General features: G+C 35.5%; 5 protein-coding genes across 11 annotated transcripts; 1 reads left to right on the top strand and 4 right to left on the bottom strand.

Moving 5' to 3' along the window:
- The first annotated feature begins 9007 nt into the window (after window positions 1-9007).
- On the top strand, window positions 9008-44941 carry LOC123527817 (uncharacterized). 6 transcript variants are annotated; one of them, XM_053523726.1, is made up of 12 exons: window positions 9008-9760; window positions 18430-19183; window positions 28081-28150; window positions 28704-28784; window positions 29570-29663; window positions 29902-30126; window positions 30439-30632; window positions 31065-31165; window positions 33298-33348; window positions 41632-41694; window positions 42466-42578; window positions 44313-44941. In XM_053523726.1, exons 1-12 carry the CDS (start codon window positions 9441-9443, stop codon window positions 44575-44577), a joined length of 2331 nt encoding a protein of 776 aa, XP_053379701.1. In that variant the 5' UTR covers window positions 9008-9440; the 3' UTR covers window positions 44578-44941. The 6 variants fall into 6 exon arrangements, with proteins under 6 accessions (XP_053379701.1, XP_053379700.1, XP_053379699.1 ...); XM_053523725.1 differs by lacking the exon at window positions 33298-33348 and having other exon boundaries at window positions 9009-9760; window positions 41581-41694; XM_053523724.1 differs by lacking the exons at window positions 41632-41694; window positions 42466-42578; window positions 44313-44941 and adding exons at window positions 34193-34305; window positions 36043-36672 and having other exon boundaries at window positions 9022-9760; window positions 33298-33411.
- A 9387-nt stretch (window positions 44942-54328) lies between these two features.
- LOC123527818 (putative acyl-CoA synthetase YngI) lies at window positions 54329-57372 on the bottom strand. The gene is made up of 2 exons (XM_045307503.2): window positions 56376-57372; window positions 54329-56052 (listed from the first exon to the last, which is right to left on the bottom strand). The coding sequence occupies exons 1-2, from the start codon at window positions 57306-57308 to the stop codon at window positions 55300-55302; spliced, it is 1686 nt and encodes a 561-aa protein (XP_045163438.2). The 5' UTR covers window positions 57309-57372; the 3' UTR covers window positions 54329-55299.
- Window positions 57373-60796: 3424 nt separating this feature from the next.
- On the bottom strand, window positions 60797-96585 carry LOC123527819 (BLOC-2 complex member HPS3-like). 2 transcript variants are annotated; one of them, XM_053523714.1, is made up of 25 exons: window positions 96535-96585; window positions 94812-94984; window positions 93333-93575; window positions 91985-92133; window positions 87846-87969; window positions 86152-86350; window positions 85256-85369; window positions 84631-84806; window positions 83826-83942; window positions 82413-82519; window positions 81907-81970; window positions 79178-79356; window positions 78554-78662; window positions 77989-78069; window positions 76121-76281; window positions 74426-74513; window positions 72952-73029; window positions 71337-71435; window positions 70194-70263; window positions 69740-69774; window positions 69237-69326; window positions 68622-68831; window positions 66869-67081; window positions 62195-62291; window positions 60797-61521 (listed from the first exon to the last, which is right to left on the bottom strand). In XM_053523714.1, the coding sequence occupies exons 3-25, from the start codon at window positions 93537-93539 to the stop codon at window positions 61334-61336; spliced, it is 2955 nt and encodes a 984-aa protein (XP_053379689.1). In that variant the 5' UTR covers window positions 93540-93575; window positions 94812-94984; window positions 96535-96585; the 3' UTR covers window positions 60797-61333. The 2 variants fall into 2 exon arrangements, with proteins under 2 accessions (XP_053379689.1, XP_053379688.1); XM_053523713.1 differs by lacking the exon at window positions 96535-96585 and adding an exon at window positions 96279-96528.
- Window positions 96586-97305: 720 nt separating this feature from the next.
- On the bottom strand, window positions 97306-103178 carry LOC123526155 (acetylcholinesterase-like). Its single transcript, XM_045305183.2, has 2 exons — window positions 101546-103178; window positions 97306-101135 (listed from the first exon to the last, which is right to left on the bottom strand). The coding sequence occupies exons 1-2, from the start codon at window positions 103072-103074 to the stop codon at window positions 100859-100861; spliced, it is 1806 nt and encodes a 601-aa protein (XP_045161118.2). The 5' UTR covers window positions 103075-103178; the 3' UTR covers window positions 97306-100858.
- Window positions 103179-108645: 5467 nt separating this feature from the next.
- On the bottom strand, window positions 108646-116927 carry LOC123526156 (bile salt-activated lipase-like). The gene is made up of 3 exons (XM_053523730.1): window positions 116811-116927; window positions 115019-116561; window positions 108646-112294 (listed from the first exon to the last, which is right to left on the bottom strand). The coding sequence occupies exons 1-3, from the start codon at window positions 116863-116865 to the stop codon at window positions 112006-112008; spliced, it is 1887 nt and encodes a 628-aa protein (XP_053379705.1). The 5' UTR covers window positions 116866-116927; the 3' UTR covers window positions 108646-112005.
- Between the last annotated feature and the right edge of the window lie 4711 nt (window positions 116928-121638).

Below are 121638 nucleotides of genomic sequence, written 5' to 3'. Positions count from 1 at the left end.
TAAAATGAAAATAAATCTAGCAAAACCCGCAACCACCAGACATCTTACGGCTTTGATTTTGGTTATTTATAGTTTATTTTGGCCAAGTGATGAATAATTGTTTTGGTCATGTGATCAAAGCAAGCATGCTCATTTTCATACGCGTTGTTTTTGTTATAAAATATAGATTACGACAAATTTGTACTTAAGCAGTGCATTTTTTAATAAAGTTGAATTTCATAAGCTTTCGTAAAGTTAAACAGACTTGAATTACGTAAAATTTATGGAGGACATGGGACTACTTGTTCTTCGGTTTCGTGTATTTTTACGACCGTGCTACGCACCTGGATCGGATGACGTCATTACACGCGAGTGGTTTATTGCAGAGTAACCCGAGATAGATTTTGCTCTACATGTATGTAGGTTATTCGCTGGTCGTGTTAGAATGTGAAACTTATAAAAATATCTGAAGCAACTTGCAGATTGCTACATATTATTATCATTATTGATTGAGCACAGCCTCGCTCTGTTATACTTTTCAGAAGGTAAATGCCGTATATGCAAAATAACTCTTTTACACCTATTTTTGGGAATGAAAATATAATAAACTGGATTAGGACAAAATTCAACGTTTAATCGAAATGATGTTTGAATCAGAACGGGAAGACACTACTTATTTATCATTTAGGCATGTCGTCATTCGAGTAAATAACCCCTTCCAAATTCCATTTCATTTGAAACAAAAAAAAAAAAGAAAAAAGAAAAAAAAAGCTCGATTAACACTACGTACTCGTGTACACTAAAACTAAAATGGTTGGGAAAAAGTCTCCTTTCACTTGCCAGATACGGTCTATATCAAGAACCGCTGCATTTTTGGTATACAGGCGAAATACATATGTAATGAAATATTTCGTGTTTATGAGAAAAATGAGAACACTGTACTTTCTTTTTTATCTGCCACACGGTGGTGTAAGAAATTTAAAAGTGGTGTAGATTTAATAAAAGATGCGCCTCATGCACGCCGTCTGAAAACTGGAACTCCGCCAAATATAGTTGAAAAAGTAATTTTCATTAGGGATATAGCTAAATGCGTTGGTATCTCAATAGGAGCTGCTCAGACGTAATTTAAAAATGAGAAGGGTTAGTGGCAGATGGATATCCGATCTCCTTACAAAAGAGCAGAAACATGCTCGGGTATGAATCTTCAAACAATTGTTGAAACAGTTCCCTTAATACAACAATCGATCTTTCGCAAATATCATCACATGCGATGAGACGTGGGTTCATTTTTACTGAGAAAACGTGACAAGATAAATGTGACTAATGTATTTGACAAGTACTTTTTAACTTTAAACAAGCATGCAAGTATCGAAATATTAGTAACTTCACCAGTCACTGAATTTTAATTCGGAAGAGAAGAGAGGGAACCATGTATATCATTCACTGTATATGGAGCTAGTGGATTATCTCCCTTGTGTCAAGTATTAGCTGTACTCTAGTATCAAATATCTAATGTATTTATTCTAGGAAATGAGGTGAAATACTGTTAAATATTTACTACCAGTGATAACTAACTGCAGTATGAACGCTTTGTACTTAATTATAAAATGTTACAGTTTTTTATGCATGTGCTGCTTTAGGATGCTTTCAACTCCTTGGTAGCACAATTTCTGGGAAAAGAGAAAATGTGTTTATATTGAATATATGCGAAAGCATTGTCTCCTTTTGTTTGTTGTCTGGCGATGCAAATATAACAAACCGTTGGCAGGTGGAACTTCGAAATTCTAGTAATTGTAAAATCACGTGCCTAGAGATGGAAAATTTGTTGACATTACCGTTTTCTTAAACCTTAAAAATGTTTTCACGACCGACAGTAAATAGAGAGGGCATTTTAACATGCAGATTGTAAATCGTGTAATTAAAATATTTTTTTTCCGTTTTAACGCATGTGTATTTTCAAAACTAAACATCAAAAATTACATGCTTGTTTGTTTGTTTGTTTGTTTTCGATTTCGATTTGTTGAGTTCGACGTCGCACCGAAACAGTTATAGGTCATACGACGACTTCCAGCTTTCATGGTGGGGGAAGACCCAAGGTTTCCATCCGTGCATTATTTCATCAAGGGTGGGCACCTGGGTAGAACAACCGAGCTTCCGTAAACCAGTTGGATAGCTTCCTGCCATGAAGAACAATGCCCCGCGTGAGGCTTGAACCTACATCGGCTAGGGGCAAGTGATTTGATGTCAACGACCTTAAACCTGCCCATGAAGGCCTCTGAAATTAAATGTAGCTGGTTTATGGACGAAGTGTCAAGGAGTTTTGCGTTTTAAAGCTGTTCAACGCATGTGTATAGCTGTCTGCGTATATTTATGTTGCGTTGTTAATGCTTTATATTGATTCATCAAACCTTTAGGCCAAATGATAGCATAAGCTAAATCTTTGAAACTGTCTTTCATGAACATGCCTAAATTATATTACTAATCCGAACCTCTCTGATCCGAAAACCTCTCTAAACTGAACGAATTATTTGGTCCCATTTTTTCTTATTCATTTTCTATTGTAAAAAAACCCTCTTTACTCCGAAAACCGAACGAACTTTTGTGATTTTTATATCTAATATATTAAAATCTACCCTTCTAATCCGAACCTAAGTCAAGTATCTGATGTAAATCTTGCTCACTTTTTGAAAGTTTTCAGTCTGTTTAAAGTTTTAACTATTACTCTTTATAAAGGTGTCAACATCAATAGACCCCAACGCTGGTAATCAAAAGTCATGCCAGAGTTTTGCTTTGTAGATCCATGCAATAACCACAGGTGTGAAAGAAGCAAGTTCAAATAGTTTGTTTGAACAGAAGTTTGTAAGAACAAACATACGTGCAATAAGTACTGCCAATGTAATAGATCCTTATTAATCTGTACCTTCCTCATTTTTTTGTGTGCAGTTTGTTCATTTAGAGCAGCAAATTTTTTCACTGACAGTGATACTAAATCAGATCATTACAATAAGTGGACAAATTAATATTCTCCATTTAACAGTTTTTTGGGAATGTAGGATTTGTGAAAAATGTTTACATGTGATATTGTGAAGTTTAATTTACACACAAGAAATCTACAAGACATGCTGCTTATCATTTGATTATTTTTATTAGTCTGTACACAAAAAGATAAATTTACATATCATGTGTAACAAATAGCATAATTTTTCGTTCTAAAATAGAAATATTTCAAATCCAAAAACCCCTCTGATCCGAACTTTTTTCTAGTCCGAGCATGTTCGGATTAGACAGGTTCCATTGTATATATATAACCGGACCCTGTCCGGACCAAGTCAAAAGTCCGGTTTTCTGAGGATTCCAGTTTTCAGAGGATTTTGCACAAATTTCTGAGAGGGTTTATTTTCTTATTTATTTCATCTGACTGTATCATGTCAATGTCTTTTAAGATTATCTTTTCTTTTCCGAAATTTGCCCTGTATATATTTTATTTTTAAACATATGCATAGAACGGACGCAGTGGCCCAGTAGTAACACTGTCTGAAACCTGGGATTGTGAGTTTGAGCATCCGCTCCGCCAAGTAACAAGAAATATCTTTAAAAAAGATGGTCGGCGTGATGTAACTGAAGAACAAGTTATATATGGGCAGAAACCTGTATTTTAAATCTTTTGGCAATGTTGAAAGGGGCCTCTGTGAAGTTTTGTATAAATGAGGACAGTAGTTCTGAAGAAGATTGTGTTTAGAATTTTTTTGTTTAGGGACACACGACGGACACTAAACAATCACAAAAGCTCACTTTGAGCCTTTGGTGCTTAAAAGATGGTAACAGTAAGCAAGCAATATTGAAATACATTCTATACTTTATTTCTGGAATTGTTTGAAGCAACATGAACCCTTACCCTACTTCAGCTTATTATCAAATTTGTCTATAATTCAGAATATGTACAGTACTGTTTTCACCGGAAAGATTATTTAAAATTTAGAGTCTAAAATTTAACAGTATCGGACATGTTGCAGGTTAGTAATGATTTGCACTGGTTAGAAATTGTTGCTGTAATGCAGGTTAAGAGTTAATGACTGTGTAAAACAAATAAACTTTTTGTAAAAACAAAACTTAGAGAAGGAAACTTAATAAAACAGAAATAACTTAACAAGAAAACTTAACAAAACAGAAATATGTCCGAATGAGCAGATGAATATTTGGTTACGCACACCTGTTCAAGTGGTACGCATACAACCCGATGGTGCTGTATTTATAGAGGTTATAGATGACGAACGCGTTGTCATTTCACTCAGTGTCACACATGACTCAGAGTGAAGCATTTTCAGCCTTTCCTCCAATCAGCGCCACTTTTACAAAATCTCTCATTATGGCTGAAAATACCGAGAATACCTTACCAAGCAATCCGATTGGTACATTATTCAGGCGGCATAAGGTCATACGAGGTCAGAAAATCGTGCTTAATACGGCACGCCGAAAAAATGCTAAAATTGGGATAATAGTCCAGTGTGAGTGTCTGCTGTATCCTGTACTATCCACAAACATAACAAGGGATGTATCAACTTACGTCCTTGACATTGCTCGCCACTTTTCTTACCGGTGCCAATTGTAAATAAGCTTACATAACAAAACACATAGACATTTGCGAAACTTAGAAAATTACCTTGAAAGATAAAATATAAATGAAAGGAAACAGTTGCAAATAGCATAGAACAAGCATCACGTGACCAGCGACTATTTCATAACGTCAATTTTTGGCGGAAGTCTATTTTTATATCATGCATATATACATTCGTAAATTAATATGCTAATCTGTAGTCTACACGGGTTAATACTCTATATGAATCATTGTTCCTTGTTGGTCTGTTGAACATTCACAATAAATTGTCTTAAAGACGCATGGACATACGCTGGTAAGGAGGCTATTTGTTATGAATATGCATGAGTCCAAGATGGCTGGTAATCGGATGCCTTCCTTGACAGAGTCTTCTCAGCCAAATGTGAAATGTCAGCCATAAGTATACCTACCTTTTCTTTGTTCACGCCATACGATAATTACAGGGGAGGCACTTCCTACCGTCATACTCTTTGTCATCAGCACTTACTTCCCTTCCGAGACTCCAAACTCTTGCAAAATGCAGGGGAGAAAACTGTTTCCTTGATCTATTTTCGAGAATTCAACACGGAAGGGACATAAAGGACGCATTTCTTTCATACAAATACGGAGTCAAATCTGCAAACCTTACACGTGTTTTGTCTTTTCGTCTTTCGGCAAGTATCTTTTATTAGAAAAAAAAAAAAAAAAAAAACACACACACACACAACGTATTATTACAAATCGACATTGAAGGATAGTCCCAACGAATTACTGTAGGCCTATAATCGAGAAACATCGATTACATGTATATAAGTGAACCCTGCGTAATTTTGTTCTCTTTATCAATGCTAATATCCAATAAAGTGTTGAAGGTAAATACCTCAAGTTGTAAATTACGATAAATGGTCAGTTTCCACTTATATCTAGTTTGTTTTATTGACATATCTGTTGACTTATTTTCATATTCTTTCCGCCTTTTCTGACCATTGTCAATAAACATACCTTCCACATTGTTAGTCATTGTTCATCAAATTTTGAAATAATTTCAGCTGAAACAGTTTGACTGGGCATTTTTTTAAAAATTATATTTTGATTTAAAAAAATATTACCCGTGAGAGTGAATTAAGGTATTTACACCACTAGTATACATTGAGAATGTATATTTAAATAAAAATTAAACAAAAATACCTAGGGACACATTTAAAGAAATTAGAAACGAGACTACATAAGTCACTGAGCAAAATGACAAATACACAGTCAAATACAGGAATATAATTTGTTACTTCATTAAGATTAAAATAAAAACACGAACTTTCCGTGCACAATAAAAGATGAATCCATCAAGTTGGAAATCTAGAAGTGAGCAATGTAAGGATAAATGGCGAACACTACGTGCTGTAATTACGGAACCAACACACGAGGAAAGGTCAAACGAAATGAGGTCATGGGTTCGACGAAAACATTGTATGGGGTTGAGGTAAGATTATATGGTTCAGTTTTTACCATTGCGTATGTTAGAACACTTCGTTAAGTTTCAGAACAGTACAAACATGTTTAACCTTTAAACTGCTGGCGGCAAGTGATTCTGCCTTTGCGACCAGTGCAGACCAAGCGTGCAGGCTGATCATGGTCTGCACTGGTCGCTATTCAGTCAGTAAATTTTCAGTGAACACCCCTTAGAATAATAATTGGTACTGTCCAAATAAAATGATGGACCAGTTCATTTTAGAAATTGAGCAGGCTATGGTTAGGACATAAGCATTCTTTATCATTCTAATGAGATTTACAGTAGCAAGCATATATTCAAACATTCAGAAACCTGCAGACATATATGAAGTTTACGTTTTATATAGAACTGAATTCATTAATTGCATTTTTAGATGTAAAGAATTATAGGAAATATCGCACTGTAAGATTATGATTCATCTGTACATTACAAACACCAATCATTCTTCTGAATCGGCTATGAACAACTTGTTATTATATTTCTACGTTACTATATTTAGTATCATCAAGTTTCCCGTTCGGGAAGTACCGAAAAGTCCATAGATTGTTTCCCGCACGAGAAGTTTTCCTAAGAGTAGCTACCGGGTACGAAAAACTGCTTTAAAAGTTTTTGTAAAGACTTTATTTTTGGAATTGTGTCATATTTCCTTAAAATGTGTAAAAAAGGAAGTGACGAACTGAAAAGAGGACATCAGAAATAGAACGAGAAATAAAAGATACCCAAAAAGGACAATAAATTGCCGACGTCTTGTAGAAGTAAAGCGTACATTTCTTTCTATTAATAGAAGCATACTCATCATAGCAGAGACCTTAAAATTAATTTAAAACTATAAGCTAACCCCGTCAACTTCAAATACAGTAACTCTATAACAGATATAGTCTGTTTTGTTTACATTTCTGATCGCAGTTTATTGCATTGCTACATTGTATATTAAACTTTTTTTTATTGTGTTATTACGTATGGTAAGTAGCACCTGTCTGTTACTGAAAGTCACATCAACGGTAAATTGTCTTTGTATTTATCACGTGAGCGGATGATCAGACGATCTCAATCTTCCAGCAACATACAGACAATTGTTATTTCTTTCCATTGGTAAACATTGACAGTTACCGGTGTTATCAGCTACGATTGGATCGTAACAACCACACAATGTAGCTGTTTTCGCATACGGTAGATATTTTTCTTATCTGAGGGAGTAAAATCCAAAGCCACAAAAAGCTTTATTAGTGTGCGTTTCCCCGTCAAATCCAGCTTGGTCCCTGGAACAGCCATGACGTCATACATCGCGTTGGTAAAATCACACACATTTTGGTGAGATAGTTTACCAATTAAACCCATCGTCATATGACAAAAATATTGTCGATAACCTGTAAAAATCATTTTAGTATAGTCCTTATTTGTATCGACGCCGTGATATGGACAAAAACGAAAACAAAGGACGATTTTGAAAACTGTAAAATGGCTATAGCATTATTCATATGTCATAAAATAATACCATTTTTTTAAGTTGAGTTCGTCTACGATTTTTTTTTTAAATCCAAATGTTTCCTTAATTTCGCTTAACCATTTTGTTAACTGACATGGACACGTTCAAATAAATATTATAGTGTGATCAATGTATCCTTGTTAACATATTGTCCTACCATTATAACAGGCTTTTATCAGGAAAGATGATACTGCTCAAGCTTTAATGGATCAACAAGTCAATTCTTTAATCTAAATAAACGACAAATATTAGCGGGAGGTTTAATAATATCTAGAGGCTAAAATATTTCATTTTTACATGCATGATATTAATGATAGGGATACTAAAAATAAAAGAGCTGCGCCAAGGGAAAACCAACATAGTGGCTTTGCGACCAGCATGGATCCAGACCAACCTGCGCATCCGCGCAGTCTGGTCAGGATCCATGCTGTTCGCTAACAGTTTCTCTAATTGCAGTAAGCTTTAAAAGCGAACAGCATGGATCCTGACCAGACTGCGCGGATGCGCAGGCTGGTCTGGATCCATGCTGGTCGCAAAGCCACTATGTTGGTTTTCCCATGGCACGGCTCAAAAAATAAAAACAGTATTGTGTGCTTTTAAAAAATAAGACCACTTTTTTGTAATAAAATACAGCATGTTGTGTGCTAAAAAACTTAAGTTCGACAAGGATACAATATTTAAATACGAAATGTAAAAAATAACAACATAAAAATGCGTAAAGCTTAAAATGAAATTAAAAGCAAGATATTTTTAAAAACACGATCCCCTGTCCCATACCCGCTATCATCCAGGTAAGAAGGTTTTAGTACTCACTGATCACGTGACAACAGTCAGTCACTTAATTCTCGTGCAATCGGAATGTCATGTAGTTGATTGGTTTGTACACTTTAAATGAGGTTTCGTGTCAGTGTTTTCCACCTTGCACTTTTGATGAACCAGGGGAAAATAATAGCTATGGTACTGGAACATAATCTGTATATTGCATGTTATCCTCCTAAACCGACAATGACAGAAAAATCTTTAGCAGCTGTCGGCCATATGAGCAACGGGTAACTTAAATACAAACAAACACATACTTAAACTAGGCTTAAAATAATCTGCCACTAGTATACATAAGGCGTATATGTATAACAGTGAGTTGGACATGAATTTGCTCGGACAGTTGTCATAATACAGTTATTATACAGCTATATAGTCTAAACAGTAAATATTTTGAAATAGTTAAAAAGGTTTAAGGTGCACACATATTACACTTATTCAAGTTATTGTGTTAAACTGTTTAATAGATCTCTAACAAAAATAAAAATATATACACGGTAGTGGCGTAATATGAAAAAAGATTTTCAGATGTTTTTATAAAAGCTCTGTAGTTATCAAGTTAACAAAGCCGTTTAAACTTTCCCGGTCAATAGAATACCTTGTATTCAAATACACAAAGATATCTGATTGAAATGACATCTAACTAAATAGGTAATTTAATAAGAGTTAACGGCAATTTGGAAACTCCATAAAATAGTTCAATAGCAACGGAGTAGTTAGAAAATATCTCATCAAAATTTGACTTTAAAACAAGTTTAAGTTTTTATCGGATGTACAATATTTGTGTTAAAATGGAAATTAAGATATATAAAATCATATGATCTTTTAAAAAAAGGAATCTAATTATTTTGCAACATGACTTTTGATTTTGTACTGCAGAATAATTCAGTGTTATAATGTTTTAGTGATTGAAATATTTGGAATACTGGTGGGTGTTTTGACTGACATATATTAAGAATATATTATAGAGAACATGACACCTTTTTAATTAATTTTATCATAATATTGAAAAGAACAGCGTTTACTGTGCGAGACAGTTTTGAAGAGCTTACAAAATGTTTTCCGTGCGACTATCTGCACGGTTACCGTCAAGACCGAGTACTGCTGGCAACGTAGACCGAAATTCTAGCCGTAATGCAAGAAGGTCGACTGGGAGAAATTATCATGTTTACTGTACTGACCGGAAACAGTATGATGGCTCCAGGGCACTCACCCCTAGCATACAAGACATTGAACGCGAGAAATATAGCTTTAAGCCGAGTATTAGGCCTTTGTCGGCCCCACAGACTTCGCTGTCGAGGAGGAGGGTTGCTTCAATGTCCGCCAAAGTGAGGGGGACCAGAGGTCAAGTAAAGATACATTCAAATGGCAAAGAGTAAGCTGTTTTATATATTCACTTATTCAACATGATTCCAGAGCCCCCCCCCCCCCCCACACACACACCCAAACCCATTCTCCCCCACCATCCCCACCCCACCATCCCCACACAACCACCACCCCACAAACGCACTAAAATGAAAAAAAAAAGATACATAAATAATCATGTGATCTTAAAATGACAATCAGATTAATATTTTACGAAATATTTTCTGCTCGCTTCGCCCGTAAATTATATCATACAAGTAAACAAATAGGCTTTGGACTTCGATGACAGATCTGATAGACCAGATATTTGTGCAAACGATTAAAGCCGCATATGCACCTACCATAAATTGTCCTCGGCAAAGTATCCTCGAACTTATTTGGAAAATCCAACCCTACTAACTTGCATTCCAGTTCCAAGTGTATATATATCTCTGTATAACCAACCAAGGGTAAGGTGTGTCATTTCAAGTACATTTTTTGGTAAATACTGTTACAAAGCTTCCGTGTACAGGTTTCGTGAATTAAGCTATGTCAATCAAAAATGCGTTAATCGAAATTCATTTTCTACTGTTATAAGTTCCTTAATAAGAATAATTCAATTTACATAGGTAATGACTTGAATATCTATGACGTTATCATCATAGGTAATGACTTGAATATCTACGACCTTATTAACATAGGTAATGACTTGAATATCTACGACCTTATTAACATAGGTAATTACTTAAATATCTATGACCTTATCAACATAGGTAATGACTTGGATATCTACGACCTTATTAACGTAGGTAATGACTTTAGTATGTATGACCTTATCAACATAGGTAATGACTTGAATATGACCTTATCAACATAGGTCATGACCAGAATGTTTATGATCTAAGGGAGGCCGATGAGTGACACTTATTGTCAAATGCTATATGCCATATACTTAGGCTAAATGCCAAATAATATACAGTTATTGTGTTTTTACGGACCTCTAAATGTGTTTTATGTGTTTTACGGACCTCTAAAAAAAGACAGGTCCGTAAAAACATATATTGACCGAAACGTTCTGACCATAGCTCATAATTTGAAACATTTGACATAAAATACAGTTATTACTGCGTGGACAAGTATGGCCTTAATAAATGTCATTACTTAAAGCACCATGTCTTTTATAAATATTGTTAACTGTATATACAAATGAGTATTATTGTTATATCCAAACATGACCTTCCTTGTGAAGGTCACTGCGTAAATCATTATGACCTTACTTAGAAGGTCAAAACTGAAACCTGTTTGAGCTCGAGTGCATGGGTGCAGAATTATTGGATTGGATGACTTAAATCAGACTGACCTCACCAAATGACATTACCTGAATCGGTATTACCTCAGTAATAAATGTCAAGACGCGAAACAGTATGACCTCATTGATGAATGTCAAGACGCGAATCGGTATGATCTCAGTAATAAAAGGTCATGACGCGAACAGGTATGACCTCACTAGGTCATGACGCGAATCAGTATGACCTCATTGATCAAGGTCATGACGCGAATCAGTATGACACCAGTAATAAAGGTCATGACGCGAATCGGTATGACCTCAGTAATAAATGTCATGACGCGAATCAATGTGACCTGAATGATGAAGGTCATGACGCGAATCGGTATGACCTCAGTATTAAAGGTCTTGACGCGAATCGGTATGACCTCAGTAATAAAGGTCATGATGCGAAACAGTATGACCTCATTGATGAATGTCAAGACGCGAATCGGTATGACCTCAGTAATAAAAGGTCATGACGCGAACCGGTATGACCTCAGTAATAAAGGTCATGACGCGAATCAGTATGACCTCATTGATGAAGGTCATGACGCGAATCGGTATCACCCCAGTAATAAAGGTCATGACGCGAGTCGGTATGACCTCAGTAATAAATGTCATGACGCGAATCAATGTGACCTCAATGATGAAGGTCATGACGCGAATCGGTATGACCTCAGTATTAAAGGTCATGACGCGAATCGGTATGGCCTCAGTAATAAAGGTCATGACGCGAATCGGCATGACCTCAGTAATAAATGTTATGACGCGAATCAGTGCGATCTCATTAACTTGAGGTCATGGCACGAATCGGTATGACCTCAGTAATAAAGGTCATAACATAAATCGGTATGACCTCAGTAATAAAGGTCATAACATAAATCGGTATGACCTCAGTAATAAATGTCATACCATAAATCAGTATGACATGGCAATTTTTAAAAAAAAATATTGATCAGCATACAATTACTTAATATTAAATAAGGTCGACTGATGGCATGAATTAGCATGACATTACTAATGAAGGTCAACTTTAGACTCGAGTCGATATAATCTTCCTAACAAAGGTCATGACGTGATTTTATGTGACCTTACTAACCATTTACGAAGGTCATCAATCGGACATGTATCACCTCCAGTGGGTGGAGAATTTGAATCCGAATGAATGTATAGTTTTAAAAGCAAGCCAAAACGCAGAGAGAGGAAGAAAAGGGTTCTTGGTGTATATTACAAAAACGACATTGAAACAGTTAATGAACCGGCAACAATTTTGATTTTAAATTCTGTAATCTCACAAAACAATCTACAAAATAATAACTTGTACAGAATGAAAAATTGATGTTTGGTAAAACATTGTTGAAACATTTTTACTGCGGGTCAATACGAAAAAGATTTCAGCTAGAAATATGATATGAAATAATTGTTATCATATCGAGTGGTTAAACATTTTTATGTCGGCTGTAAAACATAATTATCTTTGAGTGAATTGGTTGTAAATTTTCTACTTTGCACTCATAATAATGTACCTTTCGAAGCAAAACATTGAATCCAAGGCTATGGGTTCTGTACTTTAAATACTAAGTGTATGTTTATTTACCGAATAACTATATATCAGATGAAGGTAAATGTACCGTTTTTGTAATCATGCAAAGAAAATATAGAAATAAGGCCAAACCAGCTATTGGTTTGTTTCTCACAAAATACCACGTATGAATTCTGTTCAAGTTATCTTTGTTTTAAAAGAAAAACTGACAAAAGACCTTTGAAAGAAAACGGGTGATTATAAACTGTTTATATAAACATTTTAGATAAGTAAACAAATTATGTTTAGCGACTATAGGCTGGGCACCAAGATCGTAATAATTGAGCCGCGCCATGAGAAAACCAAAATAGCGTGTTTGCGACCAGCATGGATCCAGACCAGCCTGCGCATCCGCGCAGTCTGGTCAGGATCCATGCTGTTCGCTAACAGTTTCTCCAATTACAATAGGCTTTAAAAGCGAACAGCATGGATCCTGACCAGACTGCGCGGATGCGCAGGCTGGTCTGGATCCATGCTGGTCGCAAACCCACTATGTTGGTTTTTCCATGGCGCGGCTAATATTATCTTTAGCTCAATCTCATTACGATTGAATGGTAATTAAATAAAACTTGTTGAAGAATCTTACAATGTATATATTCATAATTTTAACATGTCCGAAACATTGCAGAATGTCACCAATTTCACGCGGGTAACGGTTACATCATCATACTCTCCATGTGTAAAATCTCAAATTTTAAATATAAACCAAAGCATTAAATTCATAATTATAATATCGAATATTATATGAAGTTGTGTAGCTTATATAATCCTCTAGGGCACGTGCGATAAAACCCGAATTAGTTTCCGAAATAATGTGTTATTTAATCCTAAAGGCATTATGTGTTCATTTTAAAAATGTTTTGTTTTACCTAAGTGGAAATTTGAAGGTACTTGAAAATGCAGCTCGATCTCTGACTGGTCAGTCAGAACTCATGATGTCATGACATAATTATGAACAATCTCAACTGTTCCTAGTACGATAGAGAGTCAGAAATAATAGTAGTTTAGAATAAATAACAGTAGTTTAGAATACAACGGATGTGTACACGAAGCCAGATTCCACCCCGACGAAATCCGAACCCCTAACAGGCGACTCAGCCTATCCATGCGTCTGTATCTCCATATTACGTCACCTTATGTCCAGTAAATGTGTCTGTAAACACGGACAAAATACTTGTATTCGCCTAATGTGAACTTAATTTCAATTCACATATCCTTGAAAACGTAAAAGCGAATGAAATTTAATTACTATTTGATATTATGTTGAAATCTTAAAGTCTGGCCTTGGCGTCCGAAATAAAATTTTAGTTCCTGATATAACGTTATAATTCGCTCTTTGACATGAGCTGTCACACGATCAACCGATATACTAGTATGTAAATCTTCTACATAATTATATGGTTTTATAGCAATCACTTCTATGAAAAATATGCGTCCCACGACATGCTCTTTAGCATGTGAATATAAAACTATTCAAACGGGGTAGGTATTACATAGCATGATATTAACTTACTTTATTAGATTTGACTTGGTGGTGAATAGAGTTCAATGTTTTCAATTTTTATTGAAAAACACGAACCAGTTCGTTGAAGACGTTTGTTTTCATTGAAATGAGCAGGAAAACTTTTATAAATTACCCGTGCTTTAACTCGTTGAAACTCACAGTGTCATAATGTTGGACGAAATTATTAACAAAACAAAACAGTTGGAATTCTTTTTTTTTTTTTTTTTTTTTTAAAGGGAGGATATTAAGTAGATCTAAGTGAGGTAAGTGTATTACTTATAAGAAATCATAAAAAAGTACGTCATTTAGTTAAAACATATGTTTCTATATACTATATTATCACAGAAAATATCGATGATATGATAGTGTTAAAAATGACTAGAGAGTATCTTAGTATTATTATCATTCAAATATATGAGTTGTACGTTAACAATATGTTCTAAAAATATTGCTCATCGGTCAGGTAAGATCATCTGTCGAAGAAAATCCTCAGAAAGATTTTATGCAGACATAAGCATCAATTTGCACCCGTGTGTTAAACTTGCGTTTGCCCGAAAGCAAATCTTTCCTCATGTCGGACCAAAATGCACCCCGTGTCAAGCAAGAATTTGCACAAATACGCAAATATTCCAGCGGGTGTATTTTTTTTCCTCATGCGAACGAACAATAAAAATAAAGTCCCGCAAATTGGTTAGAAAATTATTTTGGAACTGATTTTTCAATTCATTTGTTAAAAAAACCCCAACTCTTTGCAAAGGAAATAAGTGAATATTGAAAATGTAACAACAAAACTTGGTATTGTTTTATTTTATATTGCTGAAAAACGAGTAATAATTTTGAAGTGTAGTATCATATTCTAAAGATCTATTTCTTCTCCACACCCGTCAGTGTTAAGGGTCAACATGACGTGGCTGTCACATTTTGGCACTTTTGGCTATGAACATAAAATATATTTTTTCTTGTTGTGTCCTATTTTTTGTAACGTTTTTCTCGTATATAGTCAAAGGTCTGAATATTTTCTTCACATAGTAGAACGTGATACTGAATCTATTTCTTTGGATTTCCTTCCTTTGGACATACATTACATGTGAAATACTGACAGTAGTGGTTTTCTTACCATGTAATCATGCATACTCTATATTTTGACAGCTGAGTTATCCATTTTTAACATAGAAGTTAAAACCTAATGGAACTTTAAGAATATCCATTAAAAACCGGTATTGAGTGCATACAACTATCCTGATTATTGTTCCTCAGAAAAGTACTTAATTGGCTGATCACTGATAAAGGAAGGGCATTAGTGTATTTCCAGCTAGCACGAGAACCTAATCATGATATATATTGGCACCTACGCACATATTTAGCGGGCGCAAAGTTTACAACCGGGTGTAAATATGACAAATGTTAAACTTTTAATAGAAAATTGTGAAAAGGCGTGCACAAGATTTTTATCTTCGACACGAAATCTTACAGATATATTTACGTTGATCTTACAAAAATCGAATTTGGGAAAACTTTTTTCTTCTCAGGTTATGTTCTATTAAAGCGTATCCTTGGCGGTATTTAGGCTGATCCTTGGCGGTATTTAGACTGGTTCGTGGCGGTATTTAGGCGGATTCTTGGCGGTATTTAGACTGATCCTTTGCGATATTTAGGCGGATTCTTGGTGGTATTTAGGCGGATCCTTTGTGGTATTTAGGCTGATCCTTGGCGGTATTTAGACTGATCCTTGGTGGCATTTAGGCGGATCCTTGGCGGTATATAGGCGGAACCTGGGCGGAACCTATGCTCATAGGCGGTCATGTTAAGAAAAATGACAATGACTGTGAGAAGCTAATTATCATTGGACTCTGGTTTAAAGCCAGTACTGAGAGTCGAATTTTCAGCTAATGGACTACAAACAGACACTATATCGAACATGTTATAAATCATATTATTCGCATAGTCTGTTTCCAGAATATTTGGTCTAATACTGATATTCGTAACCCCAAAGTTCGAAAGTTTCTGCCAAAACAGTCTATTGTACGAGGGTAGACCCAAAAGTGATGTTACTAAGTCCGTGGCGCATTCATTATACTTTATTCCGGCCGGTATTTTTCTTTAAAAACAACGAAAAAAGAGCGAAGCTATCGAATCCCGCAGAGGCTTCTTTCACCTTGCTTTCTGTGCGAGCAATTCAAAATGCATTTGCAAGCTGAGAACCAGCTTGCAATATATAAACCCAAAGAGACTCTTTCTGAATGAAAGATGTTTCCTTATAGCGTAACATATCGACGGTGTACCAGTACATATATACATAAATATATATATTGTACATCTTTCAGTCTCAGTTATGTTGGGCATAAGAATAATAAACGGACCGCTGACTAGCTTGTTTTCCCAAAAGCTAACCTTGTTTTTTCAAATGTGTGTGGTTAAAGAAAGTGTATCGTGAAAAATATAGTTCTACATAGGCAGCATAAAAGTAAATTTAAAAGTACATCGTGATCGTACGGTGAATACTCCCAAAACTTCATTATGTCAAGATATTTCAAAATTAATTTAAAGAATATTCACTAAAAGATGTGTCACGCGTATCCTGTACTGGTTGCTTTCATTTCCCTTCAAGTTTAATACAATGCCATACATATCGGCTTTGAACAAAATACAAGTATTTTAAAATCAGGGTTGTCGCATTAAATTTCACTTAACTATAATTTAGAAGTCATTTTACTTAAATATTGACAAAGTTAACCCTTCATTAAATGTGTGTACAAAAGAGTTTTTAATAATAGGTTTTTATATATAGCATCTGAGAGTTTTCTTAAACAAATATCATTAAATTTTATCACAGGGCTTTGTTTGTTTACCTTTAAGATTGGATATTGTGATTTCAAAGGCCATTATATAATCGCAAAATTTATATTTATAATTTTCATTTTGAATGAGTGAGAAAGTGTCCATTAAAGTTTATTTAAATTTAGGAATTAAATGTTTACAATAGGATTACATCAAAGAAGAAAAAACGTCATCATAACAAAGAAGTTTAAATATATTCAAAACACTGAACTACCGAAAATGTCTTCATGCAACAACGTTCCATTCATTTAAAACCTGCTATATTTTAAACAACATATTTCGATATTTCTTAAATAAGTATACACTTATTGGCCGACAAGTCATTTAATAAATGGTTCATTATATTAAATCAGAAATAAATTTTCACTGTTTTTGAAATATTAACTTTTGTACATAAAACATGTGTTGAACACAGGCCTGTCATACAACACTTGAAGACTATGGACCGGCGATTTTCATAAGGATTCGTGTAATAGTATACACTTATTGAATAACTTACCGATTAATAGTGAAAGCTATTGCCCTGGTTCCGAATTATGTGCCCAATATCCGATGGACCATTGGCAAATAGTTTTGACTTTTAACCATCAAGCCGTTCAAATAAGGGTTTTATTACATGACATCATATTGTTTTGTTGTTTGTTGGTTAAATGGGGTTTCAACAGTATTTCAGTAGTATAACAGCGGCAAGTATGTATTTATATATTCCCATAGTTAACTTCCAACTAATCATCTTGATTTCAGCACATGTTCGACTTTAAACGGTAGGTGACAAGGAGTAGATCGATTTCATCAAGCTACTTTAATATCAAATTCCTGAAGCATAGATCATTCAAATACGACATTAAATGTAAAATCGTAACGTTTGCATCATTTCACATACACTTAAGAGAATTGACCCGCTGCTAATAACACACAAAATAAATCTTTTCTCAAAAAGATTGCACGTAAATTAAAGTCAACAGGGGTCGCATTTCTCTTTGAATTTCTTTTCAACGTGTTATTTTATTACTACTTGTTCAGGTTATAAACTGTTAGGATCAATAACAAAATGAATTCATTATATTGAAAGCTTCCAGCGAAACGGATGTCAAACAGCGGCGATGTTGGTTTAATTTTCGGTTAACATGGACCTACGTACGTAACAATAGCCAACATTGTTAAGTTTTTTTCACAACTGACATGTAAATTCAGAAAGTCTTTGTGCGAATGGAGCAAACACTGATCATATAGAAATTCAACATAATTGTCTTTTTTTTTTATTCAAATGCCGTGCTGGTAATGGGAGTATAATTTTTTTTTATACAAACTGAGATTTTCATTCTAGTTTGTAACGATAGTTAGCATCATTCAAAACTACACCGCACCAAAAGAATAAAATAAAATAAAAAAGGGAAAAGACGATATTTTCATCTTAACTGGAGTGCTTCCACTATTAATATTTTTCAGGGATATGTTTGGAGTAGTACGAGCAGCCAAGGAGGCCAAGACGTTTGAAGAAGATTCGAAATATTATCACCAAATCGAACAATCATTCAAAGAACCAGAGAACGACGATGAAAAGAAAGACGCCGCACCAGTTTTTAACAAACGTCTCTTTGCGTCGCAAGGAGCCGTCATTATTACCCAAGAAGCGCGACGGTTAATGGCAATTAACGCGTTAGCCAATGAAAAATGCGATCTGGATTCACTACTGAGTAAAACGGAAGTGCAATGCTTAAGATGCGTTGTGGATGGTCTCAAACTTATACACAAGGGACAAGACTTTGTTAAAGATGTTCTTAGTAAGGTGGTTTCATACGAGGTCTATGAAGCCTTTAACTATGTACCAACCAAATCTTGGGAGGATTATTTAGCATGCTATTACATTCTCAACGGTGCAGTTGAAGTGACGTATGATTTAAGATCTACTGAGTCTAGAAATGTATTTCAAGCGAATATAATATACAGTCATGGTACTGGAGAATATCTGGGACTTGTCAGCGCCGAGGGGCCGACAGAGGATCTCGCGCCGCCGGCAACCATTTACACAAAAGAGCTCACACAGTTTATACGCGTTGATAGGCAGCGATTTCACCAACTGATGAAAAAAGCAACAAGATTTATTGACAAAAGGAAACGAGATTATATTTCTAGTCACAGTTTTCTGGCAAAGATCTCGGAAGAAATTAAAGAAAAGATTCTACACAAACTAGCCATTCAGGTATATTTACCCTGTTTTTAGAACTATAAGAATACCCTATAGAAAAAGGTAAATGCATTAATTTTGTCAATGACCTTCTTCAAAGTGGCCCCTCTCTGGTCTGGATTCCTGCCTTATACGGAGAAAGCCCTTTGTTACAGTTTGTTAGTCCCCTACTGGTTGAGAACCAGTTTCGGGTACTACATATATGATTGCGCTTTTCCGTCCGTCCGTTCCAGTCCACATTTGCATACTTAGGCGGCTAAAGGAGCAATAGGTAACTGTACTTTTTTTGATGTCATTCGTTCCGTAAGCTTTTATGTGGCTATTTTTATTTTACGTGGCTGAAAGAATAATAGAGAGAATAGAAGAGTAGCCACATAAATAACCATATTTAGGAACATCCGTCTGCCCGTCCGCCCGTTCGCAATTTCGTGTCCAGTCCATAACTCTATCATTCAAACAAGGGATTTTGGTATTACTTGGCACAAACGTTCCCCATAATCAGACAAACTGTCGTGCGCAAAATCCAGAGCCCTAGCTCAAAGGTCAATGCCACACTTGGTGGTCAAATGTCAAAAGGGATTTTTTCCTGTATGGTTAATAACTCTGTCATCCAGGATTTTTTTCCTGTTCGGTCTGTAACCTGACAATTCGCAAAGGGATTTTAATATTACTTGGCACAATTGTTTTCCATAATAACAGGATGTGTCTTGCACAACTTTCAGTCTCCTAGCTTAAATGTCAAGGTCACACTTGGCAGTCAAATGTTAACATGGCATGATCAGGGTCTATTTCGCGCCCGGTCCATAACTCTGTCATTCATCAAGGGATTTTAATATTGCTTGGCATAAATGTTCCGCATAATCAGACAACGTGTCACGCACAACAGCCAGAACTCTGGCTCAAAGGTCAAGGTCACACTTTGAGATCAAAGGTCAATAAGGTTTTTTCCCTGTCAGATCCATTACTTTGTCATGCAAAAAAGGATTAAAATATTACTTGGCACAAATATTTCCCAGGATAAGACGTCATGTCATGCGCGAATTCAAGACCCTAGTTGAAAGGCCAAGGTCACAATTGGAGGTCAAAGGACAATAGGGCCTTTTCCTTTCCTGTCTGTATCTCAACAATTCTTAAAACATGCGCAACACCAAGACCCCTAGCACAAAGGTCAAGGTCACATTTGAAAGTCAAAGGTCAATAGGTAGTTTTTCCTGTATGGTCAATAATTCTGTCATCCAGGGATTTTAACATTTCTCGGCACAAATGTTTTCCATAATGGGACAATGTGTCTTACGTAGTACCCTCATCCCTAACTCAAAAGTCAAGGTAACAGCCAGAGGTCAAAGGTCAGTAGGTTTATTTTCCCTTTCTGGTCCATAACGCTGTCATCCGCCATAATGAGACAGTGTGTCATATGTGATACCCGGACCCATAGCTCAGAGGTCAAGGTCATATTTGATGGTCAAAAGTCAACATTGCTCTTTTCCTGTCCAGTGTGTAATATATTTTAATATAAGCTCATGTGTCATTTGAACCCAATTAAAAAAATGTTGGTGTATTTTCTTCAGAATTATTTCCTTTTAATATGATGATTTCTTACATTTTTCTCATATTTACCATCAATTTCAAAATAAAATGTTAGTCAAAATTGAAATTAATAGTTTTTTTTTATATTTATAAATGTTATAAGCAGTCAATAACAAGATTTTTGTTGGTGCAAATTTTAATCCAATTGTTGTGTTATAACATAGTGTATATATAGTACAATATTGTTTATTATTCATCATTAACACATATCATTATGTAATACTTCGGTAGAGAAAATTAGTTGCCTTCCAGTAGGGGACATTGTATTGCATGGCAATACTTCATTCACTTGATTTATGCACATTTTTGTTTTGTCTCTAAATTCTTTTAAACGGAAATCACTGAACATTTTCATAATATTTGCTGAATCATGATTTAAATTGCCACTAAAACAGGCATTTTTGAAAACCCACATTTCAGTTTGTGCAGGAGTGCCGGGCCAGGATCAGTTTACTTATGAGCATTTTTTATGAGACGACTAATTTTGTGTCGTACGTGACCAGTACTTTTGTAAAATAACAAGAATTATATATTTCAAGTAAAAATCAACTGGTATGTAACCAAAACGATTCTCAATCAAAGTATTGAAATGACTGAAAGTCTGACGAGGCTCGATTTTATATCAGACTTTGCGTGGCTATATATTTAAGTAAGTAGAAATGCTATTTAACGCGATGATAAACAACAAGCGGACACTATTCAACGCAGTAATCAGACTTGATCTGTAAAAGATCGTAAAACTGTACACTTCGGGTATATTGTAAAATATAGCTATATGTACGATTAAATGCAAAATTTGACTTACCACTCAATCTAAACATTATAGTGTAACCTAGGAAACTGTTTTAATGAGAAATATATAGGGTAACTGCTTTGGCGGTAACGAGTCTCTGCCGAGTTACCACAAAAACAGTTATTTGAAGGTCAAACATTTACATTAGCACCTTCTACCAATGACAGATTCTTTTCCTTGTCATTCTTCAAATCATAGAAGGAAAAAATAAAAGAAGAAATTTCTTTTAAGCACTATCTCAGTAAAATAGCATAGAGATTTATGCAGTCATTCATAAATCAAAGCACGAGAGTCATATTACACTCTGAGTCGCAAAACGAGTGTTTCCAGCACCAGCACGATAGTCCCGTGTATTGCATGCAAGAAAAAATAAAGGTCGCATTGCTTCCAGGTCAAGTCTTCCGGCGACATTCAATGTCATATGCGCATTATTACATGTCTGCTACCTATCTTTTATCTTCCGCGGATATTTTAATAAGTGTTACTTGTTTTACTCATGATTTGCAAAAAGCAGCCAAGGTAAATGTCTTCTGTGGAGTTCACAGGTTGGTTGGCAGTATTTCATGTCTGCACCATTTTAATCGCTTAAACAATCTTTATATTTCTTCCCATAATGACTGATTTTAGAATGTAACTTCCTGTTGTGATTGGCGTATGTCAAGGTCGCACAGTGAGGTCAAAGTTAATAGGGGCAGAATTTAGTTTCATGTAAATTTTCGTTTTTTATATTGCCTTTAAATGACATTTAAATTACTTGGCGCAATTTTGTCTTCAAAATGTAACAATCAGCCATGTAGGTTCAAGGTCAACATTATACACTGAGGTCAAAGGTCAGATAGACAGTGTTTGTTATCATATCAGCATTTTATTCCTTCCAAGTTTCTTTGAGTAAATTAGAACACTTGTTTTACAAAATGAGACAATACGTTTAGGTATGTCTTTTCAAGGTGAAAGTCATTAGCAAAGCATATGTTAAGGAGAAAGTTGTAAAGTACAGGTTCCCGGCCTCGGTCTCGCCCTAAGAATCCGGGCTTTTTTCTCTTTTCTGAGCTGCAAGTATAGTGTGGCGTTTGGCCAGACAGTACGTGACAGAAATTTGAAAAATGCGATATCTGAAGTACACATGCTCATTTCAAACACGTTCTTGTGATGACATGAAGACTGTGTTATTTATACGCGCAATTACATTGAAGTACGCCCTCTAGATTATGTAGCACTTGGAGTTTGTACTTATATAGCTTGTAATAAAATGTCAATTTTCTCTCAAAAGTATCACCCACTCTTAGTTCATACTCTTAGATCAATCATGCTCTAAGTCAATTTTTAATCTGTTTTTAAGCATTGCTTAAATAAAAAAGAAATAATTAAAGGAGTCTTTAGTACTCAAGTATCAATGCGCAATAAATCAGTTAATTCATAACGGTTTATTAAGATGACATGAAAGGGTCATAAAGTAATAAAAATGAAGAACATTCTAACATGCGAACAAACATTGAAAATAGTTCTGATTTTTTTTTTTCCTATTTGAATTAGATCTATCACTATACGAATACCATTTACTAACAATATATCAAAAAAAAAATTTATGAAATGTCTCAAAAATAAATGGTTATTTTGACGGACTTAAACTCAAAAAAAATATAAATGTACCTGAAATTAATTCGATTTTAATGACGACTAAATCAAAGTGGACCAAACCTGAAGCAGTTCATTGCTTATGATCTAAAGGCAGTTATATCTATAGTTTTATACGTCTTCTAAGTCATTTGGCCCAGTATATAATAAACTAAAACCGCCATCGTTATCCTTAGGACGGACGACACATTTTTATTCATTCTCGACAGGCGATAACATAGAAAATGACGTCACTCGACCTTCAACATTTTCCGGAAGTAAAGAAAATGAAAGTAAACAGGCTAAACTTGAAGGCTATATACCAATAAAAGAAATTGTTCTTTGTGTCATATAAAATTCATCTACTTCAGAACAATTTTGAGACAGTTTCTAGATTTTCACTCCGTCTTAGACCCATTTTCCACAAGATATACATACATTTGCTTCAAGAAAACGAAAAGAAAAAGGGGTGTTGAATAGTATGCAGTGAAATGCAAGCCAACTGAAGTCAGGTACCCTCATATTGCCGCATTTCAGAAAGCGGTCCGCAGAATAAACACCCTACTTTCGTTTTCAAGTAAACAACTCGAAAACATGCGAATATTAGCATGAAAAGTGTCTTATTTTATGTAGAATTCATTCCACGAGTGAAATAAAGCCATTTGGCCCCCCGATTTACGCGCAAATGCGCGAAAAATGGAAAAAATAGGATCTGTTTATTAGGAACTTCTTTCTTACACCACGGAAGCACATTTTTGACCGAATTACTGCTACCTTGAAAACGAATTGGTCTATAGTCAGGGGTCACGCGCAGGGGTCACCCTGTCTACATTTATGCGCGTGGACACTTTTTTGCTAATGGTTATAACACACTAAATAGTTGTTGTTCTTTATTCTATATAAAACTGACCTATTTCCAATGACCGCAGCACACATCAGGACCCATTTTAAATTTCTGTAACTTACATTTTCTTGAAGAATATTGTCAGGGCTAACTAAAAATCAAAAGAAAAGTTGGGGTCATGTGAAAAGTGGGGGTCATGTTTGATGCAAGAAAAAGAATTTCAGTCAAACACACATACTGCAAAATCAGCTAAAAAATGAGACCCCAAATTATACTGGTGGTGTATGATCTAAGTTTCCATGAAAAAATTTGTCATGATGTTATTTCATTATGAAAATGCTACCTACATGTCAAGCATAGATCTGTCATGTGATTTTAGCAAAAAATGCAAAGAAAATAAGGAAAATAGCTCTACAGAGCAAAAAAAAACTAAGGGCTATTTGTGTCCGCCATTATGCGACTACCATTTTTTTTTCGCGCCATTTTTCTATTTAGTGTCTGTATGCCTAATGGGGAGTCAATTTTCAGCACTTTCTAACAATTTGAAAATACCTGGGCTTTAGCACGACATGTCAGCTTTTCATCTACGAAGAAAATATTAGTACTAGGAATAAAAACAAATGCCACAGGGGTCCGTAACGGAGCCAGGGTATATGGAGATTTTTTGAACTTCGTCAAATGGTTCACAAGGTCCTTTTTGATGTTGTCTGCAGGTGTAAGATATTTTCGTATTTGAGAGCTGCAGACCTAGCCATTTCAGAAATATTTTCAAAATGAATTCCGTATAATAAATGTTGATTCTACGGAAGCGTGAAAGGGCCATCAGACGCTAGTACGTTTTATTACGTTAGATATAACGGGCACCTTTGTGGATTTACCACCTGTTTTTACACAAGTTTCATTGCAACCACCAGTCGAATCTCTGATTCAATACTTTAAGTAAAGTAAGTCGAATGTGTTTAGGAAACTTGATTATTAGCATTTACCAAGCTAAACGTTCAACATTTATCAAGCTAAACTTTCAACGTTTATCAAGCTAAACCTTCAACATTTACCAAGCTAAACCTTCAACATTTATCAAGCTAAATCTTCAATCTTCAACATTTACCAAGCTAAATCAAGCTAAACGTTCAACATTTGCCAAGCTAAATCTTCAACATTTACCATTCTCAGCTTGCATGGTGTATTCTGTGACTAATGCTATAGAGATTAATTGAACACAAAGTTTTTTCTGATCTCTTGTCTCGGTTTTTGGAGGCGGGTTTACCTGCTTCCTGAGTTATAACTAAATTTCTGAATCTCAGAAAATGCTTATTTCATTCCTTATGATTTAAGTTCCTTCGCCACATAAAATAGTAACTGTTCCATTCTTTAACAACAACGCGGATGAGTTATCAATGATAAAATAATTGTAATAGGTTAGAAAGTACTAAATGCCTTAGCTACTATTTTCTGTGCAAAAACCAACAATATATAACATGTTTTTATGAGCATTACAAGCCTTTCACTTCTTGTGAGACTACCTTGACCGTAATGCAACGAAATCAGGAGCACGTGACTCATGGAGACACGTTATTGCGTAGGTAGACATTAGGAAATACCTTCGTATCCAGCAGCTTCTACATAATCTCAGAAGCATTTAACGTAGCTTAAAATCGGCAATCCTCTCATGAAAATGGCCTTTTCCGAGCATGAAACTTGCACTATATACTCACATGGACTACATTCGAGTGGACCACGACATTGCTACCAGCGTATATATAGTTCAACCCGTAGTTAATATTTATCAGTGATAAAGTAGTCCAGTCTGACTGCGATTTAGGTTATGTAAGTTCCTGGTTCCAAAGAGTTCCTGTTAGATTTTCGCTTGAGCAGATCAATAAAACACATCATTCGATATTAATGAAGCAAGCATTGATTTTACTATACTTGTGTGTGGAATGCTAGATATTAGCATATCAGCGAAATGGTTTTCCATTAATAAATAAATGCGTTGAACTTTTTGATTGACAGATTTTCCTAAATGATTAGAAAGTATTTAGACACGTTAATGTTTCATGGTAATATTTGAATATTTATGGCCATCTGTTTGTTACTTATTGTAATTTGATAGCATAATAATTATTATTGTTATTTCAAATTGCGCCATTAATAGCACAATAAATAGTATTATGTATATAACAAATGTATTGTTACGATATTCGTACATTTGCGGGTGTGTGGATAATGAGTCATTACACTTTCTTTGCTGCTATTTTTAATGTCAAACGTTTAATCTATTCAACGGTTTTCCTTTTCTCGATACAAAATGTCTTTCGAAAGGTTTCATAAAATGGTATTTTGTACAACTGAAACAGAAAAACGGTAAATGTTCATCTGAACTGTCAACGAGTTATGCACACAGTCATTGGAATAAAACAGGAGAAAAATCTGCCTAGACGCGCCTCCATCATTCCTCCCAAGGCTTTAATTGTACTGATTTGATTGTGTGAGCTAGGTATCAATCGCAGCTTATCGGACATTTCTGTCAAACTCCGGTTACGACAGTCACTATCATTTTTAATCGATGTTGGTTAAATGTCACTATATTAAAATCCTTCTTTGTTTCATATAAAAATCAACAACTTCAGGTCTTATTTAAGTATCTTTATAGAACATCACTTTTTAATGTATTGTTACGATATTCGTACATTTGCGGGTGTGTGGATAATGAGTCATTACACTTTCTTTGCTGCTATTTTTAATGTCAAACGTTTAATCTATTTTTTCCTTTTCTCGATACAAAATGTCTTTCGAAAGGTTTCATAAAATGGTATTTTGTACAACTGAAACAGAAAAACGGTAAATGTTCATCTGAACTGTCAACGAGTTTTATAAATGCACACAGTCATTGGAATAAAACAGGAGAAAAATCTGCCTAGACGCGCCTCCATCATTCCTCCCAAGGCTTTAATTGTACTGATTTGATTGTGTGAGCTAGGTATCAATCGCAGCTTATCGGACATTTCTATCAAACTCCGGTTACGACAGTCACTATCATTTTTAATCGATGTTGGTTAAATGTCACTATATTAAAATCCTTCTTTGTTTCATATAAAAATCAACAACTTCAGGTCTTATTTAAGTATCTTTATAGAACATCACTTTTTACTGCACCAATTTTTCCTAAAAGTTCTATATATGTAATGATGAATTATTATTATAAAAATGAAAAGAAAAAAGGAGGTTAAACATTTTCTAGTGAAATGCCAGTCAGTGGTTGTCCGCTACCATAAAAATGGCGCTTTGTTTTGCTATTGTCCCCACAGTTAGCCCCTACTTCTGGTTTCGATAAAAAAAAAAAACTCGCCATCATGAGAACCAGAATGTATTCTACCAATGATAAAGTGTGATTTGTGAAAAAATGGGAAAAAGTAGGACGTTTTTGCTTTAGACTTCTTTTGACTATACATCACGGAAGCACATTTTCGACCGAAATACAGATGTAATACATGTTTATATAACTATATGTACATTTATGTGGAATAAATATGTTTAAACTAAAACTAATAAATGCATTTTGCTTCCACGGCTGTTTTGTGGACTGTTCTCTTCGAAAGCCAAGTCTATACTTCACACTTAGTATTTCACAGTTCACCGTCATACTTCACACTTTAGTGTTATCGCTTAATGCCATATGTACCAATTTTGAGGCCGTTTAAAGCTGTAATAAATTCGTTTACGTGGTTGATCAGCTAGGAAGTGATTAGCCAGATGAGATTTTGTGATAGTTGACAGGTCGTTAAGAAAACATTTCAATATTTCACAGACTGGTGTAAAGATTTGAAGTGAAGTATGAACTGTGAGGTATATTATACTACAGTATGTTTTTATTTTTATTTTCTGTGAATCGTGAACAAAATAGTCACCACCGGGCTTTTGCAGATCTAGGTCTTTGAACGCACCAGTATATGCAATGTGAAGGCAACCCATACTGAAGAAAACCTATGTTGAATCAAGCTGAGTGTCTTGGTGTTGCTTTGTGCTGGTTATCTGTTTCGACATGTCACTTTTATCTTTTTGTTCATTTTTCAGGAATATCCTGCAAATCGGGTGTTGCTGTCTCAAGGGGAAGTAACTGAGTACCTGTTTATCATAATGTCCGGTAACTATTGTATTTTTATAATTAGTGTTTAATTAAACTGTCCTGGGGTTCTAGCGGTGTTTGAAGAAAAGAAAGAGAAAAAGAACAGCGGTACTTGCGTACATAATTCCTTTGGTACAATTTAAAAACTGCTTTGAATACGGAACTCTTTGAGTTTTAAGGGAGCGTTGGTCATGAGTAAACTGTCGGCCGCTCGACCTTGAGGTCGCGGATACCAATTTCGCTGCAATAGCTTCCTCATTATTTTTGCAGGACAGTGGTCGACATGAGCGCTTCCTGCTGTGAGATCGGTTAGAATATTTAAGTGTCTGCATCAGTAATAATACATGTATATCAGACATTTTAATTCGCAGTTTGATATATTGTTTTGGTAATTCTTAGCAAAAAGTATTGTGTTATATATAAGAGGATGTTTCATCTTTACTTAACTTTAAATCGTCCTTCAGACATGAATTAATTATTCTTAATGATACAAAAGTTTAAACTCTTTAACGAGTTAACCATTCTGTGCTATAAATGACGAGTTAAAATGAATATCATGTTTCCCTTACAGGTCGGTGCCAGACATACCGGGAAGTTCATATACCGGAAGCCGAGAAAGAAGTGCTTTTCTACCTTACCAGTAGAGATCCAGGTTTGTCCCTTCTCTCACAAATTTGTTACAGTGACAGATGTTACAATACCTTCTTCTTAAGATTGCTATAAATAAGTAGTACTTAAACACCATACTTAAGGCTTCTGGAACTGGTTGAAACAATGTTATTTTATACAGTAAGTTCGTGGTCGAGCTTTCTAAAGTTAAGCACCAAACTTACGTGTCTAATGGTGCGACGACCAGGCTTGGGTAGGACTTTGCAACGCTAACTCTTAAATTTTACTCAGAGTGAACAGAGAGATATTGATCCTTGTGTTTTATCACCTTCAATCCTTCCACGAAACGACATGATCTTGTGCTCTATCTTCAGGTAAGCGGTATATGTGTACATCGGGTGGACCCTATATATTTGTATGTTTTTATTTGGAACAAACGGATGTTTGATTATGCTCTATGGGGAATTATTCATTCACACTGTCTCGTTCAACAAGTTGAATTTGGGTCAAGTATGAGATTAGCTAGCCACAGACGAGTTCAAACCCCATCATCAACTTGTTGTTGTATATATGGCGTTTCATAAGTTATACCTTATGTTTTGCAGGTTTTAGATGCTAGCATATTCGCCATTCAACATTGACTATATTATAATTACTTATTTCTTGTAGAGAGCCATCTGTTATATATTTCCATTGCAGTATCAATTCGTATAGTTTGCTCTTTTAACGCCACATGGCGTTTGGTGTACCCATAATGGGCAGTAACGCTTTGTCTGAGTTTGATTATCATTTTGCTTGACATGAGTGGTCTGTTTGATTTTTTTTCAGATGATTTCTTTGGCGAAGAATGTGTTCTCGATAATGCACCAAGCATATGTACAATAGTGACAGCAACAGCAACAACCATTATTAAACTCCATCGGTATGTGCTTTGAATTGCTACAGATAGCCTTCTGTCATAAAGTTTAGTTTCATTCGAAACGTCCGTGTACTTGCAAAACGCAATTACAGTTAACACAAGTAAAATTGAAAAGAAATCAAAAACAAAAACAACCACAAAATGAACTTCTTCACTAATAAAAAGTAGTAACTCGCTGTCCTGTTCGGCAAAGTGAATCGACCTCTTGTACGTTCGTTCACGTTAAAATTTTATATTGCAGCTCTGCGTTGAAAATGGTAAACAGGGACAAACTGTCACGTTTCATCGATGAACAGCGCCATGACATCCCGAGTGACGAGAATTTGCGAGATCGCGGATATCGCGATTCTTTATGGAATAAATATAAACATACTCAAATAAAAGGATCTCTCAAAGAAGGCGGGAAATTGCAATATCTGACCCGAGCTAACAGTGCCTTAGTGCGAGAACGTCCTCTAGAAGAAAGGTATACACAAATAATCCTGTAAATTTACCTTTGAAATAAAATGTGTCGGTTACTTTTGAAAAAGTTGAGAATTTCTGAAAGGTTTCTTTAATGAAAGCTGATGTTTTTCTCCAATTCTAACTGGTGTTGCAAAATAGTATTACTATTACTATACTAATATTTCAAAACAGAAAGCAAACAGGTTGTTTTTGTCTGAGGCATATTTTTTACAGTATGCGTACATGTTGTATGATTGCTTATGAATAATACATAAATACCAATGAAACTTGCTAAGTATCGAGTTAATATAAATGAAATGTTTCTTTTCGAAAGCGAACTGTATACAGAAAATATGCGACGCTTTGTTATGAAAGGAAGTCAATTTGACCCAATGCGTGCGCAGTCTGCAAACACAACCGGAAGTCACAAGCACCAACGACAAAAAAGAAGGCCACATACGGCATTCGCAAGTCTTGTGATGGAAACGCTCGAGTCGTCCAGCGAGGATGACAGCGAGAAGGAAAACGGTTAGTGAACCTAAACCTGAAATTTTTTGACAGCAAAAAAAAAAAAAAAAAAAAAAATACATACCACACCAAATCCTGTGAGTCTATTTCTGACAGAAATCTGTTTTAGGGGTTGAAAGTTCGGGGACCGAAGCATATGCCCCCACAGTCAAAAATGGGGGACCCGGACCCCAGGGGCCACCTCACTACTCCTCTGCCTATGAGGTAACTACTGTAAGGTCTCATTAAATGTCCTTTGTTTATTGGGATATTTAGTCTTAATATTTTATTTTTAATAAGAGGTTCTTTTGAAACAATTGAAATTCAGATTTAATGCGTGGTTTTTGCTCTTGAAGCAACATTTTAATTCTAAATGTATCCAACACTTTAGCTAATATGTATATCATAAAAGCGAATGATAAAAAATAACAAACAAATATTTTGAATAATTAGAGTTCCAAGACGAGGATACGAGAGGACTTAATCAAGATAGAGGACAGTCCTCACTTCTCACTGTAGAAAAAGCAAAAGAGATGGAACATCATATAACAAAGGTATTGTTTTTATTTCTATCAGTGTCCGTTGATTAACCTTTAGCCTGCTGTCGTCAAGTGATTCTGCTTTTGGCGACCAGTGCAGACCAAGATCAGCCTGCCTATACTGTTCGCTATTCAGTCAGTAAATTTTCAGTGAACACCCCTTCGAATAATAAATGACATTGCCCAAATTGAATGATGGACCAGTACATTTCAGAAATTTAGCAGGCTAAAGGTTAAACAAGTGCAACAACATGATTGTTGAATTATTTATAAAAAATATTTTAGAATTTACATTGATAAATAATAAAAACACCCCTTGCTCTTCAGGTTGTTTTTATAACTTTTCTATTTTTTCTATAAAACTTTTACATTACACTTTGTTATGTTTACTCCTGAGAAAATAAGCCTCTAAACAGAAAACCAACACACAAACTTATTCCCCTTTGGTTCAGAGACTAATTCCCTCTGGTTCAGAGACTATCTGGTTTAGAGGGCTACCATTAATGGAAAAATATTCCAAGTCGCATGGGTTTTATGCCTAAATCTCTCTTACCTAAACTATAAGTGGTAACATCTGCATTAAGTGTTTGATAGCTTTTGTATAATTATGTTGTTTTCGTTTGAAGGTCTGCGAAAGAAAATAACAAAATCCCTCAGTTCATAATTCTAAAGCGACATCAGAATGTACGAAGAAATGAGTGGAGTAGTTTGAGAAATAAAAAAAAAAACACATGCATTTTTACTTGCGCTTTGCGTCATAGTTGCCATAGCTACTTTAACTTTTATAAATTGTAGGGTTGTACTTGCGTTTATAAGTAGAACATACTCTCATTTGTGTTCTAAAAAGGCTCACATATCAGAAACTAGTATTTCCAAGAATAAAATATATACAACGTTATCTTTTTTTCAAAATGTTTTGTTTTCAGCCAGATCGGAAGGGTAATCTCCCTTTATTGAAGGTAAAATGTGTGCTAGAAAAAATGCTTTTCACATATGCATCGTTTCATTTCAGTCCTTAGAAAAGAAATACTACGACGAGAAAATGATGAATTTAGTTAAGCTAGAAACTGCTATACTACTTATGCTATTATAGACGTGTCGCGCATGGTATTCGTCTGATAGAGATTTTGAATATATTTCCCACTCATATCTGTATATGAATTCAAGATTATCCTGATTGTTCCCCCATCCTATTATTCTATATATGAAATTAAAGAGAAGATAATAACAAATAACAATTTTATATGTATCTAACAAACGTATTCATTTTAAACTGATAGATAACTTCTCAAAGCCTAATTTCCTTATTATTTGTTAGTAAATATGTATAAAATGTATATTACATTGTCCCATGTTTTGGTTGTAACGCTACCTGTTCTTGGATGCTTCTGAATCACGCATGATTTTACTATATAAACATGTATACCATACTAACCAGTTCAATGAGAAAGAATGCATTAAAACCACCGAATTAAAGTTTATGGTAACTGCCAAAATCAGGCTGACAGGCATCACCGTCATCATCATCGACATCCTCCTCCTCCTCCTCTTCATCATCATCTTGGACCTCATTATTTTCCTTTGTATCACAATGATCATGATATGTACAATCATCGTCTAATGATTCCCCACCCTTTCTGTAGTTCCGTCCTCATTTCGTGCACAAATCCAAATAAAATACGTGTAGTTTGTGTTTTATCACGATCATCATCAAAGACATTCGTCATCATCTGGCATTCTTCATCATCATTATTATCACCTTGATCTTCATTACTATCATCATTCAGTTTCCTCGTCTGTAAATTTAGTTTGCTAGTACGTGTGGCACTTGCGCATGCTGTGTGACGCTTTTCCCTTCCGCTCCCTAATTGCATCAAGTTCGTGTGAATTGTGTTGTTGATATTTACCTTTTAGTAATTGTTTTTTCCTCCTTTTTAACTTTTCACTTCATGTTCATGTTTCACGTATACCATGCAACATTTCGAAGTCAAAAAATGAAAATGTGAATTTCTGAAAAATGATTTACATGTATTTTATTTTGTAAGTTGTTTAGGTCTCATATTCACTATGTATTATACACTTGAAATAACATAGAAAAAGAGAGCAGTGGACAAACTCAACTTCAATCCGTATGTACTTAATTTCAGGCGATGGAGTCCAAAGAAAGTTTACTGAAAGTACTGGACGAACCCGGAGAGGTCAATTCACATTTCAGACAGGCGTGGAAAGCTGAGGGTGGACAAGAAACGCAAAACTTTATGGTAATGCTCATCGTCACACATGGAATTTTCACACTGTTGATTTCCTTTTTTACAGTACATAGAATCAGTTTTTCAAGTAGTTGAACTTTACAATAATAATTTGTTATGTACATGAAGTTGAAAGTTAGAATTGTCTTGGCACATGGGTTAACAATGATAGGACCATGGTTTTGACCATTTAAAGGACTTTCATATAACTTGTCTCAAATATTAACTATAATAAGACAACATGTAGAACATACGTTGCGGCCATGTCAGTTCAAGGTCAATGTTATATGGTGAGATCAAAGGTCAACTATGCAGTATTTTGTGTCCGTTCCGTATATTTCTAACTCAGTGAATACTTGATAATTAAAAAACGAGACACAATGTCATGACATGCAGAACGTAACTTTCTGCAAAGACAGTTCAAGGTTTCAAGGTCAAAATAACCTGTTTTTGCAATGGCAAGATCTGTAAGGGCTACATATCAATTAACCCTTCCATTGAAATACTGCGGTATGGGAGACATACACATTTCTTTCAAAACATTTGGTTCTTTGATAGAATTTGTGTTATAAAAGAGACTAACAGAAATTATTTCAGACTTTTCATTAAACTTATTATAGTCTAAGGCCTAGAGGCAATTCCTTTTTTGAGTCATTTAACAACAATGCAATACAATAAAGTTTATTTTCAGTGCGTCAAAAACATAACGTTCTAGAGATCTTGATTCATATAAAGTCTTTAATCATATAATAAGTACACACTCCATAAACTGGCTTCTTATTCCGTTTTTCAGAAAAATGGCGTGTTAGTAACAATGACGTCAGAGGATATTGTCCGGAAGGCAAAAGCGCTTGCAGATACGTATGCTGATAAATGGAAACAAGCGTCCAATGAAAATGAAGAGGAGTAAGCTCACTCTTACCTTTTTTTTTTATAAAGTTCAGTAAAATTCGGATAGGCCTATAGCAGATTAGGATATAACAAAAGCTAAAGTGAAGATTAATGTTTAATCTTATTTCTTTAAACTGTAAAACACTAATATCACGAAATATGTACATGTACATAACAATAAATATCACAGACCTCTTCAAGTCACTGACTACATTATTTATTCCGAAAATCTCAAAATATGCGGCTAAAATCCGTACTGTGTTTCATTGTTATAACCCTGTGTCCGGCATCCATCATCATTAACAATTTGACTGTTAAAACTCTTGAGGTCACAATATTAGCCCAACCTTAATGAAACTTGGTCAGAGTATTTCCCTCAGTAAAATCTCTGTTTGTTACCGACTCATCTAGGGTCAAAACTAGGTAAATAAGTCTATTAATAGGAACGCCTTGATATCACTCGAGAGGTTACATTTGTACCTCACCTTTATAGAAAAACAAAATACCAAAATGTTTGTCTCTATGAAATCTATGATAAGTTTAAGACTGATTGATCTGAGGTCAAGAAAAGGACAAATCATATAAAAACCTTAAAACTGTAGAGGCAAGATTTTCTAGACTTTTTCAAAATGTTTCTCTCAATGAAATTTAGGTTAAGTTTAAAACTGGGTTACCAGAGGTAAAAAAAAATAGCACACTATGTTAAATCATAGAAAACACTTAACAGTGTAGAGGCCACATTTTATGTTTGATCTTCTTGAAACGTTGTCAGGTTGTTTGTCTTTATAAAATGTAGGTCAGAATTAAAACTTGGTCACCTAAGGTCAAAAACTAGGTCACTATGTCAAATCATACAAAAAGCTTGTTTACACTTCAGAGGCCGCATTTTCTGTTTGTTCTTCTAAAAACTCGTCGTAATGTTCGTCTCTATATTAAATCTAGATTGAGTTTAAAACTAGGTTACATGAGGTTAGAAACTAGGTCACTTGGTCAAATCATGGAAAGACTCTAGAGGCCACTTTTTCAACCTGATCATCATAAATCTTTGTCAGAACGTTTGTCTCTATAAAATCTAGGTCAAGCTTAAAACTTGGTTACCCAAGATTTTAAACTAGGTCACTAGGTCAAATCATAGAAAAAAACATTGTTTACACTCTAGAGGCCACTTTTACTGCTTGCTTTTCACAAAACTCTGTTGGAATATTTGTCTTTTTGAAATCTAAATCACGTTCAAAGAATTGGGTTACATGAGATCTTAACTAGGTCACTAGATCGAATTATAGATAAACCATGTTAACACTCAATCTACTTAATTTTCATAAATCTCTGTCAGAATGTTTGTCTCTATGTAATCTAAGTTCAGTTAGATACTGGATTATCTATGTCAAAAACCAGAACACTATAGGTCAAATCATAGAAAGACATTTTAACACTCAAAAGTCCACAACTTCTATCTGATCTTCATGAGACTTGGTAGGAATGTTCGCCTGTTTTAGATTGATACGCCGCTTGCGAAAATAATCATCTTGATGTATGTATATATTTTGATAATAAACATGCTATTCGTAACGATCTTGTAGGCTAATGCCTAACAAGGTTTTCAGTTTTACAATTTTCAACATCTTATTCGTACTTTTATTTTTTATCTACTTTGAATAACTTTATTCTAAAGCGACGAACCTTTCTAGAAAAAAATAAAATAGAATGGCGTCTGCTCTCATGACTCACATTTTAAATTTGTCTAATTTCCAGCTGGGACACTATCCTACACGCGGAAAACAAACAAGCCAAAATGCTTATCACCGCTAATAAATTAAGAATCAAAGACATAAAGCGCCGACTAGCGGACTTACAAAAACGGCGGGAAAGAGTGAGACAACAAAACAAACCCCGCCGAGCGGACTATTTCTCAGACGATGACGATGATGAAGAAATTGATGAAGAAAACGTCCTCAAGGAAAATTCGGAAAGAAAGGAAGCAAAAACTGATATTGTTGAACAAAATAACATTGAAATGATAGATAACGCAATTGATAAATCGGGGAGTGATGTCGGAGAGAAAGAAACGGAATTGACTGCTGGAGACATGACTGTGGCACGAGGAATCGCTGGTTCACCTTTATCAGTCTAGGTCAATGTATATCGTAGTGGATACGGTGACTTATGTGCAATTTTATGCAAATGATATTGCGTTATGTATACATATACAGTTTTACAATTTTAGGTTAAAAACTGATTTACTTTAGTCCAGCAGCAATTTTAATGTGAAATCTGAACATGACCTCATATAGGACGAGTTTGCAAAATCATGAAAATAAACATTCACCATTCTTAAGAAATCTAATGTATTTCAACAATGATATTGTTATTTTCAGCACTTAATTGGACTTGTTTTATTCTTTGAAAGGGTTTATTGGAGGTAGCTCTAACGTTTTATATGTTAAATAAAAACATGTGTTTACAGGTTAAATGATACAATGCCTGTACATCAGCGGTAACTCACATTTCAGTAATACGCGTACGTCCGTCAAATTTTCTTAGACAATACTTATAGTACAAATATCACCCATCCTAGACAATATCTTCTTTCCAACAACACCAGGCTCAAAGTAATTCAACCATGTTTGGAGACCATTCTCAAATTGACTTATTTATAGGTACAGACTCAAGATTAACCGAGTCAATTTTCTCAGAATTTATAGGTTTTGAGAAGATCACAGAGTCAATGGCAACCTAAAATGTGTATTACTGAAAAGCTTATAAGTGTTATTTCAGGCTTGTCTTTTTATAATAACTCATTAGCAATCTGTGATATTTCAACTTGTGACTGATAGAATTTGTTTTATTGAAGAGCCTATCGTTGTCAAGGAGCTTTAGTTAAGTTTTACTTAAATTGCAGTTTTACTTTCAGTGTGTCAAAAACATTTCAATTTAGACGTATACATGTGAGTTAAGCCATCACGTTTTGCGGAATACACCTTTTATTACAAGAAAACAAAACAACATACCATTAACTAACTTCTTGTTCCATTTGCAAATTGCAAGAAAAATGGCGTGAAAGTAAAAATGACGTCAGAGGATTTTTTTTCGGCAGGCAGAAGTGCTTGCAATTACGTATGTTGATGTATGGAAACATACGACCACTGAAAATGAAGAGACGTACGCTTGGCTGTCAAGGCTCTGCAAAGGCCACGAGTGTGATCGGGGTTCGAATGGGCGGTTGCCTTTCGTGGGGGTCTGGGGACGAAGCCCCCTAGAAGTCGGAGACGCCCTCACATGGAAAATTTAGTTTTCTAACACAAAATAGATCTGGTTTTGAATCGTCTCCCTTCATGTTTACTTTTTGTGACGTTTATTCATGCGCTAGAAATTACACGTTGCACCGGTGAATGTAAATGCTGTATAGGCTGATCACAACCAAAGCAAATGTAGTCCAAATATAAGTAGTGCTAATCTTTTGTCCTTTCCTTTTAAGTGTTTACTTTTACTCTATCGAGTTTCAGTATGCATCACTTTGCATTCTGTCGAACTCGGCATCTTCTGTCGCATGCTAGGTAAAAATGGCGGCGTAAGTATTTAATGTCTCGAAACGAGAAATTGAAAGAAGCGGAAAGGAGTAAATTCAGTGGGTTGTATTTAACGAACTGTAGTTTTCTAATATAAAAGTTAACGCCTCCTTTTCTTTTTGTTTTTTTTTTCTAAAGGAGCGATATAGTTCTTTATGGGAGTATAAGTCTCTGAAAGTCTGATATGCTAGAAAATGTCGAAAACCCGTTATGTAAGTGGATTTAATATGAAATAAAGAACAGCCGGATTTAGTGGTGTTCAGCCTATAATACGGTATGAAACGGTATGATAACACCGTTTCAACGTCACCGGGGAAGTTCGATTCAATGAATTTCTACGAAAAAACAACAACAATTGATTGTTACCTGCGCCGCAGGTGTATTGGAATACAACAAGTAGTGTAGCACATGGGGAATGGGTGATATCACGTGATTTTTTACCGATATGTGATCGGTTTATCGCATTTATGGAACGCCGTTTTCGCAATATAGCTGGCAAGCTATATGATGTATAGAGAAATGCTTGTGATCTGAATTCCTCATTCATTATTTCATATAATTTATTCAAACTTTCAGCAATGATCAACATTGATACTTAGTTGTGCATAGGAGATTTTTTAATGCTCTTTAATTTCCTAGATTATGGTTCTGTGTTGTTTTGTCTAATATGTCAATCACGTCCAGGTGAAGGCATGAGTCACATTTGTGATAGCTCTAGTAAAGTGTTCCAATAGTCAAAGAATGTGACCCGTTGAGCTAAAAGCTATGTTATACACGAAAGGGAAATATAGTTATTTTTGCTCAAAACAATGACTTTCAGAATTAAGAAATACCAAAGAGCTTTAAAAATAAATTTAGATTAGATTAAAAATAGATTATCTCCTGTTGCGATTCTGTGTATTTCATACTTCTTTGGAAATACATATTTCATAGATTTACTTGTAAAACATGTAGAATGGAGTAATATTTCCTACATTAAAGCGTAATGATATGATAAAAAACAAGCTCGCTATTCACCCATAAGTTACTTTTTAGACTATGGTCAAACAAACGTCAATAACAATTTCTGATCTGTGTAACTTCTGGCCGCAGGAAATCTTTCGACTTGTTTTATATTTTAAAATGCGTGTGTCTTGACAGATATGCGTACGTTTGATTTAAGTTTAGTAAAATTCGGATAAAACTAATTAGGATATAAGAAAATGGAAAAGTGAAGATTAACATTTGGTCGGATTCTCACTCCGTTGTAAAACAATCTATAAGAAGATACTTTGGAAGCATAGAATGCAACCAAGCAAAATAATAATAGACCCTAGATGTAGTAAGCCTTAAGGCAGTGATCTCCAAATTATAAATTCTGACTTAACAAGCCCTAGAACAGTGTTTCCCGAAAGCTAGTACTAATTTAGCAGTGATCCCCAAATGATAAATACTGAATAAAATCTATAAAAATATCCTTTGGAAGCATAGAATGCAATTGAGCAAAATAACTGCAGACTCGGTTTGACTGAGTCTGTTCATGAGAGGTTACGGAAAGTGCAACATCCGGGCCTCGCGCATCATAGCACTGGCCAAAGGACCAGAAAATATAACAACACTGTAAAACATTCATACCACGAAATATGTAAACGTTTATAACAATAGATATCACAGAAATGTCCAAGCCACTATCTGAATATATCAAAGATATAAGGATTAAATAAGTATCGGGTTATCGATATACCGGTATACAATTTATAATGTCCAAAGTGTTTGAAGGCAAGATATTCAGGATGGATGGCTTCAACGCAATACAACGTCATTTTAATATTTATTATGTACGATTATTTCATATCATACTTGTTACTTCTGATCTTGCATAAATCAGCTAACTTTAATTAACTTCGTGTACTGTAATGTAGAATAATACAACCCAAGTCATGAAATATCGAGGTTACTGCTTAACGCTGAACTCGATAAATGCCAGAAATATTTTTGTTTTGCTACGATTCTCGTGTGACATTTGAACATGATCTTCGTCATGACAATCAAAATCATGAAAATAACAAACATTTAAAAACGTTGAAGGCATCTGGTTAAAATGTAATGTAATTGTCTTATATATTTTCATACGATACTGTAATGAAATGAGTTCATTGCAGGGAGATGTAACGTTTCTATAATCAAAGCCCTGAGGAGATTGTAGGGAAGCGTAGCTGAACCCGTATGCATTTTAATGGAGAAGCCAGGCAAGAAAAGATTCCATCATTTTGCAATATTTCACTAAATGCTTCCAGTTTTTTTGAACTAACTGAACCCAAAAAGTAACCCACATCCAGACCAGAGACAGTAAAGGTTACTCAAATCATAATCTTTGACTTGACTCTAGATCTAATAGGGAACCAATGTCTGTATGTATGAAGTCTGATCATCAGTTAAAGCAGACGAAGGCTTTAAAGATCGCTTTGACCTCGACGCCATTAATTAATAGATTCTTTAGGCCCTATGTCTTTGGCAAGGTACTAAGAAAATCAAACGGACTAAACTGAAAGCTGGTTCGACAGACAATCATGGCAGGATCTTTCAAAGTGAGATGTCAATGCATAAAACCAAGAGACAAACAGAGAAAATGTTAAAATATTATTTTCTAAACTGTGTAACATTTTTTAAAAATCTTACAAACCTGTGTGTAACAAATTTTTTTAAAATCTTACAAAACTGTGTAACAATTTTTTTAAAATCTACAAAAAACAAAGTGAGATTAAAAATTAAGTATGTTGAAGGCCCAATATTTTCTACATATCAAGATATCCAACTGATTCACTTAATAGTATTGTATTGTGCGCACTTGAAAATAATTGGGCCAGACTAGCAGCATATCAAGAAAATACCACAAGAGGGTTGGCAAGACTAGCATCATATCAGTAATATCTAAGAAAAGGGCTCTAATGGCATTTTTTAAAAACTGTTTTAACAAATTTTAAAACATGTACAAAAACAATCACGTGAAATCAATAATACAGTATGTTCAATCAAAGAAGTTTTATAGCTCTTTGGTTCAATGCCCAACAGCAGTCTTTGTCGTAACTGGGTTGCCCGAAGCCCGGGACAATTGAATCCTGTTTCTGGCAAGCCAAAGTTTCCAGGTGGTTGCCCAAACGGACAAGTGCATTTTTCCGAAACTTTAATCCCTTAATTTTCACAATAATTACAGAAATAATTTCACAAATCCGAAATGAACGTCCTAAATACTGGCTTTCGTATACATGTATTTACACATGAAGTGGTGACATCACAGCATTTTGCGTTCTCCGCATTTCTATTAGCCTAGACGCTTATTAGATACTAATGCTTGCAAGCGTTTTCGTGTATTTAGCGTCTTTGGACAAAATGATATACCTAAAATACTTCGAGGGTGCTCAACCCAACAACACCACACTCCCAAAAAAAAAAAAAAAAAACAAAATTGCATCAAGTTCGTGTGAATTGTGTTGTTGATATTTACCTTTTAGTTATTGTTTTTTCCTCCTTTTTAACTTTTCACTTCATGTTCATATTTCACGTATACCATGCAACATTTCGAAGTCAAAAAATGAAAATGTGAATTTCTGAAAAATGATTTACATGTATTTTATTTTGTAAGTTGTTTAGGTCTCATATTCACTATGCATTATACACTTGAAATAACATAGAAAAAGAGAGCATTGGACAAACTCAACTTCAGTCCGTATGTACTTCATTTCAGGCGATGGAGTCCAAAGAAAGTTTACTGAAAGTATTGGACGAACCCGGAGAGGTCAGTTCACATTTAAGACAGGCGTGGAAAGCTGAGGGTGGACAAGAAACGCAAAACTTCATGGTAATGCTCATCGTCACACATGGAATTTTCATACTGTTGATTTCCTTTTTTTACAGTAGATAGAATCAGAGTTTTTCAAGTAGTTGAACTTTACAATAATCACTGGGATATATAATTTGTTATGTACATAAGTTGAAATTTAGAATTGTCTTGGCACATGGGTTAACCATGATAGGACCATGGTTTTGACCATTTAAAGGACTTTCATATAACTTGTCTCAAATATTAACTATAATAAGACAACATAAGTTTCGGCCATGTCAGTTCAAGGTCAGTGTTATATGGTGAGATCAAAGGTCAGCTACGCAGTATTTTGTGTCCGTTCCATATCTTTCTAACTCCGTGAACACTTGATGATTAAAAAACGAGACACAATGTCATGACATGCAGAACGTAACTTTCTGCAAAGACAGTTCAAAGTTTCAAGGTCAAAATAATCTCTTTAGATCTATAAGGGCTACATATCAATCAACCCTTCCATTGAAATACTGTGGTATGGGAGACATGCACATTTCTTTCAAAACATTTGGTTCTTTGATAGAATTTGTGTTATAAAAGAGACTAACAGAAATTATTTCAGACTTTTCATTAAACTTATAGTCTAAGGCCTAGAGGCAATTCCCTTTTTGAGTCTCATTTAACAACAATCCAATACAATAAAGTTTATTTTCAGTGCGTCAAAAACATAACGTTCTAGACTTGGATCTATAAATGTCATTTAATCATTAAATGTACACACTCCATAAACTGGCTTCTTATTTCATTTTTCAGAAAAATGGCGTGTTAGTAACAATGACGTCAGAGGATATTGTCCGGAAGGCAAAGGCGCTTGCAGATACGTATGCTGATAAATGGAAACAAGGGACCAATGAAAATGAAGAGGAGTAAGCTCACTCTTACCTTTTTTTTATAAAGTTCAGTAAAATTTGGATAGGCCTATAGCAGATTAGGATATAACAAAAGCTAAAGTGAAGATTAACGTTTAATCTTATTCTTTTTTAAACTGTAAAACACTAATATCACGAAATATGTACATGTACATAACAATAAATATCACAGACCTCTTCAAGTCACTGACTACATTATTTATTCCGAAAATCTCAAAATATGCGGCTAAAATCCGTACTGTGTTTCATTGTTATAACCCTGTGTCCGGCATCCATCATCATTAACAATTTGACTGTTAAAACTCTTGAGGTCACAATATTAGCCCAGCCTTAATGAAACTTGGCCAGAGTATTTCCCTCAGTAAAATCTCTGTTTGTTACCGAATCATCTAGGGTCACAACTAGGTAAATAAGTCTAATAATAGGAACGCCTTGATATCACTCGAGAGGTTACATTTTTACCTCAACTTTATAGAAAAACAAAATACCAAAATGTTTGTCTCTATGAAATCTATGATAAGTTTAAGACTGATTGATCTGAGGTCAAGAAAAGGACAAATCATATAAAAACCTTAAAACTGTAGAGGCAAGATTTTCTAGACTTTTTCAAAATGTTTCTCTCAATGAAATTTAGGTTAAGTTTAAAACTGGGTTACCAGAGGTAAAAAAATAATAGCACACTATATTAAATCATAGAAAACACTTGTTAACAGTGTAGAGGCCACATTTTATGTTTGATCTTCTTGAAACGTTGTCAGATTGTTTATCTTTATAAAATGTAGGTCAGAATTAAAACTTGGTCACCTAAGGTCAAAAACTAGGTCACTATATCAAATCATACAAAAACCTTGTTTACACTTCAGAGGCCGCATTTTCTGTTTGTTCTTCTAAAAACTCGTCGTAATGTTCGTCTCTATATTAAATCTAGAGTTAAAAACTAGGTTACATGAGGTTAGAAACTAGGTCACTTGGTCAAATCATGGAAAGACTCTAGGGGCCACTTTTTCAACCTGATCATCATAAATCTTTGTCAGAACGTTTGTCTCTATAAAATCTAGGTCAAGCTTAAAACTTGGTTACCCAAGATTTTAAACTAGGTCACTAGGTCAAATCATAGAAAAAAACATTGTTTACACTCTAGAGGCCACTTTTACTGCTTGCTTTTCACAAAACTCTGTTGGAATATTTGTCTTTTTGAAATCTAAATCACGTTCAAAGAATTGGGTTACATGAGATCTTTAACTAGGTCACTAGATCGAATTATAGATAAACCATGTTAACACTCAATCTACTTAATTTTCATAAATCTCTGTCAGAATGTTTGTCTCTATGTAATCTAAGTTCAGTTAGATACTGGATTATCTATGTCAAAAACCAGAACACTATAGGTCAAATCATAAAAAGACATTTTAACACTCAAAAGTCCACAACTTCTATCTGATCTTCATGAGACTTGGTAGGAATGTTCGCCTGTTTTAGATTGATACGCCGCTTGCGAAAATAATCATCTTGATGTATGTATATATTTTGATAATAAACATGCTATTCGTAACGATCTTGTAGGCTAATGCCTAACAAGGTTTTCAGTTTTACAATTTTCAACATCTTATTCGTACTTTTATCTTTTATCTACTTTGAATAACTTTATTCTAAAGCGACGAACCTTTCTTGAAAAAAAATAAAATGGCGTCTGCTTTTATGACTCACATTTTAAATTTGTCTAATTTCCAGCTGGGACACTATCCTACACGCGGAAAACAAACAAGCCAAAATGCTTATCACCGCTAATAAATTAAGAATCAAAGACATAAAGCGCCGACTAGCGGACTTACAAAAACGGCGGGAAAGAGTGAGACAACAAAACAAACCCCGCCGAGCGGACTATTTCTCAGACGATGACGATGATGAAGAAATTGATGAAGAAAACGTCCTCAAGGAAATTCGGAAAGAAAGGAAGCAAAAACTGATATTGTTGAACAAAATAACATTGAAATGATAGATAACGCAATTGATAAATCGGGGAGTGATGTCGGAGAGAAAGAAACGGAATTGACTGCTGGAGACATGACTGTGGCACGAGGAATCGCTGGTTCACCTGTATCAGTCTAGGTCAATGTATATCGTAGTGGATACGGTGACTTATGTGCAATTTTATGCAAATGATATTGCGTTATGTATACATATACAGTTTTACAATTTTAGGTTAAAAACTGATTTACTTTAGTCCAGCAGCAATTTTAATGTGAAATCTGAACATGACCTCATATAGGACGAGTTTGCAAAATCATGAAAATAAACATTCACCATTCTTAAGAAATCTAATGTATTTCAACAATGATATTGTTATTTTCAGCACTTAATTGGACTTGTTTTATTCTTTGAAAGGGTTTATTGGAGGTAGCTCTAACGTTTTATATGTTAAATAAAAACATGTGTTTACAGGTTAAATGATACAATGCCTGTACATCAGCGGTAACTCACATTTCAGTAATACGCGTACGTCCGTCAAATTTTCTTAGACAATACTTATAGTACAAATATCACCCATCCTAGACAATATCTTCTTTCCAACAACACCAGGCTCAAAGTAATTCAACCATGTTTGGAGACCATTCTCAAATTGACTTATTTATAGGTACAGACTCAAGATTAACCGAGTCAATTTTCTCAGAATTTATAGGTTTGAGAAGATCACAGAGTCAATGGCAACCTAAAATGTGTATTACTGAAAAGCTTATAAGTGTTATTTCAGGCTTGTCTTTTTATAATAACTCATTAGCAATCTGTGATATTTCAACTTGTGACTGATAGAATTTGTTTTATTGAAGAGCCTATCGTTGTCAAGGAGCTTTAGTTAAGTTTTACTTAAATTGCAGTTTTACTTTCAATGTGTCAAAAACATTTCAATTTAGACGTATACATGTGAGTTAAGCCATCACGTTTTGCGGAATACACCTTTTATTACAAGAAAACAAAACAACATACCATTAACTAACTTCTTGTTCCATTTGCAAATTGCAAGAAAAATGGCGTGTAAGTAAAAATGACGTCAGAGGATTTTTTTCGGCAGGCAGAAGTGCTTGCAATTACGTATGTTGATGTATGGAAACATACGACCACTGAAAATGAAGAGACGTACACTTGGCTGTCAAGGCTCTGCAAAGGCCACGAGTGTGAACGGGGTTCGAATGGGCGGTTGCCTTTCGTGGGGGTCTGGGGACGAAGCCCCCTAGAAGTCGGAGACGCCCTCACATGGAAAATTTAGTTTTCTAACACAAAATAGATCTGGTTTTGAATCGTCTCCCTTCATGTTTACTTTTTGTGACGTTTATTCATGCGCTAGAAATTACACGTTGCACCGTTGAATGTAAATGCTGTATAGGCTGATCACAACCAAAGCAAATGTAGTCCAAATATAAGTAGTGCTAATCTTTTGTCCTTTCCTTTTAAGTGTTTACTTTTACTCTATCGAGTTTCAGTATGCATCACTTTGCATTCTGTCGAAATCGGCATCTTCTGTCGCATGCTAGGTAAAAATGGCAGCGTAAGAATTTAATGTCTCGAAAAGAGAAATTGAAAGAAGCGGAAAGGAGTAAATTCAGTGGGTTGTATTTAACGAACTGTAGTTTTCTAATATAAAAGTTAACGCCTCCTTTTCTTTTTGTTTTTTTCTAAAGGAACGATATAGTTCTTTATGGGAATATAAGTCTCTGAAAGTCTGTTATGCTAGAAAATGTCGAAAACCCGTTATGTAAGTGGATTTAATATGAAATAAAGAACAGCCGGATTTAGTGGTGTTCAGCCTATAATACGGTATGAAACGGTATGATAACACCGTTTCAACGTCACCGGGGAAGTTCGATTCAATGAATTTCTACGAAAAAACAACAACAATTGATTGTTACCTGCGCCGCAGGTGTATTGGAATGCAACAAGTAGTGTAGCACATGGGGAATGGGTGATATCACGTGATTTTTACCGATATGTGATTGGTTTATCGCATTTATGGAACGCCGTTTTCGCAATATAGCTGGCAAGCTATATGATGTATAGAGAAATGCTTGTGATCTGAATTCCTCATTCATTATTTCATATAATTTATTCAAACTTTCAGCAATGATCAACATTGATACTTAGTTGTGCATAGGAGATTTTTTAATGCTCTTTAATTTCCTAGATTATGGTTCTGTGTTGTTTTGCTCTATATGTCAATCACGTCCAGGTGAAGGCATGAGTCACATTTGTGATAGCTCTAGTAAAGTGTTCCAATAGTCAAAGAATGTGACCAGTTGAGCTAAAAGCTATGTTATACACGAAAGGGAAATATAGTTATTTTTGCTCAAAACAATGACTTTCAGAATTAAGAAATACCAAAGAGCTTTAAAAATAAATTTAGATTAGATTAAAAATAGATTATCTCCTGTTGCGATTCTGTGTATTTCATACTTCTTCGGAAATACATATTTCATAGATTTACTTGTAAAACATGTAGAATGGAGTAATATTTCCTACATTAAAGCGTAATGATATGATAAAAAACAAGCTCGCTATTCACCCATAAGTTACTTTTTAGACTATGGTCAACACGGTGGGGAAACCACGTGACTAAATCGGATAACGTGCACGCAAAAGTGCTAAAAATAGGCCCGCTTCAGGTATGTTTTTTCACTATAACTTTTTTGATCCGCCATTGTTTTAAACGAGATAACGTGCATAAACCCCGCAATAAAAAGCTCTTTCATCGGATATATGTAACTTGATGAAACTCCCTCCCGTTTTTACGTAATCCTTGCCCAACCGAATCGAAAGATGCAAAATATTTTGGTAACGAACACGTCTGTTCACAAGTTCCGCACCTAGCACAGATTCTGCAGAGAATTTTCGCTGGAATGTAGGTTTAAAATAAAGCTTGTCATTGTCCAAAGTCCTGAACCAAATATTTAACATGACTATTCAGGAATATTAAAAGATATCGTAAGACAAAGGGTGCGGTAACGTACACGTTGCGGTTTTCAGGAGGTGACGTACACGTCATTTTTCCCCAGAGGGTAACGTACACGTCAAAAACTATTTATCATGCATGATCTTTGTCTTTAAATGACTGAACTGTAAACATTTTGATATTGTTAAAAAAAAGATGCAGATGCTGGGAACAGGCTGTTTTTCTTTCTGTATGTTAGTATATACAGAAATGCTACGTGAAAATGAATAGCATTTGGAATTTTATGGTCTAATCGTGTATGTTATTTTGACAAGTAGACATTGTTAGCAGTTGCCATTTTAAATGTCAACTTTTTTTTCTCCAACTATCAAAAGTTAATTAGGTTTCTGGGAATAAACCATGTCCGTCTGTCAGCAGGGTTTAATCAAATCCATATGTTCAAATCTTCTTGATGACCCGTTGAACTGTAAACATTTTTTACATTGTTAAAAAGATGCTGAAATTAGTATAAATTCTGAACGATAACTGGAACGATAACATGCTTGATAATCATGATTTTTCTTTATTAAAACGTTACAATACAGAAAATCTTTTTGTTTAATATGACAGCATGCACCTTATTTGAATCATTGACAAACTGTTTGAGTTCTATCATGCATGGGACCATAACAATCAGCCAATAATATAAACACGTTGTCGTTTAAATTATCGTGCGGGAGTAATGTTATTCTTTCTGTGGGTTAGTGACAGTTTGTTGGTCAGCTAGTTATTCATTTAGACCTCCTTACTGAAACAACATATCAGTATTGACCTAAATTTTGCATATCTAAGGACATAGTCATTCCATGGTTGATTAAATTATAAATGCTGACATATTCTGATAATATAGATATCTATAAATGCGTCAGTTACATCCAAAGCTTTAAAGTAACAGCCTCGGTTATGTTTAGGCTGTTCATTCACAAAATCAAATACCTTATATAAGCATTAACGAGATTACAATTAACTATTTTACTAAACTAAGCTATATTGGATCGCAAAAAAAGTTAGAAAATGTCGCAAAAAAGTTGATTTTTTAACCAAGTACAGTTGACTTAGACAGATTTTGTGTCGCCTACTACAAAGTAGCTGCGACATATAGGGATCACTTTTCCGTCGTCCGTCTTTCTGTCCGTTGGCGACCGGCTGGCGTCCGTCACGCTTCTTGTCCGGAGCATAACTCAAGAAAAAATAAAGGTGCTAATTTGTTACTTCATACAATGATCGAACACAGTGAGAGGATGTGCAGTATCAAAGAACCATAACTCTAGGTGGTCCCATTTTTCAATTATCTCCCCTTATCCTTATAAAAAAAGACTTGTCCAGAGCCCAAGTCAAAAACTATTTGAAGAATTTGAAGATACTTTACACATTGACAGAGGAAGCGCAGTGTAATGGTCACATTTTTAAATTACCTCCCCTTATCATTATATAGAAAGCTTGTCTGAAGCCCAAGTCGAAATTATATAAAGGATTGACTTGAAACTTTGCACATAAGTAGAGGTCCAATGAAAGGAAGTACAGTGTCAAAGAACCATAACTCTAACTGATCTTATTTTTGGAATAACCTCCCTTTATCTATGGAAAAAAACTTGTCTCGGGCCAATGTCAAAACCATATAAAGGATTGTCTTGATACTTGATACATTGATAGAGGTCAGTGAAGCAAAGTGCAGTGTCAAAGAACCATTACTTTAGCTGACCCCATTTTTGAATCACCTCCCTTTATGCATGAAAAGGAAAAGCAAGGAGCTTGACTGAAGCCCAAGCCAAAAACTATGAAGGATTGATTTGATACTTTGTACATTAATACAGGTCAGTGAAAGATAGTGCAGTGATAAGGAGTCATAACTCTTACTGACTCCATTTTTAATTACCTCTCTGTATGTATAAGAAACTTGTATGGAATCCAAGTAAAATCAATGATATACAAAATATAAACATGTCAAAAAGAAAAGTAACAAGTTTTTTTCTGTTGTTATTTTTAGAAAATGGGTCGTCCAAAAAAAGTTTTTCCCACAACAGTGGTAGGTTCACGCTCCACTATGTCTCTTCTCGTGCGCCTTTAAATTACTTTTCTCCGAAAAGACATTTCGCACTCCTGGCAAATATATTCATTCTCCGTGCTATAAATAGATAATAGTTTTACTGTTGTTACTCTCGGTGCAACAATTATACCTATATGCGTATTTAATACTTCCTTTTGTTTGTCTCTTTCAAAAGTCAGAATCATATGGTGCGGACAACTAAACTAACTATCGTTACTGGAAAGAACAAGTACTAGGCTTCCATCACCCGTAAGCAACTGTCAACTTTTTCACTCAAAGATACATGGTCAGTTGCGCATATGATGGATTTAGAGCAAAATAATTTCAAAATTTTATCATCTTACCTATTTATGTATAGATATACAAGAGCTGTAAACGTGTAATTATTTCCAAGCTAGGATGAGGACCGACGCCACTCATTTTCACTGTAGCATTTCTGTATATACTAACATACCGAAAGAAAAACAGCCTATTCCCAGCATTTGCATCTTTTTTAACAATGTCAAAATGTTAACAATTCAGTCATTTAAAGACAAAGATGGTCTACATGGATGATAAATAGTCTTTGACGTGTACGTTACCCTCTGGGGAAAAATGACGTGTACGTCACCTCCTGAAAAACCGCAACGTGTACGTTACCGCACCCTTTGTCTTACGATATCTTTAATATTCCTGAATAGTCGTGTTAATTATTTGGTACAGGACTTTGGACAATGACAAGCTTTATTTTAAACTTAAATTCCAGCGGAAATTCTCTGCAGAATCTGTGCTAGGTGCGTAACTTGTGAACAGACGTGTTCGTTACCAAAATATTTTGCATCTTTCGAATCGGTTCGGCAAGGATTACGTAAAAACGGGAGGGAGTTTCATCAAGTTACATATATCCGATGAAAGAGCTTTTTATTGCGGGGTTTATGCACGTTATCTCGTTTAAAACAATTGCGGATCAAAAAAGTTAAAGTGAAAAAACATACCTGAAGCGGGCCTATTTTTAGCACTTTTGCGTGCACGTTACCCAAGTTAGTCACGTGGTTTCCCCACCGTGGTCAAACAAACGTCAATAACAATTTCTGATCTGTGTAACTTCTGGCCGCAGGAAGTCTTTCGACTTGTTTTATATTTTAAAATGCGTGTGTCTTGACAGATATGCGTACGTTTGATTTAAGTTTAGTAAAATTCGGATAAAACTAATTAGGATATAAGAAAATGGAAAAGTGAAGATTAACATTTGGTCGGATTCTCACTCCGTTGTAAAACAATCTATAAGAAGATACTTTGGAAGCATAGAATGCAACCAAGCAAAATAATAATAGACCCTAGATGTAGTAAGCCTTAAGGCAGTGATCTCCAAATTATAAATTCTGACTTAACAAGCCCTAGAACAGTGTTTCCCGAAAGCTAGTACTAATTTAGCAGTGATCCCCAAATGATAAATACTGAATAAAATCTATAAAAATATCCTTTGGAAGCATAGAATGCAATCGAGCAAAATAACTGCAGACTCGGTTTGACTGAGTCTGTTCATGAGAGGTTACGGAAAGTGCAACATCCGGGCCTCGCGCATCATAGCACTGGCCAAAGGACCAGAAAATATAACAACACTGTAAAACATTCATACCACGAAATATGTAAACGTTTATAACAATAGATATCACAGAAATGTCCAAGCCACTATCTGAATATATCAAAGATATAAGGATTAAATAAGTATCGGGTTATCGATATACCGGTATACAATTTATAATGTCCAAAGTGTTTGAAGGCAAGATATTCAGGATGGATGGCTTCAACGCAATACAACGTCATTTTAATATTTATTATGTACGATTATTTCATATCATACTTGTTACTTCTGATCTTGCATAAATCAGCTAACTTTAATTAACTTCGTGTACTGTAATGTAGAATAATACAACCCAAGTCATGAAATATCGAGGTTACTGCTTAACGCTAAACTCGATAAATGCCAGAAATATTTTTGTTTTGTTACGATTCTCGTGTGACATTTGAACATGATCTTCGTCATGACAATCAAAATCATGAAAATAACAAACATTTAAAAACGTTGAAGGCATCTGGTTAAAATGTAATGTAATTGTCTTATATATTTTCATACGATACTGTAATGAAATGAGTTCATTGCAGGGAGATGTAACGTTTCTATAATCAAAGCCCTGAGGAGATTGTAGGGAAGCGTAGCTGAACCCGTATGCATTTTAATGGAGAAGCCAGGCAAGAAAAGATTCCATCATTTTGCAATATTTCACTAAATGCTTCCAGTTTTTTTGAACTAACTGAACCCAAAAAGTAACCCACATCCAGACCAGAGTCAGTAAAGGTTACTCAAATCATAATCTTTGACTTGACTCTAGATCTAATAGGGAACCAATGTCTGTATGTATGAAGTCTGATCATCAGTTAAAGCAGACGAAGGCTTTAAAGATCGCTTTGACCTCGACGCCACAATTAATAGATTCTTTAGGCCCTATGTCTTTGGCAAGGTACTAAGAAAATCAAACGGACTAAACTGAAAGCTGGTTCGACAGACAATCATGGCAGGATCTTTCAAAGTGAGATGTCAATGCATAAAACCAAGAGAACAAACAGAGAAAATGTTAAAATATTATTTTCTAAACTGTGTAACATTTTTTAAAAATCTTACAAACCTGTGTGTAACAAATTTTTTTAAAATCTTACAAAACTGTGTAACAATTTTTTTAAAAATCTTACAAAAAACAAAGTGAGATTAAAAATTAAGTATGTTGAAGGCCCAATATTTTCTACATATCAAGATATCCAACTGATTCACTTAATAGTATTGTATTGTGCGCACTTGAAAATAATTGGGCCAGACTAGCAGCATATCAAGAAAATACCACAAGAGGGTTGGCAAGACTAGCATCATATCAGTAATATCTAAGAAAAGGGCTCTAATGGCATTTTTTAAAAACTGTTTTAACAAATTTTAAAACATGTACAAAAACAATCACGTGAAATCAATAATACAGTATGTTCAATCAAAGAAGTTTTATAGCTCTTTGGTTCAATGCCCAACAGCAGTCTTTGTCGTAACTGGGTTGCCCGAAGCCCGGTACAATTGAATCCTGTTTCTGGCAAGCCAAAGTTTCCAGGTGGTTGCCCAAACGGACAAGTGCATTTTTCCGAAACTTTAATCCCTTAATTTTCACAATAATTACAGAAATAATTTCACAAATCCGAAATGAACGTCCTAAATACTGGCTTTCGTATACATGTATTTACACATGAAGTGGTGACATCACAGCATTTTGCGTTCTCCGCATTTCTATTAGCCTAGACGCTTATTAGATACTAATGCTTGCAAGCGTTTTCGTGTATTTAGCGTCTTTGGACAAAATGATATACCTAAAATACTTCGAGGGTGCTCAACCCAACAACACCACACTCCCAAAAAAAAAAAAAAAACAAAAAAAAAACAACAAGAATTTGTAACAGAGATATCAATGTCCCCCGCCTCAGGACATTTTTTTACAAAACATACTGCATTTCAATACGTCATCTTCTAAATAATAGGGCAACATACTAAGAGAATGTTTGTAAGTCACAACTATATAGCATATCATTCATGAAGACATTATTAAGTTTAGCAAGAGTTGTCTGTGATTTTCACGTTATAAAGATTTGTGCTACCAACGACAACGGATTAATATAGTTTTCTGTGTGTCATTCGCCTTGGCCACATGACAAATATTTACCGCGCAATTAAAGTAGTTCAACGCGTAGACAATAATAAATACATCTATAAAATTTACAAGCGTATCCGATCCAAACCATATTTTTATTTAAAAATTAATAAGTGTTCACATTTATTGCATATCCATAAAAAATTGCACATATCTGTTTACTCTCATATCTTTCAATTCCTTGTAAGTATTGGACTACTTTTACGGCGCATGTATGGAGAAAAGCAGCGCTGAACCGGAACCATGTACCGGTATTCATGGTCTTGGTCGGGTGATAAATATTTACGTCGTAAAGTAGTACAACGCATAGACAAAACCCTTCACAAGAACTTATAATCCTTGCCATATTTTTCATTTACAAATCATAGGCGTTCACATTTATTGCATATGATAAATAAATAGTATCGATCTGTTTACTCTCAGACCCTTGAAATTCATAGAAGTACTGAACTACTTTTATAGCGAATGTATGGAGAAAGGTAGTAACGGCATTTGTAACTACAATTTCACCAATGTCGGTATACATAGTTTGGCGACCGTTTGGGAAGGCTACGCTTCCCAAGAACTGTAGCCTTCCCAAACGGCCCATTACTTAAGGTATTTCAAACAAGTTTGGAAACAATTCTCAAACGATAGAATACGACTGGTTTATTTGTAGGTATAAACTGAAATGAGCCACATCAAATTTGTCCGAATATACATTTTTTTGAGAATTTTGATTCGTTTTGTTTAGGCAAATGAACTTTTATACGGAAATAGAATAAATATAGTTTTTTTGTGAAATATCTGTGACCGACTCGGCAAATCTGAACCAACGCTGAGTTCAAAGGGGAGTAAATAGAGGGTGAAGCTAGTTAAGTACATTGTTGGATCTGTATGGGAGACGGCAGTGCGTTTAGGGGTTGATAATTGATACACAGCAAAACATACTACGGATTAGATTGCACCTTTTATGCTACCAAAAGAGGTTATAATGGAAGAAACAAAAAAACGCCGATCTGCGCAGGAATATATTTTCGTCCCTTGCAAAGCATTTCCAAAATAAAAATGTATAAAAACACATGAATCGCCTAGTCAATACACTATTTTCCCCCATTAATACATGGTCGGATCCAGTGAAAAAAGTAGTTTTTATGCAAGAAACTTTCTAAAATTGCACTGAATAGAAATCACATGATTAATGGATTTATCTAATTGCTGTAAACATGTCCGTCCCGCTGTCGAAATTTTGTATGATTTTAGCAATTATTCTACATAAAGTCATAAACTACGACCTCTTAATATATGTTTAACGTATCTTCAGAGAACAATACTTTTTCCTACCTCTTCTTTTCATGAAAATTCCATAAAAAATTAAAATAAGGAGTTCTATATAGCCCATAGTAAAACTTTCAGTTAGTGTTCGGCTTCCCTTAAAGAGTCGCAAATTGTATAGTAATAAATCCCAAACAGTAATAAGTGTGATACAATAATATGCATCAGAACAACAAAACAATGACATTATTCAAGAGAAAATCCACTTTCACAAGTTTTTCCCGATTCAAACACGGTTAAAAGGATGATTGCCTACATCCTTGACGACATACTCTAAACATGTGCCCATTACACGTGTGTTTTCTTTTCCAGTGCACCGCTATTACGTTTGACATAATAATTGTGACGAACATACAATGATTTTGCTGCTAATGACACACAGTTTCAGTCCACCTTGTGTAATAGGAAACTAAATAAGGTCGTGCTAGCATAACGTATCATTTCTTCAAAAATAAGTAGTGGGTTTTCATGGAATGTTGACTATAGTAAATGCAGAAAATGGAGCACATGGTAGATGTGTAACACAAGATATTGCCGATCCTTTTCCTCAAACTTATACATATATTCTATAATTAAGATTCTTTGTGTTCTCTGATTATCTTGTTATAGTACGGGTAGTCTAATTGCGTGTCCGTGGCAAAATTTGCTGGACGCCTACGTAGCACGGAAAGCTTCTGTTGCCATTTTAATCAGTTCCACCCTATTTGTTTTCCCTGTAATCGTCTCAGGAAATGCTTCAAAGAACATGTAATATTTTGGCAAGACGGTGAACATTCCCGGAGAGTCGTTATGAATTTCATCACAATATCTGCGAAGCTGCTCTTCCGTTACATTACTTCCGTTTCGACGAATAACGCATGCGCATAAAACCTGATAATATACTTCATCAGGTACAGGAACGACGACGACGGTAGCGACACCTGGGCATGTTTTAATTGCGTGCTCTAAAATTTCTGGAGTAACATTCATACCGCCGGATATAATCATGTTAGATTTTCTTCCATAGACAAAGAGGTCAGCGTCTGACGTCATCATCCCAATGTCGTCCGTTATATACCAACCGTCATCGGTCAAGACAGCTGCAGTTTTGTCCGGATCGTTGTAATATTCCTTGAACATGCCCGGACTTCGGATGTATACTTCCCCTCGTGTATTGACTGGAACAGTATCTCCATTTTCGTCAACAATCTTCACTTCAAGACCTGCGATTTTTGCAATTTTACCACTGAAGAATTCCTGGAAGGCACTTTGATCATTTATCTCGGCAGAACTTGCGATCAAGAATTCCGTTCCACCATAAGCTGGGGAAATGGACGGTGCGACTTTACCTATCGCTCGTGCGACACCCTTGGTAAGCGGTTGTCCCCCCGTTAATACAACCTTCACTGGCCAGTCTTCCGGTATATTCTACAAAATAAAAAATAACTTTACTGACAGAGCAATTAACGACAAACTTTTACGGCCGTTTTGTCTAAGGTATGCACGTTTACGTCATAAATAAAATATAGGGGTTGATTGCTTTACGGCCCTTTGATTGCTTTACGGCCCCCTTTGTTTACAGTCCAGAACATTTTTCAGCGGTCACTGGAACACCAATACCTTTTGTAACTAAAGAGGAGAGCACTGGTGGAGTTCGGCATGTAACTGTCCTCCATAAATATTGAAACACGGAAAAGTTTCTTAAATAAGAAATAGCACAAAAACACACCAACATAAGTATGTTTCCTCACCTGTGTACAAATGAGCTCATGGAGCATTGGTGGTAAAGCAGTGAGTAATGTACACTTCTCTCTTTGAACAATGTCAATCACACATGCTACTCGATTTTTCGGTTTAGGACTAAATCCGGAAACAGTGACTCGTTTCTGCCCAGACATTATGGAGAGAGGAAACCCGCCTATCCAGGTGAACGGACGATCGTTGTACTGTACAACTGAAGAATCCAGAATACCAAAAGAGGTAAGCTGAAGGACACTCATGATGGACCTGTGAGTATGAGCAACGAGTTTAGGCACACCTGTACTTCCTGACGTTTGTACTAAAAATGCTAAGTCGTCTGCATCTAGAGCCGGAAACGTGACCGTAGATTTGCCTCCATCAATAAGTTCTTGGATTGTTTTTACCCCATGCATTTGCTTTGTGTTCACAACTTCATGTCCAATTATATACCGTAAACTTGGTAGCTTTCTGCTTGACGCAGTTCCATCTGGATGATAACTATCCAGAAGATTTTTGACTATTTCCCAGTTCCAGCCATCTTCCCCGGGGTCTAGCGCTAATAAACAACATGTCTTGAGCTTTTCCATCAGTGCTATCAAATCGCTGCCATCTTTGTACGTGAACGAGATACTGACTGGTACCGCCCCAGCAAACATTATTCCAAACGCAAAATAAAGCCACTCCGGACAGCTTCGTACATTGATCGCAACAAGCTCACCTTTCTTCACGCCAAGCTGTATTAAAGACCGAGCCACTTCGACACATTTCTTGTAGATTTCTGCAAATGTAACACCCTGTCGTCCACCGCCGTGATCTGCAAATACAAAGGCTTCATTTTCACCATGAGACTCGGCTAGGCGTTTTATACAATCTGGAATGTTATGCGGCCCATCACCATGAGGTGTTCCTTCAACTTTAAAGTAACTTTTACCAGAAGTATCCATTCTCTTTAACCTCTTATGATTTTCACTTAAAAATGCACTAGTTTTATATTACAATGTCACAACGTAGGAGGCCAACAAGCTTTTTTCTTAGGTTTATTGTCTAACATTCGGTTTCTTCCGCGACAAGGGTAACTTACATGTACCAGGCCGGAAGACGATGCCTGGGTAAAAATGGAGTACACCACCTTATCCAGAACACAATACTACCTGGGAAAGACCGGAATATGCAAATTAGACAAGGGCGGAACACGATATCTCAGTCAGGCTGGGACACGATTCCTGGGAATGCATGAAAAATGAACTACGAACACCACACCGAAGTTTGAATGGACTGTCCTTACTTGGCCGCGTCTTAGTCTTCTGTTTGCTAAATATTTCATGCACCTTTGCAGTTCTATCTAAAATCTACCTCGGATCATTTCGGGTATATAAAACAAGAGGTTAACTTTGAATCAGTAAAAAAATGTTAGCAACCCCTCGATGTTTTTGCTGAATTTTGAATTGTGATTAAATAAACTAGCTGTTCGCTGGGAGATCAAAACCAAATGTTTTCTTATGCGGTGCCTGATCACAGTGGAGATAACAGGTTAATGAACGGAAACGTGATATGGCATACTTAGGGTAGTCACCTACATTTTTCTCACACATGTAATCATTCTGATAACATTGGTATAAATACAGCTTTAGTTCAAAATGTCAGGGTACTACCAGAGTCATTTTATCTTCTTGTATTCAGTCCATTTTCTATAGTATGATTAAAAATTTATTAGTATGTCTAAATTTTTCAACTTATCGCGTACACCTACCATCATGGGATAATTCACTAGCGGTCCTAAATATCAAAGGGCTATCCGGTTATACTGAACTGGGTCATCTTAACAAAAATCGCACTCTAGTATACTCTACAGTGTTCCGAAATAGAGAAAAGAAAAACACAAATAGCGCCCGAGACCAGATAAAAATGCCACTGTACATGTTGAATCGTACTAAGGTATATTATAGAACCATGGTCATAAAGGGGAAATCCATTTCTATGCATATTGAACAAATGGTAATTTATCTTCCCTCGTGCACCAGTCACACTGTTTCAATATTTCATATCGCAGGGACACTCCGCGTACTTTATGCTGTTGTTAACATTGCAGCAATAACTTGGATGAACTTCTCTAATGAACATCCGGCAAGCGAAATGTAAAGGAAAAAAAAACAGAATGTGTAATATTCAAAGTTATACAATGATACTCGAAATGATGAATGAAAATAACTAAGAAAACGATTCTGAATTTGAAATCATACATTGGTACACATTGTTTTGTTTATTTAATTGGTATTGAATATGCATGTTGTATATAAACATTCAAGCGAACAAGTTAGTTACCCTATGATTGGCATACGTTTCCACATCCGCCAACAACATCTGGACCAAAAGCTCATTACGGAAGTTCATCAAAGTTTCTTTGCGATAAGAAATGTTGAAGTAATGTGACCGTGCACGATCGAAGATACATTACCACTTTTTCAATATGCATAGGGCCTATTACCCATTTACCGAACTTCGCGTTTTAGGTGAAAAATACGCGATTGAAATGGATTACCGGTAATACATTTTCCCGTTCATGACCTGGTTTTTAGTGTACCCAGATGACGTAAAGTGCCATTGTCTTTCTTACCTAGTGACAGTGGAATATAAGTAGGCTTCTTTTAAAAAAGAAACCTAGGAGAGGTTAAGTGTTACTCCTTTTAAAGTTATATCAGAGACAGATAACAACGTATGTCTCTGGTTATATGATAGGTTGTGCTATAGATGAAAAACAGTTTCCCTGTTGCAGGTCACTGAGACCTATTTGGGGTCATAGTCATTGTTACCATGACCTAATGACCTCAAAATCAATAAGTCATCTTCAGGTTATGATCAAACCGCCAATCCGAGGACTTTCTAGGCCAAGGCATTTCCTAGTTACTGAATTTCACTAGCTACCATTGCAGTAATTGTACACTGAACTTGGCCCTGGTGAAAGCTGCAAAATTAGTATCTTATAATTTTTGCGAAAAACTCACCGGACAGGCTTGTTTGTCAACTGCCCCATTCGTTTGAGCCCCGAGAAGCTTTAGAAAAGCTTAGAAGAAAATCTCAATAGAACGCAAGTCTGTCGGAATTTAAAAAATATATATATAATTCTTTTTTAAAATGTATTTTTCAGAGATTTTTTATTAATAATGTGATATTTGTAAAAGAAATTCTAAACATTTTATTTGTTCTAGTTTATTACTCAGTTTGTAAGGTTTCTATGTCGAATTGCCGCCTAGTTTTGATCACGTGATTAACATCTCCGATATCGGGTGGAAGACACAGAAGCTCGGAAGAACTCTTCTTATTCCAGCAGACCTTCCGAACAGGGCAAACGAACCCGCCAGATAAACAATAATTTAATTGAACGAAATACATTTTAACGTGATTCAATTCATATGCATATCTTTGAATACTGCGAATAAAGAATAGTAAATATATATCTATATTTTTCTTTTGTTAACAGTTTTTCAAGTAATTCAGAGGCCATAATCCACGAGTGCCTAGGGCGATTGGGCGGACAAGACTATATTTGCAGATTTTGAGTAATTTAAGGGCCATAACCAAAGAGTGTCTGGGGCGATATTGTTGGTTATCGAACTCGACCTGATATTTTGCCTACATTGTCACCAAGTTTGGTTGGTGAAGATCGGATGAAAACTGTTCGACTTAGAACAGACATGCTTTTGGGCGTGCCCGCCCGTCCAATACCACAGGTGTTCACATAATACGTCCCACTCTTTCACAGACGGGCGTACAAAAACGACCCAGGTGTTAATCCTTCAAAATTCAAAGAATGTACAGTAATTATTGACAAGAAACGTTGAACAGTCTCGATTTCACAGTAAATTTCACATTTGATTTACTGACCCTATATTTACTTACTTACCACAAGAAACAGAATCAAAAAATAACGCTTTGGGTCCCTAAGCCAACCCAGCAGGTACACAACGTTGGAACTTGGCCATGACGTTGATCAACCTTATTTCAACCTTCAGCAACAATAGGAGTTGCTCTGTTGCTGTTTGGTCGCTACCTGACGTTGAATCAGCGTTGAATATTGATTAGGTTTCGACCTTATTGCAAGGTTAAGAACAAAAAGAATAGAATTTTGTATTTCCGGGTGTGATATGTGATGGCAGCAACCATTGTACCGATAAGAGTAAGTAGCGCTGTTTTGGAGTTTGTGCCTATGTAATGCGTTTAAAGGCTTTTCTATACATTTCAAGCTTGTACACAGCACACACACGGTGTATAAAAAAAAGAGTTTTAACCTGTGAAAACAAATGGAACAATCTCATTAAGAAGTAAATGCTATTTTTGTTGGCTTGGACGTGCTAGCAACGTGCTAGCAACTCTAAGATGATTTATAAAAAGTCCCAATGTGGTTATTACCCGTAAAAACACACAACAAATAGCATTCAACTCCTATGTCTATTCAACAGCTCGCTCCAGAAACAAGTGGTTTGTTTTCCATGTTTATTACAAAATCAAAATAAATGTCAGTACATGGATCTTTTGAACATCTAGATAGGACACATAACTAGAAAGACCAGTCCAGTTAAACTGTAACAAAAAAAAAGTTCCCATCTAAAACATCTATAATTTCATCTAGGAAAACAATCATACACTGTGGTCATGTTGATTCAGTTTTGATCTTTGCCTTCAGTAAATTTGTTATAACAATAATCTTAATAGTTTGAAATTGTTGTGTCCAATTTTGATTTTTTTAACAACGCCAATTTGTTCATTTTAGTGAATGACATTAGACTGAATCTGCAATCTAGCGGAAAGGGTCATCCTTACGTGACATGCACCAATGCTGTTTATATACCAAAATAATCTCTTTCTTATTTCTGTACAAACCATAAAGTGGATGTTACATATTAAATAAACGATTTGTTTTTGTAAACAAAATTCAGTAGATGAGCTTGAAAACTATCACAACATGGTGTTTCTAAAGTGAGTTAACACTTTGTGTCAGGTTTTCACCGAGAGAGAGTATTTTGTCCTTGAGAATATTTGACTTGTGAGTGTCTAGACAGTGTTGTATAAACGGTAGGAAGAAAAAGAAGTTTCCATTTCCAGGTAGCACACTGATAAACACTTCTGGTTTAAGCTGGTGAGCCATTTCTCGTAGAACATCTGAAAACAAAAAGAAACAGTTAAAAATAATGATAAAGTATTAATGTTTAATTAGTAAAATCTGAAATCATTGCTCCCATTACTACTTTGGTTAAATTAGACCAACTGCTGCTGATCAGAAAAGCTAAAAAAAAAACAGCTGTGTTCTGTATATTACAATGTAACAAGCACTGCTTGAGTCTGATCTACAGAAACTGTGGGTCAGGGTTCATCAGTCACAGTTTCAACATTAAAACCCTTACCCTGCTATTTCTATAATGAAATTGTCAAGCTTTCAATTTGGACAGCACCAATAGGTGTTAAAAGGGGTGCTTACCAAAAAAGATACTGACTGAATGGCAAACAGTGCAGATCATGATCAGACTGCATTTATGTGCAGGCTGATCATGATCTACACTGGTTGCAAAGGCAGAATCAATCGTGTCCAGCACGGTAAGGGTTAAGCAATATCATGAATTAGTTACTTTTAAATGCTTTTGTGTTTGAACATTTCCCACAATCAATAATGTGTTTTTTAGTATTCTCAACTAGGTACTCCATTCACCTTTCTTCTATATTCTTAGTTTGTTTAACACAGGTCAATTCTACAAAGAAATATCTAAAATTTCCTCAAAATGCAAATAAATTCAGAAGTAAACAAGCAACACAACTACAATAATTTCTACTAGCATACCTTTAATGACTCCTACAGAAACATTTCTGTCAGGGCACTTTTTCACATCATTGTTCTGTCCAATTCCAGATAACAAACTCTTCAACAAGTACTCCCACTAAAATTATAAATCATTCAAAAACTTAAAAAAATACTTCTGTCATTTTAGTAAATCATTATCTCCTAGGAACAGGAAAAAATCCAACATTTAACTTACACAACTGGAAAAATTAAAGGGTAAAGGTAAGCTTTATTTGAGCCGTGCCACGGGAAAACCAACATAGTGGGTATGCGACCAGCATGGATCCAGACCAGCCTGCGCATCTGCGCAGTCTGGTCAGGATCCATGCTGTTCGCTAATAGTTTCTCCAATTCCAATAGGCTTTAAAAGCGAACAGCATGGAGCCTGACCAGACTGCGCGAATGCGCAGGCTGGTCTGGATCCATGCTGGTCGCATACCCACTATGTTGGTTTTCTCGTGGCACGGCTCATTTAACGTTGCATATGATCAACAGACAACTCGAGCTACAAAGTTCTTGTGCGACAAACATGGTATCCAGAAACAGATACCTACCATGATTTATTTTTACCCTTTAGTACAACCCTTAAAATGCTGAGTGACAAGCAACAGAACTAGCAGTACTATTTTTCATGTCTTTGGTATGACATGGATGAGAATCAAACCCCCGATCTCTTGAACTCAAAGCGGACACTCTACCAGTGAGCTGCTAGGGTAGTTGAGCTAGACTTACTGTACGTGTTTTCTCACGTCCTATCTTGCAGTGTACCAATGTGAAAGACATACCTTTAATTTTTGAGAGTTTTATTTGTTTGTTTTGGGTTTACGCCATCTTTTAACAGTATTTCAGTTATGTAACGGCTTGCAGTTAACCTAACTAGTGTTTCTGGATTCTGTACCAGTACAAACCTGTTCTCCGCAAGTAATTGCCAACTTCCCAACACAAATCAGAGGTTGAGGACGAATGATTTCAGACACAATGTCTTCTACCAAATCGTCAGAGAACATACACCTCGCCCAAGGATCGAACTCATGACCCCGAGAACCGTAGATCTGCACTCTTCCTTTTTAGCTAAGCGGGTGGGTTTGAGAGTTTTCAGTCACAAAGAAACAAGTGAAATCATATGGCAACTTTGCATCTTTCTTGGTGTAGGAAGATCCATGGCGGCTCTCCAGACAATATTTCTAGCACAAGCTTGCAAATGGGTAGAACCCTGAACCCTAGCAGTACTTGAACCCAAAGCCCTTTCTTCTTCCATTATGTCTGTAAACACTATTTGAGAACAACTTGCTTCAAGCCACACTAATTAAGTAGATTTACTACCAGTGAGCAATCACCTATTTAAACAAGAGCTGTCCGTAAGACAGCCAATGCTCGACTATTCGAAATATTGTCCCAGAAGCAGTAAAATATTACCCAAACTATTAAAATATCTAAAGAGTTTTAATCCAGTACCTGCATTGCTAAACTTTAACCAGAAGTTTTAAGTTCAAAAGGGGACATAATTTGACCAAAATGCATGTCAGAGTCATGGGACTTCATGCAATCAACTAGTTTTATAACCCCGAAGGCACATGTGAAGTTTCAACTTAATATCTGCATTTAGATAGTAACTTGCACGCAAACTTTAACCAGAATTTTCTAAGTCCAAAAGTGGGCATAATTTGCCCAAAATACATGTCAGAGTTATTGGACTTGATCCAGTGAGGTTGGTAATTGATCTAGAAAAAGAAAAAATAAGTTTCAAATCTATATGCCTTTTAGTAATAGCTGTATGTACTTGCATGCAAAACTTTAACCAGGATTTTCTAAGTCCAAAAGGGGACATAATTTGGCCAAAATGGTCAGATTTATGGGACTTGGTGCTATCAACTAGTTTTATAACCCTGAAGACACATGTGAAGTTTCAATTCAATATCTGCATTAGTTTTGGAGATAGTCACTTGCATGTAAAACTTTAACCAGAATTTTCTAAGTCCAAAAGGGGGCATAATTTGCTCAAAATACATGTTAGAGTTATGGAACATGGCCCAGTGAGGTTGGTAATTGACCTAGAAAAAGAAACAAGAGCTGTCCGTAAGACAGTGCGCTCCACTATTCGGCGATTTGACAGTAAAATGAATATATGTCTCAATAAGAGACCTCTACTTTAAAAGGAAGATACACCAAGGGGCATAATTCTGTCAAAAACACATATTAGAGTTATTGGGATTGTTACCAAACATGCAGATGATGATGGTAAAGATATATTTTGAGTTTCAAGTCATTATCTTATATAGTACCTAAGTTATGTCCAGAAAACGAAGTTTGTTAAAAAAAACTTAAGTATGAAAGGGGCATAATTTGGTCAAAAATACAAATCAGAATTATGGGGATTGTTACCACACATGCAGGTGATGATGATAAAGATACATTTTAAGTTTCAAGTCTTTATCTTATATCGCATTAAAGTTATATCCAGAAAGTGAAGATTGCAAAAAAACTTTAAGTACAAAATGGGCATAATTCTGTCAAAAATACAATTAGAGTTATGGGGTTTGTAACCACACATGCAGATGATGATTATAAAGAAATATTTTAATTTCAAGTCATTATCTTTTAAAGTACCAAAGATATGTCTATAAACAAAGCTTTCGAAAAAATTAACATGAAAATAATTCCAAGTGTAACACCTTGGTGACCTTGACCTTGGGTATAATGGGCTCAGCCCCTACACATACTTTGTTTGTGTACCGGACAATATTTATGTGAAGTTATAGTAAGATATAAGCAATAGTAACAAAGATGTGACAGAAAAACAAAGGTTGCCAAAAAACTTTAACCTTAAAAATAACCTAGAAAGGTCACGCCAATGCCAAATAGTGGAGCTAAAAATAAGTTTCAAAGCTATATGCCTTAAAATGATAGCTGTATGTACTTGCATGCAAAACTTTAACCAAGGTGTGACGCCGACTCCGACACCAGGGTGAGTAGAATAGCTAGACTATTCTTTGAATAGTCTAGCTAAAAAGGTACAGCTTAATCATTTAATTTTATGGGCATTATATTTCATGGTGTCCACCAAAAGGAGTACTTCATGGGGATATAAATTTGTGAATTTCAACTTCTGAACATAAAATGAACAGGAAAAGTATCTATTCACGAGGATTTAATGTCAAGGATGTGTGCAACCAAAAAATCCATGAAAATTAGTTCTAAACTAGAAGATGCTTTTGTAAAAAAGCGCATGTCTCCCCCAATGCAAAGTCGTATAGGCAAGAAGTCAATAGGGGTCAGGCACGAAAGTCAAAGAGACAATGATGGTTGGCTGCAATACGGATCATCTATTTGGCACGTCCAGTCATCCCGCAAAGTTTCAACACTCTTGGCCTAGTGGTTCTCAAGTCACTGTTCAGGCTCCTGTGACCTTGACCTTTGATCAAGTGACCCCAAAATAAATAGGGGTCATCTACTCTACATGTCCAATCATCCTATTAAGTTTCAACATTCTAGGTCAAGTGGTTCTCAAGTTATTTTCCGGAAATGATTTTACATGACCAGGCCCCTGTGACCTTGACCTTTAATAGACTAACCCAAAAATCAATAGGGGTCATCTACTCAGCATGTTCAATCATCCTATGAAGTTTCAACATTCTGGGTCAAGTGGTTCTCAAGTTATTGATCGGAAATTGTTTTCCATGTTCAGGCTCCTGTGACCTTGACCTTTAACAGAGTGACCCCAAAATCGATAGGGGTCATCTACTCTGCATGTTCAATCATCCAATGAAGTTTCAACATGCTGGATCAAGAGGTTCTCAAGTTATTGATCGGAAATGGTTATCAATGTTCAGGCCCCTGTGACCTTGACCTTTAATGGAGTGACCCCAAAAACAATAGGGGTCATTTATTCTGCATGACCAATCATCCTATGAAGTTTCAACATTCTGGGTCGAGTAGTTCTCAAGTTACTAACCGAAAACGGTTTTCCATGTTCAGGCCCCTGTGACCTTGACCTTTAATAGAGTGACCCCAAAATTAATTGGGGTCATTTATTCTGCATGTCCAATTATCCTATGAAGTTTTAACATTCTGGGTCAAGAGGTTCTCAAGTTATTGATCGGAAACGGTTTTCCATGTTCAGGCCCCTGTGACCTTGACCTTTGACAGAGTGACCCCAAAAATAATAGGGGTCATCTACTCTACATGACCAATCATCCTATAAAGTTTCAACATTCTGGGTCAAGTGGTTTTCTAGTTACTGATCGGAAATGGTTTTCAATGTTCAGGCCCCTGTGACCTTGACCTTTAATGGAGTGACCCTAAAAATAATAGGGGTCGTCTACTCCAACAGCCCTACAACCCTATGAAGTTTGAAGGTTCTAGATCAAATGGTTCTCCAGTTATTGATCGGAAATGAAGTGTGACGTACGGACGGACAGACAGGGCAAAAACAATATTAAATCTATGATAATAAATATCGATGACTTCAGTAACTCAGTAATGAACCTGTAATGGCAATTGGTAAATTCTTTTCGATTAAGTTATTTCCATGTGTGGTTTTGGTATTCTCCGGCGTTACAGATTAGCTGCATTTATGGCCAAAGAATGCTGAAACGGCAGTCAGAATACGAAATTCAACTGAATTTGCCATCATTACAGGTCCACTACCTAACACAAAACAAACAAATGGTTTACCTGCTTTGCATTATCTTTAATCACAGAAGCACCAAAGTCTGCAGCAATGTTAGTATGTTTATCCACAACTAGAGTCAATGACTGTTCATAATTTGTTCTCATCAGGCATAAAATAGCAAGTGAGTCAAAGTAGAACGCTTTCTGTTGATTCTCGATACTTGCCATCACCTTATCACAGATAATGCTTGAGGCTTCGCTGTAACACAGCAACGCCTGTGGAGGGAAAAATAAAATCAGTAAAATATACCCTAAAAACTATTTCACTATGTGTTTCTTCAGCTTAAATTTTTATAGAAAGTCATTTGGCCTAGCTAAGAGTACTGTCAGTGTTAAGATAAAATCTTTGTCAGTGCTAAGATAAATCATTGTCAGTTCTTACAAAAAATCACTGTAAGAGCTTTAATAAATCATTGTCAGTGCTTGGATAAAATCATTGTAAGTACTTGGATAAAATCATTGTCAATGCATAGATTTAATCATTGTCAGTACTTGGATAAATCACTGCCGATGTTCGAAAATCTGCTGATTAAATGCAATGAATGAATGTGCTGGATTTTATGGCAAATCCACATAAAAAGGCATCATCAATGCCTTGAACAGACTAATGCATTGGACAGGCTAATGCGTTGGACAGACTAATGCCTCGGATGGACTAATGCCTTGGACAGACTACCGGTAATGCGTTGGACAGAATGCCTTGTACAGACTAACGCCTTGGACAGATTAATGCCTTGGACAGACTTGACTTGGATAGACTAATGCCTTGGACAGACTAATGAGTTGGACAGACAAATGCATTGGACAGACTAATGCGATGGACAGACTAATGCCTTGGATAGACTTATTCGTTGGACAGACTAATGCCTTGGATAGACTTATTCGTTGGACAGACTAATGCCTTGGACAGAGTAATGACTTGGACAGACTAATGCCTTGGATAGACTTATTCGTTGGACAGACTAATGCCTTGGACAGAGTAATGACTTGGACAGACTAATGATTTGGACAGACTAATGCCTTGGACAGACTAATGCATTGGACAGACTAATGTGTTGGACAGACTAATGACTTGGACAGACTTATGCCTTGGACAGACTAATGCCTTGGAAAGATTAATGCCTCGGACGGACTAATGCCTCGGATGGACTAATGCCTCGGACGGACTACTCGGACAGACTAATGCCTCAGACAGACCAATGCGCTGGACAGACTAATGCGTCAGACAGACTAATGTCTTGGACAGACTGTCTTCAGTCAATCATCAGGAACGTGGACGTAGTGCTTTCAATCAATTATCAATACCTTTGATGGGTTCTCTTCAGTCAGTCATTACGATCTTGGGCAAGTTCCCTTCAGCTAATCATCAAGACCTTGGGTCAAACATCAAAGAAAATCCTGATATCTTAGCGTACATGTAATTGTTTGTTATTACAGAAGCAGACATTTCCTGCTGTGGCAACCACACACCTTTCTCAGGGATTCAAACCTACATCTGCCTCACTTGAAGTCTTATGCATTACCAGCTGCTCTAGCATATCAAGGAAAGAACAAGGCAAAAATCTCTGAGTCTTGAGATTTGACAAAACCTGAACAATTCACTAAGTCACATCCTCCTTAACCTCCATTTCACAAGGCAAAAGAAGTCAATTACTTGCAAAGAATCATACATCAACAGACAGGTTTTACTAAACTGATAACTAAAGTATTTACTTCATATTTCATTTATTAAATTAAATCAAAATCCAATCCTGACCTGTAATTTCAATAAATCTTCATTGCACAAAAAACAACTGCAAGTCTCTTTGATCTTATGACACTGTAAGAGTTGTGGCTGTACCCCAGCTCTTCTGCTACTTGCTGGTACCACGTATTTGCATGTACTTGTGATAGACTTTGCACCAGAGAAGGGAGGTATATTGTCCAGCCAGCTATGCCGCCTGCCAAAATGTCCACTTCCACTCGGCTATAAATAATATTATGGTTAGTGACTTTTAAAAGTATATAAACTAAAACCAAATAATTATAATAATCTACAAAAAGTTTGTTCTATTCTTTATCTAGCTCTACTACATATTTTTATAGACTGAGAGAGATCAGATGCTAGTCGCCACATACTAAAATACACCTATGATTATCGCAAATGTTAGAAAAAACATAATTAAATTCTTTTTCTTACACAAACATGAAATTGTAAATAAGAATACGAAATTGAATATAAATGAAGTGGCTGAGTATTCCCGTTCTATCCGTAAATATTGATCCCTACTGGGTTGAGAGTACGAAGCTCGTGGATCCCAGAGTATTACCTGTTACATCTTATATTCACACCCAGCCACAATATACAAGAATACGAAACTGGTTAACTTACTAATCTGAATTTCATGGATGGAGTAAGTTGTCTAATGGATGGAGGTTCCCACTCTTTCAGTCTCTGTAGGTATATCTCACACAGTAATGGCTGAAACAGGAAATTGAAATACGTCACAGTCACAAAACACCTGTTCTATTTCTTAATTAATTTATAAGCTATCTCTATAGAGCAACTTTCCATCATAAATACTGAAAAAGTCTGATACGAGAAAAGAAGCCATATGACAAAAAAAAAAAAAGGAATTATAATACTCAGAGACAGACAGAAATTATCCAGATATACATGTAGATTTAAACTTTGTATGACAAACTTAGGCAACCATCCTATGCAGTTTGATTACTAAAGGTCAAAGCATTCTCTAGTTATTAGCTGGATACCAAAGTGTCTATTGACTGAGGGACGGACTGACCGACTGGTCTATATGGGCAAAATGCACTCTCTTATTTGAAGAATAGCTATTAACTAATATAGCACTGGGCTCATTACAATATGGTACTTACTACAGCCTCATCAAAACTGAACTTTCTACACTCATCTGAAAAATACCAGAAATAAAGACATTTCAATTTTCAAAGAACATCAGAAATCTTGGATATAATACTTTCGTTACAATGCTATTCAAATTAACCTTTAGCCTGCTGGCGACGAATGATTTTGCCTTTGCGACCAGTGCAGACCAAGATCAGCCTGCACATCCATGTAGGCTGATCATGGTCTGCACTGTTCGCTATTCAGTGGACACCCCTTTGAATATTAAATTGTGCAGCTGAAATTGAATGATGGACCAGTTCATTTTAGAATTTTAGCAGGGTAAAGGTTAAAAAAATATAGAAGTAATTTTGTATTTGATATGACAAAAAGAGCAACCAGCCAAAAGTTCTATTAATGAAAAGTTATTTTACAACTGACAACTGTGAAAGCAAATGGAAATTCATGTTCATAAAGTTCACATACCATTAACAAGTGCCTCCAGATATTCTCTTATATGAGTATTTTTATGAATCTCAAGAACTCCTGATCTGCCCTGAAAAACACATCCAACACCATAATCAGTCTTAACATTTCTTTTTACAAAATATAGTAACTTCACACTGACATATTACTCATTACATGCTTAAGAATACCTTTATATACAAATACCTTTATATACGAATACCTTTATACACGAATACCTTTATATGAGAATATATTTATATAAAATACCATTATAAACAAATACCTTTATATATAAATACCTTTATATACGAATACCTTTATATAAGAATACCTTTATATAAGAATACCTTTATATGAGAATACCTTTATATAAGAATACCTTTATACACGAATACCTTTATATGAGAATACATTTATATAAAATATCATTATAAACAAATACCTTTATATATAAATACCTTTATACAAGAGTACTTTTATACAAGAATAAATTAATTTAAATTTACATTAATATATATTAGCTTTATGTAAGAATACGTAATAGTCGGTTCAAAAGCTCTTCAGAGCTTATGTTGTAATGTTGCCTTCTTGCCGACTTTAAATTAAACTTATCTTATCTCTATGTTCATAACTGAATACCTTTACAAATCAGTCATCTTTAAATCATGCACTGAAAGTATTAAATATATTTATATGAAGTAAATTGCATAATCAGAACTTTTAATTGGAAAATGTTTATCTTTAAAAGTAGTGCTTACGTACAAGAAAAACTTCTTCAGTTTGACTAGAACCTTCCAAAACTGTCGCTATCTTGCAAAGTAGGCATTTGATAACCACTGTTTAAACTGATTCTTAGTAACATTCAAAGCTACAGATAAGCTGCGTATTGGAGTAATTACCCTTTGAACCTAAAGTGAGCTAATGAAGAAGAAATAGAAAGTAATACAACAACATACTTGCTGAACTTGTCCATCTTTCAATTTGGACAGTATCATTAACTGTTAAAAGGGGTGCACACCAAAAAGATACTGACTGAATGGGGAACAGTGCAGATCATGATTAGACTGCATGGATGTGCAGGCTGATCATGATCTGCACTGGTCGCAAAGGCAGAATCAATCGTGTGATAAGGGTTAACTTTTATAATAAGAAAACAAATACCTGAAGCAATCTAATAGCTAGATCCATCGACATGGTACCTTTGTCATGTAACATCACCAGAATACTGATGAGAGTCTTCGGAGAATTACATCTCAGTAACTGAAGTAATAAAACTTCGGAGAATTACATCTCAGTAACTGCAGTAATAAAACTATGTGCAAGTTGTACAAATATGTATATGACAAATAATTTTCTATCACCATGAATTATGAATAAGAAAATAACACATTAAGTTTAGATATGTGAAATAATAAGATTCTAGTATATGGACATCTCTCAAACAAGAGGTGGGATCACCCTTCTACCAGTTAATGGGTTTGGTAGATTTATTTTCTCACCATCAAGTAATTTTCATTTTTATGGCAAAAAATGCACATCAACCATGTAATTGATTACTTAAATGAAGTGGTTGATGACTGATACAAGGCAAGAGAGGTGAGATAAAATTATCTCATTCTAGTGTCTTACTAGGATAACTGTGTTCCAAAGTGATATTCTTACATTTAACTATATTAATGTTATATTGCCATATGTTAGAAAATTCCTGATATTTGCAATATTTATCTCCCTTGAAATGGTAGCCATTTTGGGGGACAAAATTCTAGATAGCTAATAGAGATTTTACAACATCAGCAAAGATACTAAAGGTATAAGGTCACCTGTAATAATCATAAAAACCCATATACAGAGTATACTAGTATATATAACTACAACACAAGAAACCAAGGAAAGATTTACAGGAATCAGTAAACAAAATTTCACAGCACTGAGAAATTCTTGCCTAATCTGTAGCAGATTTTGTGCCAGGAAATGCCCCTCATATGACAGCCAGGGGAAAGACCCCCAATATGGCAGCCATGGAAAAGACCCCCAAATATGGCAGCCACGGGAAAGACCCCCAATATGGCAGCCACGGGAAAGACCCCCAATATGGCAGCAATGGGAAAGACTCCAAAAATGGCAGCCAGGGGAAAGACCCCCAATATGGCAGCAATGGGAAAGACTCCAAAAATGGCAGCCAGGGGAAAGACCCCAAAATATGGCAGCAATGGAAAAGACTCCAAAAATGGCAGCCAGGGGAAAGACCCCCAATATGGCAGCAATGGGAAAGACTCCAAAAATGGCAGCCAGGGGAAAGACCCCCAATATGGCAGCAATGGGAAAGACTCCAAAAATGGCAGCCAGGGGAAAGACCCCAAAATATGGCAGCAATGGAAAAGACTCCAAAAATGGCAGCCAGGGGAAAGACCCCAAAATATGGCAGCAATGGGAAAGACTCCAAAAATGGCAGCCAGGGGAAAGACCCCAAAATATGGCAGCAATGGGAAAGACTCCAAAAATGGCAGCCAGGGGAAAGACCCCAAAATATGGCAGACAAGTGAGATCATCTGTGCTGTGAAAAAAAAATCTTTTGGCTATGTCAAGGGTGTAAATTACTTCCTGGGTTATGTATGATAGATGTGTCAAGGATGTTAATTTACATCCTTGATGTGCCACCTGATTATGTCTGAATGAGATGGATATCTGTGCTTACAAGATTACTGGAAATGAGTAGTATTTAAAATTCAACAGCTTTTAATATTTTCCAGCTTAAATGCTTCAAACTGTTGTATACCTGAGAAAGGGGAGAAAACTCTGTCATGGATGTATGTAAAATCTGAGGGTTGTCTATGCATGTCTCTATGAGATCACTCTGAAACAACAAACAATAGATAATAGGTAATTGTTCCAAAAACACAGCCTCATTTACAACACTGTCATGGTGTACAAAATCTTTGAATTGTATTTGTGTCACATGTGCATTCTCCTTCTGATTTTATTCTGTCTGGTTGATAGTCAGCTTAGGTCATATGAGACTTTCAGGTTTTAGTATGAACACAGATTCCAAAATCTAACCACAGAACAAACTGGAAGGTTTTCTCACAAGTCATTCAAAACTTAAGCAACGATAGATGCCTTTGTTGCAGTAAATAACATCATTCACCATTACAAAGTCTCTCATCAAATTTCTAAGATTGATTCCATAACTAAAATGGTTTACTAAAGTTTGCAATGGATAAATTCTAACTGATTTCCAATGTTAATTTGTCTGAATTATCAAAATACTTAAAATCTGAAGTTAAATTTTAATAGACTGCTTAATGTGATCATTTCTGTAAACTTATTATTATTATACCTCTTCATAATAACTCAATGCTGACTTATACAATAACAGTATAGTAGGTCATACCAGCAAAATAACCTAATACCTACTTAAATTAAGTGTAATAAATCTTAGACTATACAAGAGCTGTCCGTAAGACAGCACGCTCGACTTGACTCTGAATTAGAGCTTTGCCAGTAAAAAAAATTCCAAATTAAAAAGGGACATAACTCTGTCAAAATTCAAATCAGAGTTATGGAAATTGTGTCTCCTGGTGTAGACTTTGATAGTAAATAACTGTTTTGAGTTTCAAGTCAAAAGCTTTAATAGTAACAGAGATATACGACTTTATCAAAAACTTTAACCAAAATTCTAAGTTAAAAAGGGGCATACTTCTGTATAAATTCAAATCAGAGTAATGGGGATTGTTTCTCCTGGTGTAGACTTTGATGGTAAATAAGTATTTTAAGATTCAAATCAAAAGCTTTGATAGTAACAGAGATATGTGGCTTTATCAAAAACTTTAACCAAAAATTCTATGTTAAAATGGGGCATAATTCTGTCAAAATTCAAATCAGAGTTATGGGGATTGTTTCTCCTGGTGTAAACTTTGATAGTAAATAATTATTTTAAGTTTCAAGTCAATACCTTGATAGTAACAGATATTTGACTTTATCAAAATCTTTAACCAAAGGCGACGCCGACATTGGGGCGAGTGCAATAGCTCTACTTTTTCTTCGAAAAGTCGAGCTAAAGATACAAACAAAAGTAGGTTGTACCTTCCAAATAACTAAATGCTTATTTAATTTATTAAGTGATGCAATTCTCAGTCTATGACATATGAACAATAGCAGGTTGTACCTATCCAATCTTTGGATGCTGACTTATTATAACAAATTGAATGACATAATTTCTGACTACGAATACCAATAACAGCAGGTCATACCTTATCAATGCTGGATAAAGATGACACGGCAATATCGGGCTCACACAATCGCAAATTTAATGAAACAAATGCAAGCCTCTCCTTAGTCCTGAAAAAAAACCAACAATTCATTTAACAAATAAAAAACTCCACTGTCGTCTTTTGATGAAACTGTCACCTACTTGCCCAAATTTGTTTTAGTTTTGGATCAAAATACATGATCAAATATACATGTGTTGTTCTCCTGTTAAAACATACTTACGCATAGAAACTTGTTCAGTTTAACATTTGATGACATCATGTTTTAGTTGCGGCCAAGAAAGAGCGCTACACATTGAGTTTACATTGATTTAACATTAAATACATATTTAAACTTTTATAGCAAAACTTGTTTTACTTTTGATACACCAGGCATAATACGTATACACAATTATTTCACTCAAAACTGACGCAATTCGTAAAATTATTACGTCCAAAAAAACCGCCACATGTAAAATATTGTTAAATCACTTTTAGCTAAACAATATTTCTTAATTCTTTATCTTACCCGTGTAAATATGCAGAACTCAAACTTACAGAGTATTATAAAAGATAATTACTCGAACTTCAAATAAGGTTACAGATTAACTTCGGTAAATTTTCCTATTCATGCATGCGGTTTGTCAGATTAGATGAACACAATGCAAGGACTCAGTCAAAAGTTAAATCCACAAGTTCATTTACACTTTAATAAAACTCCACTGTCTTCTTTTGATGAAACTGTCACCTACTTGGCCCAAAAAGTTAGAACTGGGACAAAATACATGATCAAATATTCTAATGTGCTTGTCTCTGTTAAAACATACTTACGCTAGAATGATGTCATGTTAACATTTGATGACATCATGTTTTTGTTGCGGCCAAGAAAGAGCGCTACTATCTATTGTTTTAGACTAAGGGCATATTAGAATCAAAATAATTTATAGCAAAACCTTGTTTTAACATTATTCATACACTCGGGCAGTAATACGTCATACAAATAATTTCACTCCAACTGCGCACTTGTAATATTATTACGCCCAACGTATAACCACCCATCATGCATAAATAGTGTTAAAACACTCTTTTGCTATACATTATTTCTTAATTCATTAACTCTGACCTGAAATAATGCTGACTAAATTCTTAGAGTATTATAAAAGATAATTACATCACAAACTTGAAATTGAAGGTTACAGATTATCTTTATTAAATTTTCCTATTTCATGACATGCGGTGCTCTGTGTAAGATGTATGCCAATTATCTTTGGAAGTCATGGGTTCAAATCCAGCATAGGTTTCAACTATCTTCTTCTTTTAAGGCACCTGCACTAATTTTATCTTGCAAATTTACTCCTGGAGGACCCAGTGAATATAAATTATTTGTTCCAATTGAGCTACAAATTACAATTTAGCCACACTGACCAACAAATGAGCCACGCCATGAGAAAATCAACATAGTGCATTTGCAACCAGTATGGATCTAGACCAGCCTGTACATGCACACAGTTTGGTCAAGATCCATGCTGTTTGCTGATGGTTTCTCTAATTGCAATTTGCTTTGAAAGCAAACTGCATGGATCCTGACCACACTGTGCAGGTCTGAATCCGTGCTGGTCGCTGATGCACTAAGTTCGTTTTCTCATGGTGTGGATCAAATTATGAACAGTTTGTGAAACTGTTCTCAATGATTCATACCTTGATTTAGAATCGATTGTAGACCTGGCTTTACTACTGCCCTTCAGTAATTTCAGTGCCTTCTTTGGTGAGAATGTTTTCAGTCTTGAGAATAAGATAATGTCTGCCAGTTTCTCTACCATGCAATCATGACACACTTCCAGCACTAAATCACCATCTCCCTGGACAAAATATGGTTTTAAATTTTTATGTTCAAGGGTATTTGGTAAAAATCTTTGTCTTAAAATATTTACAGCTGGTATTCTGTGAAAGTAGATTAGAGATTAAAGTTATCGATCTCTTAAACAAAACATGTACTATAACACATGCAAGATATTTTGTTATTTATTCCATTCAGTTAGTTAAAAAACTGCCAGTCTTTGATATAAATCACAAGGATCATAGGTATAAATCTTTAGTGTGATTAATTATCTATCAAAAAGCCGAGGGTTCTACATGGCACTCAGATAATGTTTTCTGTCATTATTCTCAGCAGTGAAGAAAATTTTTAAACTTCATACTGCAACTATATAAAATATCCTGCTTCTAGTTTTTAATGAGCAGACTGATCTGCAGGACATTGGTAGGTCATCAAACATAACTGAGCCGCAGCATGAGAAAACCAACATTGTGCATTTGCGACCAGCAAGGATCCAGACCAGCCTGCGCATCTGTACAGTCTAGAGATGATCCATACTGTTTGCTAACGGTTTCTCTAATTAAAATAGACTTTGAAAGCGACCAACATAGATCATCTCTAGACTGCGTGGATACGCAGGCTGGTCTGGATCAATGCTGGTTACAAATGCACTTTGTTGGTTTTCTCATGGTGCAGCGCAATTATATTATATTTCTACGACTTCTTTTTGAGATCTGGCCTGTGGCTGCTAACAAGAGAATCTGTTTTGTTGATAAGGCAACCACAATTCTGCACATGTGACCTAGGTTAGAGGTAATCAAGTTGAGTCAACCCAAGAAGTAGTCTCTGACTTTTGGTAGAAACAAAGATTTGATTAAGAAGGATATTTAACTAAAACAAGAGCTGTCTCCATAGGATGACACATGCCCCTGATGGCACTTTGAATGAATAGTTATGGCCGATGTTAGAGTTTAAGACCTCTGACCTACGGACCTGGGTCTTGCGCGCGACACGTCGTCTTACTGTGGTACACATTCATGCCCAGTAATTTTAAAATCCATGCATGAATGACAAAGATATGGACCAGACACGCCCATCAATGCACTATCATGAAATATGACCTTTAACGTCTAAGTGTGACCTTGACCTTTGAGCTACGGACCTGGGTCTTGCGCATGACACGTCGTCTTACTGTGGTACACATTCATGCCAAGTTATTTGAAAATCCATCCATGGATGACAAAGATATGGACAGGACACGAATGCACTATCATGAAAAATGACCTTTAACATCTAAGTGTGACCTTGACCTTTGAGCTACGGACCTGGGTCTTGCGCGCGACACGTCGTCTTACTGTGGTACACATTCATGCCAAGTTATTTGAAAATCCATCCATTGATGACAAAGATATGGACCGGACACGAATGCACTATCATGAAAAATGACCTTTAACGTCTAAGTTTGACCTTGACCTTTGAGCTACGGACCTGGGTCTTGCGCGCGACACGTCGTCTTACTGTGGTACACATTCATGCCAAGTTATTTGAAAATCCATCCATGGATGACAAAGATATGGATCGGACACGAAAATTGCGGACAGACTGACAGACCGACAGACTGACAGACGAACAGACGGTTCAAAAACTATATGCCTCCCTTCGGGGGCATAAAAATTGTGGATCTAATTGTGGCTGACAAATGACATCCAACGATTCTAAAAACTCAGGTGAGCTTAAAGGTCAGAAATACCTGTTTTATATCGAGAGGATCTTCATCCAGAAAGAGTGTGTATCTGAGGAACTGGACCAGTCCTTCTCCATAATGTGATACCTGACAGAGACAACTAATTGTATATTCTTATTCAAAATTATCAAACAATATATTAAGAATGGGAAAAAATTCTAAAGTTAACATTTTTGAAAGTTTGAATAGATTATTCAAATGTACTAAAATATGCGTATATAAATACAGCATTTTTTATGTCCAAGTATTTAATGTTTGAAACAACGTATGCTGTCTGATAAAAAAAATAGTTATAGATCTTACTTTATAGAAATAAAAATAAACTTAATATAAACACACATCTCTTAAAAGTTCTAGCAATGTTGTTCTTTTTATTGAGTAATTAATCTTGATTGGTTTTAGATGTGCATGAGTAATTTTCATTGATTGTGACAAACAAAATCTCCAAAAACTGAAATCCATGAATTCATATCCCCCAAAAAGGAGCAATTTTGGCCTGAACTAGGAAAGTCTACAACAACTGATTTTACAGTACATTCTACATTCATTTTTCTGCCACTAGGTGGCGTACCTGTTTGTTATGCTGCCTAAGCTGAACAGCCTGTCTCACAACATCTATCAGGCTCAAACCTGACATGTTATAGTAAGGAAGACACAGCTGCCAGGTCATACAATCTGGTCTGAAAAAATATAGAAAATCATTTACCTGTGTTTTATGTTGTTTAAAAAGCAGTTGACTGACAGAGGGAACTTAGCCTTTCATTTTGAGCAATTACTTTGCAGGCACTTTTCAACAACTTCCAGAATTCGTGAGAAAAGTCTGTAAAATGTTTGGAAATCTTAACCAGTTTCCTTAAAATGAAACTTGGTTTTATTTCAAGCTGTGTAAAACATTGGTAACCTTCAGAATTAAAATTTTTTTACAGACATAGTAATCTATGCCTAATCTATTGGTGTAATAGTGGTCATAGAGCTAGATTGCTAGTATTAAAGTTCTGAAAGTAAAATTTAAATTTCAGATAACATTTCTTTTTTTGTATGAATGTTCAGGTAACAAAGTGTGCAAACACCAACTGTTTAGTGTACAAATTTACCAGTATACATACAATCAAATTATCAATGCAGAAAATTTATTCTAACAAAATTGTAAACATTTTAAAAATGTGTGGAAAAACCTACACACTACAATACTTACGATGCATAATACTCTCCGAGTAAAGCAGATGACTCATGCAGCAGGTCATTGATGACTGACACTTCTGATTGGCTGAGTGTCTGACCAACCAAACTTGACTTCAGGGTCATGTGACATTCTAACAACAGATGATGGTATGTATGGGGAGCATTTTGTTGATATCTTTCACCAAATCTCAGCTGTAGTCAGATATCAAATATTATACAGTTATCTTTGTAGAAGGAATTCAGAGACAAAAATATATGGTAAAACACATCTTTTAAAAGAAAAATCTAATGTTAAAGTCCTTTTTCATAATATTTCGCATAATGTTTCTGAAACTTAAAGAACATATACAGCAAAACTACACAAATATAATGATGCAGTAAATTCTTGATAACATTGAGACAAGAGCATTGCACAATGACAAATCTTTGTTATGGGGCTAAAACAGTATTTATTTGTTGGTGTTGTACGGTTCAAACACAGTATAGGTATATGGTGCAAACAGGACTCAAAATTTTGGTGCCACATCTCATTTACACGAATAACAACTAAGGTTATTCTATCAAAATTATGCTAACCTGAATCAAGAGGTTCTCACAAGTTCAACATTTGAAATGTTTGACATGAGTTACAAGTGTTAAATTCTATTATACACAATGTCCAAGATCTAATGTTTGAGACAATGTGTCTGATAAACATCAAAGATATAATAATCTGACTTTATACAATAAAATCAATTAAATATAAAACACCTCTTAAAGTTCTAGCAATGTTGTTCTTTTTATTTGAGTAATTAATCTGATTGTTTTAGAGTGCATGATAATTTCATTGATTGACAACAATAATCTCATTAATTCTATCCCCAAAAACTGAAATCCATGAATTCTATCCCCAAAAAGAGCGATTTGGCCTTAACTAGAAAGTTACAACAATGATTTTACGTACATTCTACTTCATTTTCTTGCCACTAGGTGGCGGTACCTGTTTGTTATGCTCCTAAGTGAACAGCTGTCTCACAACATCTATCATGCTAAACCGACTGTTAGTAAGGAAGACACAGCTGCCAGGTCATACAATCGGTCTGAAAAATATTAGACAATCATTTACCTGTGTTTATGTTGTTTAAAAAGCAGTAGACTGACGAGAGAACTTAGCCTTTCATTGAGCAATTATCATTGCAGGAACTTTTCAACAACTTCTAAATTCGTGAGAAAAATCTGTAAAATGTTGGAAATCTTAACCAGTTTCCTAAATGAAACTTGGTTTTATTTCAAGCTGTGTAAAACATTGTAACCTTCAGAATTAAAATTTTTTTACAGACATGTAATCTATGCCTAATTAATGGTGTAATAGTGGTCATAGAGCTAGATTGCTAGTATTAAAGTTCTGAAAGTAAAATTTAAATTTCAGATAACATTCTTTTTTTGTATGAATTGTTCAGTACAAAGGATCAAACACCAACGGTTTAGTGTACAATTTACAGTATAATACATCAAATTATCATGCAGTAAATTTATTCAACCAAATGTAAACATTTAAAATTGGAAAAACCTACACACTACATACTTACGATGCATAAACTCTCGAGTAAGCAATGACTCATGCAGCAGTCATTGAGATGACACTTTGATTGGCTGAGTGTTGACCAACCAAATTGACTTCAGGGTCATTGTGACATTCTAACAACAGATGTGGTATGACGGGACCATTTTGTTGATATCTTTCACCAATCTCACTGTAGTCAGATTCAAATATTATACAGTTATCTTTATAGAAGAATTCAGAGAAAAATATAGGAAAACCATCTTAAAAGAATAATCTATGTAAAGTCTTTTTCATAATATTTCGCATAATGTTTCTGAAACTTAAAGAACATATACAGCAAAACTACACAAATATAATGATGCAGTGAATTCTTGATAACATTGAGACAAGAGCATTGCACAATGACAAATCTAGTTATGAGTCTAAAACAGTATTTATTTATTTGGGTTTTACGGTGCACCAACACAGTATAGGTTATATGGTGCCAAACAGGACTACAAATTTTGGTTCCACATCTCATTTACATCGAAATAAAAACATGAGGTATGGAATCAAAATTTGCATACCTGCTGGAATCACAGAGTTACTGCAAAACCAAGTGTTAATACCCTATTAGTCACCTCTTTCAATCATGCAAGGGTTAGGCAGTGGTTCAAATTCTTTTCATACACAGATCGTCCCAGAACACCATGGGGCAAGAGTCTAAAATGAGTCCAGACTCAAATATCATCTTGTTTGTTTGCATGTAAGTTTATTTATAGTTGTCATATATTTTTCTGTTGGGTTTAATATCAACTGGCACAGTTGCAGTTAAAATAGAGGCATTCCAGCTTATGATGGCGGAGAAGATCCAAAGTGCCTTTCCAGGTGTTATTTCCGGCAAAGGAACTGGGAGGAACCTGGGTAGAACCATCAAACTTCTGTTAACCAGCTGGGCTGTCTCCTCATATGCAAGAATTCTTTGTACAGGTGGAGTTTGAACCTATGACCTTCTACATGTAAAGTCAGTACACTAACCACTTAGCTAAGAGCACCCTTAAGGTGCCAACAAACATAAATTTGTAATTATTCAATGAGGCAAACTGGTCTTCCTTAAAAAATTATGGAAATTGCCTTTAAACCACCATCCAATCATTGCATAAGTAAATATGATATTTACTACATTTGTTTAATCTATTATTTATAAATGTTTTGCCTACCAAATCTTGATAAAGCTCTGGAGTACTTGGCTCTTCCATCAAGTTGATATTCCACGCGTTATCCCTGTAAAATAGAAATACTTCAAGCATTATGCCTGTAAAACAGAAATAATTCAAGCATTATCCCTGTAAAACAGAAATTCTTCAAGCATTATGCCTGTAAAACAGAAATACTTCAAGCATTATCCCTGTAAAACAGAAATACTTCAAGCATTATCCCTCCTAAAAGAAATATTCCATGCATTATCCCTCTTAATCATGTAACCATTTTGTGCTCAGTGGACTTTTTATGTATCAAACCTGTTAACAAATACAAAACTTAACCTATTTATTTATACATGAAGCAACTATGAAGAATACATGCAAATTCTTTTTTGTAAGTTTTCGAGTTTTAGTAAGACTGCCAAAGACTCATATTTTAATTTCTTGTTTGGTATTTATTTGCCTGTCAAATTGAATAATCATCATCTCAAACATTTTCTAGTAAAAGAAGTCACATAACTTACATTTTATTGAAGAGTACTACATGTTTGTTTGTAAGAGTGATCTCCCTTGGTCCCAAAAACTGCTGTACACCACACATACAGATATCTGTATCTGATTGAGGACATGCCTGAAATTCAAAGTTCAGTATTTTTTTGAAAAATTTGGGCTATTGTTGTTAATCATATCATCTATGTGTTGACAAAAAGGTCAATTCTATATGGTTAGGATACAGAATTTTTGAATACCAGAAGTCAAAAAATGTAAAATGAAGCCATCAAAGACAAGATAACTGAAAAATATTTCCTGCCATATTTTCCCTATAAGAGTCTCATCAATGTATTGTAATTTGTCAGTTGATATATGCTGGCTCTACTGCCAACCCCTTGAATGAAGCATCTCTCTGTCATATGCTGGCTCTACTGCCAACCCCTTGAATGAAGCATCTCTCTGTCATATGCTGGCTCTACTGCCAACCCCTTGAATGAAGCATCTCTCTGTCATATGCTGCCTTATTCTATGCTCTAAATTCAATTTCCAGTATAAATTATCTGAATAAAGTGACTCCCTGTCATACCTGACCTTATTTTATATTCTCAACACAACTTCTGAATTAAACAACTCCCTGTCTTAAGAGACAAGCGAATGTGAATTCATGCACAGACACAGTCACATCTTATCATTAAATGCAACAATTTTGTTTGTTGTGAAAATCATTTATCCAGAAATATAATAGATATAACCTTTGCAAGAATGCAGAAGATAAGAGGAACCATTTGAACAAACTTGACCCATAATTTGCAAAACTAAGTGAAACTGTGAATTATTCAATAAAAAATGTCTTCATCAGATACGCACATTTCTTGCCGAAAACTTTTAATGTGAATTGGATAATAATGCATCAGATGCATCTAGCAATTAATTTATAATATTTGACAGACTAGTAGTTTACTACATGTCAGTAAAAATATAGTCTAGGGTATAGACATTTCAGAGTGGGGCCGAATAAATGCAAACAAAAGCAGCAGCATAGTGCGGTCTGTCTCGCAATGCTATGTCAAACTACTATTTTTAGTATCTACTTTTATTTTGACAAACAAGTCGTAAACAAACCATGGCTAAACGTCTAAATGAAATAGGTTTGTTCCCATGCATACATATTTTTCATCGTTGATAGAGCCTCCATAAACTACAAGAAAGCTGCAGGTCAGTACTGCAGCATGCACACAACTACAGACCAGATCGGACGGCTATGGTGCCTTTTTTGGCGACATTGAGTGTGTACAATTTACATTATCTTGGGTACAATTTGTTCATTGGGTCTTAATTTTGTCTTTGGGCTGAACCACAAAATCCACGAAAATTAATCCCCCACAAATAATAATGATTTCATAGTAAAATAAAAAAACTAGTTTATAATACATGATACCACTTACATTTCTGACATAATCAAAATGTTCTGTGTTGTGTACAGCTGCTATGAGACACCTTGTAGTGTAAACTTCTAAACCATTTTGTACAAGAACAAACAGCATCTTGCCATTAGTCTGAACCTGAAATAAACAATGGAGAGCTTCAAAATCTGAAAATATTTCGTAATCAAAACATTTGCAATGTAAGACTGATTTATTTTATATGCAACATTTGATCAAATACATGGACAATTCAAAATGATTAGTTAAAACTATTATTTAGCCCTTACAATGATTCTTCTTGGAACATATTAAACAGAAATTCATTTTGGTAAATTTCATGATGCTTAACAAAACTCATTGCTTTTCTAAATCAAATGTTAACTTCTGCCTTATACTAGTCTTTTTAATCAAACAAAAGAGTAAGACAGCACGAGTTCAAGTTCTGTTAAACATTGGCTATTCTAAACAAACAAATTGGAACATGGCGCTTGCCAAACTTGAGACTTTCAAAACAAGAATACCAAAAAGCAAAGCTTCTGAAGACAGAAGTTTTCCAAACATAGTACATTCTCAGAAAACATCAGGATTACTGAGTCTTACCAACTTTAAACTTTCTGGTAAATCAAGACACACTGCTAGCTTACCGGTAAACAGATATGGCTGAGCACTGGGACTCTCCCAAGCAAATTTTTCAAGACATCCTGCCATATTCCTTATATTTCTATGTTAGGATCACTTGAAAGCCTAGACAATTTATCAACAAGCATTTTTGGCATGTGTCTTCAGGTAAACAGGGTTTTACTGTATTTAGAAGCTCCCTACAAACCTGAATGGCATCAGAAGAGTATTTGTATATGGACAGTAAGGATGGTTGAGGTAGCAGAGAGAACATAAAGCCAGCTCTGCTTCCACTCATCAAACACGACATCCCAGCCAGACTCGATCTTCTCGAGGAGCGAAGTGGGACACCACTTCCTGACAGTATCAATGTATCATCTTTACCTACAGAAATATTTAGGATAAGACTTAGTGCAAAAACAATCATGTACATACTGTGGGATCTTTTAGTATCATGGGTGTACAATTCTGAGGTTTCTTTCAAAGCAGCAAATTGTGGGGATAAGAAGTTCAAATTTTAAAGGTGAGATAAAAGGGGAATTTGCTTATTAACAGAGATTTAATTTCATTTATTACTGCAACTAAGAAATTCAGAGAAATTTAGACCTGCAAAAATATAATTGAATTCAAATTACACAAATAGTATAGGTGTCACAAAATGTTTGGTTAAATCTTCAATGACACCTTTAAACATAATGAAAGAAAATTAATCGCTTATCCCATGTAGAGGTTAGGTTAAACTCCAAATGTCCAGTTGCTTCGTACAAACATATAATGAATGCGTTAGGATTAAGTTGTAACTTGTATCAAAGAACGAAGTATATTTAATTTACCAATCAAGTATGTTGGAATAAGCTGTAGGTGAATCCAGGACACATCACTCTTATCAAGATACTGAAACATCAGCTGTGTAAGAGTTGCCTTCCCTGTTGTCAAATGATTTCCCCCTGAAATTCATGACACACAATTTTCATTTATTTCTCCATGAAGCAGCTAGCTAAAAAAATTAATAAGTTATAGTTATAATACAACAAGATTAGTTGCTCAGGGTAGAGAGCTGAGCGTAATGTTTAAACTATGGAAAAAAAACTACCTTTATTATGTTTTTTCATCAACCAAGAATGACATGAATATTAACTGAAATGTAGTGTTAATAACCACTGGTAAAACTACAAATGTACTGGCTTTCAAGGTTAATGAGCTAATAGTGTTAATTTGTGAATCTAGTTTTTTTTTTTTTTTGGTAGTGGCTTAATGTACATTCTCCAAAGAGTTTGAGTATTATATATAAACAGTTTTGCTGGATTACCTAACTTGTCTTCCTGCATTATATAACCAGGTAAGTTTGGTGGGGGTGGGGGGAGGTTGGGAGGAGTGGGGGGCAGTGCCATCCTCTACCCATCCCTCAAAAAAATATAGAATCCATTTAAAAATGTGGAAGTAGTTCACATCAAAACCTTGAACATTGAAGTAAGGAAACCCCATCTTTGTTCATTCCAGAAAGGAATAGGACTTTATTCTTGCAACAGACAAACTAACAGACGACATGATCAACCAACCATCAGATAATTACTACATATCCCCCTAAACTTCATTTTCTTTTGAAACTTTATTAAAATAGTGAATGTACTTGACTTACAGACAGCCTTCTTCCTCATAACCTATTGAATGGGCCAAATCAAAGAAATGAAAAAAAAAAACAACAACAAAAAACTTTTAAACTGTATACCTCTGAGGTCTTTTATTTCAGGTAGACTAGGTTCTGGTTTCAATTCTTTTCCTAAATTTTTCAGTCCTTTGAGTTCTATTGTTGTATTCTCTGTACCAGTCTCTGACTGGTTTTGACTGGTTTCTGTTGTCATGGAATTGCCAGTGGAAAATGTCCAATGTATAAAGTCTGTATCATCTTCTATTGCACAACTTGAAACCTATAAACAATTGTCCAGTGTATGGATCAAGGTGATACTTTCTTTTATTACCTACCCATATATTTTTCATTCAAAATACAGGCTTTATCAAACAAATTGATTTGACAGCCTGGTATCATTATCGATTCAGTGTTTTCTGAACCCATATCATCCTATACGGACGGACGGACGGACGGACGGACAGGGCAAAAACAATATGTCTCCTGGAGAAAACATAATATTATTGTAAGTGAACAAAAGAAGGATCTACCAAATAAATATGTTGGCATAAATGAAATTTCAGATCAGTATCTTCATTAGTTACGGAGATATACCCATTTTAATTTGAAATAAAGGGAGGTAATTTGACATAAAATCAGTCCATAGTTATCTACCTTGATTGTCTCAGTCCAACTAATAACAATAATGAAATTTCAAGTAAGTCCTATAAGTACTTACTGATATAAATCCATTTTGATTACAATCAGGGGAGGTAATCAGATATAAAATAACTCTGGAACTTACGATTGGATCTGATTTGTCATGGAATCCAAGATTTATTGTTGTTGAAGATATTTTGGAAGTTTGTATCAAATAAAACCATAAATGAAGTCTCTATATGGCTGCAAAAGCCAAAATAGCCGATTTTGGACCTTTAAGGGGCCATAACTCTTGAACCCAAGATGGCATCTGGCCAGTTCAAGAAAGGAAGCAAGAACTTGTGGTGATACAAATTGTGTGCAAGTTTGGTTAAAATCAAATCATAAATGAAGCTGCTATTGTACAGACAAGGTCAAAACAGCTAATTTTGGCCCATTCAGGGGCCATAACTCTGAAACCCATAATGGGATCTGGCTAGTTCAAGAAAGGAACCAAGATCTTATGGTGACACAAGTTTTGTGCAAGTTTGGATAAAATCAAATCATAAATGAAGCTGCTATTGTGCAGACAATGTCAAAATAGCTATTTTTGGCCCTTTAAGGGGCCATAACTCTGGAACCCATAATGGGATCTCGCCAGTTCAAGAAAGGAACCAACATCTTATGGTGATACAAGTTGTGTGCAAGTTCGGTTAAAATAAAATAAATAATGAAACCACTATCGTGCAGACAATAAATTGTTGGCGGACGGACGCACGCACAGATGACGGACGAAGGGTGATCACAAAAGCTCACCTTGTCACTATGTGACAGGTGAGCTAAAAAGGAAAACTATGCTAGTAAGGCATTTTTGTATAACATTTTGCTTCTGTTTTGTTTCATTTCTCTCTGTCCTAATGACTTGGATGATAAGAAATGTAACAAAACCATTCTGACATGATACAAACACCGAGATCAACACACTATTACTATAATCATTACCTAGTTACTAGTACAAGAAAACTGCAAGTTTCAATTTGGTTGTTTATTTACCTGTTCTTCTTTAGACAATATAAGTACCACTAAATCTCATCTCGAGATGATGGTTTGTATAAAACATATATGTACATGAAATATAAAGCAAATATTGAAATTACCTTTGGATTAATGGTTAAGGCAGGACTTGGTGTAGAAGAACCTCTTTCACCCACTGCAGAGAATCTAGGTAACTCTCTTGATGTAACCTTTGACCTAACATGGCTCACATTGGCAGAAGGAGAACTGTAATAAAAGGGCAAATGTAGAATAGAATATTGGTAGAAAGAGAGTCTGAATGTAAGGCAAATGCATAACAAGAGGGCCATGATGGTCCTATATCGCTCGTCTATTATCATTGCACTTGAGGACAAGAAGGTCCTCAGAAAAAATATCTAAGTCCAAAGGACAGGAACAAGAAAGGGAAGAAATTTAACCAAAAAGAAAAAAAATTCTTACAAGGTATAGATATGTCAAAATACACTGCTATGGATAGTGAAAGGGTAAACCTTTGATTTTAGCTGTGACCTTGACCTTGAACTGACATGGCTGACTCATGAATTCTGCACAACGTCTTGATGAGGTGATCATTTGACCAAAGTTTCATGAAAATCCTTCAAGGGGTTTAGGAGATACAGAGCTGAAACCTTTGACCTTCAGTTGTGACCTTGACCTTGAGTTGACATGGCTGACTCATGAGTTCTTGATGAGGTGATCATTTGACCCAAGTTTGATGAAAATCCTTCAAGGGGTTAAGGAGATACAGAGTGGACACCAAATGGAAGGCTCAAACCTTCGACCCTTAGATGTGACCTTGACCTTGAGCTGGCATGGTTGACTCATAATTTCTGCACATCATTCTGATGAGGTAATCATTTGACCCAAGTTTTATAAAATTCCTTCAAGGGGTTTAGGAGATACAGAGCGGACACGAAATGGAAGGCTCAAACCTTTGACCTTCAGTTGTGACCTTGACCTTGAGCCGACATGGCTGACTCATAAGTTCTGCACATCGCCTTGATGAGGTGATCGTTTGACCCAAGTTTGATGAAAATCCTTCAAGGGGTTTAAGAGATATAGAGCGGACACAAAATGGAAGGCTCAAACCTTTGACCCTAAGTTGTGACCTTGACCTTGAGCCGGCATGGCTGACTCATGGGTTCTGCACATCGTCTTGATGAGGTGATCATTTGACCCAAGTTTTATAAAATTCCTTCAAGGGGTTTAGGAGATATAGAGCGGACACAAAATGGCAGGCTCAAACCTTTGACCTTGAGTTGTGACCTTGACCTTGAACCGACAAGGTTGACTCATGGGTTCTGCACATCATCTTGATGAGGTGATCATTTGACCCAAGTTTCATGAAAATCCTTCAAGGGGTTCTGGAGATATGGACCGGACACGATTTTGTTACGGACGGAAGGACGGACGTTCTAACGAAACGGTATTTATGTGACACAATCATTGTTCTCTCTATTGTTCTAACAGTCACATAAAAAGAAAAAGGTCACATAAACAGAACGGAATGAATGACATCAAAGAGAAAGTACCGTTATGCAGTCATTTAACCATCATTTCGCGGGCATGGACGGAAGGACGGACGCAGACCATTCCTATAATCCCTCCGCCATGGCGGGGGATTAAAAAAATAAATATTGTAAGTGAACAAAAGAGGGATCTGCCAAATAAATCTGTTGACATAAATGAAATTTCAGATCAGTATCTTCATTAGTTATGGAGATATACCCATTTTAATTTGTAATAAAGGGAGGTAATTTGACAAATGAAGCTGCTATTGTGCAGACAAGGTCAAAATAGCTAATTTTGGCCCTTTCAGGGGCCATAACTCTGGAACCCATTATGGGATCTGGCTGGTTTAAGAAACGAACCAATATCTTATGGTCACACAAGCTTTGTGCAAGTTTGATTAAATACAAATCATCCATCACTCTGGAACCCATAACGGAATCTCGCCAGTTCAAGAAAAGAACCAAGATCTTATGGTGATACAAGTTGTGTGCCAGTTTCGTAAAAATCAAATCATAAATAAAGCTGCTATTGTGCAGACAAGGTCAAAATAACTAATTTTGGCCCTTTCAGGAGCCATAACTCTGGAACCCATAATGGGATCTGGCCAGTTCAAGAAAGGAACCAATATCTTATGGTGATTCAAGTTGTGTGCCAGTTTGGTAAAAATCAAATCATAAATAAAGCTGCTATTGTGCAGACAAGGTCAAAATAGCTAATTTTGGCCCTTTCAGGGGCCATAACTATGGAACCCATAATGGGATCTGGCCAGTTCAAGAAAGGAACCGTGATCTTATGGTGATACAAGTTGTGTGCAAGTTTGGTTAAAATAAACTCATAAATGAAACCACTATCGTGCAGACAAGAAATTGTTGATGCACAAAAATAGCAAATTCTGGCCATTAAAGGGGCAATAACTCTAGAACCCATGACGGGATCTGGCCAGTTTTTGAAGGGAACTGAGATATCATGCCAGTACAAGTTTTGTTTAAGTTTGATCAAAATTGCTTGCAAAATGTGGTCTCTATCTTGTTCACAAGAAATTGTGGACGGACGGACGACGGACGAAGGGTGATCACAAAAGCTCACCCTGTCACTACGTGACAGGTGAGCTAAAAATGTCAGAAAAACTTTAATATAAGATTATTAGGTAAATGTAAATTACAGTAGTGGCAGAATGGGAGCTGTAATGAAGGTAAAATGTAGAATAGAGTAGTGGTAGAATGGGAGCTGTAATGAAGGTAAAATGTAGAATAAGGTAGTGGTAGAATGGGAGCTGTAATGAAGGTAAAATGTAGAATACAGTAGTGGTAGAATGGGAGCTGTAATGAAGGTAAAATGTAGAATAAGGTAGTGAGAGACAACTGTAATGAAGGTAAAATGTACAATAAGGTAGTGAAAGAGGACAACTGTAATGCTGTGAAAATTAGAATAGACAAAGCTGCAACAGAGGGCAAAATGTAGAGTAGAACAGTGGCAGCTGGAGAACTGCATCATAGGGCAAATGTTGAATAAGTTAGTTGCAAAAGGAAGAACTGTAATGTAGGGCAATTGTAAAACAGAGTAGTGGCAGAAGGAAAACAGTAATGTAGGGCAAATGTAGAATACAGTAGTGGCAGAAGGAAAACAGTAATGTAGGGCAAATGTAGAATACAGTAGTGGCAGAAGAAGAACTGTAATGTAATCAAAATTCAGAACAGAATTGTGGCAGATGAGAAACTGTAATGCAGAGCAAATGTAGAACAGAATAGTGATAGAAGGAAAACTACAATGTAGAGGTAAATGTAGAACAGAGTAGTGGCAGAAGGAGACCTGTAAAGTGGACCAAATGTAGAATACAGTTGTGGCAGAAAAACTGCAAAGTACATGTAGGGCAAATGTAGAATACAGTAGTGGGAGAAGGAGAACTATAATGTATGGACTTTTTTCTCACAGAACTTTAATATTTCATGTAACTATATGGTATAAACAACAGATTTTACAAGCTTGTGCAGTTTTGTACCAGGGTAGTAGCAGGGGGGTGGGGGCTTAGTGGGGTGGTGTAACACGCCGAGTGCCTGTGCACCTGCCATTAATATTTAAAAGTAACTGGACAAGCACCATTCATAATAAGACTTCAAACTCCTTTTATTTTTTTTCACACTTAACCTAACCATAGTGTCAATTAACAACAATTATCAGTTGGACTGTCATACTCTTCTTTTTTTTTAAAAAAAAGGTCATAAACGTGCCACTTTTATTGACAAGCAATACATGATAGTGACATGTTTGATGATAGTATTTCTGAAAAAATTAAATATCATTTTTTAAATTTTATATCTTAACTTGAAAATGCGCAAATTAAAGCTGTCACAAAAATGTCTTTTTTTGTTGTTTGTGCGAAATTTCATGCCAGAGAATTTAAATGATTTCACAGCAAGTAGTTAATTTGCTTAAGTTTTTACTTTTCTTAGGCAAATCAACATACTTAAATCAATTAATAAACTGAACTATTTTCGTGAAATTGGGGCCTGACCATGAAACTCATAGGTCAAGTTAGCAATGTCAAGAAAATTGTGTAGTCATGTCATCAATGTAAGAAGTAATATATCTAAGCATGTCAGTAAACTGTAAGTAACATTGATTTTACAATGAGGATATAATTTTTCATCCATCATTCTGCCTGTGTGTCTCTTAAATATCTAAATACAAGGCTGTCTCATTTTCAATTTGCATTTATAAACATGTATGATACCTTAACTTATCCTGAATATTCAGACTAGATAAAGCACTGGAAATTCTTCGACTAGTTCTGTTGGGACTGACAGCACCCTTAGCCGGGTCAGTCAGTTTTGTCAATGACTTCAAATCATCATCCTCATTTGAAATATTCACTTGAAAGACCTAGAACAAAATGGATACACTTTGAATTTAAAATTCAATATAAAATACAATTGAAATTCTGTATCTCAAATAACCAAAATTTGACTTAAAATGATATTTTGTGCACGTTTTTGGGACCGGACTTGAAAATGGCTTTGAGATAAGCGAGTTCAAGATATCAAATAATTTGCTGATTACTTTAACCTTTATATTTTAGATACAAAATAAAGACTGAAAGATCTAATAAGTTATTCCAACAACACTTTAGGAATGCTTTTCTGTGTTTCTGACCTGGATGAAGGGTAAAATAAGCAAGTTTGGACACCAGTCTCTGAATGTAGCCTTGTCATTGGTTGATTTCAAAGACGAGCTCAGAAATAACCAACCAAATGGTCTGAGTTTTGAGACTGGTCTCCACTTTCACTTTTTTAATCTTAAGCCATGTTCTCATGTCCAATCTCACTGGGATTCTAACCGACAGCTTCAAAATTGGGAGACCAAAGCTTTATCCCTCTAGGTACTGTTGTACCTGCAGCCTCAGAAGGTTTTTTATACAATGACCTTGCTAATGAGTTAGTTATTAGACACTAAAAGGGCAAAAGCCTAGGCTATGAATAAATACTATCAAGTCTAGTAACATTATCAATACTGTACAAAATCAAAAGAATGACTGGGTTTTTACAATCAGGAAAATATTTACAGTTCTTTAACATAAATTTGCTATGATAAACAAAACTTATATAATCACAATATCATATAAAATGGATAGAAGGAAACAGAATCGTCTTATTTTACTTTGTAAAGGTTTAAATAACACGGTGTCAGTACCAGTGGATCATCTAGTTAAACCTATACATGTTAGCAAGAACAAACATGAGGAACATTTTAACCTTATATATGCTAGGACAGACGTTTATAAGTATAGTTTCATACCTAACACGCTACGCGATTGGAATTCACTACCATGTGATCTAATTCAGTGCTACAGGACCTCAGAAAATCCAGTGGATTCATTTATCAGTAAAATTAAAAAAATTGATTAATTATTAGTTCTCAACACTTGACGCAGGTGCGGTGAGAAAACGTTGATAAGAGGTGTCACCAAAAAATATCAAGATCAAGATCAAGAGGATAATGTATTTTGTACCTTAAATATGATTCATAAACCATCCAAATTGCATATCAAACTTGATAACCCAATCTTAATAGTGTGTTTTTACCTGAACAAATTGAGAAGAGCTGCATGCCACAAAATCTTCACAAAGACTTATATGACTGATACTGTGCTGGAATTGTAACTCCAGAAACAATATAACATCAAGGAAGGTTGTCTGTGAGTTTGGTATAGTCTTCTCCACAAGATGGTAAAGTTTTATGTGTCTGGAAAACACAATACCAAGGTTTCCTGTCTGCTGGCATGATGTCATAAACTCTGCCCCTTTTTCACATGGAACATCCACAACCTAAAGTTAGAAACAGGGTACTAGAAAATCCTTTACATGAGGTATATGTGAGCCGTGCCATGAGAAAACCAACATAGTGGCTTTGCAACCAGCATGGATCCAGACCAGCCTGCGCATCCGCACAGTCTGGTCAGGATCCATGTTGTTCGCTAACGGGTTCTCTAATTGCAATAGGCTTTGAAACGGTGCCAGAAAATACTTTACCTGAGGAATATCTCCAATCAAAAGCAGCAACATGATGCCACCAACTGAAGCCCTTTTTTTTTACAAGGAACATTTACCACCTAAAATTAGCATTATTATGTCACTAACTTAGGTCATTTTTCATGTGGAAGTCATCTACAAGCTAAAACGTTAACAATATGATGTTATAAACTCAGGTTTCAATTTGGACAGTGCCATTAACTGTTAAAAGGGGTGCTTAAAAAAAAAAGATACTGACTGAATAGCGAACAGTGCAGATCATGATCAGACTGCACAGGGTTAATAAAGACAATCTATAACAATGTCTGTCTGAACAAGATTATACATATAAATCCAATTGTCTAAATGTGTTTCACAGTCATACTGCTTGCCATCCATTAAAAACTGACACAAAATAATATTCTGATAGATATATTTATTTAAAAAAAAAATGTACCAAAGTTGCCTTCAAATAGAATTCTTTTTCTCCTTTTCTTTTTTCTCTGAAAAGCTAAGCCTAGCTGGCTGATGAATGATAATGTGTCTACAGAGCTTATATATTTGCCAACATTTACTAACACTACATATATTTTGTATAGAAAGAAAAGAATGTTTACTTTTATATATACTGAAAATTTCAGAAAGATTTCTATGCTACCTAAAACTTCTTTTTGCCATGTTAAAGATCGAAACTGAACAGACTATGTGATTTTTCCGTGGATTTAAGGGAATTAACATCAGGAAACAGTATTTTATTTGGAAGGTGAGTCACATTTTAACATGGGTGGGACATTTCGGTTGTTCTATCTATTATTTCGGTAAGGGTTTATTATATGATTTTCTATATTCATGGAAAGAAACTTCATGCTTTTTGTAGTAAGTGATTGTAGTAAGGACTGAATTTCTCGAACATTTACATTCTGTGTATAAACCACACTTGGACTTATGGCAGGTCATCTGAAAATTGCTAGGGTGATTCATTGATTGGCCTGAAGTCCGAATCTGGTTTACACAAGAAATATCATTCAATCATTCAAAGTTTTGTTTTCCTACCTCAAGTCTTTTTCCAGTCTGTACATTTGTGCTCCTGTAACCAAGACCTGCAACCCTGACTCTAGTGCGGAATTGGTCATCTGTAGCCGCAATATGCCAATTAAGATAGACTTTCACTGACACCACCTCTGACTGTCTGTTTGTCTTCTTTTCTACTGTAGCTATAAAATCACCTGTATAATAATAGAGATCTTTGAAAATAAAATGAACTTTTGAGTGTTTTGTTTTATTTTCTGGTCATTTAACTCAAAATTTTGGCATATATATAGTGATGCTTGCGGCCAGGCACTAACTTTCAACTTAAAATTCGGCCTTTTAAAAACATTTCGACAAATTATTTATGAAAACAATACTAGAGCCTTGAATTTTAAACTGATTCATTGAAATCTGGGTATGTTTTTATAACTTTATTGCTAAGTTATCGGTTATTTTCATACCAATGTATATTTTCAAATTTTCAAGATGGCTACAACTTTTGCATCGGCGCGTCAAGATGCAGGAGTGAAGACATTGGTCGATATAAATGAATTTGGTATCATTCTAAAGCTTAAATGTTAACTATTTATATAACTGGAATCTGTAAACGAATAAAGTAAATCTTGTAGATATAATCTATATAAGATATTTTGAGTCGGTTAGTTTTCATTGGTCGGTGGGCAAAGGGCAAACATCCAATATTTAAATTTAGGCCTAAATGAGTGCATCCAAAAAGTGCGACAATCAATCTACATTTAAAATGATTACAACCTTTAAAAATAGTTATCATTTAATTGACCGTTTTCAATCATCTCTTCTATAAAGGCTACTTCTAGCTTCACCACCGCCGTGCTAAAACAATGAATTTTCGTCTATTGTTCCCAAATAAAACAGTTACTGATTGCACAATCCTGTCTGTTCTTAATCAGGGTCATCAAAAGATCGCGATGCACATTCAATATTTACAGCTGATGCACCCAGATGTCAGCCTGTTGATCGAAGCCTCTAATCAACGGTACAATACACGGAACATGTCCCTTAGACATTCGCTATCCTGGCTCATGGTTTTGAAACATGTCATTGTCAAGATAATACACAAAGCAGATATAGTGATAAAAAATGGCGTAAAGGGGCAGTTTCATAAGGGGCATCAGGCGCTGCACCATGTTAAAAAGGCCTACAGGAAACACTACCTTATCACATTATGTGCATTTAGTCTTGGAAATCATCTCTTTATGGTATCCACTCCCTCTGCAATATCATTTTCAGTACTTATACTGACTACTAGACATATATACAGCCAATATATGGGTTGTCTAGAGATCCAGTAACAAGACATTTCTAGCCTTTAGGTCAATTAATCCATGCAGTTAAAAAAGATTTAGCTGCTACTGCTATGACAGAAAGGAGATTTGCACAAAAATGTCTAGACCACAGGAAAGGACAGTCAAGTATGATAATAATTGGCAAATTAGATAAGTAGTAAGGTACCTGTTTCATTGTACTCTATTTGAGATACATGGGCACCTGTTTGGAAAGAACAATATTTCACCCATTCTGCCCCTTTCTGACTTCGGAAAACTTCGAGCTCGGTACCGTGCGTCCCTATAAACACAAAGTTCCGCCCTGATGCAAGACATGCAGGCTCATTCTCTGTCTGTTTCAATAATGCAGACGACCTAAAGTTGAAACATCGCAAAACCTTGACCATAATTTGTAATTTGTTTAATTCTTACAATTTTTTTACCAAACTAATTTTCCAGGAAGTAGCCGTGCTCGTGTCGTCCGCCATTTTGACCAGTCACATGATCATGGCCGGTTTGGCTATGTTTAATTCTCATTCCGTATCATACCGCATTAATCACACGGACCGGATAGCCCAAAAAGTGACATACTTTGGATTTTGCTATCAGATTAGATTTGAACCATTCTTCTGCTTTATAATGACATATTCATACAAGAACTAACATCTTGATCACCCTGCACCTAGATGTCCGCATGGATTTTGTGGAGTACTTACATTGAAGTATCTTAATAGACAGAACCTAGGTGGTTGTTCTCGGGGGCAAGAAATCTGTTAATGTTCTTGTGACATCTGGTGTGCCCCAAGGGTCTGTCCTAGGGCCTCTCTTCTTTTCTTCTATATATTAATGACTTAAATTACCTGATCATGTAAAATCCTAGGTCCGACTTTTTGCTGACGACACAGCTGTCTATCTTACTATCAATATTATATATGATAGAACTGATTGCAATAAGTTACAACATATTCTTGACACCCTACACAAATTGGAAAGTAAATGGGAAATGCACTTCAACCCAAGTAAATACCAAATTCTTAACCTCTCACGTAATAAACATACAATACGACATGATTATATATTTTGCAGTCAGATCCTTGAAACCGTTAACCCAAACATTTTTTTTTCTAATAAACAATATAAAAACACCTTATAAACACTATCAAAACCGTTTTTTTTTTTGGTGTTTGTTAGTGCGTTCCATTAGTAATCCATTGAAACTATCAAGAAATGGTTGCAATGGATCGCTAACAGAACGTGTTCCATTAAATGGCTCGCGATTTTGAAACGAGTTATTAACTTTACAGAGCCATTCAGAAGGCTTTCTCCTCTTTTATCAGGAAACACATGGTTTTAATCCATCCAATGTACCATAACAGCAGATCTTCTAGTTGCTACGGTTATGTTATGTAATCTCATCTAAGGTATAATATAGAGGGACAGAAATTAAAGCATTTTGTAGGTCATAAGTGTAGATGGATCAAAGAGCTATAAAATAAATTTTTAGTTCTTTGGATGGATTTATTGAAGAGAAAATGGTGGTTGTTATTTCGTTTAATTTCTATGATTTACAACTAAAGGTATTTTCTTAATACATGTACTTACAATTCAGTATAAATAAATGTATGTTTACATTGTGATTCTTTATAGATTTCAATAAAACAAGTGTATGTTAGAATTCAAAGATTTATTAAATGCATATCACAATAGTTTTTGAAATGCTGATTCAAATGACCTGTATACTTTCTTATATGGAAACAGGTTAATAAATGTATGTTTCTCTTTGTGTATCCATATTTCACAAAGATGGAATTTCTGTTAGCTGCATGATTCATCAAATGTTTTGTATAAAACTGCATCCAAATGATCATCAAAATGTTGAATGATTGCTAAGTTTGTATCATATATACAACTTTATATACATTATTGTAACAAAATAATATTTGAATAATTTTAACAGAAAGGCCTTAATTTTCAACAGTTATTGCATATCTCTGCAAATCCAGGCTACACCCAGTCACATGCATAAACGATTTGCCAAAACTGAACGCATCAGGTTTCAATTAAATACAGCCTGTAATTAGGAATGTATCAGTTTGATAAAACGTATTCCATTGAGCGATCTATTAAGCAATCTATTATATATGCGTTCCATTAAGCGATCCATTATACGATCTATTGTGCGTTCCATTATATGATCTATTATGCGTTCCATTCAGCGATCTATTGTGCGCTCCATTAGCGTGTTGTTAATTAAATGACACATTTATGTTAATTAGCGATCCATTAGCTCATTTGCATGTGAAATTGGAACACGGTTTTGATGGTGTGTATTGAATTAACAACTCGCTTGCGGATCATGGTTTTAGTGGTGTTTATTGACAGTGTTTATTGGGCCTTTTTTGTTTGGGAAATGCAAAATACCTTGGTGTAGATCTAACAAACGAACTCTCTTTTAACACTCATATTAACAAAATCTGCACAACAGCAAACATATCACTTGGTTTCATAAACGTTACACCCAAACCAAAAACAAGGTTAAAGAAACAGCATATAAAACTCTTGTCAGGCCTCAGGTAGAATACTCGGCCTCAGTCTGGTCACCCTACACTAAACTTGATATAAATAAGATAGAAATGGTAAAAAGAAGAGCAATCAGATGGATATACAACAACTATTCCACATACACGACAATGTCTCAGATATGCAAAATTCTCTCGGTTTTAGATCTTTGGTGAACAGACGAACTGATGCAAAATTAATTTTGTTTTACAAAATTTCATAAATATTGAAAAAATATTGAAAGTGCAGTATCGGATGCAGATTTAAAGCAAACTGGGCGACGAATAGCCATATCTTTCATCTTTGAAACGCAAATTCCCGAGACACACATTTATGAAATGAGCGCTACCTTATGTTTACTTTTCAGCCCCAAAAAGTAAATCGTAAAACAGTTCTCAGCAATTTAAATCTGTAAATATCACTCGATTAATGTTTCTCCTTGCACGTAGTCTAAAAGGTGTTGACCTACAATCAGCTCAAGTTTAGCGAGAATAGTCTAAAACGTCTTTAGGAATATGCTGTGGTAAAGTGTATGTTCGTTTATTCTATTCACTGACTTTTTCTACAAGAAGATTATTCAACCATTTTCTCAACGTACATCTTAGATTGATACGAGGGCTCTTCAAAAATAACGTAGACTTTTTCTCAATCTTTTATATACTTTAATGAAGCAAAACAAGAAATATAACATCATGACTTGCAATCTTTCTACTAACTGCACTGCAAATTTGACGTGATTATGACCATGCAATCAGGAGTTACGCCTCCTCGAAAACAATCACTTACACGGATCCGGCGCACGGCGATCATATTTCAACGACGTTAACGACGTCTTGCTTTCATGGTGATGCTTTCATTAAGTTTTCATTAATTCATATTTGTAAATTTGTTTTATAAATTTTCATGAGCAATATATGTCATAAGAATTTGTTTGGTTAGGATACTAAAATGTATGAACACTCATGACACGCATCTCGGACAGGGTACTCAACGTGAGAACTTGGCCTTTATGTACGACGTCATACATTGGCGTTAACATCCATTCGCAGTTTTTTCGTTGTTGTGGCGTCTGCTTCATTAGTTTATGAATTTCAGTTGCTGTTCGCCAAAATTTCTAACTAAGCAATTGTCATAGTATCCGTGCGAGTCGATGACGACATTACATGCATTATAAACATTAACACTCACTTTGTTTAAACATCGTTTTCCTCCGCCTCTCACATCGGAATGACACCATACTCTAGGTGCATGTTGCCCTGACGTGTTGCTGCACTTTGCGGGTATTTTGGGGAAAACAAGTGTATTATTAGTGCGAACATTAGCGATCGAATTCAAATCACGACAGATCAAAAAGCGACTGCGCCGGTTATGCGTAGCTATGGTAATAAAAACGTTCGACGAGCTTTGCCTATCAGCAAAAATGTTACAAAAAAATGTATGACCAAATTACAGAAAGATTCCGAATTACAACGATATATGTCACGTTATTATTTACACAATATGCAACATTTGACAGCAAAAGTCTACGTTATTTTTGAACAGCCCTCGTAGTATGAGCTGCAACATTAAACAGTTAAAAGTTTAAGGAAAAAAGCAACAATCAAAAACAAAATCACGATTCGCATACAAGACTCTTTACTGTTTTCTATATTTCCAATATATTTTCTGGTTATTTCATGTGTAGCCAAATTTTACCCATGAAAATATTTAGATTTTTTTTTGCTTTTTTTACTGCAAAATTATCAGTTTTATTTTACAATTATATTTCGAAACTTCACCAGAAACAATATAATATCCAATTTTTATAACTATATACAATAAATGCATTTGATTGCGTGCTGTGATCCTATGTCATTATTTCCTTACTTTAGCTTTCTCACAGTAACTTATTTAAATTTTAGCTACTTAAAATGTTGCGAAAGGTTATAGTTGTACATTTTGTCAATCGTCTTACATCAGGTATTTCCGTATCCTCCTAAAAACATGTAGCATAAAGGTCCAAGTGATCAAATTGTAGTATTATTGCACATTATGTATTCTAAAAGCTGCTATACACCTAATAAGCTGCTTCGAAAGAAATATCATATTTACATATAAAATAGATCTTTATATATATCTGTCTTGGATATAGTCAAGGGATGAAGTGCGTTGCACAGTTAATTAATGCCATAACAGTTCTAAAAAGGCTGTAAATTACAATCATCTTTTCTAAGAATTGATCAAAAGAAGAACATAAAAAGAAAAACAAAGTGTCCAAGAAGAACCAAACAAAGCTGCTGAATTCTTGTTGCATACAATTTTTGCTTTAGTCAGTACTTCTTGAAGTCCTGGAAATACGTTTGTCCAATAGTTCACAAATTCAAGCCGGAAGTGAGACCCTGTAGTGTATGGTTTCCCGTCCGTGTTGAGCACAATGTACGACTGTGTATCATAAGTATATTCAGGCCACATACCAGGATGTATATCTCTAACGTCATTCGGATTGCTGTGAAGGAACATAATATTATACAACTATAATAATGCTCTGACATAGAGTTCTTAATTGACAACCTCAAAGCAATACGAGGAAACGGCGTTAGTGACAGACATACCCATTAATTTCCTAGCTAAATCTAACTTAGTCCACTTCTTAATTAGTTAAAATGATTTTTTTTTTGGAAAAAGTTCAAATCTCTTTTGAGGATGGGCGTCCGAAGTTTTAAACTATGCCACCATTCTGAGCCACCATTTTAGTAATGGAATTATAATCAAAGGATAAGGTTAACGTAACTTGAATGTTTGTTCTAATACGCGTTGAAACTAAAGATAAATAATGATGATTTAAACATTTGACTGACATCGACACATTTAATCTAATTATACATTTTAAAAGGGGTTAGCATTAATTGCACATACCCTGTCTTGGCAAACTGTGTCCAAAATTTCATCATGTTTCTTGATAGTAATATTTCATCATCAGACACACGTAGCTCTTCTGCTGATTTTATACCCAGTGTAATTATGACATCAGTAGGGAACGCAAGAACGAACGGTATCTCTTCCGCATGGTTTGCCCCTTTGATCCATAACGGAGATATGGAGAAGCTAGGCCTGTGTTCAAACTGGTACATGTACATGCTACCTTTGCCCCAAAACGTAGTGTGAGCATTTGCGGCTTGAACTACCGACGGGGTGTAACTTATATCTTTTAGAAGGTCCAAGAATGAGGACCGCCGAGAAATAGAATCATTTGGATTAGTCCAGTCAGTGTATTGATGTATAAGGGAATTAATGATATTTACATCATAAGTGAAGTTAACATAGTTTAGCTGTCTTTTTGTGTAACTTCGGAACTCTTCTGATGTCATACCATCTGAAAGCTCTTCAATACTGTTTCCTAATAGTTTTGATAGAACCTCCAAGTCAAGAAGTCCCTCGTCACTGTTCATACCCATGATAACGTCAATATCAGCAAAAGCATGCAAAGCCTCTGCAGATTCTTTGGTGAGGTTTTTGAATAAACTGAATGGGTTGTATTTTACAAAGTCACCATCGGTAACAGGTAAAAATAGGGTCTCATATGAAAACATGTCTTGTAGATCTGAAATATTCATAGCTCGAAGGCATTTCAGTATTTCCATTAATGTGTTCATTTTGCAATCACTTCTAGTAATAAGATCCTCAAAAGCGACATCTGGATTTTCACTGTAAGTCCAGTAAGACCCAACAGAGCCACTTTGTGCTATCACACGATGTACCATACCTTTATTCCCTTCATACAGAGCTTGATACATCACAGAAACTGCACCAGCGGACTCTCCGAATAATGTTACCCTTCCGGGGTCACCACCAAAAGCTGCTATATTATCGTGCACCCATTGAATTGCCATATGTTGGTCCCATAACCCATAGTTCCCTTTCAGTCCGAACTTTTTACTCGCTAGAAAGCCATACGCTGAAAGCCTGTAGTTAATAGTTACATAAATGACGTCGTTAACTGCGGCAAAGACTTCAGATTTATAAACGTCTTTATATCCGTACTGAAACCATCCACCGTGAACAAATATCATTACAGCTTTCGGTTTTGTCACATGGTTATAGTGTGGTACAAAAATATCTAAACTCAAACAATCCTCACTGACTGGTAATGACTCAAGACCTGGTGCCCATTTCACGTTCTGTGGACATGCTGACCTTGGTTTTGTTGCGTCAAAAGTTTCACTGAACCGAGGAGTTCTAACTGGCTTTGAGAATCTACTAAAGTTATCTGATGGTTGGGCATAAGGAACCCCATAGAAGCTCATGGCTCTGTACGGCTTGCCAGCAAACGATATAAGCACAGATGATCCTCTGATTTCTCCCGCTGGTGCTGATATGGTAACATCATTACCGCAGGCGCAGCGTATATACGTTAATGTAAATAGCACAGGTAGCACAACTCGCATTTTTTTATATAACCTGAAAGTATTATAGAAACAGCTTTTTGGTCCAATTACAGTCGTCTTTAAAATTAGACTATGTTGGTTTTAATGTTAAGTATTAAAACTGTAATTTAGAAATCACGTGGCACCGCTGAAAATCTATAAGCCAATCTATAAGCCAAGTATATATCTATTTCTTTTTTCACAGCGGGACTGTGTTAAAATAGTAAGAAAAAATATTAAACACAATCTAAACTATCGTTGTATTAAATCTGAATATAAATTTATCAAAGAAATTAAGTCAAGAACTTACGTCTTTAAAATTCCAAGATAGCCGCAACATTAACTATTTACAGAATATATTTGATGAAAGAATTATCTTTTTCATTCATAAATTGCTTTTGCTACATATAGTTGCCTTTGTTACTGTAACAATAGCTAAATTTCATTTTCCTCTCTTAAGTCATTAAAAAGAAGCAAACAGTATCAGAAATCTCTAACCTCCACAATGTTATCAGCTGTATGCCTCTCGAAGAAATATTTACGATGGGAGTTATACTGATGTTATCGATCAAACAAATCTCTCTATCTTTAATGGAATGAGTTTTTTTCATCCCAGTACCTCAGTGAACTTATTTTGAGATTATCAGCCTACTTTTCTGCCAGAAATATAACAGATTTTTTCATAGTCGCATCTTTTCCGGCCATGTTCGTTAAAGTATTATACCCGCCGAGACTATGGAACTTCTTTTTTTCTGAAATAGTGCCCTAATACCTAATACATCAAAATCTTATAATGATACCTTTTATAATTTGAGACAAAAGGTGTCATAGGGAGTAAAAATATATGTACGTCTAATCATAGACACTACTGTATGAGTAAATATATATCAACGGGTCAAAAAGTTCGTAAATTGCCGTGTTACAAGCAGAAATGGTGACAAATCACCGAAAACTGAAGAGCCGAAGCGAAGTTTGTTTACCTTTATTGACTAATTTGACGTGCATTGGTGAATGTTAAATTTACGCAGGCTAATAATTTTGCGAAATTCTATCACGGTGCACAATCACATGACTTGTGACGTTTCAACTGGGGTACCACGCCAAGCAGTATTTGTAAACAAAACAGTGTTTTTGAAGGTAAAGTTTTTAAAGATAATTTATTGTAAAATGACGCCTAGCTGGTGCAAGTCATTATATCAATGCGTACCTCCGGTGATATAACATATGTTCGTGTCTGCTTTAGTTTTGCTGGTAACCTGGACAAACCGCAATGCTTCCACAGCAAGCGTATTTTCAAATGGCTGGAAAACCAAACCCAAGCGACTGTTCCTTGATAAATTACCAACTAGTTGTCACCGCTGCGGTCTCTTTCATATCTAAGATCATTTTAGTAGGATATTCGCTCAGGAAATGGCCTATTTATGGATAGATTGTCGAACTCGAAAAGTGTCCGTTCTAAAGTCCAACAGCTGTCACAGAAAGCACTATTTTAAATCGCGATTTTCTGGTTTCTCTCGTTGAATGCAAAGCCCCAGTTAACACAGGTAACGTTTTCCCCTACCAACGCAATACTTTGTAAAGTTTACTGCACGTGGATAGTGATATTTTCAAGAAAATATGGATAACTCAAAAACATGCTTCCACAGCAAGTTACTTTAAACCAATGCTGTCACATCAAGCATAAATCTTTAGCTGACAGTTTAACCACTTTCTACTGTTAATTTTGCCAAGTAGATAAAGCAAAATGATTCTTATGGAATCGTGCCTAGGATTATTTACTTTATCTCACACTTGTGTAAGTTGTCGATAAAATTCGTGGAGACCGATTGAATCTTTCATTTTCCCGCCATGTATCTAACTGGCACGTGGCGTTTATAATGCATTGATCAAGAACTCATGAATATTCCATATGTGTCCGTTATTAATTTTCGGTGTGTGAACCTAAATAACGATAATCATTGAAAACCCAATAAAATACATCTATTATAATATATAATTAACACCATAATTAATATCACATGTATTGATCCGTCTCTTTCCTATAGGATCGAGTTCTCTGTGTTACCGTATCATTTTGTTTTTTTATATGTTAACTTAACAGGCACGCTTATCATGAGTATCGTTAATTTTCTAGAAAAAATATTTTACTATTTAACATTCTTCTTCATACATAATAGTTCCGCAAGACCGTTTCACGAAATGTCGGTATTTCGGACAATGATTTCAATTACTTCATTGTAATGGCTGTTTCACATACACACCAAAACTGAACAGGAAAAAGAAATACAATGTAATGCAGCTAACGAGAGTTCCAGAAATGGAAACGAAGCTGAAACAAAAACGTGCTTGAATTGCGAAAAAAATCTCTGTATAAACATCCCTTTTTCCTAAAACTAGTCGAATTTTTCTTTATTCATACAAATAAGATGTAGTAAAACAATTGCACAGAATCCTCGTGATTCGCATGTTTATAAATCACTTGTACCCATTTTATTATCCGGCGGCGACGTAGTGCCTTTGTATGATTGAATACCATAGCAGTAACATAGATATTATCGCTATCCATTGACAGAATTTTCTATATATTTGTGAAAGCACTAGTCTCTTCCGTAACATTTTGATAAGAAAATATATAAGTCGCTAGGAAACCCGGTATGATAATGATCTCCGACAGTCCTCGTTTATAAAACAGCTACGTACTGACTGTAGTTTTACACTCTTTTTCTGTGAAAAGATGTGACACGAAATTGATAGCCCAACATGTATTTAAGATGTTGCGTTTTTTTTCTGTTATTGTTTGTTTTGTTTTGCTTTTGGATAGATTGCCAAATTCAATACGGATTAATAAGGATGTGTATCAGTGTAATGTTAAACTCTAAAATTCGAGAATATCATTTTTTTCTCAAATATTTATGTGAAGAAAACATTATATTTCCATGATTGATTGATTTGCGAGGTGAATTTACCTTCTGTTAGTTTTAAATCATATTTCGTCGCCTGATTAAAGCTAATAATAGGTAGCCCAGCAAATGTAAATATAATAAATTTGTTCAATAGTCTGAATAGGATTGACAATACTGAACTAAATAGAAAAAATAGTGCAACAACACACGCTGAATTACCTCAAGCACCCGATAGGAAATTCAGGCGTCAGTGTATGGAAAAATATTGACGTTTCCCACTGGTACCAGAATCACAGAAAGAAAATGCCATCAAAAGCTGTTTCACAACTATTGTTTCATTTTTTTTTCAATTTCAACTGATTTCTAAAAATATCTGTTATAGATAATAATAAAATAGAAAAAAAAATGGAAAACCCTCAGGTCGCCCAACACGACATAAATGAAAATGGTGCAGGCTAGGTTTGAGTGAGCCTTTTCATGGACGGTAGTGGAAATGCATGCTTCTCTTCATTCCATATAGCCCATGGTTGAGCAGAACTGAATATGTACACACGTTATAAGCACTAGAATGTAATTTAGAGACGCGCGCAGATATATTCATACAGCGGTGCACACGGAACCTTCAATGATACAAAGAATACAATTCCATAAACAACGGCCTCAGTTAAGAATCTTACTTGAAGAGTAAATAATTTATCATGTTAAGCATTTTCCATATAACTGCCTTTCTATAAATGCTTCATTTCAGGTTATATAAACAAGAAATATTCTAAAAAATCAAAACATGAATTTTATACATTAATAACAGTTAAACATTTCAAAAACTTACCTACGTCTTCCTACTGTTTTAGTGTGTGAAATGAAAGGTTAGTTTATTTTGAAGTGTATAGCGTCTATAACTTATTTATAGTCATTACGAGCGATGTTAGTAATTGTTAGTTGGAAGGTAGCGCTAGATATATAATTAAGATGCTCCAGTTCAAGAAGTTTCCCTCGTTCTTAAGCATTCCAAGTGTAAAGCTCTCGTACACAAGGTTCTTATCTGAATGTTAGTACTTTTAGTTGGAGGAGTGGGAGTTCGATATCATGACCCTTGGTTCCATTGTCAGAGAAAGTTACTACTGGAAAACTTCATCCACTCTTTTGTAACCTAATAAAATAACTCAATCGTTCAGAACTTTCAGTTTTGGGAAACTCCTACAGTGTCTTTAGTTTAAATTTAACAATGATAAGAAACTTTAATAACGCGATACAAATATACAAAAATCTGCGGGAAGATTGAAAGAATAACGATGAACTTTTGGTATACTTTTGGAAACTTTATCACATCCGCTTATTGATCATTACAAATCTGACATACGAGATTACTATCTAGAACTGGGAAGTAAATCAGAGTGAAAATATCATCTGCTCTATCAATGTTCACGACTACAACTTATAACTCCTACTTCATATTTTGATTCAAACTTTCCTAGAACATTGGATTGTATATACTCTTACTTTATTATAGAGAAAGGCCTATTCGCATAACTTCATACTTCATAAGAAACAAACTACAAAACAGAAAGTAACAAAATGACACAGAAAGTAACAAAATGACACAAAGAATTCATTTAAATAAGGACACTTGCCTGATAAACTGATATGTTTAGCCATTATCATTGTAAGTGCAGATAAATAGAAAAAGTGTACACTCCACATGTCGCGGAAAGGACAAAAATGAAAATGTTGCTGGCTCGGTTCTTGGGCGGTAGTGGAAATGCATGCTACCGTCCACGCCCTCTAGCCCCGAGTTCAGTAGAATTCAACATTTACACATGCTACAAGTACATAAAACAATTTAGAGACATCCGCCCGAATTAAAACAATTGGCTTGCCCTATACGAGAAAACAATGGGCAGAACTAAACAAAATGAAATTTAGAAAAGGGGATTTGAGGTTATGGAGCCTGCAATACCCCGTACTCGTGCTTATTAACAGTGAGGGTCAAATGTAAACTAAAGACCTTTGCTTAATACTAGAGAGTTGCTGATGTTAATGAAAGATGTTTGCTTAATACTAGAGAGTTGCTGATGTAAATGAAAGATGTTTGCTTAATACTAGTGAGCTTCAAATGTAAACTAAAGACCTTTGCTTAATACTAGAAAGTTGCGGATGTTAATGAAAGATGTTTGCTTAATACTAGAGAGTTGCTGATGTTAATGAAAGATGTTTGCTTAATACTAGAGAGTTGCTGATGTAAATGAAAGATGTTTGCTTAATACTAGTGAGCTTCAAATGTAAACTAAAGACCTTTGCTTAATACTAGAAAGTTGCGGATGTTAATGAAAGATGTTTGCTTAATACTAGAGAGTTGCTGATGTAAATGAAAGATGTTTGCTTAATACTAGTGAGCTTCAAATGTAAACTAAAGACCTTTGCTTAATACTAGAAAGTTGCGGATGTTAATGAAAGATGTTTGCTTAATACTAGTACTAGAGAGTTGCTGAAGTACATAAAAGACGTTTGCTTAATACTAGTGAGCTTCAAATGTAAACGGAAGACCAGAGTTGTTCAATACTTTTTCATTATCAGTTTTGAAAATGTGACTTAGATTGCGAATACTTTGAAAGTTTAACAAAGTAATATGTTGTTCCGTACATGTTTAAAATGAACCATTTGGAATTTCTGTTTGTGTCTTAACCTCACACACTATGTGCCTTAAGATTTTAAGAGTCGACAACGTTACGCATGTCTACATCTTTTAAAGGAAACCTGTATTTTCGACCAACTGTTAAACGTATATAATCTATAGCTGCAATAATTTTGGGAAATATCACATTTCACCAAAATTTTACAAAAATGCGTTTTCTCAACATTTTTGCGAAATGGAGATAGGTACCTTTCTGCAGGGACCCCTTCAATTATATATATTTGGAAAGAAAAAATGAACTGCTAATGACATTTAAAAGGCGGTGTTAGAAAGAAGTCCGAGAATGTGTAACTTTTAAGATGATTATTACCACGATATATAAAATATATTTTAAGATAGCGGGCCCTAATGACAAATGGCGATTTCCGTTCGTTTATGTATTCTCCTAATACGATTTCGCAATTCTCCGGTTTTATGAAAAACCGTTTTCTAATATGGCCGAAGGTTGCCGAAAACGCATTACTGTAATACGTAATCGCACGGAAATTGCCGAGTGTCATTACAGGCCCAGGAAAGCACCAACAAGGAAAGCATGACAATAAGTTAATTTCATATGAAAGCCATCCTCAGGCCTTTCATAAGGCTGAAAGAATTTTTAAAATCGGACCACTATTGAAAAATATATGGCAGTTTGAAATTTAAGAAAATGGCTGATCATGGAGGCAGCCATTTTGTGTGTTTATGATGTCATTTACACACTGCTGAATTCTTTATTTAGCAAATAACCTTTTAAATAGATTAATTTTATATGTTTATTGCATGTAAGATGTTAAACATGGTAAATTATTTCATTATAGCTGGATGAAATACAGAAATCATTTTACAGAAATACGAGGATGGGATCAAAAGTAATGCCACTGGCTATTGATAACCGCTATTTTAGCGCGAGTACAAAATTCAAGCCTTGCACGTGTTCCCCATTGTAATAGCTTTCAATCGACGTATAAACTATACATGTAGACACAATATATCGCTCACAATTCACTTTTGCACAAACCCTACTCGTAGGCGGTTAGGCAAAATGGTTGGTAAAAGTGTAAAAATGCGAACGAAATGAGGTCTTACATTAAGACTTGCGCTTCACTCGGAAGAGGTTCAAAGGACATTTATGCTGACATATGTGCTGTTTATGGTAGTGATGAAATGTCCTTTTGCAGATGGGTTAGGAAATTTTGTGCAGGCGTGGAGTCTGTCAAAAATGCGCCTAAAACCTGTCGACCTAAGTCTGCAAGTAGTCCAAGGATTGTTGAAAAAATCAAACAAATAGTACTTTCTGACACAAGATATACTTCTCAGCAGATTGCGGACATGGTTGGCATTTCAAAAGCATCTGTGTTGCGCATTCTGCGAAATATTTTGAAATTGAAGAAGAAAAGTGCTAAGAGGGTCCCGCATTTGCTCACTGATGGGCAAAAACGCACGCGCGTTAAGATGGCGCGCAAGCTTTTGAAAAGGTTTCCAAGATATGATCAAAAACCATTTATGAATGTAGTAACAGGTGATGAATCTTGGAAACATTTCTTCGAACCGCATCGAAAAACCGAGTAACCGAATATGGCTCACCAAAATGCCAGAAGGCCTTGCATTGTCAAATGCAAGTGTAAAAAAGGTTATGTATGTCATATTTTTCACTACTAAAGGTCTCGCCATCCAGGTTCCTGTACCTAAAGGCAAGTCAATGAATGCCAAGTTATATAAGAAAAAAGTTCTTAAAAAGCTTCTCAAGAATTTCCAGAAACGTCAACCAAAGACGGGTATCCGAGGCATCCATTTGTTACATGACAACGCCTCGAGTCACAAGGCTGGGATTGTGACGTCGTTTTTTAATGAACAGGGAGTATATGTTCTAGAACACCCACCCTATTCTCCGGATCTAGCCCCCTGTGACTTTTTCCTTTTCCCTCGTCTCAAGAAAAAGCTTGCAGGCAGAAAATATACATCCCGCCAAAAGTTGGGGGCCGCCATATTTAACCTTTTTAGTGATATACCTGAAAAAAGACTATCAGAAAGCTTTTAAGGATTAGATTAAAAGATTGAGACGTTGTGTATCTGTCAAAGGAGATTACTTTGAAGGTTTGAAATAAAGATTTTCTTAATCCAACCTTTAGTTGTCATTTAACACCATTGGTTGCAATACTTTTGATCCCACCCTCGAAAGTATTTACAGTTCTAGTATGTGTCTAGAAATTTAATAAATCCGCCATTTTTTTTTTGTTACCATGAAAACAAAATGGCCACCATTTTGATTAATTATTTAAATGCTCATAACTGTCTCATTTTAAGTCGATTTTAAAAATTCTTTCACTTCTTTAAATGATTAAAGAAATCCAAGCAGATGGAATTAATGTCAAAACAACATTGCCTTTCCCGTTAAAGACTTTGTGTTTAAGAGGAAAAGATATTATGAACTTGAATGTAAAACAAATAAAAGATGTTTCTTTTATATTATGTATTTTTCAATGATGTTAGCCGAATGTTACCCTTTGAACTACTGAAGAAAAAGTGGAAACTTCACAGGTCGCTCAACACGATAAAAACGAAAATGTTGCAGGCTCGGTTTGATTGAGCCTGTTCATGGACGGTAGTGGAAATGCATGCTATTTTAGATCTCAAACACTACGAAATTGTCACATTTATTTCTAAGTTGTATCTGGATATTTCACAATAAATATGTTTAATGTTCTTACAGGGCCTGATTTACTTTCCTATTATACAAAGACTGAAAACTGTGTTTCATCGTGAAACAAAATCGTTTTTGTATTTCACAATTTTTAAGTCGTAGCGTCAAACATTATAGCGGTATGCTAAAATGATATCAAAGAAAAACGAGCAAACATTTGGTAGATGTCGTAGAGAATTTAAATTATAATCCATGATATCATGTTAGAATCGAAATAATGCATCTGAAACAATAATTTCCTTTTGAATAAAACCATTGTCTCTCGTTCATGTGCGTATTTTTATACCAATCAAACCGCGTCATATTTCCTTCACATCTGAACACTCCAAACAATTGTTTTATTCAACGGCAAAACAATGTCATTTCTTTAATATAAAGCCAAATCCTGTTCTGTAACAAAGTTACTATTTCATACAATAGAATGCATTCGAGTGCTGTGATTCTATATGTCAGTATTTCCTGATTTCAGCTTCCTCACTGTACTTTATTTAGATGTTAGCTACAGTCAAAAAGCTGCATTGCACTAAATATGCTGCTTTGAGGAAATGTTCTATTTATATATTATGTAGATATAGTTAAGGAATGAAGTGAGTTTCGCGTGAAAGCAATTTAGTGACACAGATTTTTTTTGTCATAATAGTTCTACACTCAGTTATCTATACAACAGGCTATAATCTTCAGCATTTTTTGTCGCAATAGATCATGAAAAATACACAAAATAAACAATAAAATGCCCAATGAGAACCTAATGAAGCTGCTGAATTCACGTCGCATACAACTTTTGCATTAGTCAATGCTTCTTGAAGTCCTCGAAATACGTTTGTCCAATAGTTCACAAATTCAATCCGGAAGTGAGACCCTGTAGGGTATGGTTTACCGTCCGTGTTGAATATAATGTAGGACTGTGTATCATAGGTATATTCAGGCCACACGCCAGGATGTTTATCTCTGATGTCATTCGGATTTCTGTGAAGATACATAATATTATATCACATATTTACAACTCTTAGACCATAACAACACTTAGACCATAACAACTAACAACTCTTAGACCATAACAACTAGCAACTCTTAGACCATAACAACTAACAACTCTTAGACCATAACAACTCTTAGATCATATCCCTCTCACTATCCAGAACCGTCTTCTAAACCTTGGATAAATGTCTAATGTTTGTCAAAGGAATAATGATATTGTTCTGCTGTGTGTATAGTTCTATTGAGATAACAGATTCTCCATAGTGAACAAGAACAAAAACAAGAGGGCCAAGATGGCCCTAGGTCGCTCACATAAGAAACACCATAACAGTGTAAAACATGTTTGACCTAGTGATTTCATGGAAACAAATATTCTGACCAATTTTCATTAAGATTGGACCAAAAAATTGGTCTCTTGCGATAAAACAAGCATTTTCTTAGATTTGACCTAGATTTTGACCCTAGATGACCCATGTTCAAACTCGACCTAGATTTTATCAAGGCAATCATTCTGACCAAAATTCATGAAGATCAATTGAAAAATACAGCCTCTATCACATACACAAGTTTTTTCTTTGATTTGACCAAATGACCTAGTTTTTGACCTCAGATGACCCATATTCAAATTCGACCTAGATTTCATTAAGGCAATCATGCTGACCAAATTTCATAAAAATCAATTATAAAAAACAGTCTATCGCATACACAAGATTTTTCTTTAATTTGACCTAGTGACCTAGTTTTTGACCTCAGATAACCCATATCGAGGGCTTGGCGCAAAACTATTGTATCTTGTTCTTTATTTATATACACTTACAATAGTTTTGCACCAAGCACTCGATATTCAAAGTCGACCTAGATTTTATCAAGGCAATCACTCTGACCAAATTTCATGAAGATCAATTGAAAAATACCGCCTCTATCGCATACACAAGGTTTTTCTTTGATTTGACCTAGTGACCTAGTTTTTGACCCGAGATGACCGATTTTCGAAGTCGGCCTAGATTTTATCAAAGTAATCATTCTGGCTAAATTTCATGATGATCAGTTGAAAAATACAGCCTCTATTGCATACACAAGGTTTTTCTTTGACTTGACCTAGTGAACTAGTTTTTGACCCCAGATGACCCATTTTCGAACTTGATCTAAATTTTAGCAAGATTATCATTCTGACTAATATTCATGAAGATTAGTTGAAAAATACAGCCTCTATCGCATACACAAGGTTTTTCTTTGATTTGACCTAGTGACCTAGTTTTTGACCCGAGATGACCCATTTTCGAACTCGGCCTAGATTTCATCAAGGTTATCATTCTGAATAATATTCATGAAGATTAATTGAAAAATACAGCCTCTATCGCATACACAAGCTAAATGTTGACAGACAGACAGACGACAGACGACGGACGCCGGACATCGAGCGATCAGAAAAACACCTGAGCATTGCTCAGGTGAGCTAAAAACTCATGTAACAGTTCCCTATGTACCAGGTATTATTAAGAACAGACCGCAAACATTCTAAACATTCCAGAACACTACCTTATATTATATAACATTGACTCTAAGAGTACAGACAGGATCTTTTTAACATTCGCTTTATAATGCACAGACATTGAGTTCGTCATTCACAGCGTCGAATCAATATGGGAACACAATATGGATGACATATTAATATGGTGGCATGTTTCTACCAACCACATATCCACTTATTTATGTGGACAGTTTCACATATCCGGTTATTATCTGGCAAATAGCAAAATTGCGTGTTATCCAGATATGTTAATTATGTTATAGTCAACTTGGATTTTTCCAGGAAGTTATTCTATGGGTGACATATTTCTACCAACCACATATCCACTTATTTATCTCGAAATCTTTCGTTAAAATATCACTTCTTCAGTTATTATCGGGCAAGTGAAAATACTGCATGTTATCCACATAAGTATAAGTATAAATATCATCAAAATATCCATTTACGTTAACTAGGTATGTTGATTTTTGTCAGTTAGTCAGTAATGATTGGCAATGTCCCGTAATCGTTCCCTGTCATTATGGAATGAATGAAAATACATAAAAGGGGCATAATAGATATGCAAATTTATCATTCCTTCTGAATGTTATAAATCACATACACACTCATTCATTCCGTATATGGCACAAAAAGTCTGTTAATCGCCAATTTGGCCACAAATATTAACTAGATATCAAGAACATTTTCACAATAACCACTTATTTATGCGAATATGTGGATGGAAGAGGTGGGCACTGACAGGCCGTTTTGTCCTTTTAAGATACTTGTGAGGATAACACACAGTTTTGTCACTTGCCAGATATTTGTGAGGATAACACACAGTTTTGTCACTTGCCAGATATTTGTGAGGATAACACAGTTTTGTCACTTGCTAGATATTTGTGTGAATAACAGACAGTTTTGTCACTTGCCAGATACTAGTAATAACTGAAGAAGTGACATTTTTACAAGAAATTTCGAGATACATAAGTGGATATATGACTGGCAGAAATATGGCACCATAGATTAACTTCTTGATGAAATCTATGTTCACTACAGAGTTTTCGGAAAAAGTATCAACCTCTTTCGAGGGTGGTCGATGCATGCTTTAACCTAAAAGTCCTTTGTCCGTGTTCAAGATATACATTACGCTAATCTAGTGTTATGTTCTTTAAAAGGTTTAAGCGATTAATTTTACATACCCTGTCTTTGCAAACTGTGTCCAAAATTTCATCATGTTTGTTGACAGTAATATTTGATCATCAGATACAAGTATCTCTTCTACTGACTTTATACCCAATGAAATTATGAAATCTGTAGGGAACGCAAGAACTAACGGTATTTCTTCCATATGATTGGCCCCTTTGATCCATAACGGAGATATGGAGAAGCTAGACCTGTGTTCGAACTGGTACATGTAGATACTCCCTTTGCCACCAGACATAGCGTGAGCATTTGAGGCTTGAATTACTGAAGGAGTGTAGCTTATATCTTTCAGGAGGTCAAGGAAGGAAGATCGCCGAGAATTAGAATCATTTAGTCTGGTCCAATCCGTGTACTGATGTATAAGGGACTTCACCATATTTACATCATTAGTGAAGTTAACATAGTTTAGATGTCTGTATGTGTAATTTCTGAACTCTTCCGATGTCATACCATCTGAAAGCTCTTCAATGCCCTTTCCCAATATTTTTGCTAAAATTTCTAGATCAGCTAGTCCCTCGTCACTGTTCATACCGATGATAACGTCAATATCAGTAAAAATACGCAAAGCCTCTGCAGATTCTTTGGTGTTTTTCTTGAACAGACTGAATGGGTTATATCTTACAAATTCACCATCGGTAACAGGTAAAAACAAGGTTTCGTATGAAAATATGTCTTGTAGATCTGATATATTCAGAGCTCGAAGGCATTCAAGTATTTCAGTTAATGTACTCATTTTGCAATCACTTCTAGTAATAAGATCCTCAAAAGCGACATCTGGATTTTCACTGTAAGTCCAGTAAGACCCAACAGAGCCACTTTGTGCTATCACACGATGTACCATACCCTTATTTCCTTCATACAGAGCTTGATACATCACAGCAACTGCACCAGCGGACTCTCCGAATAATGTTACCCTTCCGGGGTCACCACCAAAAGCTGCTATATTTTCGTGCACCCATTGAATTGCCATATGTTGGTCCCATAACCCATAGTTCCCTTTCAGCCCGAACTTTTTACTCGCTAGAAAGCCATACGCTGAGAGTCTGTAGTTAATAGTTACGTAAATGACGTCGTTGACTGCGGCAAAGACTTCGGATTTATAAACGTCTTTATATCCGTACTGAAATGCTCCACCGTGAATAAATATCATTACAGCTTTAGGTTTTGTCACATGGTTATAGTGTGGTACAAAAATATCTAAATTCAAACAATCCTCACTGACTGGTAATGACTCGAGATCTGGCACCCATTTAATGTTCTGTGGACATGCTGACCTTGGTTTTGTTGCGTCAAAAGTTTCACTGAACCGAGGAATTCTGACTGGCTTCGAGAATCTCTTAAAGCCATCTGTTGGGAGGGCATAAGGAACCCCAAAGAAGACCATTGCTCTGTACGGCTTGCCAGCAAATGATAAGAACACAGATAATCCTCTGATTTCTCCCGCTGATGCAGATATGGTAACATCATTACCCCGGACACAATATATATACGTTAATAAAAGGAACACAGGTAGCAATCGCAGCATTATTTTCATTAAACCTGAAAGCATAATGGAACAACTTGCGTTTCAGCTTTAAAATGATTTTATATTATCTTAACTTTTACTATTAAACTATTAATCATGAAATTTAGATAACGAAACAAAAGTAAAAATCGCTTAAAACAATTAAGCCAAAGTTAAACCTTTTTTTTTTAAACAAAAATCAAGATGTAAACTTTTTTAGACAGTTTTCAAACTATTGTTCTACGTAAATCCATGTAATAACGATATAATTTCTAGAAAGATACCAAATGCGTCATTAGATTCCAAAGAAAAACATTTAATTATTACAACGCAACACATAAAGAATTAACTTATTAATACACCAAATGCATTAAACATTTTCTCCAATGTGCCTATGATATAACTTCATGGAACTAAGATACAAACAATATCAGAAAACTCTTACTCCTGCAGTGTAATCAGCAGCACGCCTCTCTGAGAAAATATTTACGATGGTAGATATACTGATACATCTATCTGTCTTTATTGGAATGTTTGTTGTTGTTTTTAGCTCATCTGTCACGAACTGACAAGGTGAGCTATTGTGACCGCATGATGTCCGTCGTCCGTCGTCCTTCGTCCGTCAACAATTTCTGAAAAAATCTTCTTCTTGAAAACCACTGGGCAGAATTACACCAAACTTCACAGGAATGATCCTTGGGTAGCTCCCTTTCAAAATTATTCAAAGAATTGAATTCCATGCCATGGTAACCGAAAGGAGAAACTTTAAAAATCTTCTTTTCCAAAACCACAGGGTCTAGGGCTTTGATATCTGGTGTGTAGCATCATCTAGTCTAGTCTTCTAAAAAAAATGTTCAAATTTTCCTTTAGGGTCATATATGGCCCCGCCCCCGGGGGTCCCAATTTTTACAAAGACTTATATAGGAATTTTTTTTTAAATCTTCTTGTACAAAACCACATGGCATAGAGCTTTGATATTTGGTAGGTAGCATCATCTAGTGGTCTTCTACCAAGATTGTTCAAATTATTCCACTAGGGTCAAATATGGCCCCGCCCCGTGGGTCCCAAGTTTTACATAGACTTATATAGGATTTTCTTAAAAAAAAATCTTCTTGTATGAAACCACAAAACTTAGACCTTTGATATTTGGTTTGTAGCATTGTCTTATGGTCCTGAATCAAAACTGTTCAAATTGTACCCCTTTGGTGAAAACAGGCCCTGCCCTGGGGGTCCCAAGTTTTATATAGACTTATATAGGGAAAAGATTTAAAAATCTTCTTGTCTGAAACCATACGACCTAGGCTTTTAATATTTGGTATGATGCATTGTCTAGTAGTCCTCTACCACAATTGTTCAAATTATGCCCCTGGGGTTAAAAGAGGCCCCGCCCTGGGGTCACTTAATTATTATGTGAGTTATGTAGGAAAAATACAAGACTATTTAACTATAATTACCTGATTACCCCAAGTAATATGATGTCACTTGCCTGTGACCTTGACCTACTGACCTACTTGTTTTAGCTCACATGTCACATAGTGACAAGGTGAGCTTTTGTGATCACGCAGCGTCTGTCGTCCGTCCGTGCGTGCGTCCGTGCGTCCGTAAATTTTTGCTTGTGACCACTCTAGAGGTCACATTTTTTGTGGGATCTTTATGAAAGTTAGTCAGAATGTTCATCTTGATGAAGTCTAGATCAAGTTTGATACTGGGTCAAGTGCCTTAAAAACTAGGTCAGTAGGTAAAATAATAGAAAAACCTTATGACCTCTCTAGAGGCCATACTTTTCATGGGATCTATATGAAAGTTGGTCTGAATGTTCATCTTGATGATATCTAGGTCAGATTTGAAACTGGGTCAACTGCGGTCAAAAACTAGGTCAGTATGTCTAAAATTATTAAAATCTTTTGACCTCTCTGGAGGCCATATTTTTCAATGGATCTTCATGAAAATTGATCTGAATGTTCATCTTGATGATATCTAGATCATTTTTAAAACTGGGTCACGTGCGGTCAAAAACTAGGCCAGTAGGTATAAAAATAGAAAAACCTTGTGACCTCTCTAGAGGCCATATTTTTCGTGAGATTTTCATGAAAATTAGTGAGAATGTTCATCTTGATGATATCTAGGTAAAGTTCAAAACAGGGTCAAGTACCTTCGAAAACTAGGTCAACAGGTCAAATAATAGAAAAAAACTTGTGACCTCTTTAGAGACCATATTTTTCAATGGATCTTCATGAAAATTGGCCAGAATTTTTATCTTGATAATATCTAGGTCATGTTCAAAACTGGGTCACATGAGCTCAAAAACTAGGTCACTATGTCAAATAATAGAAAAAACGACGTCATACTCAAAACTGGGTCATGTGGGAAGAGGTGAGCGTTTCAGGACCATCATGGTCCTCTTGTTTTAAGATACAGCCTTGAAATTATGATGACATACACAGTTTTGCACACAAATCGTAAAAGTGAATTTCATTGACCATGAATGTGACCTACTGACTTTCTTAATATTTTATCATCAGTTTGACATTTTAAACATGTAGCTCATATTACTCAGGTGAGCGATCTAGGGTCATCATGACCCTCTGGTTTTTTTTATCTCAGTAGCTCAGTAAACGTATTTTGAGACTCGAAGTCTAATTTTAGAACTGTCAGAAAGCAAATATTTTGTTACGTTCCTTATCTTTTTTTTGTTTTAGTCGCAGCTGTTCCGGCCATTTGCACATTAAGATGTGATTTGCTTCAAGTTTTCTGACGTATTTATAGAAAAAATGTATCAGAATTTTCCCCATGTTTTAAAATTAGTAACATATTTGGATTATGCAAAGAACTGATAATTTATATTTTTCCTTTGCCATTCCATACTTATTCAAATGAAATAGGACAGTTCACTAGTTGTAGCCGCGGATCGAAATGTCAGACTTGATTATAACGGTATATGTAACAGCGAGGCTGCAGTGCGGGAGGTCATGGGTTCGATCCCTAGCTGCGTTATACCAAAGACGTAGAAATGCTACTAGTAGCTTCCTCGCTTGGCGCTCAGCATTTACAGGGTAGTGTTAATACTTCTCAGCCTGGTGTCAGTATCATGTGAATGGGTAGGGTGCCATGTCACGTGTCTACGGCTTGATATTCCATTTTTTTAAAAATCTTCTTGTACAAAACCACATGGCATAGAGCTTTGATATTTGGTATGTAGCATCATCTAGTGGTCTTCTACCAAGATTGTTCAAATTATTCCACTAGGGTCAAATATGGCCCCGCCCCGTGGGTCCCAAGTTTTACAAAGACTTATATAGGATTTTTAAAAAAAAAAAAAAATCTTCTTGTATGAAACCACAAAACTTAGACCTTTGATATTTGGTTTGTAGCATTGTCTTATGGTCCTGAATCAAAACTGTTCAAATTGTACCCCTTCGGTGAAAACAGGCCCTGCCCTAGGGGTCCCAAGTTTTATATAGACTTATATAGGGAAAAGCTTTAAAAATCTTCTTGTCTGAAACCATACGACCTAGGCTTTTGATATTTAGTATGATGCATTGTCTAGTAGTCTTCTACCACAATTGTTCAAATTATGCCCCTGGGGTTAAAAGAGGCCCCGCCCTGGGGTCATTTAATTATTATGTGAGTTATGTAGGAAAAATACAAGACTATTTAACTATAATTACCTGATTACCCCAAGTAATATGATGTCACTTGCCTGTGACCTTGACCTACTGACCTACTTGTTTTTAGCTCACATGTCACATAGTGACAAGGTGAGCTTTTGTGATCACGCAGCGTCTGTCGTCCGTCCGTGCGTGCGTCCGTGCGTCCGTAAACTTTTGCTTGTGACCACTCTAGAGGTCACATTTTTTGTGGGATCTTTATGAAAGTTAGTCAGAATGTTCATCTTGATGAAGTCTAGGTCAAGTTTGAAACTGGGTCACGTGCCATTATAAACTAGGTCATTAGGTCTAAAAATAGAAAAACCTTGTGACCTCCCTAGAGCCCATATATTTCATAAGATCTTCATGAAAATTGGTCAGAATGCTCACCTTGATGATATCTAGGTAAAGTTTGAAACTGGGTCACGTGCCATCAAAAACTAGGTCAGTAGGTCTAAAAAATGGAAAACCTTGTGACCTCTCTAGAGGCCATATATTTCAAAGATCTTCATGAAAATTGGTCAGAACGTTAATCTTGATGATATCTAGGTCAAGTTTGAAACTGGGTCACGTGCCATCAAAAACTAGGTCAGTAGGTCTTAAAATTGAAAAAACTTGTGACCTCTCTAGAGGCCATATATTTCAAAGATCTTCATGAAAACTGGTCAGAACATTCACCTTGATGATATCTAGGTCAAGTTTGAAACTGGGTCACGTGCGGTCAAAAACTAGGTCAAATAATATAGAAACCCTGTGACATCTCTAAAGGCCATATTTTTCATGGGATCTGTATGAAAATTGGTCTGAATGTTCAACTTGATGATATCTAGGTCTAGTTTGAAACTGGGTCAAGTGCGGTCTAAAACTAGGTCAGTAGGTCTAAAAAAAGAAAAACCTTGTGACCTCTCTAGAGGCCATATATTTCATGGGATCTTCATAAAAATTGGTCTGAATTTCATCTTGATGATACCTAGGTCAAGTTCGAAAGTGGGTCACGTGCCGTCAAAAACTAGGTCAGTAGGTCAAATAATAGAAAAACCTTGCGACCTCTTTAAAGGCCATATTTTTCATGCGATCTGTATAAAAATTAGTCTGAAAGTTCATCTTGATGATATCTAGGTCAAGTTCGAAACAGGGTCATGTGCGGTCAAAAACAAGGTCAGTAGGTCTAAAAATAGAAAAATCTTGTGACCTCTCTAGAGGCCATACTTGTAAATGGATCTCCAAAAAAATTGGTCAGAATGTTCATCTTGATGATATCTAGGAAAAATTTGAAAGTGGGTAACGTGCATTCAAAAAGTAGGTCAGTAGGTCAAATAATGTAAAAACGTTGTGACCTCTCTAGAGGCCATATTTTTCATGGTATGTGTATGAAAGTTGGTCTGAATGTTTATCTTGATGATATATAGGTCAAGTTCGAGGCTGCAGTGCGGGAGGTCATGGGTTCGATCCCTAGCTGCGTTAT

Source organism: Mercenaria mercenaria, chromosome 14 (genome assembly GCF_021730395.1).
Source record: "Mercenaria mercenaria strain notata chromosome 14, MADL_Memer_1, whole genome shotgun sequence".
In the NCBI taxonomy this organism is placed as follows: domain Eukaryota; kingdom Metazoa; phylum Mollusca; class Bivalvia; order Venerida; family Veneridae; genus Mercenaria; species Mercenaria mercenaria.
The sequence above is the reverse complement of the archived record's forward strand: the minus strand, read 5'-3'. Positions and strand labels throughout refer to the sequence as shown.

Excerpts from the sequence above, each read along its gene's own strand:
- LOC123526155 (XM_045305183.2), bottom strand. The coding sequence starts at position 103,074 with ATGCGAGTTGTGCTACCTGTGCTATTTACATTAACGTATATACGCTGC. Across the intron at positions 101,136-101,545 it reads ACACAGTTTGCCAAGACAGG|CAATCCGAATGACGTTAGAG; the intron begins GTATGTGCAATT and ends GTTCCTTCACAG.
- LOC123527819 (XM_053523713.1), bottom strand. The coding sequence starts at position 96,498 with ATGGTCAAGGTTTTGCGATGTTTCAACTTTAGGTCGTCTGCATTATTG. Across the intron at positions 94,985-96,278 it reads AATAGAGTACAATGAAACAG|GTGATTTTATAGCTACAGTA; the intron begins GTACCTTACTAC and ends ATTATTATACAG. Across the intron at positions 73,030-74,425 it reads CTTTATCCAGCATTGATAAG|AGTGATCTCATAGAGACATG; the intron begins GTATGACCTGCT and ends TTGTTGTTTCAG.
- LOC123527817 (XM_053523724.1), top strand. The coding sequence starts at position 9,441 with ATGTTTTCCGTGCGACTATCTGCACGGTTACCGTCAAGACCGAGTACT. Across the intron at positions 28,151-28,703 it reads CCTGTTTATCATAATGTCCG|GTCGGTGCCAGACATACCGG; the intron begins GTAACTATTGTA and ends TTTCCCTTACAG. Across the intron at positions 31,166-33,297 it reads TGGAACATCATATAACAAAG|GCGATGGAGTCCAAAGAAAG; the intron begins GTATTGTTTTTA and ends ACTTAATTTCAG.
- LOC123526156 (XM_053523730.1), bottom strand. The coding sequence starts at position 116,865 with ATGTGTTGCGTTGTAATAATTAAATGTTTTTCTTTGGAATCTAATGAC. Across the intron at positions 116,562-116,810 it reads GGAATCTAATGACGCATTTG|GTTTAATGAAAATAATGCTG; the intron begins GTATCTTTCTAG and ends TTATGCTTTCAG. Across the intron at positions 112,295-115,018 it reads ACACAGTTTGCAAAGACAGG|AAATCCGAATGACATCAGAG; the intron begins GTATGTAAAATT and ends GTATCTTCACAG.
- LOC123527818 (XM_045307503.2), bottom strand. The coding sequence starts at position 57,308 with ATGGATACTTCTGGTAAAAGTTACTTTAAAGTTGAAGGAACACCTCAT. Across the intron at positions 56,053-56,375 it reads ATGAGCTCATTTGTACACAG|AATATACCGGAAGACTGGCC; the intron begins GTGAGGAAACAT and ends TTTATTTTGTAG.